Raw genomic sequence first — 143,434 nt, 5'->3', positions numbered from 1 at the left:
GTGTGGAACTGGAATTTTCTTTAGAGAAAGTTGGGAGGGTTCAAAGCCTGGATTCACCACTTGCATGCTGGGTGCCTTTGGTTTCTGAGCCTCAGGTTTCCCACTTTTTTTTAATTTTTAATTTTTTTTTCAAGAGAGAGTGAGCGCATGAGCAGGGGGTGGGGAGTGGACAGGGAGAGACAGAGAGAGGGAGAGAGAGAGTCTTAAGCAGGCTCCACGCTCAGCATGGAGCCCAACGCGGGGCTTGATCCCACAACCCCAAGATCATGACCTGAGCCCAATTCAAGAGTCAGACGCTCAACTCACTGAGCCACCCAGGTGCCCCTCAGTTTTCCTGCTTGTAAAATGGGAGTAACATGGGAGGTAACATGGGGGTAACTCAGTCTGTTAGGCGTCTGACTTGGGCTCAGGTCATGATCTCACAGTTCGTGGGTTTGAGCCCTTCGTCGGGCTCTGTGCTGACAGTTCAGAGCCTGGAGCCTGCTTCAGGTTCTGTGTCTCCCTCTCTCTCTGCCCCTTCCCTGCTCACACACACTCTCTCTCTCAAAAACAAATAAACATTTTATTAAAAAAATTGTTTTTAATGTTTTTATTTATTTTTGAGACAGAGAGAGACAGAACACGAGCAGGCGAGGGGCAGAGAGAGAGGGAGACACAGAATCCGAAGCAGGCTCCAGGGTCCGAGCTGTCAGCACAGAGTCTGACATGGGTCTTGAACTCACGGACTGTGAGATCCTGACCTGAACTGAAGTTGGACGCTCAACCGACTGAGCCACCCAGGCACCCCAAAAACAAATAAACATTTTAAAAAAATGTTTAAATGGGGGTAACATACCTGTTCGATAAGATAACCAATGGGAAGGACTTTGATATCATTATTGGAAGAGACCCATTTCTCAAGATTCCACGATGCCAGCTGCCGCCGTGTCCCCAGGGGTCACTGCTTCTTCCTAGAGGCCTTTCCCTCTCTGCCACTCTCCCAGATCCCAGATCACACTAGGCTAGCAGGCCGTGCAAAGGTGCAGATTCCTCGGTCCCATCCCAGAGATTTGGATTCAGTGGATCTGCAGCAGGGGCCTGGAATCTGCATGTTTACAGTGTGTTTAATTCCTGTTTAAAAAAATATAATTCCGGTGTTAGTGACACGTTTCATAAACATAGTCCCAGGCGGAGAGTGGCTGTAGCAATTTCCACCTGCTTTGCCTGACCCGAGCTCCTTCTTTCTCTCGCACTGGTGCACTTTTCTTCCTTTTGCTGTGGCCGCTGAGCAAAGAGCACACAGCCACTTCCTGGCTGAGCTGTGTTTTCCCTGGGAGGGGTGAACGGGTGCCCTCTAGGGCATGCAAGTGAGAAGAGCTGCTCCGTGCTCATTGTCTGGGCCACAGTCACGGCCGTAAAACACGCAGAGCAGATGCGTCGGATGGGTGAGGAGACAGAGGTGGGAACTGCACCCTCATCAAGGTGATCGTCGAGAGACCTCAGCACAGGGTTGTTCACAATGAAGCCAAGGGCTGGGGATGTCGCCTCCGGTCTGGGCTGGTCCTGCTCTGCCTTTGTGCCCAGGAACCCGAAGGCAGTTATTGATGGCAGTGCAGGCGGTGGTCCACACTGTGTAGACCACACACAGAGAACACCTGCCCGAGGCATGTCCTTATATGAAGCCTGCCATCTCCTCCTCCCCCAAGGCGAAAGCTGAGTGGTCTTAGGGCAAGGGCAGGGGAACTAGTGAGTTGGGCTCAGGGGGTGGTTTTCTGCCCCTCTTCATGGTAAATACCATCACCATCCCCTTCCAGTTTTTTAGGAGACCGCAGACCCCCTGGTGGCCGTAGTGTGATAAGCCAGCACAGTGACACTCGACTTTCACACTGAGTGGGGCTTCAAATCCTGGCTCTGTCACCTGGTAGCTGTGTCACCTTGGGCTGATGTGTGCCTGTTTCCTCTTCTACACAGTGGGGTCCATCATCGTAGTTATCTCGCAGCGTAGTTGGAAGGCGCGGAAGCGTCATGACTCTGAAATGCCCCCGACGTGTGCGGCATATACGAAATACACGTGGGCATTTGCTACGTGTCTGGAAGGCCTTCATTGATGGAGCATTTATTGGTTGTAAGGACCACATATGATTGCGTATACTACTCACCGTGGTTATCCCCATTTTACAGATGAGTTAATGCTGGCAGAGGTCAAATGGCTTGTCCCTGGCCGCGTGGGTAGGATGGGACAGGAAGTGGGATTTGAACCCGGATCTGGGCTGGCTCCAGGGCACGTGCTCTTAATCACTGCTCTCTCTGGTGGCTCAGCGTCTGCCTCCTGGGTCCCGGCCGTCTTCATCCTCCCCGCCTCCTCACGGCCCCCTCCCCATCTCAGGAGGACCCTTCTCCCTTTGTGGCGGGGAACCTGGAGGTTGTGGCTGATGCAGTCCTGAACCTCAGCGCCGTCAGGAGCCACAGTCTTCTCCCGTCCTTTCCCCTCTGAACCAGAGTCCTTCCTCCCCAAGGCTCCCCTCCTCCCACCCCGATCCCTGACGCACCCACCCTGCCCACCACCTCTGGGACCTGCCTCGACACCACCCTGCCCCTCTCCTGCTTTCCCTCTCCTGTCTCCTCCCCTCCATCCTACCCACCTATCCAGGTCTCCCCTCTTTACGGCTGTGTCCCGCTCGCTCCATTTCCCCCCGTGGCTCAAGGAAGAGCCCGTGCTGCGTCGGTGGCCTTTCCCCCAGTCACTCAGGTTAGCGGCAGGACGAGCGCCCAGGCCCTGGCTCCTGTCACATGGTCCAAGGCTCTTCCCACAGCCCACATCCTCTCTGTGGAGCGGTTATCAGACTGGGCACACCCTGAGGGCACAGGACATGGGACAGGGAAACAGAGGAGGCTGGGAAGGAGGGTCCAGACTGGCCGGATCCGGGTGCTCGCAGGGTCCAAGAGAGGCCATTCCTTTCTTTTTTTGTTGTTTTTTTTTTTTTAAGTTTTTTAAACAAATTTTTTTAAGTTAATTTATGTTTTTGAGAGAGAGAGGGTGCGAGCAAGGGAGGGGCAGAGAGACAAAGAGAAAGAATGCCAAACAGGCTCTGAGCTGTCAGCACAGAGCCCAACGCAGGGCTCGAACCCATGAGCTATGAGATCCTGACCTGAGCTGAAGTCAGACGCTTAACTGATTAAGCCGCCCAGGCTCCCCTAGGCCATTCCTTTCCTGTTCCAAGGGACACAGACACACACCCATCAGCCCTACAAGGCACCGCTTTCCTGGTGAGGAGACAAGGTTGCGGGTTCTCACCGTGCATGGATAGCTGTGGGCTGTTGAGTTCCATTCAGCCCAGGTGCCGCCCCCTACCCCGTCCAACAGTCCAACAGAACCCACTTCTGGGTGCGTGTGTGCGGGGGGTGAGCAGAGGTGGTGGGGAGGGGACTCGTGAGGGGCGGACCCACTGGCCTGAAGGGAGGGTGTGCTGTCAGAAAGGGGAGGCTGTACTCATATTCTAGGCGGCTCAAGGGCAGGGCCGGAGCCCAAAGCGTTTGCTGTGGGGCCTCAGAGCCCGGCTCCTGGGAGTACAGGAAGGAGTTTAGCGGGCAATGTCAGGGACGGAGGAGGCTGCCTTCCGAGGCCTGAGTGACCCCTGGTTTGTGGTAAGAAATCACAGTGTGGGGCCTGTTCGCCTGACAGTTTTCCAGGCCTCCGTGAAGCTGGGGAAGGGGCCACGGGAGGGGAGGGCAGATTCCGCCAATCATTGCTAATCAGCTTGCTGGGAATAGCCCCTCTGGTGGCTGGGGTGGGGGACAGGGCCATCCTCCAGCCCAAGTGACGTCCAAGTACAGTTGAACGACAGCATTTTCTTCTCTGTGCGTTTACTTTTACATTTACCATCTATTTATGACCTTGAAACGGGTTTTCGATTTCTGATGGTGATATAGAGTCTCTCTCATAATCTGTGAGTTCTAACTTTATGATCTTAAAATCATGAAATATCGCAGACTTACATAAAAAGATACCCATCGTATAACAAACAGCGAGCTAGCTTAAAAAACAAAAACATTAGCCGTATGACCGATGGTCCTGTGTTCTACTCCCCAGGTGTGCCCCTGTCTTCCCTCCTACATGGCCAACCAGGTTGATTATTCTCAGGCATGAAAGTCATGAATCTATCAACGCTTTCTCTAGGTGGATGGATGGATGGATAGATAGATAGATAGATAGATAGATAGAGGTAGGTAGGTAGATAGAGGTAGAGATATAAAGAGATTGACAAATATAGGGATATATATGGATATATACATAGGAGATATATAAATCCCTAAAATTATAAATGTGTATTTCTAAAATTATCATATACTAACAATTGGCCCTTGACTAATACAGGTTTGTCCACACACGTCCACTAATATGCAGATGTTTTACCGTACCGTTCAGTAAATATATTTTCTCTTCCTTAGGATTTTCTTAATAACCTTTTCTTTCTCTATGTTTACTTTATTGTCAGAATATGGTATATAATACACGTAACATACAAACTATGTGTTAATCAACTGTTTACATTATTAGTAACAGTTCTGGTCAATAGTAGGCTATTAGTAGTTAAGTTTTGGGGAAGTCACATTTACACATGGATTTTCGACGGAGTGGAAGGGTCAATGTCCCTAACCCCTGCATAATTCCAGGGTCAACTGTCTTTTTTTTTTTCCCCCTTTGGGTCAACCGCCTTCATGTGCGTGTGTCTATGAGGCGTAACATACAGAAAAGTGCACTAATCATAAAGGTACTTTTTACATGGTAAATACATCCACAAAATCACCATTCGGACCATTAAAAAGTATGACCAGCACCCCAGAGACTCTCCTTGTTCCCCCTCCTAGTGAACATCTACCTACTCCAGCCCCCACAAAGGTAACCACTCTCTTGACCTCTAACAGCGTGGATTAGTTTGGCTTGTCTAAACAATAGAAAGTATCGTTTTGTGCATGTTTAAAGTTGACACGAATGCATCATTCTGCATGAACCTTTCTGCAAATGTTCTTGAGATTTTTCCATGTTGATACTTGAACTTCCTTTTAAAAACAAATGTATTTAATTAAGAAGAGTGAGTTGATTTTAAGGAAAACACCGAGGGCATACTAGGACAAGTTGAGCAGAGGGTGCCAGAACTTAGGAAACGTAGGATCTAACTCCGCTATCTTCCCCTTTTACAGGTGTGAAAACTGAGGCCAGAGAAGTAAAAGCCATACCCCCCGGGCCACTCTGCAAGTTCCTGTACTGCTGGGACAAGGGCCCCAGCCCCAAATGCCTGAGGCCAGAGATCTTTTCCACTACGTCATGTTGGCAAGGAACACCTCCCTCCACCCAACCCCATGGCGACAGATAGCAACTCTATTTCCTAGCCAAGGTTCCTTCTTAACCTTGAACTGCAGAAACTAAGCTGTTCTCATTGAATTGTTTTAGAATGAAGCCTGGGGTGGGGGCGGTGTGGTGGTGTGGGGACAAGTCAGCTGTCCAGCTTTCAAAGTTATGACAAGTCTTCCACTCGGCAGCCCACCTCGGTGACCTATATTTTAATATGTGCTATTAGATTATTGCTAATGAGACATTTTAGGGCTAAAAGAATTATGCTCGCTGCCCGGGCTGCGGTAAAAGTACAATCGAATTAAGGGCTGAAATCGTTTAGGACTCTGCTAGACAACCTGTCCCCCAGGCTGGGCCTGAATGGAGAGATTAAGCTTTAGAAATTACACAGGAAAAATAAGTATAATTGATCTAAGGTAACTTCACTCGTCTAAATTAAATAATGTGATTGTTACAGGCAGAAAGGATCAGGATGAGGAGCCGGACGGAAAAGGCTCGCTATCTGCAAACAAAGTTATAAGTAAAGGCCCTAGGGAATTGACTTTTTCCTGACGAGCTGGACACCCTCCTTGCTGATGGCTTTGAGAGTCCGCTGGGGCATGAGCCGGAAGTGGACCCAGTCTGAGCTCAGAGTATCTGAGCTTTGGGACCCCCGAGCACCATCCTCACATCCCCTGCCTAATACCCGGGCCCTTCCAGCTCTTTCCAGCCTCCCAAATGGGGGAGCTGACGCCACCCTATCCCCTTAGGCAGGTTGTCCAATGTCTTCACTCTTGGGTGCGAGAGATTTCTCTGCAGGTGGCTGGCCAGCTGCTTTCGTGTGGCCGGTGCCCACCCGCGTGAGTCCTGCCCCCTGGAGCCCCAAAGATCGGGTCCATGCCAACCTCCCTGGAACAAGATCTCCCCCCACCTCCCGTGCCACCATTTATCACGGCACAGTGCCAGCCTGAGACCAGTTCTCGAACGGGGCTGCGGCGTTTGCACAATGGCAGAGGACCTGGCATTCAGGGAGCTGACTGGCTGAAGGAGAGAAGTGATAGCTCCTCTCTGGCTTAAGTGTTTGCATCCCACCAACACTACCCTTGGTTCTACGTCATTGGGGAAGCGGGGGCGGGGTGGGCAATGTCAGTCCTGGTGCTGTTCATTCAATGGCAGATGCTGTCGGCAGGAGTCTCCCTGCTAACCTGTGAGGGCAGAGACTTCTCACCTCATCCATCTATCTCGTCCGCTCAGCCCCCTTTGCCTCCCAGAGCTCCTGTGTGTCCTACTCCTAGGCGAAGAGTGGGCTGCCTGGAAGGGGAGATTTGGGGGCTCCCAAACTCCCCCCAAATATTGCTGCATCTCATGCCTTTAAGCCCATAGTTAACCCTATTTAAAAAAAAATTCCAGGGCACCTGGGTGGCTCAGTCGGTTGAGCATCCGACTCTTGGTTTCAGCTCAGGTCATGATCTCACAGTTTGCGGGTTCGAGCCCCACGTCAGGCTCCGTGCTATCCGCACGGAGATTGGGATTCTCTCTTTCTCTCTCTCTCTCTGCCCCTCCCCTGATCCCTCTTTCTGTCTCTCTCTCCAAATAAACAAATAAACTTCAAAAAAAAAAAATTCCAGGGTGCCTGGATGGCTCGGTGGGTGGAGCGACCGACTCTTGATTTCGGCCGGGGTGGGATCAAGCCCCAAGTCAGGCTCCGTGCTGAGTGTGGGAATCTTGCTTAAGATTCTCTCTCCTCTGCCCTCCTCCCCCGTTCACACTCTCTAAATTAATTAATTAATTAAAATCTTTTTTAAAATTCCAGTTAGTCAACATACAGTGTTGTACTAGCTTCAGGTGTACAATATAGTGATTCATCACTTCTACACGTTACTCAGCGCTCATCATGATACGTGTCCTCTTAATCCCCTTCCTATCAGTTTCACCTATCCTCCCACCTACCTCCCCTCTGATAACCACCAGTTTGTTCTCTGCATTTAAGAGTCTGGGTTTGTTGGTTTGTTTGTTCATTTGTTTTTGTCTCTTTTTTCTTTGTTCACTTGTTCCGTTTCCTTTTTTTTTAAACAATTTTTTTAATGTTTATTTTTGAGACAGACAGAGAGCGAGCAGGGGAGGGACAGAGAGAGGGAGACACAGAATCCGAGGCAGGCTCCAGGCTCTGAGCTGTCAGCACAGAGCCCAGCTCGGGGCTTGAACTCACATACCGCGAGATCGTGACCTGAGCCGAAGTCGAACACTGAACCGACTGAGCCACCCAGGTGCCCCCATTTGCTTTGTTTCTTAAGTTCCACATATGAGTGAGATCATATGGTATTTGTCTTTTTCTGGCTGACTTATTTCTGTTAGGATTATACTCTGTAGATCTATCCATGTTGTTGCAAATGGCAAGAACTCACTCTTTTTTTACAGCTAAGTAACATTCCATTATGTTATACACCACATCTTCTTTATCCATTCATCTATCAATGGACACTTGGGTTCCTTCATATCTGGGCTACTGTAAATAATGCTGCAATAAACATAGGGATACATACATCTTTTCAAATCAGTGTTTTCATATTTGTTGTTTAAATAGCCAGTAGTGGAATTACTGGACCAGAGGGTAGGTCTCTTTTTAATTTATCGAGGAAGCTCCATACTGTTTTCCACAGTGGCTGCCCCAGTTTTCATTCCCACCAACAGGGCATGAGGGCTCATTTTTCTTCACATCCTCACCAGCCCCTGTTGTTTCTTGTGTTTTTAATTTTAGCCATTCTGACAGGCGCGAGGTGATATCTCATTGTGGTTTTGATTTGCGTTTCCCTGATGAGGAGTGATGTTGAGCATCTTTTCATGTGTCTGTTGGCCATCTGGATGTCTGTTGGAAAAAATGCCTGTTCATGTCTTCTGACCATTTTTCATTGGATTATTTGCTTTCTTTGGTGTTGAATTGTATTAGTTCCTTATATATTCTGGATAGTAACTTCTTAATCAGATATGTCATTTGCAAATACTTTTCCCATTCCCTACATTGCTTGTTGATATTGTTGACTGTTTCCTTTGTGTCACTCTCCAGGTTAAAACCGAACTAGAACACGGGGGTGCCTGGGTGGCTCAGTTGGTTAAGTAGTTAAGCATCTGAGTTTAGCTCAGGTCATGATCTTGTGGTTTGTGGGTTCGAGCCCCACCTCGGGCTCTCTGCTGACAGTGCGGAGCCTGGAGCCTGTTCAGATTCTATGTCTCCTCTCTCTGCCCCTCCCCTGCTCGCACTCTGTCTCTCTCTCAAAAAATAAACATTAAAAAATTAAAAAACAAACTAGAATATGTAGATACAAAGCATTTCCTCCCTCTCACCATCCTTTCTTTTTTTCTTCTTCCCACCCCCTTTATTCCTTCCTTCCTTCCTTCCAACAGATATTTCCTGAGCAACTACTATGTGTCAGGGACAGTTCTATGACACAGGACTATAGTGGGAAACAAGATGGCTAAGGCCCCTGCTTACACTCAAGGAGGGGGAAACATCTAAAATGAATAAACAAGCAAATAAATAAGATATCAAGACATACTGACAAGTGCTTGAAGACTACACTAGAGTGTGAGTTAATTCAGAAAGCTGGGGAGGGCCCCGGGCCAAGCAGGTACTCAGGGAAGCTTCTCCAGGGCCTCCCAAATTGAGAGATCAGAAGTTGAGATGGGCTGAGCCCTCCAGAGAGCAAGGAGGAGAGGATAAGGCAGAGAGTGCACAGGCCGGGGTTGGAGCAGACAGAACCAGCAGGAAGGGGAGGCTTCCAGAAGAGACGGTGGCAAAAGGAAGGAAGGGGTGGGCAATGGCCTGATTTTAAGGCACCTGTTGGCCACGGTGAGAAGGATGGTGTGTGTTAAGGAAGCCATTGGGAATGGCTGAATGGGAGAGCGCATGATCGAAGTTGTATCGAAAGGGTCTGTCCGGCCGGTGCGTGCAGAGTGGGGCAGGGACCTGGTCCAATGGCTCTGGAGTCACCAGGGGAGAAGAGGGGCTGTGAACAGCTGAGACCCCTCCCGGGCAGGAGGAAGAGGACTGGCAGGAAAGGACAGTCTGGGGACAGTTTCTGATCCTGAAAAACATAAAGAGACATAAAGAGTAAACAGACATGCTCTCTCCAGTTCTTTAGAGATACGACTGTCCTGGCCCAGAAAACTGCCCACCTTGGCCCGTCCTGCTGGGAACCATCTTGGAGCCTGTCTGTGTCTTTCAAAGTGGGACAGATGGGATCAGCGTCAGGGGCCACGGGCCTCTGAAACACCCGCTCTTTGAATGGGTCTGTGGACAGGGCAGAGCACAGATCTTGACTGCTCTTAAGTACATCTCCAAACCTCACTCTGTCAGCAAACAGGTGACTTTCAGTTTGTGGAACAGGATCTCTGTTCCTCAAAAGCCTGTGACCGAGTCCAAGAGACTCCCGTATTCATTCCTGTCTTTGAAAGCAGAAGTGCAAGCTTGAACTTGGGCAGTATAAACCTCTTTCTCTCGTGAATTCAGGAGAGAACACGAATTGACTCTTGCACACCTCAGTCCTCCCCGTTGCACTTGGCACAGGGTCTACTCTTTGGGCCTCAGCTTTCCTTTCTGTATAATGGGCAAGATGATTTCCAGTGTTCATGCCTGTCTGACATCTATGTCCTCCCTGAAAGGGAGGGATGAGGGGTAAACCTAGGGGCAGTATAACAGGGGGCAAAGTAGACAATTCTGAATAAATCGTGGGCCCTCTGCCCATCTCACTGTGTCCCGGGGTGGGGGGCTGCCACTGACCAGGCAAGAATCCGATGAGAGGGGAGTGCCAGGGGGAGGATGGGCTGGCTGTCACAAAGGACCCGCATAGCAGCGTGTAATTACATTTTCCCGACTTCTCCTGTTGTTTTGGTCACCTGAGGGCTTTGCAAAGCTTTCGTCGTTCTTTTTCCATTGTCTCCTTTTCTTTTCTCTTTTTCTTTTCATTTTTTTCTTGTTACCTTCAGACACTGATATTAGCTCAGTGACTCAGCCCTTTGGCTCCTTATTAATTCCAGGCTCCTGTGTCCTATCTGCCCATTCTCCTTCCTGCTTCTCAGAAGCCCAGCTCGCACTTTGGTTCTTCGTGGGCAGCGAATGCTGTCCACGATGCCCTGCTACCTTCTTCTCTGAAGTACCGTGGATCTGTGGATTTCCTGTGCTGACAGCTCCAAGTCCCATTGCTAGTGTAGACAGAAAATTCTGAAGTCGCTGCATATTTTCGAAAACAACAAGACCCCCAAATAAAGCAGGGCAATGGAACATCACAAGGTAAGTCGCAAAATTTTTAGGACGGAGGAGACTCCAGAGTTCATCCAAAGCAGCGTGTCCTCTCCACTGTATCACCCCCTCAGCAGTGGCCATTTAACAGGTGCTTGCATGCCTCCCTTGACAGAGTGCTTACTTCTTGCAAAGGCAAACGACTGCACCTTTAGACTTCACTGACTGGTAGGGAGTCCTGTGGTCAAGCTGCCGGCCCTGGGTTCAGCCCTTGGAGACACACGGAGGATGGTGACCCCCTCCTTCTGCACAACCAAGGCAGATATTGGAGGACAGGGATAGCGAGTCTCCCTCCCCGACTCCAATGCCACTGCCATCCACCTTGGGTTCTCTCTTGTCTAGACCAAGTATCCAGCCCCAATGCCTTTAAGTCTTACAAGAGACTTGATTCCAAATCACAACTCCTGGACTTGCCTTTGGAATTCAGCAGCTGCCAGGGACATCACAGCTAATTGCCTAAGAGGCCACGGGGACACATTTCTTCCCCTCCCCAGTCATTGACTTTCTCGGGTTTCGTTGATCCAGTTTGTATCGATTGCATCCCGGTGAAACGCAGACACTTGCACGGTTTCACCGCCCCTGAGAGACCTGCCTGTCATCTCGAACCGGGGCCAGACCAAAACCATTCGTGATCACTCGGGAAGGTGCCCGAAGGCCACTAAAGCGGCTGTGGCATCAGCCAGCCAGTCCGGGTGCATGGCGGAAGGAGTTACCTGGGACAGGGAGCCACCAACCAGCACCTTGTGGGCCACCTGGAGGCCATGGAGTTGTGGTTGATGCACCTGCTACTTCGCAAATCAGGAACTCTCACACGAAACTCAGAGTCTCTGGTTTCTTCTAAAGCATCGGGAGCTCTGTCCGGCCACTCTGAGTTTGGGGGAAGGCACGATCTCTCCAGCTGAACCCAGACTCCTTACTTCTCCTCGGTCCACTCACTCCCCTTTCTGCCCACTTTTGTGCTGTGGAGAGTTTGCAGCCCCTGCCCCGGGGCACTTCTGCCTCTCCTGCCCCAGAATTTCCACCTCTTTGGCACCAGGATGGTGAAAGTACAGGACAGATGCCCAGAGAATGGAGTCTTGGTTGGGGACAAAAGGTAAGGCAGAAAAGGGCACCTTGTTCTTCCCGATGGAGACCTTGGCCTGGAGGACAGAGGCCACAGCTGTCGGTCTGACCCTGGAGGACTCATCAGCCAGTCGGCCACTAGGCTCTTTCAGGTCAGGGTCCTGCCAGTCTTTCCAGGCACTGCTCTCCCCGCCTCTCTCCTCACACCCTTCACTCCCCGAAAGCTGGGCCTCCCCGTTCTTCCTCCACACACAGATCGGTCCCTCTGTCCGGAAACTCCCTCTTTTCCTCCTCTTTGCTTGGAGAATCCCACTTCCTTGGGACTTCATTCCAACTCCTCAGACCCCACAGCCAGGTCAGACCCCCTTGGTCTGTGTTCCAGCTGTCCCCATACCTCGAGTGACAGGCCTTTCCCCACACGCCAGTGATAACACCGGTGCCCCCTGCCAGGGGACGAGCTTGTTGAGGACTGAGACGGGGTCTCGTTCACCGTACCCCCCCTCCCCCTCCGGCTGCAGGCAATGCCATCCCCACCCTGTTTTGTTGACCGTCTGACACGGCTTTTGGGCCTGACCAGATGTTGTGCTGAACGGGAGGGAGCAGGAGGGATCCTGGGGGTGACCAGTCCCATCTGCGTGTTACCTGGTTGCCCTGAAAAGGTGTGGTGACCCGCTTCTCCCGCAGAAGACGGAGGGTCTGGAGGGCTGTTGCCAAAGCTTGTTCAGCGCCATCTTTGGAAACCATCGGTTTACAAAAAAGTACCGTATTAGTTTCCTACGGCTGCCGCAGGCAACCACAGACTTTTGTTGTCTCGCTGTTCTGGAGGCTGGATGTCTCACATTAAGGTGTGGGCAGTCTCTGGCTCCTTGTGAGGGCTCTGGGAGAGAACGCGTCCTTGCCTTTTCCAGCTTCTGGAGTTTGAAGGCAGTCCCTGACATTGCTCTGCCTGGAGCTGCGTGGCTCCAATCTCCGCCACTGTCTTCATGTGGTGTCTTCTTTCCGTGGTTGTCTGCATCCCACTGTTTTCTTTTCCCCTAAGGACACCAGTCAGATTGGATCAGAACCCATCCTCGTATTAACTAACTGCGTGTGTCAAGACCCTATTTCCAAATAAGGTGACATTCTGCGTACCTTCTGACATTCTGAGTTAAGGCTTCAGCATGTATTTTGGGGGGGGGGGCACATTTCAATCCATAACAAGTACCAGAATCTCCGTCACTCCTAGCCTTTGCCGTCTCCCAGCCGATGGCCGAGGGATGACCTCAGTGACAAAGTCAATCGAGGTATTGCCGCGAATGACCCAAGAACGGGGCTCCTCAGCCAACTCTGGTCCTCCCAGAGGTCCACGAAGGGGCAAACCTGGATGCTGTCTGGGTGTTTCCTCATTCCACATAGGCCGTAAGCCACGGCTGTAGCCAGGATGTCTGAGCAAGCCTGGTGCTCGAAACCAGCTGATCTGGGCAGGACGTGGCGGCGTGCCAGCACTGAGGACCCTGAGAGCAGCCATTTACTTCTGGTTCCCTAAAGAAGAGTAAATGTTGTGAGTTGTTCCGGAAGTAGGCTGGAAGCTCTCTGGTGGCCTTTCCTGATCGAGCTCAGATTCAGAACCGCAGATCTCCGGTGGTATCCTAATCGGGAGTATTATTTTTTCCTTGGCAAGACATAACCTCAGCCTCGGACTAAACCCACTCAGTTCAAATGATGTATTGACATTTGGATTTTTTCCCCCCGTACACGAGTTATGAAAAAAATCGAAAACGTTGATTTCTACTGGAATGGATTTATTAGTAGGTGTTGGGGATGAGCAAGAAGTCATACGTGAGCTTTCCTTTAGGGGAAAAATATTACTGGTTTGGCTCAAGCTTTAGAAAATGAGTTTGATGCCCCCCCACCCCACCCCATAGTTTGGAATTCTGGTGTGTCACATACTGTTTGACGAGATTGGAAACATGCTTGTTCTGAGCAAAGCAATCTAGACTCTTTTAAAGTTGTCAGTAGGACGTTGAGTACCCAGCACCTTGCATGTGGAATACACCCACCCCCCCCACCACCCATTCAATGGCACTGAGAGCCATCGCTTGACCAAATCAGGGCTCCGTCAAAGTGCCCTTCATTCTGTTTCTCCTTGGCTGCCATTTGGAGGTGGTGAGAAGAACGAGCACCTGTCTCTCTAGGTCTTGGTCTTACCTCTGCTTTTCTCGATACATCTGTAAAATGGGCGTCCCAGGGTATCAGAAGGATAGCCCTAGGTGTGAGCTCTGAGATCCTGGGGAGAAAAATATCAGATTATATCCACCTGAGTCTCCTGATTTTCCAAAGCTCAGACGGTAATGCCAGCATTCAAGGTAATACTTTCCATACGATGTTACACTGCGAAAGATTTTCTCTCTCATTCTCTCAGTCCCTGCCTCTGTCTCTCTCTTTCACATGCGTACACACACACACACACACACGTTTGGTCTGAACTGACTCCCTAAAGCTCCGTGACGGTATGTAGATGAAGTAATATCCCCATTTTACAGAGGAGGAAACTGAGTCCTAGCAAGCTAAGGGATGTGACAGTAAGTCAGTGAATGAACACAGCCACTGGAACCTAAGTGCCCTGAGCCTGGCATTCTTTTCTCTGCCCTACAGGCCCACCCAGAAAATGGTGAGCACAAGCAAACATGCACGGAGGGTGGGATGGGAAAGGCCCGAGCCCCCAGGTGCCTCCCGGATTCCCTCCCATGCCATCACCCTCTGCAGCTTCTTCTGGCAACGAGCAGGTCTCCCCTCCCTCAGACGCGCACGGAAGCCCTGGCCCCAGCCTGGCCATCAAGCTCTCTGGGAACAAACAAGGCCTTTCCTCCAACCCCAGAACACTCGATCTCTCCTCTTGTGCCGACCCCACCCTGGGGAGCCATGCGTCATTGCTGTCAACACACTGGGGCTGGGTGACCGCCACAGGAATTCATCCATAAACGCAGACAATGGCTGAGGAAGTGCGGGCCTTTCATGTGGCTTGAGGGCCACATGTGGGGGATCAGAGCCAAGGGGGCCTCCATTCCAGGTCATATTACCACTTGTACCCTTTATGTGTGGCCTCTCATGAGCCCTCTGGTCTCATTGGCTCTCTCCAAGGGTCCTATGCGGTAGACAAAGCCACAGTTATGATTTCCTCTTAGAGATGCAGAAACTGAGGTGCAGAGAGATTGCAGTGGCCTAGGGGTGCTGCATGAGACTCAGAGCTGACTGGGGGTTAGGGGACTAGGCCAGCTTTGCCCCCAGAGCACGACCTAGCAGTGACTTCACTTCCCAGGGTCTAGCTTCCTCCTTTGCAAAAGGGGGGCTATTGCTTCTTTTGAGACACTTCTTGGGTCCAAAGAGGTAGCTTCTTTTTGACAACACTTTGAGAATTATTATGTTTTCTTAAATCACACAGGGACGCCTGGGTGGCTCAGTTGGTTAAGGGTCCGACTCTTGATTTTGGCTCAGGCCGTGATCTCACAGTGCATGAGATTGAGCTCCACATCAGGCTCTGCATTGGCCTCTCTCCCTCTCTGCTCCTCCCCACCCACCCCCCAAAATAAATAAATAAATAAGCTTAAAAAAATCATACAGGGGCACCCGAGTGGGTGGCTCAGTTGGTTAAGCTCAGGTCACGATCTCACGGTTCATGGGTTTGAGCCCTGCGTCAGGAACCGTGAGATCGTGACCTGAGCTGAAGTTGGACGCTTAACCAACTGAGCCACCCAGGTGCTCCGAAATAAGTATATTTTAAAAACTAAAAAAAAAAAATCATACATAACTTTCTGGCCCCATTATTCAAATGACCTACTGAATCAGTGAATGAAAGGAGGCAAAACTAAGGTATATTTGTGGCTGTTCTGAGTGAATGAGCTCCAGCTAACAACAAAATCATTCTCCTAAAATATCCTCTGAGGATCAGAGAGCCATAGAACATTCCACAAGACCAATTATCTGGTTCCTTCTCTTGTGAACCATTTGTGGATTATATTTAAACGTTCCCACAACTCTTCTCCATTTGCCAAAGTTGTTAGTAATGTTCATGACGCAGGCCTTGCAGGGTGATGGTGGGGAAAGAGGCCGTCTGCTCAGGTTTCAAGGCAGGTTGGGTTCCTGTTTACGTACAATTTAAACTAAGAGCCAGGCTGTCACTGAGGAAGGTGACCGCACTTCTTTCTTGGGATTTCTATGTTTTGGTTTTTCACTACGAAACTCTCGGGTTGAGAGTATTCGGTTACTAATTTGTATCTAATATCATGGCCGAATGGAGGAGGGAGCATTAGGCCTACGTGTGTGGTAATAGTTGGACGAAAAGAAAACATGGCACGGCGAAACAAAGCCCAGACGGAAGGAGAGGGCTCAGGGTTTAGTGAACAAGGGCTGTATCCTGTTGCAGGTCGGCCCGATTTTCTGGGTTCAAATAAATTAGCTGTATCAGAAGGCCCTTTTGGCTGTCCAAGCTTTTCCCTGTCCGTTTTATTGGAGCTTCGACAAGTCATGTGTCAGCCTACCTGTCTGAAAGTAACCCTGAAGGGAGTGTAAAGGGACTTCGGCGGCCCTGTCAACGCCCCTCTCGGTCGGGCCTGTGTTTACCATTCAAAGGAAATGGCTTTTTCCTGACGACTGTGTGGAGTACAGAGATTTTACTTCCATTATTTCAGTTTAATTTGGAGCTCCTTCTAACTTAAAACCCTGACAAGCAGAGGACTGAACCCAAGAAATCTGGGAAACTGTGCAAGTTTATATTGTGAATGTTTGTCACCGAAGCAAACTCTGTGTGTGTGTGTGTGTGTGTGTGTGTGTGTGCATGTGCGTGTGTGTGTGTGTGTGTGTGTGTGTAATAAATTTAGGGGAGGGGCTCCTGGCTGGCTCCGTGGGTGCAGTGTGTGACTCTTGATCTCCAGGTCATGAGTTCGAGCACTACATAATCCATCATTAGAAAAGGAAATATTTAAGGGGCACCTATGTGGTTCAGTTGGTTGAGCATCCGACTCTTGATTGTGGCTCAGGTCATGATCCCGGGGTCGTGGGATCAAGCCCTTGCGTCGGGCTCCACGTTCAGCGTGGAGGTGGGTGTGGTGCCCACTTAAAAAAATTAATAAAAATAAAGAAAATAAATGGGGAAACTTCAGGCCACTCAAGTGTCTGTCAGCAGAAGCATGGATAAGAAAATTGAGGCAAGCCTTACACTGGAACCCTACTGTGTTATAGTGTTCACCAATATAGATGAATCACAGTTACTATCTGCAAAAGAAATGGGACACCTGGAAGAGTACACGCTTCATGTACTTAAAGCATGTACCTTACAATTTCATTTATACGGATTTTTAGGACGGACAGGCTAATCTGTAGTGATAGAAATCAAACTAGTAGTCATCTCTGTGGTGATGGCGATTACTGAATGTCAAGAGATTCATAGGAATTTTTTGAGACAAGGGTATGGTTTATATGAGTGTATCCAGTTAATGTGTGCATTTCATCGTGTCTGTATTTTATTTAAAATAACTATAAAAATAATAATAAACTACATGAACAAGATTCCTTAAAGATTCAGATATCATTTAATATACTTTTTTCTCTTTGCATTTCTATGTTACGTGATAATGAATGCTCAAAAGCCTATTATTAATCATCTACCACAATTCTCTTAATCTTTATGTGTGTTTTAGATCTCCTACTTTGAATGTAGTGAATTGAATGTATTATAAATTCTTACTACTATCAAATACAAAGGAAATTAACATCGAGCTCATCGGAAATGCATGTTAATAAGATGGGTAGGTTTTCTCTCTACCTCATGGTTCCTCATCAGTATTATTCCCATTTTTATTTTTATGGATGTAAGCCCTGAAGAGTTTATTTACCTGTGTAAAAGGTAGTAATGGAAGAATTTGTTATAGAAAATTATTTAGGGGCGCCTTGGTAGCTCAGTCAGTTACGTGTCCGACTTCGGCTCAGGTCATGATCTTGCCGTCTGTGCGTTCGAGCCCCACATCAGGCTCTGTGCTGACAGCTCGGAGCCTGGAGCCTGCTTCAGATTCTGTGTCTCCTTCTCTCTCTGCCCCTCCCCCACTCATGTTCTGTCTCTCTCTGTCTCTCAAAAATGAATACATGTTAAAAAAACATTCTTTAAAGAAAATTATTTAGATTATTTTCAAGTCATTTGCCAAAAATCACATAGTATCTACTATTAAAGATTATTTGTAATGATCCACCAGCTAACAAACCAGTTGGTCCTCCTTCAATTTTATTGCAAACAATTGATTAAAACCATTACCATTAAATACATACGTAAATTAGTCAAATAACACGGTTAAGTCTTTCTTATCCAATTATCTCCCCACTCTCCTTCTTAATACTCTGTCAGTATTTGAAATCGTTCCTTTGTCCCATGCCCAGAGTATTCTTATACCCCCAGAGTAAGGTGTGATTTTAAGACTTAGAATAGGTGCAAGGCTCACTTTTTTTCCTGTAAAGTACAGGAAATGTAAATGTGGAAGACGTCTCTTTGAAAGACTTGCAATGAATTTTAAAGAGGCCAGTCACCCTGGTATCTTTCTACCGCAACCAGACTAGATTTCTGTTAATTCCATGAATAAGCCTTGCTTTCTCCTGCACGTTTTGTTGTTTCTGGAAGAAACACTCCCTCCTTCACTCTTTAGCTTCTAGCCATCTTTCCTGGCACGGAGGGCTTCCTCCATCAATGTTAGTTATCGCTGCCCTTTGTCACTTTCCCAAAGTACCTGTTGTCGCCTGTTTTGTAACTTCATCACGTGTAGCGTTACTACCGTTTTAGTGATTTGTCTTCACAAGGCTGTGCATCCCATGAGGATGAGGACTGTTTGTTTTGTTCACCATTGTATCCTGGGATCTATACCAGGACCTGGCACGAGTTATGTGCTTAATACGTATTTATGAAATGAATCTAAATGAATGAAGAAGGTAAGAAAAGTATAGTGGAGATCTTTCACCCGTGGTCGACCTTATACTCGCACAATCTCTCTTGGTATCACTACAGCTTTACAATACGGTTTTATACCTGAGGTGGCAATTCTTCCGTCTCAAACACATGCAATTTGGGGGTTTTTATCTTCAGAACTTCTTGCTGTGTGTAACTCTTTGTACTTCTAAATACATTTTACAGTAAGCTTTTTAGAATCAGCTTGTCTGGTATACACACACACCCCCCATGTCACGGAGGGATCTTGACTGCAATTGCTCAAATTTATAGAACTATTGGTGGAAATTTTACATGTTTATCATATCAAGTCAGCCTATAAGTGTAATTATTCTTTCCACTTAGCCCTTATTTAACATAGTTTTAATCAAATTTCATAATTTTATCCAAGTTCTTGCAAATGTATTTTAGATTTGTTTTCAGATATCTATTATTTCCTTTTATTTTTAAATTTATTTTTATATATATATAATATATATATATATACATTTTTTTGAGAGAAAAATATGATGTGAGAACAGCTCTGTCTTTGGTAGCTTTGAAGATGGAGATGGGCCACAAGCCAAAGAATGTCGGTGGCCTCAGATGGAAAAAAAAAAAAATTCTCCCCTCACGTCTCCAGAAGGAAGGAATACAGCCTTACTGACACCTGGCTTTTAGCCCAATGAGACCCAGTGACCTCCAGAATAAGATAACAAGTTTATATCATTTATGCCACTGAACTTGTGGTAATTTTATAGATGCAATAAGAAACTGATATAGTATGAATGTAATTTACTTAAAAATATTTTCTAATATTAAACCATCCTTGCATTCCTAGAATAAATCCAACTCGATCATGAATTATTTGATACATTGTTGGATTGGACTTAATAAGAGAATCTATATTCATATATAAAGCAGAAAAGGTACTGATCGTTCCCTTATTGCCCTCATATCAATGTTATTTTTCTCTGTTAAAGGATGTATAATATTGGGATTATCTGTTTCTTAAAGATTTAAAACTTGTCTGGAGCACCATCTAAGGGTTCCTTGGGCGGGGTTGATTTTAAGCTACTTATTAAATTTCTATAACGATTATAGAGCTAGTCAGGATTTCTCTTTCGTCAATGTCTTGATTTGGCTTTCATCCTTTTTTTTTTTTTAAATTTTTTTTTCCACGTTTTTTTATTTATTTTTGGGACAGAGAGAGACAGAGCATGAACGGGGGAGGGTCAGAGAGAGAGGGAGACACAGAATCGGAAACAGGCTCCAGGCTCTGAGCCATCAGCCCAGAGCCCGACGCGGGGCTCGAACTCACGGACCGCGAGATCGTGACCTGGCTGAAGTCGGACGCTTAACCGACTGCGCCACCCAGGCGCCCCGATTTGGCTTTCATCCTTAATGGAATGAAATTTTGTAAAGCAAAGACTGATCAGCTGGATATGATCCAAGTCACTCTTTTCTCTGTGAAAGACCCTGGTAAGAAGATCAAAACACAAGCTACACGTTGGGGAAAAAATATTTGCATATCACATATCTAACAAAGAAGTACCTAGAATATATAAAGACCTCCCCAAATCCAAGAGTAAAAACAAAATAAAACAATCCAATTAAAATATGGGCACAAGGGGCGCCTGGGTGGCTCAGTCGGTTAAGCGTCCGACTTCAGCCAGGTCACGATCTCGCGGTCCGTGAGTTCGAGCCCCGCGTCGGGCTCTGGGCTGATGGCTCAGAGCCTGGAGCCTGTTTCCGATTCTGTGTCTCCCTCTCTCTCTGCCCCTCCCCTGTTCACGCTCTGTCTCTCTCTGTCTCAAAAATAAATAAACGTTAAAAAAAATAATTATAAAAATTAAAAAAAAAATAAAATAAAATATGGGCACAAGAGGGGCACCTGGGTGGCTCAGTTGGTTAAGCATCTAACTTCGACTCAGGTCATGATCTTGCAGTTCGTGGGTTCTAGTCCCTCTGGGCTGATGGCTCAGAGCCTGGGGCCTGCTTCAGATTCTGTGTCTCCCTCTCTCTCTGCCCCTCCCCCACTTGTGTTCTGTCTCTCTCTGTCTCTCAAAAATGAATGAATGTAAAAAAAAATTTAAAAAAAAAGAAAGAGAAGAGTGACCACACCAAATATTACAAGGATGTGGAGAAACTAGACCACTCATCGCTGGTGTGAATGTAAAATGGTACAGCTATGGTAAATAGTTTGGCAGTTTCCAAAAAAAAAAAAAACAAAAGCAAAAAAACAAAAAAACACCAAAAAACCAAAAACAACAACAAAAAAAAACAACACTCTGTGCAACACTCTGTTCCTCAGCAATTGCACTTTCAGGCATTTATCCCAGAGAAATGAAAGCTTATGTTCACACAAAGCCTGCTCATAAAAGTTTATAGCCGTTTTACTCAGAAAATGATAATAAACAGGAAACAACCCAGATGTCCACCAGTGGGTGAAAGGTGAAATGAGCTGTGGTACATCCATGTCATGGAATAGAAAGGAACACGTTCCTGATGGAATCAGCAGCCCAAAGTTACATACTGTGTGATTCCATTGATGTAACCTTCTTGAAACCACAAAGATACAGACATGGGGAAAATATGCGTGCTTGCCCGAGGCTAAGGGGAGATGGGAATGGGGGGGTGGGGGGAAAGGGCCAGGTGGTTGTAAAGAGCCAAATGAGGAATTCTTATAGTGGGTGGAATATTCTGTGTCTTGACTGTATTAATGTCATTACCCTGGCTGTGATATTCTACAGTACTTTTACAAGATGTTACCATTGAGGGAAATCATACTAAAGTTTCTCAACACTAGTAATAAAGAAAAAATGTAAAAAAAAAAAAAAAAAGTAGCCCAGTGATAAAAATACATTATATACAAGAGAACCACGAAAAGAATTCCTTTTGACTTCTCATCAGACACAATGAAAGGAAGAGGTCAATGGAATCTTTACAGAACTGGAAGGAAAAAGGAAGTCAACACAGAATTCCGTATCTGGCAAAAATAAGCCTTTAATGAAGGCAAAATCAAGACATATTTAGACAAAAGAAAGCAGAGAGAATTTATTGTCAGGCATCTTGCCCTCTAAGAATTGCTCAAGGACATTCTTCAGGCTGGGGAAAAACGATGGAAAGGTAGAATCATACCAAGAAATTGAAATAGAGAGTGCCGGAAATAGTAAATATGTAGACAGACCTTTTTTCCTCAAGTTTTTACTTGACCGTTTTGACCAGAAATGATAAATGTGTCTTGTGGTGTTGAAAACACATAGAAGATACATGACAAGGGTCCAAATGGCAGGACAGAATGAAATGAAAGCACACCGAGCTTCCTACATGATAAGGGAAATAACGTACTTGTATTTGAAAGTAGACAATATTAAGCGAAAAGTATATATTATAAGCTCTGGAGCAACCACTATTTACTTACTAAAAGTAAGTAAGTATAGCTAATGAGCCAAAAGAAAATATAAAATGACAAGATACTAAAAAAAACAAAAAAATTAGCCCAAAATAAGTCAGAAAGAAAAAGATCAAAGAAAAAAATGGAATAGAAAACAAAAAGCAAGATGATATAGACTCAAATCCAATCACATCAATAATTCTATTAAATGGAAGGAGACCAAATGTTCCAATGAAAGGACAGAAATTGCCAGACAAGATAGATAAAAAGTAAGATCCAAATGGACCACAAAATACTCATTTTTTTAAAGCTTATTTAGTTTGAGAGAAAGAGAGTGAGCGAGTGGGGCAGGGGCAGAGAGCAAGGGAGAGAGAGTGACCTCAGCCAGCTCCTGACTGTTCAGTGCAGAGCTTGTAACGCGGGGCTCGAACTCACGAACCTTGAGATCATGACCCGAGCTGAAGTTGGACACTTAACTGACTGAGCCACCCAGGCACCCACACAAACTATTTATTTAAGAGATGCATATTCAGTATAAAGACACAGATGGGTTAAAAGGAAAAGGAAGGAAAAAGATAAACCAGGCAAACACTAGTCCTAAGAAAGCTGGCATGGTTAAGCAGTTACTTACTGACAGCATAAGTGGTATTATTGGAATTACAGAGAAATATTCATAACGATAAAAGGGTCAGTTCATCAAGATGACATAACAATCAAAAATGGTCATGAACTTAATGGCAGAGCTTCAGACAAACTGACAGTTGATAAAAATCAGAGTTTTCAACATCCTTCTTTCAGTAACTGCTAGAATCGACAATCAGCAAGGTGGAGAAGACATCTCGAGTTATCAAGTCACTGGACCTAACTTACATTTAGAGAACATTACCCCCAACACTTGTCGAATCCTCATTCTTTACAGGTACACATGGGACAGTCACCAAGATGTACCGTAGGGTGAACCATAAAATGAGTCTTAAAACATTGAAAGGGACAGACATGAAAAAAATAAGAAGAAGAAAGACCGGAGGAAAGTTTTCACCCCTAGCCTAGAACCCAGGCCAAGACAGAAAAACTCCCTCATTAGTCTTCCTTTGCCAGAAGTTGCATTTTTCTGGTTTATTCTTCCCCTGAGAGTATAGCCCTTCAGGCATCTGTGTGTCTCCCCTGAGACCTTGGTCCCAGATCCTCACCTCATTTAAAAACCTTGTCTTTTGCCTCGTAGGGCAGCAAAATACTAAGCCCCTTGTTACTGAGACTGACAAATGTCCGCCTGTGACCTGGAACTTTCATGCCTTCACATGGTTCTGGTTTCCAACTCTCTTTCCATTCTTGGCTGGCAAGGGTTTCCCTTCCTATTCTGCATGCTCAGCTAGCATTTTGAACATGTTTGTGACATTTTGCTCAGCATTCTATGGGTTTTGTGGCCAGAGGGTTCTCAGATTATCTAGTTTCCATGTTTCTGGAAACTGAAACCGGCCACATAATTCTCTAGTTATTTTATGCACTCAAGTTACCTTGGCCCAATCAAAAGTCCCCTCTTTTAAAGCCAGACAGGCTTGGGTTTGAATTCCAGCCCGGGTACTCGCCGGTTATGTAACTCTTGACCAAGTGATAGAACCTCTCTGCATGAGTCTAGGGATCTCATAATGCCAGGTTTTCAGGTTTATTGTGAAGATGATCTCTGTTCTCATACAATGCGAGGCACATGAAATGAAACCTAATGTTATTGTTGTTCATTCACAAAATAGTGTTTGCTCTGTGTAAGGCACACCTGTTAAGTGGTAGGAATAAGAGACAGTAAATATGCAAACAAATAATGTCACAGAAGTTTAAATTCAAGGGCAGCAGGATTCAGAATGCCTGTAGAGGTGGAGTGGGCTTTTTTGATGGGCAGTGGGGGATTCCTATTTGATGACCTGATGTTCGATTTACAATCTAAATAAACTCAGGATGTCTGGATGGCTCAGTCGGTTAAGCATCTGACTTTGGCTCAGGTCATGATGTCACTGTTCTTGAGTTTGAGCCCCGCGTCAGGCTTTGTGCAATAGCTCGGAGCCTGGAGCCTGCTTCCGATTCTGTGTCCCCCTCTCTCTCTCTGCCCCTCCCCCACTCATGCTCTGTCTCTCTTTCTCTCTCTCTCAAAAATAAACATTAAAAAAATAAATAAAATGTAAATAAACTCAAACATTCTAAAAATTAGATGTGATAGTTGCACAACTCTGAACATTCTAAAAAAAAGCACTGAGTTGTACACTTTAAATGTGTAAAATTTAAATGTGTAAAATTGTATGATGTATGTAAATCATGATCTCAATGAAGCCTTTGTTTCTTTTTTAATCTGAATGAAGAAAAGCGAACCAGGTAAAGAGACAGAAGACAGTTAACAGTTGACGTCTACACCTCCAGGGGGGCCAGACCATGTGGGGCCTTGTGGGCCATGTGGAATATTTGGGATTGTATCCAAACTGCAATGGGGAGCATTAGAAAGAATTTAACTGGAGAAGTGATAACTGGTTTGTGCTTTGTAACAGTCGTTGTTCTCTCTGCCCGGCAAGGGAATTTATAGGAGGCCGAAGGTGTAGGCGAGAACAGCAAAGGGGGTGCTCCACAACAGTGCGAATGAAGGTCCTAGATACTACAGTTGCGAGTTAGTGCTCAGTTCCCTACACTCGACCTTGATGATCATATGACATTATTCTGCGAGCAGAGATGTACTGTGTCCCACAGCAGAGGGACCCAGAAGAAGCAGGGGATTTATGCTCCTTCACTACCCACAAAGGAAAAAGATTACTGTAGCGTCCTGAAGTTGACCCTGCCATTGATTGACAGTCCCTTCGATTATTCATATGGGAAGGTTTCTGGATTTTCAGCCCGCCTATCCTGGGCCTCAGTTCACCCATCTTTTCCCATCCCAACCACCTCTGTCTTTCTTCCATTTATGAACTCAGTCAAAATTTGGTATCTAGACCCCACATATGGCAGACATTACTCTATCAATTCTAGAAATCAGGCAACAGTGATGCTATGTGTAAATAATTAAGAAGCCTGGCCTTTGGAGTCAGACAGAACCCAAAACGAAAACCCAACTCACATGTTCAGTATGGAAGAATGATCACACGTGTCATCTTAGTGCTATCTGAAGAAACATTAGGTACACCGAAAAATTCACATTCGCAGGAAAATCGAATGACCTTGGAAAATGTCATATTCCAAGTGAAACAGTAGAGTGTAGAATACCATGCACGCTCTTATCTTGAGAATGTAAGAATATTTGGGAAAAAAAAGTGAAATAAAACATGTCAAAACATTCGTAATTGCAGATTTGGGGTGGTGGAAACAACCGTGATTTTTCTGTTTATTCTCTTCTCTCTCTTTTTTTGTTTTTATTTTTTCTAATGTACAGAGACTCTTTCAGAGGAATGATAAGAAAACGATAAGGTCCACGTTAGAAAAACTAGCGAGCTGATATCCCAGTGTCGGGGAGACAGCTGGTTAGAGCCCCTTACACACACACTCGACAAGGTGACAGGTGACCTAGACACAAGTGCTACGTTGAAAGGGCTAAAAGGGACAAGAGTTCTTCAGGCCATTACCCTGTTTACTCGGGTTTGTGACGTGTGTATTGGCAACATAGCAAGAACTTCATGAGGGCCTTCACCTCTGTCAAACCACAAGCAGTGCTGATTTAATACTTTGGTATAACAACAACCACAAAAATTGAAGTCTCTTCAGGAGAACAGGAAGAAGAGGGGAAAGATGGTAAGTAGGTCTGCTTCCCGGTGGAGTGGTTCTCACTGGTGGCTTCTTATCCACTTTGGTGATTGGTATATACAAACAAACACACAAAGGGTTTTGGGGTAGGGAGCCCACCTGTCCACCTCGCCCGGTGGGCCGATTCCCCATCTTGCACTTGTGGTAGCGTGAAGGGGAGGGTCCCCGAGTCTGGGAATCAGATTTCTGTACTGTTTGTGCCTCACGCGGACCGCAGACCGTACGTCTTCTAAAAGGGAGGCGGTCTCTTTGAAATATCCGTGATGGGTACCACTACTAACAGTCACGGCCAGCCCTCCGAAACTCGAGAAGCAGCGGCAGGGGGGTATGAAATACGCATAATGCCAGCAATTTGGTCTACAAGCATTCAGCACATCATTGTTCTTCAACAGAACTGTTCTGATCGAAACCTTTCGAGTTTTTTGGATTTTTAATTTTTTTTCAGTTGCATTTGTTTATTTATTTTTGGGAGAGGGAGAGAGAGAGTGAGCTGGAGGGCAGAGAGAAAAGGAGAGAGAGAGAGAGAGAGAGAGAGAATCCCAAGCAGGCTCCACACTGCCAGTGAGGAACCCAATGTGCGACTCAAACTCATGAAACCACGAGACCGTGACCTGAGCTGAAATCAAGAGTTGGATGCTTAACCAACCGACCGAGCCACTCAGGCGCCCCTGTAGTTTTTAGGTCTTAGGATCTAGTATTTCTCCTTTCAAAAAAATAACTTTTTTTTTCAAGCTATTATAGGAAACCACAGTGCATTTAACTGATTTAATGAAACTTAATTCCTTACTTCAAGTTCTAAGAGGAGAAAAGGCTCTTTGAAGGCAATCTTTGCTATGATGGCTTCAAGAAGAACCTAGACTGTAGGGATACTGATGATCATGACTGTGGTTAGACACACACCACTGGCCAAAGTCAACTTCTTTAAGAATAGGAACTATGGCACCTTTAGCTAAAATTTGAGTTTTTCATTAGAGTAAGATCATGCCTGACATTTCATAAAGCTTAAAGGCAAACAAGAATGATTAATCACGTTCATAAATATGCAAACACATTCAAACCATGATATTAAAAAGGTGTATTACCTTTGAGACAAAATGGCAAAACCAGAACTTTTTAATTGCCAAGAATTTTACGTAGCAAGTTTATTTATTCAGTAACATAATAAAATAGGGATATTACATTGGCAGAAGTGGACTTAAGGAGCACAAAATATTAGCTTAAAATGGGAAAACAGTGGGATCGTTTTCAGGAGGCTCATAGGAAACTTTCCATTTTTAATGCTACTTTTTCGTAACTAATAGGAGTAATATGCACCCTTTCTATGATAATCAGCGATCGTGGTACCTGAGTAGTACGTGCATTCTATCGCACACTCAGACACTATTCGGGACAGATACTTTTCTAATTACTTAAGCAATGCTTTCCAGCTCATTCAATACTTTGTCTAAACAGCTTTAAGGCATATGAAAAAGCAAACGATCATACGTGCTTAAGTATAAAACATTTCGGGAAGCGATGCTCCGAATGTACTCATTCACTTAGAGCACCAACTGCTTCATGTGTAAAACCGGCTTGAAATGATCACCCACCTCTCGTGAGGCTTTCCAACTTCAATAATGGCATTAAAAAAATGAGTTCGGGGGTAAATCGCCAATATATTCGGAAACACAGCCCAAACAAAGAGACTGGATTCAAAGACACAATTCAGAAGTGAGCCAACTATTTTTGTACATTATAGTAACTGGGTCTTCGTTCAAAATTTCAAACACAGGTGATATTAACCATATGTAGGATGCATGACATCCAATCAAAATGGCACTTGAAGGAAGTTGCTGCCTAACCTAAAGGAAAGATGTCACGGCCAGATTCCCGCATGGGGGTTAAATTCTTTACACTAATAAAGTAGGTTTTCAGATTCCCTAACTTTCGATATTTAGGAACGCTTTGTGTTTTCCCTGTAGACATCTCAGACAAGCTGTAAAATTTGTGAGGACGCTTACCATCCCACTTGGATTGTAAAATATGTCAATTCTAATACTATCTAAGGAAGGCAGATCTGACTCATTTAGTGGGCAAGCCCTACATTCTGAACTATGCAACTCAAACTAGACCCTGTGGCAAATGATTCATTTTCTCAGCAGGTAATTAAGGTTACCTGCAATAAGGCAATTCCCACTTGGCCTTTGGCCGTAGCCTGGGTCTTTAAAACAAGGTTCTAAACTGTAGGTCATGCAAAATGGTATCATTTCCTTAGCAGGCGGTTAAGGAAATCTTCCATAAAGGTGCAAGAGAGAGAATATGAGTTTTAAGAAGGCTCACTGAATTAACGAAGCTCTCCCTCTCTTCCAATCCAGCAAATTCAATGATCCAAGAAACTGAATTGGAAATAGAAATAATGCATCTGTGAAATTAACGGCATGAAATTCCACAATGTTCCTTAGACTTCTCACTCATTTCCAGAACGGGAAGGGATTCGAGATAACAATATTACTTCATTTCTTTAGAGGGAAGTAGGTTTAAAAAGTGTTTACCCTCTTTAAGACTTTTTACAGTGTTGATTAGCACTCATCAGTAAATAAGTGAGACCGTTGCATTCATTTGCATATGCAAATTAAGCTGGGAAATCCATAAAAACGTATTTATCACCAGTAAACCAACCAGCACAGCACAACATAAAATAAAGGGAATATATGTATTCCCTTCATACGTATATTACTTCATATACGTATAAGAATAAAAGCCTTTTAATAAAAAAATCTATCATTTTTATTTCAAAAAAGCTTTCCATTTTAAACACCATCATTACTCAAAAGTCACACTGAAAATGCTATCAATAAATGCCTTTACAACTTCAAGTAAATGACTTCCCTTGTGAATATTTGCTTTTAATCATCCTTTTTGTCTGAGGTGCTCTCGTCGTGATTTTCGGGACTGACTTTATTGCTGGCGATCAAGGGAGCTGCCTGGGCTTCTTTTGGTAATGAAAACACATGGCACGTCTGGAGGTCTAAGTAGGTTGTAAATATCTTCGCATATTGTGGATGCTTTAGGGCAAAACTTTTAAATTCCTCTAGAAGAGAGAAAAAAAAAAACCCGTAAATAAAGACGCACCTTCTTTTGGCACGATGCCGATTAATATAGGACCTTAACGATAGGATCATTGCAAACTCCCATTACTCGACTCTTAGGAATCATACAGCCACTTTGGAAGACAGTTTTTCCATCATTTAGTAGAGTGGAGGATGTACATACACCGTGACCTGTCGATTCTCTTCCGAAGTCTATAACCTAGAGAAATTTGTGCATGGTGTGTGCTGGGAGACATGAATAAGACTGTTCACAGCGACCTTAGTTATGACGGGTGACGGTGCCAACGACTCGAGTCTGTCGGCAGCAGACATGGGGATGCGTAGCATTTTCATGGAACAGAGCAGCTCTACGGCAGAGAAGATGAACAAACAGCTGTGTTGTAGCCATGTGGTCGGATCTTAAAGCCATAACGTTGAATGAAAACAGCCAGATACACAAGAATGCATATTCGTATGAGTCCGTTATATGAAGTTCAAAAACTCGGCCAAAGCTAACACATGATATTTAACGATGGTACTTTGTGGTGAGATGCTAACAAGTAAAGCGAGGTAGAGAGTCCTTTGAACGTCAGGTTAGCTAGGCACACGTGGGTGGCTCAGTCCGTCGAGCATCTCACTCGTGATTTTGGCTCAGGTCATGATCTCATGGTTCGTGAGAACAAACCCCATGTTGGACTTTTAAAGTCAGGTCCGTCATGCCTGCTTTAGGAGAGAGAAGGGGGTTGTCCCTGGGAAGGGGTGCACAACGGTTTCCTGAAAAGCTCTATTTCTTTTTTTTTTTTAAGTTTATTTATTTATTTTGAGAGAGAGAGAGAGAGAAGGGAGGAGGGGCAGAGAGACAGGGAGAGAGAGATTCCCCAGCTGACAGCGCAGAGCCCCATGCGGTGCTTGAACACCTGAACCGTGTGAGATCGTCACCCGAGCCAAAAATAAGAGTCAGACTCTCAGCTGACTGAACCACCCAGTCTCCCCGAAAAGCTCTATTTCTTGACCTGAACTTTGGTAACATAAGTGTTCACTTTACAAAAGCTTGTGATGCTCTATGTTTATGTTTCATTCAATTTTCTCTATTGCTGTTATTTTTTATGATAAAACAATGCTTAAAAATGCTATTGCTCATGACTTTTTCTTACTGGCTTTTCAAATGATTTTAACCTTTAATTCTGGTATACAAATTCACAGTCTTGAGAAGCTGAGCCCCGACTTATGATCAATAAAGACAAGTAGAAGGTACAATATATAATCATCCTATCATGAGATCCCTGATTCATGGGCCTCTTTCTATCTTTGGGGTCTTGGATTTACGAACTGAGGTAGAGGTTTAGAAGGCTAACTAAGTTAACCATCAGAGTTTGCATGTCAAGCCTCCGATAACCTGATGTTTCTGAAGTATAATGCCAACCCTCAATTCTGAAGCCCCTCTATCCTCTTCTGTTTGGATGGAGAGAACTTTATTGAGTTTACACAGCAAAAGGAGCCTAGACTTTGAATCAGCTAGCTATCCAAATAAAAGGATTTTTAACCCCATGTTCTAGTTCTATTTCTTTTTTAAAAATCCTCTGATAACCCAGAGTCTATTTCACAGCATGTTAGACTAACAAACAACTCCTGGAGAAAGAAATAGGTCTCAGTGATGAGAAAGCTACCAGACTGAGCCCAAATCATGCTTTGCAACAGCAACATTATTTTGCATTAATAGACCGCTTTATGTTTCTGAATCAGGCAAGCTATTAACATGTTCTTTGAATGTTCTTTTTTAACATCCAAAATAAAGGTTCATCTGCAGAAGTCTGTCTCAGTGATGAAGGCACAGGGGACTTAAGTGACTTTTAAGGAAAGTAAACAGGAGAGTTGATCTACTGAAACCGAGGTCTTTCAAGACTTGTGCTCTATTAAAAAAGTCAAGGTCTCTGTCCTCTTTGGGGATGTCAGTGGCATTAAAAAGCAACTCATTTCTAGAAGAAGTGCTGTGAACTGGCTAATCTGTGGAATTTGGGCATTAATTTGGCTAATGGAAAACCGAGAAGGAAAATAATTTAAATGGTCACATTCTGATACATTTCAATAGCTATTCTTTTATAAAATCATACTTAAATGCTTCCAAACATTTTTGCAAAAAAAAGGAAACAGGTATAATATCGGGGAAAGGGAGATACGGTGTGTATTCTAAAAAAGAAAAAGATTAAACACCGAAAAACAAAGCAGATAAAATTATTAAAATTGACAGGTAAACTTATGACTACCTAACAAATCATTTTTGGTATAACTGCCACTGAAATAGTTACTCCAAATAGTAGTTCTGAATTTGGCAACCAAATAGTTGTTCTGAGTTGTTCTGAACTCAGTAAGCAGTCTTACTTGTGAAAGGAAAATGGTCAGAGAATGAGTACCCAGGGGGTTTATGACTCACACATTTTATCTCAGTATGTACTTCCCATTTTTCCTCCTTTCCTTCCTTCCTTCCTTCCTTCCTTCCTTCCTTCCTTCCTCTCAATAGAGTAAGTGCCCTAGGCATTTAATTACCTAACATAGAATGAAGGGCAGGCAGAATGATAGTAATTAAAAACAGAGAGGAAAAGAAGTTTGCGATCTAATTCCCCCATCCCATGAAAGTTAACAAGCTGAAACTCTCTGCACCATAAGGAAAGAGGCCCTCAAGAGGAATCCCCCTGCAGCATGCAGGAGAGGCTGGGGGAGGTACGCCAGCCTGACGTGAATGGCACAGCTGAGCCAAGCCAGGGAAGGAGTCACCTGGGCCTCTCCACTCAGCTGTTTCTCAACAACTGTACCGGGAAATAACTCAGAAACCGACGGACCATCCTTCAGCCCTAGGGGACTTGTTTTGATGTGTGGACTCAAGCCATCTGGAGAAAGCTTGGTCACTGATGGATGGACCTGCCGTGTGGCCACAGGGTCTTCTTCTGCCGTGAAAGTCCCAGCTTCACAGCGGTGCCATCAACATGATGGGAGAAAACAAGCCTGTGTGAAAGCTTAGCTAAGCTGCTGACGGTGAACATCAATAAATGGTTTAGCTGCTACTATCCTTGTTGGCACCTCAGTCCCCACCGCTCTACTGTGGTTACACCCACTTCAGTTGACTTGCTCAGTTTTGCTCAGCCATGGAGACGGTGGAAGGGAAAAGACCCTTCCGGGAGGGGCAGCGGATGACAGGTAAGGTGGGGAGGGCAGAGGGCAGGCTCTAAAACCAGACTGTCGTGGCTTTTGAATCCTGGCTCTGACATTCTCTAGCTGATGCCCTTAGGTAAGTTAGTTAAACTTTATGCATCTCAATCAAATAATAATTAAGAGTACTGATTAGGGGCGCCTGGGTGGCTCAGTCGGTTGAACGTCTGACTTTGGCTCGGGTCATGATCTCGCGGTCTGTGAGTTCGAGCCCCGTGTCGGGGTCCGTGCTGATGGCTCACAGCCTGGAGCCTGCTTCGGATTCTGTGTCTCCCTCTCTCTCTGCCCCTCCCCTGCTCATGCTCTGTCTCTCTCAATAATAAATAAACATTAAAAAAAATAAAAAAGTAAAAAATAAGAGTACTGCTAAATAGGCCTGCTAATAAATAAAGATTTATTAAAAAATGTTTAGAAGAGTGCTTTAGCATCTAAGCCCTCAGTAATTAGCTACTCTTACACCACTACCCCTGTTATTATTACTGTCAATATCATTATTACCGTTATTTCTGTTGTTAATAGAATTAGTGGAGGGACCTTCCGCCCGAGGGTCCATCTGTAGTCAGGGATGGCTCCTGGTAAACTAAAGCAGAAACCAAGCTGCCCACTCACCATACGAAACAGAATCCCCCTGGGCTATTTCCTTGAAGAGACCGGAAACATCCAGGTCGGGCACCCCAAGGGAGGCCTGCAAAATGGTGGAAAACTCTTCCTCTGTGATGAAGCCGTCCTCATCAACATCAAAGAGCTGAAGGAAGAGGAAAATAAAATATAGGAATGAGTGCCGGCAGAACAGAAATGGGATGGAGTAATCCCAGAAAATCTTTAATAATTCAAACCGTTATTGTGCCAGGGGCAAGGGAGATTCATGTGAAGTTAGAATGGTCTCTGCTGCCCATGTAGCTTGGGCATGGAAAGAGACAGAATTGAAACAGGGGTGACAACAACAGTAAGTACAGAGGACGTGGGAGGCCTGTGGAGAACAAGATGAATCCTACGGGAGAGGTCAGGGGAAGCTTGACCCACCACGTGAGGTGGGTCTCAGAGCACAAAGGGATATTCCTGGAACATACAAGGACTGGCAGGTGAGTGTCGGGGGCTGGAACCAGGAGACTGACGGACAAGCAGGACTCACGCCATGATGGGTGTGTGACACCTCACCTAACCCTGTGGGATTATGACAGTGGGGGACGCGCTGTGATCATATGTGAATTCAGAGCAAGGAGGATGGATTGGGGTCAGAAGGTTGGAAAGACTAGAGGCGGGAGAGCCAATTAAGTGTGGCGTGGAGGGGGGCCTGGGCGGCTCGCTCGGTCAGTTAAGCCTCGGACCCTCGATTTCGGCTCAGGTCGTGATCTCCCAGTTCGTGAGATAGAGCCTTGCCTCAGGCTCTGCACGGACAGCACAGAGCATGCTTGGGATTCTCTTTCTCTCCCTCTTTCTCTGCCCCTCCCCTACTTATGCTCGCATGCTCTCTCTCTCAAAATAAATAAATAAACTTAAAAAAAAAAGAGTGTGAGGGGGAGGAGTGGGAAGGACAGGAAGGGGCAGGATTTATAAGAAAGCAGGGGCAGGACTGGCATGGCAATCGGGGCCCTCGGGGATGGACGGGAAGGAGTGTGAGTGGGCGGGGGTGTTCTAGCCTGGGCACCTGGGATGAAGTGGGTGCCCTACCAAGAACGGGAGAACAGGGGTCCCCCCGAGACCTAGGAGCTGGACCTGGGGGCATAAAACCTGAGTGGGAGGAGATGAAGCGCCTCAGCTCAGGACAGTGGCGAGGCCTGAGCCGGGGATTCAGCAAAGAGCTGAGACGAGGGGTGTGTCGGAGCTTATCTGCAGGGAACGCACACAATAAGGCAAAGTCCTGGGACAGCACCAGAGGAAGTACTTTGGAAGAAGCTGCCAGAGAGCTGGAGAACCGGAAATGAAGAGCATGCGACTCAGCCCCAATAGGAGGGAGCACAGCACCAAAGTGAAAAGCGAATGAGCATTTGTTTTTGCAAAGGGTGGCCCGGGGCTCAGCAGTAACTGCCAAGGATCTCGTCACACCCGGCTCCTCACAAGTGGGAGCGCAGCTTCCTTCCCGGGCCTTCCATCCCTAAACAATCCTCGGCAACTCATCTGTCACATTTGGTGCTTTGGTGGCTCTCACTTCTGTGGCAGTTCCCTTCACGTGTCCATACTGGGGGCCTTTACTTCTTCTCCATCTGGCCCCTGTCATCACTACTCCAGATTGTGCCCCTCACTGAAATGTTCAATTTCCCTCAACTACTCATCGCTCCCAGTAGTCTCCCTGCTGCAGAGTAAATCCCACACTCTGGACTCCAGTAGAGAGCTCAGCACCCCGATTTCCTTAGGGGGAGTGGAATCTCCCCACTGCATGGACTACGGTGGGACTCTGAGCCAAAACACCCCGTCTTTCCAGCAAGCACACGCTCTTTACAGCAGGACCAGTTGGACCCTCCCTGGAACGCGACTGAGGACAGAGGACAGAATTGGAGGTGCTCATTCTAACTGGCCTCTGGGGTCGCTGCCTCTGAGTCCACCCTTGAGCCCCCTCCCCGGCCATATGGTGATTTTTGCAGCCACAGTCCACGCCTGTCTGCTCAGGGCTAGAGAACGCTAGCTAACACTCTACCCCTGAAGGTCACTGTGGTCACAGAATGGGATCAAGGACGGGGAGTTACCTGGGAAGTGCTTCCCAAGTAAAGGATTGGATCCCGTACGTATAAACGGATACTACTAAATGAAACATAAAAGTGTGCCAAAATATTTCTTTAAACACCAAACACACCTGGAAAAGGAGGTTGAAAAATAACCACAGGAAAGCATGACCCTTGTCTTACTGGAAAAAGAGTTAATTATAGTTTCAGGTCCTCCTTGCCTGCCTCTGCACCAAACCGAGGTCTAGGCCAGAGAAAAATCTCACGGCGTCTTTAAAAACAATAATTACTGTGATTGAGGGCCAAATTTTCTACCGGGTCTTTCATCGGTGAACCAAAAGTGACCATTTACTCAGCTAAACTTACAATTATGTACGCAGTCCCAAAACAGAAACAGAAATATCTGAATTGGAATCAGTTAGCTATGTGTATAATTTTAGGTTTTATGATGAATAAGTCTGTAAAAGCCAAACGTTTTAAACTTGGAAAAAGTTCTGGCCCTTGCCTTCTGACCATCTGCTAAGCATCAACCACTTGGGTTCTTTATAGGCCTAACAGTTAACTCCATTTTAACCAATCTGAGATAAAAAGCCGGCTCGGGGACTTCGCCGTTGATGACAGAGCACGTGAACATTCCTGAGGCTTGCCCTGGTGGCCCCTAAAACGTGAGAAAGGACTCAAGGAGGAAGAGAGTCTTTTCTAGACAATAGAGGGGAAAGAAAACCTTGTGGGACGCTCTTCTCAGAAAATCCGGAAGAGAGGGAAGTAGGAGCAGGAACAGGGAAGGTCCTCGGTGGTCATGGTGGGTGGAAACAGGGAGACCTCCACGCGGCTGAAGGATGAGTCAATACCCACAGCTAGGTACCAAGACAAGCAGGGAGATCAAGTTTTTGTTTTACTTGAGAGCAGACGACACAGCCTTAGAACGGGAAGGGAACATCCTGCATAAATACGCAGTAGATGCAGCACCTTTTATCTCAGAAAAACGAAAAACACTTTGGGAACGTATTCTTCCAGCTCCTCTTGGGGGCATGCAGGTGATACACGGGAGTCGGGGTCGTCACAGCTCAAACCTCCACCAGGTTCTGCTGAGCACGGGACCATGCGTGCTATTCCTCTGCCCCGCCCCCCTTCCCTGATATCGCTGTGAAAGTACACGTGATACCCCAGGAAAACACACAGGGTGGGAACTTGGGACATTTAGCATGACGCTCACCTGACATGCCACAATAAAATAAATTCCATCAGGAAAACAGCACTTAAAATAGCTCTGACACACAGAAGGAGAAAATGTGAGGACAGAGGAGAACTTTCCGGATGGTGAATTAGGATGACTAGTGGCAGGTGGTGTTTATTTATACACCGCATTTCGGGGCTCCAAAACGGACAGGCTGGAAAGAAAGAATTTTTAAAGCGAATTTGTTAAATTCACCGGCTCTTCAATTTTGATGCTATTAGTTAAGCTTCTCCCAAAGACTTCCTTTTTGCTTAACCGGATGCTTGTGGTTTCTTTAGTCTCAGTGGCAATTGTCTTAATCACATTACCCCTGTGTACACGTCCCAGCAGATCTATAAACTCAGGTAATGGATTCACTGGTTTTCACATAATGCACTTAGAGTCAACACTTGTTCATGAGGCAGACGAAGATGTTTTCAGCGGGGCTGACAGTACCTTAAATGCCATTTGGATGATGTCCTCCGTGTTGGCAGGGTTACACAGGACAGCCAGGCCAATCACATACTCTCGGAAGTCAATGCTGCCATCATGGTTCTGTGAAAGGAGGGGAGAAATCAATTAGGAGAGCCACCAGTTGAATTACCATTAATCACAGGGCAAAGGTGGACCCCAGGTATGTCACACAGCTTGGCATCATCACGTGCTGAGCTTACTTGGAAAAAAAGTTCCTACTGAGAGGGAACAGCAGGCCAGTGGCCTGCCCATTCCCAGTTCAGAAGGAAGGAAAATATATTTCTGCTTAGTAAGAAATAGAAACATTTAATCACTGAGGCCATGTAGAGCGGCTCTGGGGAACCTGGCGTGGGTTCTTGAGCGAAGGCCTAATGGAAGCCCCTCTTCGAGGCAGGATCTAGAATCTTGGTGGTGGCCCTGCCATGATGGCCAACACCAACAGGTCACTAGAGAGTGACCAAGGTCACTAAGCAACTCTCTATGTATAGACAATGGAAAGGAAAGGAAGGGAAAGGAGAGGAGAGGAGAGGAGAGGAGAGGAGAGGAGAGGAGAGGAGAGGAGAGGAGAGGAGAGGAGAGGAAAGGAGCGGGGGGGAAGGAAAGGAAAGGAAAGGAAAGGAAAGGAAAGGAAAGGAAAGGAAAGGAAAGGGCAGACTGAAGCAACAATTGCAGACAGATTCTTTCTTCCTTGCAGGCTTTGTCTGCAATAAGTCAGAAGCAAGTGTGCAAATCTGAGCCACTTCAATGGCCCCATGATGATGTGAGGCCCCAGAAGATCCAGAACTCTGAAGCATCTAGCTACTATATTAGTATCTCTGTACCTCAGGAGGTGTGGCATGGCAATACAAAAGAAGGCATGGATAATTCTAAGCCAGGTGGACTGAGTGCGCTGTTTCTTACACATGAACTACTCGTCTAGACAGGAACGCTGAGGCCGAAGTGGGGAGAAGGAGATTCCGAGAACTGCAAAGAGGCCCCTGCGATTATAACCCCAGGGTCTTAGAAGCACTTGGGCGGCACAAAGTCTTCAAGTGATGAATTCCCAGATAAAGTGTGAACTGGTAACAATAGAGCTAGCGTGGTACTTCGCACTTGAACAAACGGTGTTCGGCATCACCAAGAGCGTAAGCTTTACCTGTGGCCGAGTATCTACATTTCGACCATCAGGAACTCCTCTAGGGCAAGGATTGCTTTCTCTGTGCGGCACTGTATTTCCAGTGCTTAGCGCACATAGGTAGGCACTAGAAACAATACTGCTTTTTCTCCTTGACTCTTACCTACTTTGAGTTCACTTGAAAAACTAAAGCGCCTGGTGGCTCAGATGGCGAAGCGTCTGACTCTGGATTTCAGCTCAGGTCACGATCCCACGGTTCATGAGATCAAGCCCCACGTCGGGCTACGTGCCGACAGTGTGGAACCTGCTTGGGATTCTCTCTCTCCCTCTCCCCCTTGCACGCTCTCTCTCTCTCTAAAAAATAAATAAGTAAAAACTTTAAAAATAAACAAATAGAACTGAAGTAAGTGCTCTTCACTGGGGTTCCACGGATGAGCTTGGGGAAAGGGGAGGCCGTGAAGCCCCTGAAACGGTGTGCAGTTTGTGTGTGTGCATTTTTCTACGAAAGAAAATTGCAGCTTTTGCCAGCTTCTGGAAGCAACCAGGACTCAAAGGATCAAGAGTCACTTTTTGCATGCTGCTTTATCTTACTGCAGGGTGGGAACTAAAAGGAGAAGCAATTTAACTTCCCTTTCCCATCAGAGAAAATAGAAACAAAGATATTTCAAGACTTCCCTTAAGTAACACGGTTTATTCCGGAGACAAAAACTCAGGTCCTCTGACTTCCATTTTTGTCTGGTTATCTACAAAGGCGATTTCTTCCTTTTCTTGAATCAGTTTGTTTGAAAAAAAGTTGACTTAAGAAAATGTATCATTTACATTTGATGAAAAGCACCCATTTTATTTTTTTTTAATATGAAATTTATTGTCACATGGGTTTCCATACAACACCCAGTGCTCATCCCAACAGGTGCCTCCTCAATGCCCATCACCCACCCATCCCTCCCTCCCAACCCCCCCCCCCCATCAACCCTCAGTTTGTTCTCACTTTTTAAGAGTCTCTTATGGTTTGGCTCCCTCCCTCTCTAACCTTTTTTCTTTTTCTCCTTCCCCTCCCCATGGTCTTCTGTTAAGTTTCTCAGGGTCCACACATGAGTGAAAACATATGGTATCTGTCTTTCTCTGTCTGACTTATTTCACTTAGCATCACACTCTCCAGTTCCATCCACGTGGCTACAAAGGGCCAGATTTCATTCTTTCTCATTGCCACATAATATTCCATTGTGTATATAAACCACAATTGCTTTATCCATTCGTCAGTTGATGGACATTGAGGCTCTGTCTGTCATTTGGCTATCGTTGAAAGTGCTGAAAAGCACCCATTTTAAATGTGCAGTTAAGGTGTTTTGACAAATGCATACACCAGGGTAACCACCACTGCCACAATCAGTATCTATGACATTTTCATCACCCCAGAAATTTTAGAATGGTAGAGTTTTAAGTGACATCATTTTCTTCTTGGGCCAGCACCAGTTTACTTCCTTATGCACCATGGAGAGCTGCTGTTCATTAGCCTTAGAGGCTGAGCAGAGCAGCTTTCCAAACCGTAGATGTATTATTCAATATAGGCACATTTGTTCCGCAGGTGGCTTTCTTGATGAAGCAACACAGGGCCTCGGATAGAAATTTGGAAGAACGGACAGAAGAATGGTCTGTGGACACTGAAGACGTCATAGATTGTGTGCCTGGGCCTGTGCTTTTAAATTTATGTTGTGTCTCTATTGTGAGGCATCCAATTTTTATCTTTACCACCGAACCCTACGTAAAACACAGGTCAAGTATCAGAACTCATTTTTTGGAGGGACAAAGAGAAATATAAAGGACTCTTCACATTACCACTATTCACAAAACAAGGTAATGTTCTGGACCTCTTCTCTAGGAGTGGTCTTGGCTGACAAAAAGAAGCAGACCCTTGATAAAGGATGTTAAAGCAGACCTTGCTAATCAGACACATGAGAAATTATATGTTACATTTTCATCGTAGTAGTGTAAGGAGGGGAAAGCAGTGTGGAAATCATTCTTAGGTGTTTTATTATTGGATGAATAAAACGATACATTGTTAAGGTTCCAAATTAAAAATAATAAGACTTGGAACTGGAAGGAACCTTAGAAATCATCCATTTGACTAATTCAGTTTTACTAATAAAAAAACGAATTCATTTTTACTAATAAAAAAATGGGAGACTTTGACGTTTAAAAATGTAGATGGCATAATTTCACATGATTTTTAAAAATCACTGAGTATTCTTTTCTCTTTTTAAAAAATATTTATTTATTTATTTATTTATTTATTTATTTATTTATTTTTTATTTTGAGAGAGAAAGAGAGAGAGAGAGAGTGCGAGCAGGGGAGGGGCAGAGAGAGAATCCCAAGCAGGCTCTGCACCGACGTGGGGCTCTATCCCACTTCACTTGACATCACAAAACTTGCTATTATCATCAACTACAATTAAAATTTAGGTAACTGGATTCCGAATCATTCAAATTAAAGCAAGTAGTTTAATAAAATAGATTCAAAAAACAAATAATAAAAAAGTATACCGTGAGGGACACTCCTTTCATTTTTTAATTTCAAATCAGTTCCGGGATAAAGATTAACCCTCAGATCTGTGGGGTTAATTCTTTAAAAACCTATTGAACTTCTCTGGAAAAATTAGACACTTAAAAAAAAATCTAGGCTTGAGAATATTTCAGGGCCACATTTAGAAGGAGGAGACCAGCTTTCTGGAAGGAGACCCTAATCCCTCCGTAATCTGTCCTAATCTGGAGGCCAGGACAGCCCCGAGTAGGAACCACGGATTTGCGCTGGATCACTGCAAACAGAAGGGGTGACCAAGCCTGGACGAAGCTCCAGACGGTGGGCCCCGTCCCTTCCCTGGTGGTCAGCAGGATCAGAAGAGCATGGAAGTGAGGGCTGACGGTCACCGTGACCTCACGGCACCCCAGAGCCCTGCCAGTCCCACCGTCACTCGACACTAGCTTCTAGGACCAGCGGGAAGTTCCAAACCACATGTTCAAACATTTAAAATTGCAGAAGGGACAAATGGTGATTTTCCTGCATCTGATTCTCAGGTATCCGTTCCCTAAAGCTTTTCATAGTTGGATTCGTTCAACATTTTTATTTCTACAGAAGCAGGTATGTTTAACAACATTTGAAGTCCAGCAACATTTAAGGATATGGGTGTGAATACATTTTGAAATGGCAAACCCCCAAGGACAGGACTATATTCTCTTTGGTATGTTATCATTGGTACCACCCCTGAAGGTGAGAGATTGTCAATACCATCAAAATAATTTAGAAATGCTTCCATAAAAACAGAACTTACTATGCAGCAGTCAACAGAAAAAGGCCTTGGGTCCTTGAAGATACTCTACAAATCCAAAGGAGTTCTATTATTAAAATACAGTAAATTCTCAGTTTCCCAGAGGATTCTGGGGAGAGGCATTCTGTTGGCTCAAATATTCTTATTAAGAGCGTATTTCTACCCACATATGTAATTGTATTACCAATTTTCCAGGAATTAAATTGCTTTAATCCACTTAGCATTAAATGCAGACACTTTTAAGAAGTGATTCTAAAAGCACCTCAAGATCAATAAACATGTTAAATATCAGGACCCTGCATCTGTGAATATTTTTTAAGACCCCACCATGGGTTAGTTGCGCAATATTACTGATGGAATTTCTGACTTAAAAAAACAGTTTTTAAAAACACAAGCACTACTACTCAAAAGATATTTTAAGTGACCTTTAAGATGATGTATACATTTTGAACATTCTCAGAGGTTTGCTTTCCTTAGGTACAGAGCGTGTAGTTCTTTTTCCTGTTGTTACAGGTTACAGAATCCAATGATTATATCAAGATAAAGATGTTTTTCAAAACCAAGTGGCAGATTTTGAAATTAAAAAGTGTAGATGGTACAATTTCACTTGCTTTTTTAAAATCGCCGAGTATTCTTTTCTCTTTTTAAAAAACATTCATTGATTTATTTAGTTTGAGAGAGAGAGAGAGAGAGAGAGAGAGAGTGAGCAGGGGAGGGGCAGAAAGAGGGAGAGAGAATCCTAAGCAGGCTCTGCACTGTCAATGCAAAGCCTGACTCGGGGCTCTGTCCCACAAACCATGAGATCATGACCTGAGCTGGAATCAAGAATCAGATGCTTAGCCGAGCCACGCAGGCGCCCCACTGGGTATTATTTTCAACTTAAAACATTGATCGTATAGCTTAATGTTAGAAATTGAAAAATAATGGGATGAAATGATATGAATCAAAGACCTCTGTCTTAGGTTATAAGTAGTCTTCCATGTAGAAATGGTAAATTTAAAAAAGTGTATCACATAAATACTCCCTTTTACATTGAAAATGTGCCTTTAGGGGCGCCTGGGTGGCGCAGTCGGTTAAGCGTCCGACTTCAGCCAGGTCACGATCTCGCGATCCGTGAGTTCGAGCCCCGCGTCGGGCTCTGGGCCGATGGCTCAGAGCCTGGAGCCTGTTTCCGATTCTGTGTCTCCCTCTCTCTCTGCCCCTCCCCCGTTCATGCTCTGTCTCTCTCTGTCCCAAAAATAAATAAACGTTGAAAAAAAAAAAAAAAAGAAAAAGAAAATGTGCCTTTAAGGGCTCCTATGTGGCTCAGTAGGTTGAGCACCCGACCTCGGCTCAGGTCATGACCTCACAGTCTGTGAATTCAAGCCCTGTATCGGGCTCTGTGCTGATGGCTCAAAGCCTGGACCCTGCTTCGAATTCTGCGACTCCCTCTCTCTGCCCCTCCCCCCATTCATGCTCGCTCTCTCTCTCTCTCTCTCTCTCTCTAAAAATAAATAAACATTAAGAAAAAAGAACATTTGGGGCACCTGTGTGGCTCAGTCGGTTGAGCGTCCGACTTCAGCTCAGGTCATGATCTCACAGTTCACGAGTTCGAGCCCCGCATCAGGCTCTGTGCTGACAGCTCGGAGCCTGGAGCCTGTTTCAGATTCTGTGTCTCCCTCTCTCTCTGCCCCTTCCCTGCTCATGCTCTTTGTCTCTCTCTCTCTCAAAAATAAATAAACATAAAAAAAATTAAAACATCAACTGTTGGATAAAAACTAAGAAATTCAATTACTAGCGGCTATTGCTTTTGCACAATGCCAAAGTTTGGGGTACTTAAAAAAATCCAGAGCTTGGATTGGATTTTCCAATGTCTACTCTAGTGACTGGGGTTATCTGTACAAATGTTCTACAAATTCAGAAGAGAAGAGAAGAGAAATGTAAGTAACTGTGGGATGTTCTGCCCTGTGCAGTCAGGAAGAGAATCATAAGGGCAGATAATCCCTTGACCCGTGAGGAGCAAGAAAAATACTTAATACTGCCTCCCACTTGAGGTAACTGTCTTAACTTCCAGAAAATATTTAGAATTAAGTGAGGAAAAAAAAGTGCAGTGCAGGGGCGCCTGGGTGGCGCAGTCGGTTATGCGTCCGACTTCAGCCAGGTCACGATCTCGCGGTCCGGGAGTTCGAGCCCCGCGTCAGGCTCTGGGCTGATGGCTCAGAGCCTGGAGCCTGTTTCCGATTCTGTGTCTCCCTCTCTCTCTGCCCCTCCCCCGTTCATGCTGTCTCTCTCTGTCCCAAAAAATAAATAAACGTTGAAAAAAAAAAAATTAAAAAAAAAAAAAAGTGCAGTGCAGTCATGCTGCCCTTTCTACAACCATCACGCAGAAAGGTTAAATAATAAGCTTAACATTCTGAGACCTTAAAAGGCATCTTGGCGGCTTTCCCCTTTCTTGGCTATATTCCTACGCTCATGCCTAACATCTGAATGGGCGGACTGTAAAATAGGGATCCTGACATTAACATGTGGTTGCTGGCGGCAGCCTCATTCTGATATGACCATACCTGGTCTAAGCAGCACACCAGAGCAGGCTTAAGTTACAAAGCCCCTGGCGGAAGGTGGACGTGGCGGTCTCTGTGCTTGGTTCAGGGCAGGATTATACGCATGTGGTGGTGCATAAATATGATATGATGGTGATGATGGTGAGCAAAGAGGCCAAATGCCGACCTCTCCTGATTTCACTGGGGATTGCTCCCAGGCAGCCGCGGGCTGTTAACAGGGAAGTTACGTCGGGTCTATAGTTAAACTCTCCTCTAAATGAGTCAACAGAGGAAGGAAGAATTTATCTTCAACCTCAGGAGGACCCTCCAAGGTAGCCTTGGAGAGAGGGGGAACGCATGAAAAGCCAGAGAAGCAGGAAGGGTAGAAGCCAATTAAACAGCAGGCGAGGGGACTGGGCGGTTGCCCTTGCAGCCCCCGTAGCTGAGTCTACTGGATCCTGCCTGCCCCACCATAATCACCTGAATCAAAATGAAAGAGCCAAACCGACGGCCACACGCAAGAAAGCACGACTGCCCTGCCTGGCAACCGTGGATGCTTGCTGGAATCATCTGGGGGAGCTTTAAAAGTACTCATCTCTCCAGGGCCCCTGGGTGGCTCAGTCGGTTAAGGGTCCGACTTTAGCTCGGGTCATGGTTCATGGGTCCGAGCCTTGCTACGGGCTCTGTGCTGACAGCTCAGAGCCTGGAGCCTACTTCGGATTCTGTCTCTCTCTCTCTCTCTCTTTCTCTGCCCCTTCCCCACTCGTGTTCTGTCTCTCTTTCTCCCTCAAAAATACATAAACATTTAAAAATAATAATAATAGTAATAATAATAATAATAATAATAATAATAAACCTCTTCTCTGGGCCCTACCTCTAGAGATAGATTTTTCTCTAACTCATTTGGAAAGGGAGTCAGATATCAGTATCCGGTGAAGAGTTCTCTCTGATTCTGAATTGCAGTCAGGGCTGCGAACCACTATAATAATAATAGTCAACAATATTTATAAATCTTTATGTATCTCTATATTGCTTTATATTCCAAATAACTGACGGCAATTTAGGTAAGCTCTACTTTTGTTTTGTTTTTCTTTGCTTACTTCTCTTCCATCTGCAGTTTTCTAAGAGGAGCAAAACAAATATTCCTAGCTCTGAGGCAGGGCAAGACATGACAAGAGCCAGCCAACATGAACTTGGCATGCCTGATTTTGTATACGTGGGTGTAAGAATGATTAAGAGTGACATTTCGGATTACAGGTCCGCCCTTCATTCTCCAATGCCCTGACCCTCTTTACAAATACATCAAAACAAGGTTGCCGCATGCTTATTTTACTAGAGAAACAGGAATAAAAGAATTCTGGAATGTTAGAGAGCTACATGTATCTACCCCCCTCCTGTGAAACTGCTTCTTTCCTCATTTCTGAACCTGCTCCTATACAGTTAAATAGGTTTCCAGGAACACATCTTTTTTTTTTCTTACATAATGTAAAGAGCAGATGTGAAATGAGAGGAAAACAGATTTTGAACTTTCCTCCTCCTCACCTTTTTAAAGGGAAAACAGATCTCTGGAGGGCTTTTTTGATTTATTCCAGGAGTTTTTCAAAATTTCACTCTCAATAACAACAAATTTCCTGCTCCTTGGAACTCACTCGCCAAATAAGCGACGGCCTGTTAAAATCTACTCCGCTGGGGCTCTGCCCCGCCCCGCCCCACAGCACGCATGCATCTGTCCATATATGTCCGGTACCTCGAAAAGCTAACAGGGGTGCCTGGGTGGCGCAGTCGGTTAAGCGTCCGACTTCAGCCAGGTCACCATCTCGTGGTCCGTGAGTTCGAGCCCCGCGTCGGGCTCTGGGCTGATGGCTCAGAGCCTGGAGCCTGTTTCCGATTCTGTGTCTCCCTCTCTCTCTGCCCCTCCCCCGTTCATGCTCTGTCTCTCTCTGTCCCAAAAATAAATAGACGTTGAAAAAAAAATTTGATTTAAAAAAAAAAAAAGCTGACATACAAACCACTCAGAACATCCTTCATAAAAAAAAAAATCTGTTTTAATGAAGCTGTTTAAAGGGCCGCCCCAGTTCAGAAGCATTCAGGCCGGTGCAAGAGCTCGCAGGAAGTGACAGCTGTCGGGCAGGGTATCAGCCACCGTGCAGACGGCGCGGCTAGGCTCTTGGCGGTCCCGTCCTCCGGGAGGGCGCTGGCTTCTCGCTGCCCGCTTCAGGAATACATGGTCAGCTGCAGCCATTCTTGGATGGACACCTGAACCAGGCCGCCTGCATCGCTATCCAGAGACTTGAAGGCACGGAACATGGCATCCAGGCGGACCAGGCAGCTGATGAAATTGTTGAAATCCATGCTTCCATCCTCGTCGGCGTACCGGCGGATGATCATCTGGTAAAGTTGCTCGTTTAGCTGGAAACCTGCTGCCTGGAGAGCCCCTCGCAGCTGAGAACTTCCCAGAGACCCAGAATGGTCCCTGTCATACTGCTTATAAACGCACTGCCATTTCTTGATGTTGTTCCAGAGGTACTTAAATTCTTCGAAGCCCAGCTTGCCGGTCGTGTCACTGTCCATCACAGACACGATGCTCCGGCAGGTGTCAAGACTAAAGCCGTCGGTCTTCAGGTCCTTGTGCTTAGAAAGGACTTTGTTGAGAATATTCATTAGGTCGGTGGCACCCACCTCCATGTCCGGCCCAGCCAGCTGTGCAAACTGTTGCCGAAACCGACGAACTTCCTCACTTTCGTTGGCCTCCACGTTGGTGAAATGCTGCTGAGTGGGAGGGGGTTCTGGGGTGTACTGAGCTGCGGCAGCCTCGCTGATGAAATTCACAATTCCTCCAACTATGCCGCCAATATTTCTTCCTCCTCCACCTCCTCCTCCTCTTCTCTGACCGCCTCCTCCAAGAAGGCCTCCAAGAGCTTCCCCAAGACCCCGATCAGCCCCTTCCAATAAAGCCTTTGCCAGAAACATGCTTTTGGTTTAACAAGCAAGTGTAAAAGCTGCTGATACCTTGCAGGTGGCGTGGAGAGAGCTGAAATGGAGTCTCATTAGCTTATAGGTGGAAGAACTGGCTTTTCTGTACCTGCTAACAGGGCACCACGCCCCATGGTGCTATGTCTCCCCTCCTACTGAATACTTGATTTCCATTAGGTCCTAGCACCTGCCAGTTTTTACAGCACCTCAGTAAAATATTCGTAAGCTATTGTGTGCATGACGAATTACCAAAAATACTATTTTAAAATGTAATATATTAAAATACATGATTCTATACATCATTGACTTCTCCACATCTGAAAGATGACAGTGCATTTCCCCAACAGAAGCTAAGTGACTCAAAAATGTCAAGCATGTCTTTCCTAAGGAAGATTTGTTGTTAGAGCAGAACAGAATTCTTGATCATCGGGAGGACAGTTCCCTAATCCCTCTCCTTTGGCAAAGATTCCCCAAGTCCAGCGTTCTTAAGAAAAACTTGGAAGAGGGTAGGGGGATTAAGATGCAGGGTCCCTAGGTCCCATCCTCAGAGATTCTGATTCTGTAGCCTGCTGTCGGGCTCATGATGTACATTTTTGGAGTCTTTTCTGAAGTGTAACAGGCATATGTAGAGCTCAGAGAATTTCACACACTGTGCACGCCCATATCTTCACAGCCAGATCAAGAGATAGAATATTACCACCCCCAGAGCCTCGTCCCGCCCAAGGGTAACCACTATTCTGATGACGAACACCATCGATCAATTGCTGTACCTTAAATATATGGAGTCAAACAGTACACACCTCTTGGCGCCCTGTTTTTAAAATTTGAATTACATTTCTAAAAACTGTGGTGGAATACATATAACATAGAATTCACCATCCTGTTTTTAAGAGCTCAGTTCCATGGCATGAGGCACCTTCATATTATCGTGCGACCATCACCACCACCCATCTCCAGAAAACTTTTCATCTTCCCAAACTGAAGTTCTGTCCCCATTAAACACTAACTCCCTGTTCCTACCTCCTGCCAGGCCCCGACAACCACTATTCTTACTTTTTGTCTCCATGAACTTGACTGTTCTAGGGTACCTCGTGTAAGAGGAATCACATAGGATTTGTCCCTTTGTGACTAGCTTATTTCACCCAGCATGATGTGTTCAAGGTCCATCCGTGTGGTAGCATGTGTCAGAATTTATTTCCTTTTCAAAGCTAAACAATATTCCACTGTATGTACGGAACACATTTTGCCTATCCACTCGTCTGTTGGGAAGCAACCAAAAGGTTGCTTCCCCTTTTTGGCTTTTGTGAATAATGCTACAAATGTGGGTGGACACGTATTTCTTCAAGTTCCCGCCTTCAGTTCTTTTGGAATATATACCCAGAAGCAGAAGTGTCGGGTCATATGGTAACTCGGTGTCTAATTTTTTGAAGAACCTCCATACTGTTTTCCACAACACTCCTTCCTGCCCTCCCTTCCTTCCAGCCATCCTGACGGGCGGCAGTCGTAATGAGTACGAGGTGCTAACATCTCATTACGGTTTTGATGTGCGTTTCCCTAATGATAATAGACTGTCCTCTCATTTCTGATCTTGGGTCTGGCTTTTGTTGCATTTGGGAGATTTGGTTTGATTTTTTTCAGTAAGCATCCAAAGTCAGTCTATGACGAGCAGTCCCGCACAATACTTTGAGAGACCCTATCTTTGATGCTAGCTAGAGAGGGAGGGCACCAGCCTGTCAGAAGTCTCTGGAAGGTCTACCAGTGAACTCTAGGAAAGGTGGCCAGGACATAATAACTAAACCACCACATTGCTTAGCATTTTGGGAATCAATTTCAAATCTGCAAAACGATGGTTAATACCATCTCTCTGCCTATTTCCTAATGACTCAGGGTCGTTTGTTAGGTATCAGGACGTGGGCTCAGTGTTTAGGATCCAGAGGTGAACCCATCAGGACTGCCGTGCTCAAGGATCGAGGACGCCCCCCGAAAACTAGTTGTAATTATAACCTGACATCTATGTTCACATTTATACTATTAATACTAAACTATTACATCTGCATATAGTATTCTTTGGTATTTAGGTATCACAGAATTCCTTTGAAAGACAAAATAGTCGTGATGAGTAAAGAAAAATTCAGGGAAGGTAGGCTACTGAGGAAAGGTATGGTGCTGTATTATCAAGCATGGTGGGTGCCCGAAAGGGGTGCGATGAATTCTGCCAAGGAGAGCATTTACCTACACACGAGGTAATGTGCAGGCCTGACTACAGTGCAAGCCAGAGTTCCTCAAACAGACGACGGATGTGAAGGGACAGCGTAGTAAAAATACAGAGGAGCTAACAGGATGCGTGGTCTTTAAGTGACAGACCAACGTGATGACAGTCCCTTGCCCGGCACGACAGGCCATAACGACAGATCCGCAGAACAGACTCAGGCTGGAAAAGGCTTTGAACCGCCAGGTGACAGTCTACCTCTCAGCGGGAGCTGCCGAAGCTCGTGTATAAAGTCGAAAAGAGATGAGATGTGAAATTACTTTGTAAGTTGTGCAATTCTAGAATTGAATTATGATTGTTCTAGCCAGTGTCAGGGAGAGAACAGTAGCTGGGGGACACTGCTCTGTTCAGGACATGGGAGCGATGTCCTTCTGCCACACCCAGTGGTTTGTGTAGAACACTCCCAACAACTGGTTTTATGACACAGCGACTCCAATAACTGGTCTCATGGGCACAATGAAGTGGCCTCTGCGAACACCAAAGGCCGAATGTCTTCCCTAACCACACAGGAGAAAGCACCACAAAAGGACCATCTTCCTTTTAGGGGATCACAGGGCCATCTGGCCTCGGACAGATTGGAATCCATTCACATGAGCTCCTCTCAGAGGAAATTGCATGGGCTTTGTTTTTATAATATTGCAAATTAACCTGATAGCAGCCACCGCCACATAAAACACGCCTCCTCAGGCCCAGCGGAAGTGGCTTTCACTGAGGTTTAGATCCAGTTCCCCTCCTTTACTTTCCATGAAGATGGAGGGCATTTGGCTACCAGTTTCTCATAAGCCATCCTGGAATAAAACACTGCTATTAGATTAACAGGCCTTTTCTTCTCTGGACTATTTAACCCCCTGAGGCTATTTATTAGAACATTAATAGTAACTTTGGTTGCTGTCTGTGGGAACTCTACTGTCCATATCTGGAGGAAGAAAGAGTAAGGGAAGAAGACACATCTGCTGGAAAATTTAGCCTCCATTTGAGGGGGAAAAGCTACCGAATTTAAATCGTAAACAGTAATACGTGAATGCTATTAGCAACATTATTCGTAATGGCCCCAAAGTAGAAACAACCTGAACGTGTACCAACCATTGGTGAATAACCCAAACGCAGTATATCCATACACTGGAGGGCTGTTTGGCAACAAAAGAGGACAAACACTGATCCATGCCGTGGCAAGGACGAACTGCAAAAAACATTATGCTAAGTGACAGAAGCCAGACACGTGAGACCATATACTGTATGATTCCAATATATGGAGACGGCCAGAAAGGGCAAATCTGTAGAGACAGAAAGTCTTTCTCCTAGACTAGGTCTAGAATCATACTTTAGGACTCACAACTCAGTAGTGGTTGCCTACGGCTGGGAGACAGCTGGTGACAGGAGCTAACACTCAATGCCACGAGGAGACACAGTGGAAATGTTCCCAAACCGATTTACGGTGATGGGTGCACAACTTGGCAAATTTACTCTAAAAATCACTGAATTGTAGGCTTGAAATGGGTGAATGGTATGATATGCAAAATAATGCCTCAAGAAAGATATATACACACACATATATACATATACATATACATATACACATACATATACATATACATATATATATATACATATACATATATATATACATATGTAGGGCCCAACTGTGTCTCAGTAAAACTAGCAAAACAGGCATCAGGCTAGATTTGGTCCATCAGCTGTAGTCTGCTGACCACTGCTCTATTTCCTAAGCTGATGAAAACAAAGCATGTTGGTAAGGTTTAAGGACTGGTTGAGAGACTATAGTCAGTGCTTAGAGTGCCTACTATTAATTTGTAGGATATCCCACATTTGACTTAAAAAATACACACACACACACACACACACACACACACACACACACGACATACATAAAAAAGTCAACAGCGATGGTTTAAAGTAAAAAGAATACCGATGAGCAGTTCTAGTCTCAGTCCTGCAACTGACCAGCCCTGTAGCCCTGAGCACCATACTTCTTCTCTCTGGCTGGCGGCCTTCTGTGAAATGAGGAAGGTGGGCAGTTTGACAGGAAGGTCCTGCCAGCGCTAGAATTCTAGGAGTCTAGAGTTTCCTGTGTCCTGCAGTGGTGACGGTGGTGTCGTTCCTACCTTGCATTTCCTTTCCTTCTCGTGTCCAAGTGTTTTTATGCTACATGTTGACTTCATCTTCCTTTGTCTTGGGTCTGGCTGCACCACTTTTAAGGACATACTTACCCTCACCTCCACTTTGACACACTGCCTGCTTTTCAGAAGTATTCCTGGTGGTGACCCACCAAGCGTGGCACTCCTCCTCCAAAGAGAATGCCGAGATGGGGCTGCTGAACCCAGAAGGACATACAAGCTCCCACTTGCAGGGAATCCTTTCCATTGGAGGCGGGGCGGGGTGGGGGGTGCTTTCACCTAACTGCACCATGATCTGGACCAGACCTTCCTAATTTATTGATGAAGATGTCATGTTGGATGAAATCAAAAGCCTTTCTAGAGCCCATATAGATAATATCTATTCCTTCTTCTTTATCATCTTGGACTGTCACTCTGTCATAGGAGGAAATTAAATTGGTCGGACGCAATTTGCTCTTTACAAAGCTCTGTTCTTTACTTCCTGATGCTCACAGAGGAGGCCAGCAATTGCTCGCTTGCGCTAATAAAAAAAGTTAAGCTTTAACTCATGCAGCCTCCCTTCTGTTTCTTCTGAGCACCTCCTAGGTATACTTGCATTGAGGAGCCAAAAATAAAGTGTATAATTCTCACGCTTAAGTGGATATTCCTAACGGAACAACACTCTGAGAGAAAATACTATAATGGATTGAATGGAGCAGCTCAGTCAACCTGAGACGTGAAGAAGGAAATGGTCAGACATACAAGACCACCAAACATTTAGGACAACTTGTATGACTGCACAGGAAGAAGGTTATGGCCTTTTTCTGTTAATTGTGTCATATATGCTATAGGTACATTTTGTATAACAAATCCTGATTAACTGAGATTTAGAATCAACAGGAGTTCTTTAGAATCGACAGGAACTCTGAGAAACTACATTACAAATCAAACCAGAACTGGAAATCTAAAGGATAGAAGACTTCACTGTTGGTGAGCGTTCACCTCTACCACTGTAGAGAGAAAGCAGCCATAGGCAATCCATAGACAGATGGGCACGGCTGTGTCTCAATAAAACTTTATTAAACAAAACAGGCATCAGGCTGGATTTGGTCCATCGGCTGTAGTCTGCTGACTACTGCTCTATTTCCTAAGCTGATGAAAACAAAGCATGTTGGTAAGGTCTAAGGACTGATTGAGAGACTGGAGTCCGTCCTTAGAGTGCCCAATATTAATTTGTAGGATGCCCCACATTTGACTTAAAAGCGATCACTCTGAATCTTTATTCTCGTCTCCTCTGTCTGCCTCTTGCTGATACCCTCCCTTGGTGCTACTCGTGTTATTTGTCTTTATAGATGAGAGAGACTGATTTCGAATTCCTCAGCTATAGATAGTCCAACATGAGCTCATTATCTGTTTTACCAACAACATTGCCTAACAGACCACCACCTGATAAAATTTAGGTAGGTGGTGATTCTTTCAATTCTGTAAAAAAGTTTTGAAAACTGCCGTGATTTTTCCCCTTTCTGTCCGCCTTCTAACTGGTACTTAGTTCTTCTGGCATTCACTATGTCCTTTGTTGAAATATTGGACAGGAAAAGCGTGTGTGCACTTCAGCTCTTTGACACTCCGGCGTTTTTGGCTATTGTAAGCTTCTGTAGATCTTTTATTGCCGTTTCACATTATGTGGAATGAATGCGTTTCTTTATCCCGAGTTCTTTCCTGTCTGCCCGGTTCTCGGTATTAGTGCCAGCATTAAATCACGAGTGCCAACAATAACAAGCATCTCGGCTTGCCCCTTCCTGTCCGACAAGGTGGGGTGCTGCAGCATGCGGGTTTTCTGCTCACGCTGAGAGTCAGGACCGGGCGCTTGCGCAGCTGATGTGACTGGCCGTAAATAGAGAAACCTTTCTGAGTAGGATGAGATGAACTTTTCTGTTCCGTTGTACAAGTTGCCCTGAAACTTTGGGGCCATATGCCCCGCAAAGCAAAAAGTATTTACCATCTGGCTCTTTACAGGAAAAGTCTGCTGACCCCTGACATACAGCTTCTGCCACCAGTGAGCTTGCATAGTATTGGAGTGATGGATGCCGACGACATACTAAGCTGAGCGTGTCACGAGATGCGGTGAGGAGACACCGGCCTTGCTACCAGTGAGAGGTAAAGGGCAGATGACATGGCACACTGTCAAGCTAGCAACGAAGATGAGCTGTGCTGTGGGGGATGTGAGGACTCCGTCTCACAGGTACATCAGAGACTGCTGGTGAGGCGGCGGCACACGGGTCTGCTGGGGACGCCGCGCTGGAGGAGGACAAAATCGACAACTCCGAGACCCCTTTGTAACTGTAAACACGACGGCGTTCCAATGATTTCTGGTTGAGCCAGTGTGGTTTCCGAATCCCATTAAGGACACTTCAATCCCTTCAAGAGTGCTGGCAAAAAAACCCCTAGTATTGAAAACGGGATTATGAATATAAAAAATGTCGAGACACCACCATCGTCTCAGCCTTCGACTCTGACTCATCTGGACACCCGGCTCATCGGAGGCAGAGTTCAGTGTGCATTCATAAAAATAAAGAAGGTAAATTCGACGCCAAGATGAAAAAGTTCTTTTCTATCTTTCAAAGAGATCAGACCTCTCCAAAGGAAATGACCCTAAACTAGGTAACTCTGGTGCTCTTTGGATCACGAATGCCATGCTTCTGTGGGACCTTACCTGCTGCCACATACATACCTGGGAGTCTGAAGGGACCTGTCAGAGTGTCAACAGGGGGCTGGACCAACAGTGTATTTTTTAGGGACGAAACTGAGACAAAACCATTATGTATATAGTAGCGTTACCAACGATAGCCAAAGTATAGAAAGAGCCCGAATGTCCATTGACTGACAAAAGGATAAGGAAGATGTGGTGTATCTATATGCAATGGAATACTACTTGGTGAAATCTTGCCATTGGCAACAACATGCATGGAACCAGAGTACATTATGCTAAGTAAAATAAGTCAGGCAGAGAAAGACAGATATCGCATGATTTCACTCACATGTGGAATTTAAGAAACACAACAGAATTTAAGAAACACGCAGTAGGGGAAGGGAAGGAAAAACAAAATAAGATAAAAGCAGAGAGGGAGGCACACCATAAGAGATTCTTAAATACAGAGAACAAACTGGGGGTTGCTGGAGGGGAGGCGGGTGGGGGGATGGGCTAAATGGGTAATGGGCATTAAGGAGGACACTTGTTGGGATGACCACTGGGTATTGCATGTAGGTGATGAATCACTGGGTTCTACTTCTGAAAGCAATACTATCCTGTATGTTAACAGACTTGAATTTCAATTAAAAAAAAATTACAAAGTTTTTATAGACTAGCCAAGAATGCACATAGAAAGAGTAAGGGAATGTGGGGAGATAGGTCTCTTCCCCCATCCCCCAAATACCAACACAACCACATTAGACTCTGGGAGAGACTGAGAGAGGCTTCGGGCAGCTGTCTGCACTGCAAACATTTCCAGCTGCTGGAAGAGCCACAGGAACACCCCGCCCTTTCTCGTTCCCACCCTTCCTCCCCCTCCCCTCCTCCTCCCCCCCCCCCCGCCCCCCATGAAACATTGAGTTTAGCAAGATAAGCTACTCTGAGGGAAACAAACTATGGCGTTACTGAACTTCTTGTCTTTCCCCTGGAACATTCCCCAGCTAAATCACTTAGAGAGACTGAGAAAACAAGCCTAGGGTGGGAGTAGCTCACCCGCACAGGGCGTGGCAACAATTGCATAATTCGCCTTCTCAAAACAAAGCAAATCTTCACAGGCACAGACATGCGGATGTGTTAAAGACAAAAAAAAAAAAAAAAAAAAGGAAAGAAAGACAAAGACAGAAAGGGGAGAAGAGAGGGAAAGAGGAAAGGAAGGTCACGGGCGCTAGTCACTAATTCCCCAGACTATTTTGTCTACCTTTGGAGATCAAAAGGAAAGTGCTGGAGAGACCATCTCACTGTCTGCAGCGAAAGCCAAATCACACTATACAAAGAAGCGACAAACCCAGTTGTAAGTGATGTGTGAACCCGTGGAAGCGGTCCACGCGGGAATGTGATTGCCCAAACTGGCTGCCAACACTCACCAGTCTCCTAAGTGCCTGGAGCCCACTGTACCCTCTAGTTCAGAGGGAACCGGCTCACCGGGGGGGGGGGGGGGGGGGGGGGTTATTGTGACCCTTGTGCTGCTCCCTTCCCCACTTCCAATCTGCCCATACTTAACACTGCCAGAGAAAGGACGGGGCGGCCGGCAGGGACTGTCAGTGATCGACAGCCAGATCCTCACGATCTGTGGTCCTCACGACCCCGGAACTGCTGGCGGTGACAGTTTGACACCTGAAGGGAGGGCCACCTTGACAGACATTGTTTCTAATTTTGATCAAATATCCCGATGAGCACAAGGTCTAAGATGTGCTCGAAACTTCCTCCTTGGTTCCTGCTTCACGGCGCTTCCCATTTCCCCATCTCCTGTCCTCCTTTGTACATCCCTGCCATATTCTTTCCTGTCACCACGTTCATATTTATAGAAGCTTCATTTAAAATTACTTGCCTGGTATCTAGAGTCAAAGAGGAGGATGCGACACAAATCCCACAGAAAGACTTGTAACAGTCCAATCGAGAAGTTCTTCTGTTTTCCCAACTTGCATGGGTGGAGCTGATGACTTACTTCTCCTTTCTCCTAAATCTTCATCATGCTTTCTAGTAGTGCCACTGCAGTGTCAGGGACAGGGAAAGATTACTTGTGTGCCGCAAGCAAGCCAAGGAAAGGGCACTGGGCACTACCCAGAGAAGGTGGCTGAAGTGAGTCACGTTAAAGAATGATGAGTCTTAGAGATCACAGACTAGCTCATTAGGAACGTGAGTGTGCTCTAGGTAAAGGGAAAAAGAAGCCGTGTCCTCGTTGCTGTCATCAGGCTGTCATTTCCTCGTGAAGTATCTTTTCCCAGCGGTCAATAGAGAACGGGGACTTCCGGTGCCAGCCAGGAGGGACTAAGTCCAGTTGGGCCTCCCTCTCCTTCCAATTATAATTAGAAACTCTCATCAAAACACAGAAAGCAACTACCTCTGGACCAGACACCACGGCAGGAGGGTTGGTGAGGAAAGCCACAGCGAAAGAACAAGGAGTGTAAGGCAGCAAAGTTGTGGGAGACCGAAGGCAGTATGACGTCATCATTAAATTGTTGAAAGGGAAGAGCTAGCAACTCAGCTCTATTCACCATGCAAATAGCCTTCAGGAATCCACGTAACATAAAGTCACTCTCAGATAAGGAATAACAAGACCGCAGTCCTAGGTATGTACCCAGGTGAAACGCAAGCCTACATTCACACAAAAACCTGTACAGGAATATTCACAGTTTGTATTCTTAATGGCCCCAAATTGGAAACAAACCAAACCCTCCTCAGTTGGGGAACGGATACGCCAAGAATGTTGCGTCCATACAATGGAATACCACTCCGCAAGAAAGGGGAACAAATTACTGATACACGCAACAGCACGGCTGAATTTCAGATGCATTATGCCAAAGAAGCCAGACTCAAAAAGATATGTACCCTTCGATTCCATCTATATGGCGTCTAGAAAGGGCAAAGCTGTAGGGTTGGAGTGACTGTTGGGGGTTAAGGGTAGGGCAAGGATTTGACTATAAAAGAATAGCCCCAGGGGATACTTTTTTTGCACCTGTGATATATCTTGAATGGAGTGGTAGTTATATGCCTCGATGCATTTATGAACCCTCGTAAAACTGTAACCAAGACAGTAAACTTCACTGTCAATTTTATATGTTAAAAAACACATTAAAAATAGAGAACTTGAAACCTTGATACATTTTTCCTAAGGAGACTCCGTGACAATTCAGTTATCTAACTGCGTGTACTGACATATTCATAAGCAGAAAATTGGACCCCCAATACAATGGCTAACAGCCAAGCTTTAATTGAAGCCTTTGTCCTAAAATGTTATTTGAAAAGAAAATCTACTTGGTGGTCACACATTTTGGGGGAAGTCCAAAACCTTCAGAACAGAACAGTACCACCCCTGTCATCAATGTATGAATTTTGACATAAATATTTAAGTTCCTGCCAGTTAAAGAGGCCTTGGCAATTTCCGTATTACAAACATGGTTTGTATGGTCACAATCTTTACTTCTGACTTAGTGTTTAAAATAAATAGATACTATCATAACTGTTGCAACACACACGTGCACGCACACAAGCACATCATGATATTACTACTGCTCTCGTTTATTAAGGGGAACAAACAAAATCATGAAATTAAACCACACACTCGGCCTCGCTTCCTCTAACAGCGACCTGCCAAGTTCTTCTAATGCCGTACTGATTTATGCCCCGTGGAGACGGGCAGAGTATGAATGTTAGCAAGTTGAAGATCACGTTTTAACATACCCTGTCAAAGAGTGTGAAGAGTTGTCTCAAGACATCTGAAACAGGCAACTTTAAATACTCTGCAAATTCGTCAATTCCGATTCTTCCTCCTTTGGAACAACAGGCAATGGTTGCGTACTCGTCCAACTGCTTACGAATGCTATCCCAATCTAACCTAAGCAAACAAACAATCAGAGATGAGTGTTGTCAGCCCCTTACAATTCACAAGGACATTTTACGAACATTCGTTTGTCTGAGGGAAAAAATATTGTACATCGTTACATTTGAAAATGAAGATAAAATGGGTATTTTGGGATACCTACGGAACATGTATACAGGTTTCTGAGGGTTTTTTTTTTTTTAGTGTTTATTTATTTTTGAGAGAGAGAAAACAAGAGGGGGAAGGGCAGAGAGAGAGAGGGAGACAGAGAATCTGAAGCAGGCTCCGGGCTCCAAGCTGTCAGCACAGAGCCTGACACGGGGCTCGAGCCCACAAACCATGGGATCATCATCTGAGCCAAAGTCGGACGCTTAACCGACTAAGGTACCCAGGCGCCCCCCAGGCTTCTGAGTCTTTTAAAAGATATCGGTAAGACTAATTTCCCCCAAATATCTGTGCGAAAGAAAAGTAACTGAGAAGAGCAATGCGACAGAACAAGAAATGACTCATGAAAAGAAAATAAGAAATCGTATTGTAATCCAAATATTACTAATTAAGTCAAAAGTACTTATTGAGTTGTTAAAAAAAAAAAATACCACTCTTAATTTCTAAAGAGCTTCCAGGCTGATAATGAACGCACATTTCACAAAATGTTGTGTCAGGGAGATTCATTAGATAGGACACACTTCCTCCGATGTTAGTTATAAAAACACTAAAACACCAGAAAACGTACCGTAGCTTACAGCACATCTGCCTTTGTCTTGTACTACTAAACAGGTGACTTAACACATAACTGCTTTCTTCTGTATCCAATTTCAGTGACTATCTAAACTTTTCAAATTTATACGAATTTTGTAAATATAACATCAAAACGTGTTTGCTATCTAGAAGATATAAATAATACTTGCTCTGTTATCTTTAAATATTGACCTCTGGGGTGTCTGGGTGGCTCAGTCGGTTAAGTATCCGACTGGCTCAGGTCACGATCTTGTGGCTTGTGGGTTTCTGTGCTGACAGCTCAGAGCCTGGAGCCTGCTTCAGATTCTGGGTCTCCCTCTCTGTCTCTTACACTCTGTCCCTCTCTCTCAAAAATAAATAAGTATCAAAAAAGTATTTAAAAAAATAAGTAAATATTGACCTTTAACACAATAACTGCTTCTGCAGCTCCCTCCTAAGGAGGATGCCAAGGCCAAGGGAATCAATACATTCTGCAAATCCCTAATAGGGCTGAAAACAGAGTGAATGGTAGTAAGTGGGAAACCTGGGGTGACACCTTTCATGGCAGATGGTTCAAATGGGTTGTTCATAAAAGCACAAAGGGGTGTTTTGGCCTTAAAAAAAAAAAGTATGTACCCAGAAGAAAAAGGAGATTGAGGGTAAGTACTTAAAATTCAGTGATGGTCAGAATTGCTTCTCTACAAGTCAATTCATTTTTCACATGAGAAGTTCTGACCGCCGCATGCCAATCCCATCTAATTACGTCATCCTTGCAAAGGGCAGCGGGGTAGGCTGACTGCTCTGAGACCCTTCTGGGCGGAGGCAGATCTGTGCTGGTCCATATCCACTCTCTCTCAGTCTCCTCCTGTGACCAACACATATGTCTCTGAGTTAACTGTGCTTGAAAAAACACAACTGGATGAACTAAGTAGGAGATAAATTCACAACTCTGCCTTCCTTAATAAACACCATGGAGGTTCGAGAGCCGAGCATTAATGAAACCAGGGAAAATAAGCGTAGAGGAGTTCAGATCTCTTTGGGACACCTTTACAAAACTGTAGCAATTTAAAGGTATACTTACTTTAATTTCCGGCTAATTTTGGTAAATTCCACCAGCCCAGCTTCCATGGGCAACGTTAGCTGTCCTGCTGAGATCATTAATCTGCAGTCTTCATAGGTGTGGTCTGTTACTGGAATTCCCAAAGCTCTAAACGGCATTTCAAAGCAAACAAATTCAATTTTTTTTTTTGTTTTTAAGGAAGGTAATGATTTTTTCATTAGGCCTGAGCTGGTGAACGAACAACAGTAAACAGGAAAGTATTTACTACTTTTTAAACCAGTAGCTTTGGCTTATTATTGCAAAAGAGACGTATTTCTCTCCTTCTGCACAGACTTCCTGGTTGTTTTGTGTTTTAACCGTGACAATAGTTGACTTCAGTCTCAGGGAAAGGAATAAGGCTTATGTTCCAGTCCGGTGGAGTCTTTCACCAGCTGTGGACCTTTTGGCTCTTAACCTAAGCCTCGCTCTTGTCATCTGTATATAGGAATAATTACCCTACTTACTCTACAGGGTTATCTATTGTAAAGATGGGCCGAAAATGCCTGTGGGAGTACCATTTGAACAGATACATTTGTCTGTACACAATGTAAGTGAGTAATCTACCCAAATCGCTAGCCATCTGCGTTTTTCCATCTCTCGAAACTGGAGATGACTTCCTGCTACATAATCTTCTGAAAATACTAAAGAGAACTGATAATAAGCTCAAGATTTCTTCCAAACCTAAACATCCTTCACCCTCGAAGGAGCACATAACCCCTACTAGCTCCCTCCTGCTCAGAGATCTGATAATGAATTAGATTGGAAATATATATATATATATATGTGTGTGTATATATATATGTATTGTGTATATATATATGTATATATATGTGTGTGTGTATATATATATGTATATATATATGTATATATATATGTGTGTGTATATATATATGTATATATATATGTATTTGAAATATATATATGTGTGTGTGTATATATATATGTATATATATATATGTATATATATATATATATATATATACATATATATATATAAAATGACTTGAAAAAAAACTGAGTACTGAGAAGAGAAGCCTGGCCAGAACATGAAATAATTTCCTGAAGATTCCTCTTCACAAAACTTTCATTCACAAATATTCAGTGAGACTCATGAAGTTAGATCTTCAACGGTATTTGGTTTTGTTGAATCACCGTGAAGAACGTGACATTTTCAATGAATGGGATACGAATAAAATATTTTTTTCTATCTACAACTAGGCTATTTTTGATGAGTAAACATTCTGGTATAAGGATACGTAAGCGGGAAAATAAACATTTTAACTATTTCAGGAATGTATAATTTATCATGCTCCATGGGTACAGCATGCTCGTTAAGAGCTTTTGGGTTTGGGTAGCAAGTGGGGATGTGAGTCCCAGCCCAGACCCTCACTGTCTGCTATGATCTTGGGCAAACGACTTCCCTCTCTGAATCTCAGGTCCCTCGCTTGCCTCCTAGAAGTGCTGTGAGGGTCACGTTAGCTACCCAGAGTAATAGCCTGGCACAGTACTCGGTAAGTATTTATCAAGAGTAGTAGCACCACCACTTTACCACTTTCAAATGCTTCTGTCATACACTCTCCTAGGTGACTCTCAGGATAACCAAAACCATCAGAGAGGAGAGACGAGTATTCTAACTCCAACTTTACACTGGAGGAAAAGGACCCCTCGAGGGACTTGTCTGTCCATGGTTGTGCAGCTAATGGAGGTCCTTCCTACTCTTTATCCAAGACCCTTAAATCTCCACGGCTCCAAATTCAGAAAAAAACCAAAACGGCTGCCTAATCAAATCCCTGCTCTGTTTTTAGGCAAATTATTGGGAGGTCAAGATACCTGGTATAAATTCCCTCCATTCCCCAAATGTATCTTAGTTCCTAACTTTTGGACATGAGCTCCTATGAAAACATAAGGAGAAAGGGAAGAAAACAATATAAAAGCAAATTTTGTAGCTAATCTAGAAACTGGGAAAATCAAGTACCCATAGGTACACATAGTAAAATTTTTTTGAACATTTGAAAATTTATTGTTTTGAAAATAAAGTTCTTCTCCTGTGAAATATTAATATATATATAATATAGACGTAATAAAAAATATAATCTTGCTTATAATACCAAATTCAGTCATGAAGCTAAATTCAGAGTTCTCATTTGAATGTTTACTGGGGATAAATATCGCCGGCCTATGAGCGTCAACCCTCCTACTGGAATGGCGGAAAGAGGTGGCACCTGGAATGAGGGTGAGCACCCCGTAGGGCTGCCTGGGAGGTCAGACAGTATGACATGCATGCTTTCATTACAGGACGGGAGGAGATTGATCTAATCAGAGTAATGGGCAGTTAAAACTCCCTTAAGCGCAGGACAATACTTGCCTCCCATTTTGCGATTTACAAATCCTAAACTTATAGCCATTCCGAATGGGGGTGACTCCCCCCGTTTCTGTGCCTCCATTACGTTCCCTTGCAAACTTCCTCCTTTTTGTTGCTGTATTCATTAATGCCTTTGAAACACCCAGCGTTGGCAGCTCTGTGGAGGCTGGGCCATAGGAAGCGGACCATGAAGGGCTCAGACCGTCACAAGGCTTTGTCAGACAGCCACAGGCCAGCTTAGGAGAATCCACCCTGTGGAAGTCACTGGCTGGTCTCTTCTGGTTATTGAATCCTCCCTGCTCCCTTTCTGGCAAAGACACATAGCCATTAGTTTGGGGCTGCATCTGGGGAAAATATTCGTAGATTGTTTTACCACATTCCTGGGCACATTTAGAATTTCTAACCAGAATGACTTAAGAATTGAGACCCTCGGAATTAAAAAAACAAAAAACAAACAAACAAAAACAAATCCTAAAACTATATAAAAACTATATATTTACCAATCATTTAAAAACTATTTATTAATTATGATGATATATAGAAACTTACTCTGCCATTAGACTCCGGACTCTACAGGCAAAAAGGATGGGATCGCTTTTTTCTTCATCATTTGGTACTTGAACAGGCATAAACTGAAAGACAAACATACCTTTCCATTACAACTGTTAGGCCTAAGCATTAAATGCTACATACATTAATTTATAAGCTGTCTGTCATTATATTAAATCCCCCACCTTCCTGGCGCATGGGTTACATGCTAGACGGGGAACAACACTGTGTACAGACTCAGCGGATCCATAGTCAAGCCCTGGGTCTTTCTGTGTGTTAACTGGTAGGTCTCTGGAGTTTTCTTCACTGTTGCCTGGACCCTAACAAGAGGGCTGTGATCACCCACTCACTTCAGTGCGATGAGGATGAAAGAAGCCAGTGCCTGGAATATTCTGGAAGTTGTAAAGCTGTAGGTTCTGAGATCTTATTCTCCAATCTGTACCTCCTACCACTTCCAGCCCTTTGTGTGAAAATGTTAGTACCAGAAGTAACCTGTTTCTTATGATTTATCTTCTCTACCCACGCCTGTGTCGGCCATATTTTTATCATTTGTTCAAATGTCATGCTTTGCATTTCTTCTGCTCTCTTTTAACCCTTAGCAGGGGCTTTCTAGCTTTTGCAGAGTATCATGTGTTACCATTTTAAATTTTACTTTTTTTTCTCTACTTGATATTCTGTAATGTCTCATTTGTACTGTTCTTGTTTTATTTACAGTTTTCTAACATTTAACAAGATTTTGGTGCTATATTGAACTCATTGCATATTTTTTGAGCACCTACTATATACCAGGCAAGATTAACAGGACTCTATTCCTGCTCCAAAAAAGATCTGTATTTTACTAGGATAGACCAACTAACTTAGGTTCAAGTTATAAAGGTCACATGACCAGGACTCAGCCCAAGTCCTACCAGATTCTAAAACCCTTGTTTTCCCCACTCAACCATCCTTCCTGGAGTATGAGAGCAAGGGATAGGAAATGATTAGTTTGGCAGGGGGCAGGGAAAGGTAGCCAAAGAAGCTTTACAGAAGAGCTAATACTTGATCTTGGCTTTTTAAGGATAAACATGATCTCGCCAATAGCTACTGTTCATTGAATTATAACTATGGACCAGGCACCATGCTAGGGGTTTTATATGCATTATTTTCATTCCACCAGTCCTCTTGATTTTAGTCACAGGATTGGGACTCACATTAAAAGACTTGCTTAAGACTTCATGGCCCATTTTCATTCAATAAATATTGCTGAGGCACCTCCTGTGTGCCAGGCATTGCACTAAACCCAGAAGACAGGACAGCAAAGCCCCTGCCCTCAAGGAGCTCTCCATGCGGTGGGGTAAAAGTTATGACAGATGAGTGCAGTCTACCAATGAGAGCTACTATCCACTAAGCACATACCATAGGCTGGGTACGTGCCGGGTACTGTATATTAGGGGCTTTATAAGATCAACTCTCCACAATTCCTTGAGGTCAGTTCTACCACTTGCACTTGACGGGCGAAGAAAGTAGCTTGAAGAGGTTAAGACCACACACCAGTGGCAGGATCATGATTTGAAAGAGAAAGGAGACTGTATAAAGAACACCACTTTTGGACTCGTGTCGACCTGTTTTCAAATCCTGTTAATCACGTCAAGAAGCCTTTGGGCAAGGGTGATTCAGAGATGAAGTGTGAGCCAGGGGCTGTGGTGACCAGGTCCAAGCTTTTGAGCAGAAACATTGGTTGGTAGGAGTGGACAAACCAAAGAGGAAAAGGCTAAGAGCAGGGAGAAGCCCTGGAGGGTCTGGAATCGCCCCGTGAGAGAAGGAAGGACCACAAACAGAGGGAGTGAGGGTGCAGAGGCAAGCATGGATGCAAGTGGTACGGGACAAGAAACTGGAAGGAATCGTAGGACCGTGCGCTAGGTGACATTGACCGCCATTGACCGCTATGTGACACAGCCTCTCCCAGGGGACGGTGGCATGCTGCGCAAAGAACAGTTTCGGCCACTTGCTGTCTTGTTTCTGCCGTGAGGTCCCGGGAAAGTCATTCAGCCCTGATGAGACTCAGTTCCCCCTCTTGTCAAGCGAGGAAGTTCGACTCGATGTTCTCGAAAGCCCTCTCCAACTGGAATTCGACGGCTAGCTTTCCACTTAGGATCGTTATTCTTTAAGATGGAAAAACACGCTAAGCCACCAGAGGTCCCCACATCACTTATGTATCCAGAGCAACATCCGATCTTTGCAGATAAATCTTTCTCAAGTGTCCCTCCATCCTGTTCTAGATTTGAATTTCTTATGCGTGCTTAGTAGGAAATCCAAGGAAGAAAACAGGACGTTAAAAATCAATGTTCATAAAACCTCTAACAAAAGAATACAAAAACGTTTTAAATTGCCATATAATTCTTCACTTTAAAAAAAAAAAAAGCCACACGATCATTTGACACACGCTTAATCTGTAGGTCATAAAAGCACATCCTTGAAAACCCTGAAAAATAAATTACGGCTACACCGTTAACCAAACATAATACGACGAACTGTGGGTTTAATTCCTTTTACTGCAGGTAATATTTTCCGTGAAAGAATTTTTAATAACTCTCATATTGGCATGGCATTTTATTCTCAATGAAGAAAATCCCACTGAGAGTACAAAATAATTAAAAGCCTGTATTTGACCCGCACGGGCCTTGCAGGCCTCCCATGCCTCCTGAGAAGCAATTCAATGGAAATTCTTGTAAGAAGTCACTTCTCCTTGGAGCGGACCTAGCCGTCTTTAGCACATTTCCATTTTGCATGTAGACGTTCAAGGCTCACAGCATATACGGGTCCTCTATGCGGGTAGGGAGACTGGCTGAAGACAGAAAAACGTGATTGTTGTTGTCTGCTACTGTCCCCTAATACACGGCTCAATACTGCAGGGTCTTCAGGACCCCAAATTTTCTTTTCTACCTTCACCTTCTCTCACCATCCCGAGTATCCACATGGACGGTTCATCAGACATGTTGATCTCACGGCTCTCCACCTGGCCACAGGTGTTCTCAGCTGTGCCTCAGCCAGGGCGACAAACATAGGACGCTAACCTTCTCTGGCAAGTTCTTCCATGAGAATTTCCCTTCGTCGCCTATTAGCTTTTACTTCTCTAACCTGGTCCGGCACAGACTGTAAGAACATGCTGGTGACCCTCATGACATGCTCGTCCCTCCCTTCCTGGCAACAGCTGCCCGCCTGTCCCCACTGCCCTTCAGGAGTCAGACACCTCCATGTGGACTTTCTGTCATCCGGAATCTCCCCCTTCTGCCACACCCATGGCGCCAACCACATACCCATGATCACCTCTCCTGCTCCTGCCTTCCCATCCCTGCTAGAGACCACTGCGGGATGCTAAAGAAAGGTGCACAATCTTATGGGCTGAGGCTCCTCCGATCCATGGGAAGCTCCATAGGGTCCTTACAGCTGCTTGAAAATTATGTGATTTTCCCCAGGTGACCATACCGCCTCCAGACTCAGAAATAGTTTTGTTTTGTTGAAGGTCCTCCCTTTTCCTTTTAATCATGCAAGTGTGCCCCCAAATGTGATCTCAATACTGAGTCTGTTTCCTTAGTGTCTGTGTGACAGGTGAGGATCAAGTTACTTAACATGAACCTCACTGCGGCTTGGATATCTGTGCTGCACCTGCTGCCGTCATATCTAAATGTTTCAAACACGGTCTGTGCTTCTCAGGTTGCAGTCCTGCTTTTCACCCCAATGGTACTTCACGCTCAACTTTAGAAGGAAGACAGTGAAAGAGTCAAGGACATGCGACCCCAAAACATACCGCTTTGGTATACTGATTATTTTGAGCTGAAGGCACTTGGGAAATAGCCAATGTGGGGAGACGTTTTCTCTGAACTTCCCTTACCTCCCTAAAGTCAGCTACTCTGAAAGGAACTCAGTTGTCCCTCATCTGTCCTCAAGTCCCTCCTGGGGAGTTTCATCCAACAGGGAAGATGGACTCTTACCGCAGGTGACACGACTGGAATTCGACATCACACACAGACAAACGTGATCACACGCTATCATCGCTCCCGGTCTATTCTTCCCAGGGCCCACCAGTCTTTCCTAAAAACCACTGACTCTCCCCTGCATGGCCTACCCCCTCCCTCCCCTTCCTCACTACTTTTTGTGGTATCCACTTTTTATTCCCCACGATGCCTTGCACACATATTAAAAATGAATAGATGTGTGTATCCTTTCCCCTATTAATCTGCCCGCCATGAGATTATCTCACAGATCCAGCTATGGAACCTCGGTGGGGAGACGGCAGGCACTGCCTCCCCACAACAGCCCAAGTGAGCTTCCCCAGTTTTTTCCCATTGTCCCCGAGACTGGCTCCGGGCCTCGCTTCAATGTGCTCTGTTCCTCCCCCCGCAGGCTCGGCACCACCCTGCCCCATCTAAGGGGAGGCTAACCGACATATTTCCCATGCTAACACCTCATTTGTCCTGCTGGTCTGGGAGTGCCCTACCTCCTCCGGGGCCTTAGGCTGCACGCAAGATAAAGTCAGAATTCTTCAGCCCATTTTGAAGGCGATCCGATATCCAGAGCCAACCCTTTACATGGTTACTCAGGCCCAGCAAAACTGCCTTATTCATTGTTTCCTGACCACGCGGGGCACATTCCTTTCTACTAAATGGACCATCGTGAAAAAGAGAAAGACTGATGAGTGACGATACTACAATCAGTCTTTTCTTCTTCCAAGTAACAGGAAAGGACTTTAACGAATCACTCTCAACAAACGTGGAGTTCTGGCTCTTCTCGTGATTCTTCTTTTAAGTCTTCAAGAAAGAGCAAATGCGAATCAAGGAAGGCATTTACGAACTAACATTCGCTGCTTTCTTCCCTGAAGAACAGAGACGTTTAGAGGATAAGGGAAATACAAGTGAATGCTTATTGAACACCTACCACGTGCTAGTACGTAAGTAACCTTATTAAATGCTAACCACCCTATAAAAGAGGTGCCATTATCCCCATTTTACCACTGAGAACACAGGCCAGGAGAGGCTTAAGTCATTCACTCGAGCACATACAGGTTGGTAGCAGCAGAATTAGAAGAAAACCCCAGCTAATATTCTTTATATAACATTCTATTTCTTTTTTTAAAAAATAATGTTTATTTATTTTTGAGAGAGAGAGAGAGAGAGAGAGAGAGAGGCAGTGTGTGAGCAGGGGAGGGGCAAAGAGAGAGGGAGACACAGAATGAGAAGCAGGCTCCAGGCTCTGAGCTGTCAGCACAGAGCCCGATGCAGGGCTCAAACTCACAAACTGTGAGATCATGATCTGAGCCAAAGTCGGACACTTAACTGACTGAGCCACCTAGGCACCACATACAATATTCGACTTCTCTGCTACTACTTAGAAATTTCAGAATTCTACCGAGTTCCAGAAGAAATTAGCTTTGTTAAAACAAGCACATATATAGGTTTTATGTGTGTGTGTGTATTTGCACGATAGAGGTTTTCTAAAAGGCTTGTTTGTTTTAGATTCAAAACTACAAGTCATATGAGTGTGTTTGGATAATTAAATAAACTACATAAACATATCTGAACCTTCCCTAAGTAATAAACTCTTTGGAGATTTGAAAAGTTGTATTGGGGCGCCTGGGTGGTTCAGTTGGTTAAGCGTCCGACTTTGGCTTAGGTCATGATCTCTCAGTTCGTGGGTTCGAGCCCCGGGTCGGGCTCTGTGCTGACAGCTCGGAGACTGGAGCTTGCTACGGATTCTGTGTCTCCTTCTCTCTCTGTTCCTCCCTGCTCACGCTCTGTCTCTCTCTCTCTCAAAAATAAATAAAAATTAAAAAAAATTTTTTTTAAATAAATAAAGAGTTGTATCTATCTACAGGGGTTGGTCATAACACTCACTATTACAATCCTTTCCAAAATCAGAATTGTTTTTTTAATAAAAAAACAACGACCTTCTCTTACTTGTGACAATGGACTGCCCACCATAAAGTACTGTAAGTCCAATTTTAGCCGCTAGAAGCTTGCTTTAAGCTTTGCAAAAGAATTTACTAAAACAAAATGTTTCTGTCTGCCTGCAAACATTTTTCTGTACCTGTACTATAATGGATAGCTCTGAATAAAAACAGAGATGTAACCTATGAAGGAGGAAACAGACTGATGATCACTGTGAATGCCCTGTTTCCATTCATAAAACAGCTGCTGTCCACATAGTGCCCTATAATCTGGCTTTGCATGGATTCTCTTTCATGAGATTCACTAGCAGGCTGTTGATTTATGTCGCATTTGGGGATGTTTCCTACTAGCTATCTTCTTCCCTATGCCCCTAAGCCAGATGCTTATAAAGACATACGTGTGAGGTAGCTGGCCAATAAAAGTAACCACTCAAAGACAGTTTAAACACATCCACTATGCCACTATGATCCAGAGAATAACTTTCAGGAGAACCTTCTGCAGACACACATGGCATCATTGTTCAAGGATGCCGGAAGACCAATTATAGAGGGTGTGAGGTTTTGACCTGATTGTATTATTAAGACTCAAGAGTCAAGGAAATAATGGCCTTTTCAAAAACAAGTCTCTGTTGAGAAAGCAGAGAGGGAGTGAGGGGAGGAGACATTACACTCCCTAGGTGTTAGCTATCCAATGGTTTTGGTAACTACAGAGTTGGAAAATCATCATCAGTGAGGAGTGAGTTGTAAAAGGAAAGAATACAGCCTTCAGCATCCAGAGATGTCCTATGACTCACCAGTGCAGTGTCTAAAAGGATACCAAATGATCCACTCAAGTTCATTTTAAAAACTGCAAAACTAGGGGCGCCTGGGTGGCTCAGTCGGTTGAGCGGCCGACTTCGGCTCAGGTCATGATCTCGCAGTCCGTGAGTTCGAGCCCCTCGTCGGGCTCTGTGCTGACAGCTCAGAGCCTGGAGCCTGTTTCAGATTCTGTGTCTCCCTCTCTCTGACCCTCCCCTATTCATGCTCTGTCTCTCCCTGTCTCAAAAATAAATAAAAACGTTAAAAAAAAATTTAAAAAAAAAACTGCAAAACTTGGGGTGCCTGGTGGCTCAGTCGGTTAAGCTTCTGACTTCAGGTCAGGTCATGATCTCACGGTTCACGAGTTTGAGCCCCACATCGAGCTTGCTGCTGTCACTGTAGAGCCCGCTTTGGATCTTCTGTCCCCTCCTCTCTCTGCCCTTCCCCTGCTTGTTCTCTCTCTCTCTCTCTCTCTCTCTCTCTCTCTCTCTCAAAAATAAATAAACATTAAAAAAATAAAAAATAAATAAAAATAAAAACCGCAAAACTTAAGACCACATTCTTGAACGGTACATCTTAATTAAGCTTAACTGGTTACTAGAAGTTCTAAAGTTCTAAAAACATATGTAAAAAATAATAACTAGGATTTCCATCAGTTGTAATGAACATGGACGCTGGGAGGGGGTGCTTCTGAACAACCAACACGACTGTAGTTGGCACAACTAAACACGCCGAGCCTTCTAACTAAGCTACATGTGTGGCAGCTCAAGTCGGGCATCCCCAGATGTGGTGCAGAAGCCGGAGTCTTGACACAGCGCCCAACTCTCCAGGGCCCTGAGCCAGGGTGTGGACACAGAGAGCACCACACGGGCTGTGGGATACATTTTTCAATTGTGCCCAACCGGGGGGAATTAAAATATTCAAAAGTCATAAAGTGGTGAGAAGTCCCCAAGGTGAAAGGTAGCATCATGAATCTAAAATAAATATAATTAAAATAAGATACTACATGTGAAGGCCACAGAGTCCCATCCTCTTGCCCTGCACCACAATTCAAACACATTGAATCTTACCAGTTCAGCTATTCTAAACCAGGTGCTAGCCATTTTGTTTGTGAAGTTATCAAAGGATATATTCTTTCTTTGCCAGCAACTATTATTCAAACCGGTCTAAGAACTGGCTGGAGAATGCAAACACTGTAATGGAAAAGAAGGAAGGAGGGAATAAAGGGGGAAGGGAGGGAGGGAAGGGGGGAGAAAGAGAGAAAGAGAGAGGAAAGAAAGAAAGAAAGAAAGAAAGAAAGAAAGAAAGAAAGAGGAAGGAAGGGAAGGGAAGGAAGAAAGAAAGAAAGAAAGAAAGAAAGAAAGAAAGAAAGAAAAGGAAGGAAGGGAAGGAAGGGAGAGTGGAAGGGAGGGAGAGAGAAAGAAAGAAAGAAAGAAAGAAAGAAAGAAAGAAAGAAAGAAAAGGAAGGAAGGGAAGGGAAGGAAGGGAGAGTGGAAGGGAGGGAGAGCGGAAGGGAGAGAGAAAGAAAGAAAGGAAGAAAGAATGATAGAAAAGGAAAAAAGGCCATGACACAGAAAGGAAATGTGGTAATAATGGTCAGGACAAAAAAATGAGGCCTTTGCATACCTCTGTTGTAATAGTTTGACCACTGAGACATGTGCTAGACAGTTCTAGGTGCATTTCCACATCTGTGGCTAGATCTTGTTTTAGCTGGGGAAGGGTAAATTTAGAGGAAGGGGCAGCATATATATTATATAAACAATATCTTCCAATTTTGCAGAGAAGACAGGGTGGGTGTTTTAAGTATAAGTTTTCCTTCCTTCCTCCCTCCCTCCCTCCTTTCCTTCCTTCCTTCCTTCCTTCCTTCCTTCCTTCCTTCCTTCCTTTTTTTAGAGAAAGCAAACAGAGCTAGTCTATCTGCACAGCTATGAAAGATGGAAGAGCACACTTGGAGTACTTAGAAATAATATAATATTTCTTCCTGACAGGGCTTCCCAAAATATATCCTATGGAACACCGCTTCCAGGAGGTATCCAGAGAAAAAGGAATATGGTGGTCACACCATCTCAAAGGCACTGACAGGTCTTGAGAAAAAGAAATGTGATTGATTTTATTTACACTGGTATTTCTCAAACTTATTAGAGTACAGATTACTGTTTTTCTCTAGAAACATCTAAGCATATTCTAAGAAGTAGTGTTTTTTGATCACATTGAGAGAGACTGAACTGGTTTTAAAGGTGGGGAAGTGTGGCATACAATTAATAAATAGATCGTTTCCTGGCAAGCAGACAACCTGTAAGTCTCCAGAAAAATTTCACCAAAGTGAAACTCATTTCGAAATGCAATTTGCCCCCTACATCATTTGGTATTTCTGACCTCTATGTGGCTAAATGACTAAGCTATACAACAACAAAAAACCAGTATTCTTGTGACTTAAATTCCATGTCCTGTCACTGGGAGCATGGGCCCCCACTCAGGACTCCGAATTAACATATGCAAACTTAGAGTTCTCATTGCACAATCTACGGATGCAACTGGAAAATGAAGGCAAGAGCCTGACTCGCTCTTCGGACCCTTCTCTCTTCAGAGGCTCCCTGAGGGTATCACTAGAGCCAACTCTACTGACTCTGCATTTATGAGTCCATTCCTCATCATTGCTAGCATCTAAGAACGGTTCTGGAACCATCGTTCAGAGTCTTAAAAATCTGGCCAGGATTTTCAGAACCATCTAATCGCTCCCGCACTCCCTGCCTGTCTCTGCAACTCAAACCCAAAGACGGCCAAACCAGCCCAAAAGAATGCTGACATGCGCTGCCTCCCAGAGAGGATTTCCTCAGGCTTTCCAGGTGCAGAGTGAGTCCAAAGTGAGGGCTTCCGACGTCTGTGCCTCTCCCCAGAGTCCAAGTAGCACCTCTCCGCTCTGACAGAACGTACTCTTCCAGGAGCTGTGGGGCTCCATCGGCTACTGTATGTAGCTCCTTTTGTCAAGATGTGAAGCACACCATACCGTTCAACCGGGCAGAGGTCAGCATTGAAAGGAGGATGATAGAAACCAGTTATGCAAATCTGGTCAGCCAGGGTGGTCGCCTATGAAAGTTCCCAGAAGCCAGAGGTTTTTCCTGATAGGACTCCAAGGGCTGGATCTGACAGCCAGGTGGACAGTTTGTAAAAGACCAGCGCCTGTTTTAAAGATGGCGGATTTAACTGCCAACCTTTGTAAAGTGGGGCTCTCGAGACTAGAAGTGCAAAAGAAAAGGAAAGGCCAAATCTCCAGTTCCAAGACTGTTTTTGAATGACTTACCTCAACTTCCACCTTTGTGAAGAGCTGGCAGAAAGTGAGCATACAGAGCTGAATGCTGAGGAGAAAAAAGAACAGGCCATCTTTATACGGTAATACAAGTATCATCTCTATCACCCGACGATCCTTTCTTTATAGGCAAACACTGTCACGTCATACTTCATATAGATATTTTGTGCTTATGAATGCCACACGGCAGCTGTAACACTCCTTGGGCTTAAGCAAGTATTCTTGATATTCCAAAGTTAAATCACCAAGTACAACACCAAATATGTACTTGTGAGTCAGAGCTGCAGCTCGGCAGACTAAACCCCAAATGTGAAGTCTCCCTGACAACTCAGGCTTGTAGGCCTACAAGCCTAGAGAAACTACCAAGGCCACATTTTAAGGTACATAAATGTGCTTATAGGAAAACTCCTGAAGTAAACATTACATTTCGAAACTCTTCTCTGATATTAAAAAAAAACAAAAACAAAAAACCAGTGGGCCTTTCCCTAAAAGCAGAAACTTTATCATAATTGTCCCAATTAATAATCAATATTTTATTTAAGGAGAAATTTTCTGAAATGTTTCAAATTTCATTGTAAAACCAGATAAAGGCTTTCTTTAAAGTGGTTAAAGCCAACCCTCTCAAAGATAATTTCTGAAATAGTTGTTTCTATGTACCTTTCTAATATATATTTAGATTCTCTGGATAGGATTTCTATGGGATTTTTATTTCACCTCATTTAGACAGATGACCCAAAAATCTGGCAGAGTGGATTATACTACATGAAAGAAATCAACCAACCTTTTTTTGTGTTTAAGAAACTAAAATATGATTTAGCTATAAAAGTTATTTAAAGGAGCTTACTTAAGATAAGAAATTTAGAAATTTAAACAAGGAACTTGGTTAAAAGAAGGAATTTAAGAAATAGATGTACCAATTCCATATATAATTATAAGTTGTTAAGTATTGGTTGTCAAACTTCGCATCTGAGAGGAAAAAAACCTTTTACTATTAACCCCAAGCAAATAAAATCAATCCACATTGTCTACTATAAAGTAAATTGTCCCTGAGTTATTTAAATTGAACTTTTGAATTTGGTGATTCACACAGACAAATCTGTTCTGAAAATTCTGAATGCTGGAAGGAAGGAAGGAAGGAAGGAAGGAAGGAAGGAAGGAAGGAAGGAAGAAGGAAGGAAGGAAAATAAAACAAACCAGGCATAAGATCTCATTGAACCTGTGTTGTCCAAACAACACTTCTCAGACCCACACAAAATGGCTTTTCCATAGCTGCCCTTTCTCTGAGTGTATTCCCCAAGTTTATTAACTCTCTCCCTTAGGCTGTCTGTCTTGGTATAGAATCTCTTCCTTAGAATCTGAGTCTAGACTAGCCCTTGGAGCAGGAGCAACTGAGAAAACTGACTTAAGAGTAACAGATTCAGTGCGAAATATGGTATGAAGCCCACTGGAAGATTCGGGCAGAAATGAGAGTTACCACAGGCCAAGCACAATGTGGCATTTGGACAAAACAAAGCTGTGCCTTTTAAAGATTTTGTGTTTATCACTCCTAAGAAATCTTTAACTCCTCAAAAAGTGTTTTCCTCTCTTTTCTGAATTCTCTCTCCTATTTTCTTCTTCCCTTTGTCACACTTGTTAGAAGGCTGGTTTAACCAGAACACTCCATTTTCTATCCTGATCCCCCTTCCAAGAAGGCCTTCTTCTACTTGACCTTCACGCCTACCTGGACTGCTGAAAAAGTTTGAAAAAGACATACTGAGCGCACTGTGAATCTGAAGTCACTATCTCTGCAAGGCGCTTAAATTGTCAGGGCCCTAAGGATGACACAACTCAGGAACTATAAAGACACACTATATCCAGTTTGTAGGCACTCCTTTTTCTAAAATACTCTCACACTATTTGTTTCTTCTCACTTGCTCCCGTATAAAAAGCTGAAAACCAGGAACCCAAGATCAACAGTGGCACAAAACACGTATTCTAGGCAAATAAATAAACTGATTTCCTGAAGAGTTAAAGACCACATAATACCTAGATAGTCTTTACAATTTGTGGTCTTTATTTTGAGTGTCGTTTACTTAACTTCAACTATGAAGGACTGAAGCGTAATAGGAACATACATGTTTCACATGTTAATAAACACTAACACATGTGAATGGCCCATCAGTTACCTATTCTGATTTAAATTTATTATTTTGATGCAATTCACACATACAAAATGGAGAAGATTGGTATGCACCATAAAAAAAATCTGACTTTCATACATTGTTTGGATTATCTAAGAGGTATGCAAGGAAGTCACAAGATACTTGAAGGCGAATGAAGATTCCCTTTTAAATAGGTCCAAGTGGTTGTCTATGCATCAACGACGTTATGTAAACTCTCTATGTAATAGTATCAAAAGGCATTGCTGGGTAAGCCCCAGGCAAAGTCCTCACATCCAGGCATTTTACATGGCTCTCACCAAATATAAACCAGCTCAGACTTATCCAGGGGGATCTCGACAAAAACGTCTTGAGAGAAAGTACGATTGTACATGCTCTGTTCTTTTTAAAGGCCTGTTTCAATGCAGCTTGCTTAATGGCGAGCTGTATTCCTCTCTTGTCTTAAATGTTTATAGAAACTGCTGATCCCTCTGCTTTTAAAATCCAAGAACGGAACTGAAAGCTTAGCTATTTTCTCAGCTCAGATCAGACACATCACAGCTATTTTAGGCCATATGACGCAATGACTCCGGACTGCTTAAACCGATATAGTAAAACAACAATGGAGACACCAGATAACATGCTAAATCTGCAGTGGGAATAAAACTACAAGATTAAAGCTAAGTAGGGTACAAACTGGGTCACTGGACTGTTTCTTAAGGATTGGTAGCTACACACGTGAGACCCGCAAGAACACAGCAGACAGCCAGAATTCTGCACGTGGCCGGTGCTGGGGGCTAACAGGAAAGATAGTGATGCTCTCTACAGACTTTCTCCTTTACAAGATTCTAGGATCTGGGGCGCCTGGGTGGCGCAGTCGGTTAAGCGTCCGACTTCAGCCAGGTCACGATCTCGCGGTCCGTGAGTTCGAGCCCCGCGTCCGGCTCTGGGCTGATGGCTCGGAGCCTGGAGCCTGTTTCCGATTCTGTGTCTCCCTCTCTCTCTGCCCCTCCCCCGTTCATGCTCTGTCTCTCTCTGTCCCAAAAATAAATAAACGTTGAAAAAAAAAATTTAAAAAAAAGATTCTAGGATCTGATTAGAAATCTTTACTTTTACAAAAACAAGGCTTTTTTTTTTAAAAAAAAAAAAGGAATAAATAATTTTTCTTTTTATTCCCTGAACAAAATTTATATAAACCAATAATAGAAGCAACTTACAATGTATATCCCTGCCATGTCCACGTCACGGTATCCTACAATAACAAAGGTGTTTAGACTGTTAGTTCAGAGAAAAAATAAAAGCTAAATAAAATCAAAATCTTATTTTCATATTGGTACTCATATACGTCCCTGCTGAATTAAAAGCAGTATGTTGAAAAGTAAAACAAGCCTATTAAACGACAGCAAATTGCTCTATGAATTCTTGGATTATATCTCTACATGGCAAAAATCTGTTTTCTATACGTAGCCACCTATCTTTCCATGAAATTAAGTTACTTTTAGTTCTTAATAGAATTCTGAGCACGCTTAGCTATTTTTTCTCCTAATGTGAACACATCTGGATAATTAATTTGCTTATAAAGCCCAGAATATATCAGTTCTCAAAAAAAAGGGAGGAGTTCATGCTTGGGAGAAAAGATTAGAGTAGTACATAATGAAAGGATTTACATAAATGCCAAATAGGCAGAAGTACAATTAAGTAAATCTTGATAGATATTAATTTTTTTTAACTAGGGGATGTCTAAAGGTGAGAAGACAGCCACTGAAAGGAAGTTGAATTGATCGAGAACTCTTGATCTTAAGTGACATAGATAATGAATCATTACATTCTGCTTGTTCATGGAAAGTCTCTAGTAGAGAAAGTTCCTCTCAAGACAAAACAGATTCCAAAAATTCTTTCTTTAGGAAAACGGTGGCACAATAATATCCAGAAGACAGCGGTGTGCCCAGCTGGAGTGGAAGTCCCTGTTTCCTGAGCCAACCGTGCACCTTCTATAGGATGACAGCGTCTTTTCATGTATCTTCTTATTGACGTTACTTGCCAAGAGTCCCACAGCTAGGAAGTACTGAGCCAGTAATGAAACCCCAAGCCAGTCCCAGATTTATCCTGCGACACCAGCTATCCCTCCAGTAATGACCGCTGAATCAGGAAAAGTCTCTTTGTAGGCTCAGTGCAAATCACAAATCTATGCACGTTTCCTGCTACCCAGGCCAATAAGGGCCTGAATCTGAGACTTCATTGGACCATCACAGTAACAACAGAGGAGAAACTGGGGAAATGCCTTCCTGGAGCTTAGGAATACCAGAGACATCGTGTAATATTGGTATCCACAAACACGTGCCTCTCTTGGCAAACTTCTAGAAATGAAATGTGGCACAGGGAATGGGGTCTACCCATGTGCTTCCAGCCTCTGTCTATTCAGAGCTTTCTTCAAATTCTAAAAGGGGTCCCGGAGGATTTGTGCTGTTCGGAATGTCTGAGATGTTTTCCCACGGCCAAACACTATGCTTACCAGCTTGTTCGGGTACCTAAGGAGGATCGGCTGCACGGGAACCCCTGGAATGAAGGCCCCTAAAACCACATTGAGACATTACATCTTCATATATGACATGAGGATTACCATAAAGAGAATTAATAATAAACGGTACACATATACTTTACTGCTTTAAGAATACACACAAACTGTGAAATGTTGGTAGAATCCCTAGTGCTTTACCAAAATGAGAGAGTTCTAAAATTCAGAATTAGGAAACCAAGACATTAAATGTTATGCCCAAGTCACTGAAAAGATTTATTTACATCCCCACGTGTTTTCATTTTCTAAATACTTATTATACAACAGGATTAAAAAAATAAAAATAACGGCAAAGTCAAGACAAAGAGAAAATGGGGAGAAGAAAATCTAAATCAAAGCAAATACTTGCAGCAAGAACGAGCCCCACTTGCTAGAAGTGAGTTCTAACTTGGGCTCTGAGCATTCCAGCAGCCAATACAAACACATGTTAAAGTATTATCAGTTACTATGAAATTACGTATGAAATTATACATCGCTATGAAATCTATGACTTTATAATATTAAAAAAAAAGAGTGAAGTGTAGAAGGCATCTGAAGGCATTACAATGATCACTTGTTTTCTATTAGAAAACACAGGACCTGGGGTGTCTGTGAGGGTAGCCTTGAAGGAAAAGAAAAATCTGCCAGTGGTTTCTGCATGTGCATGGATATGTGTGTGCATGTGTGTGCGTGTGCATGCACACACACACGCGCATGCACACACACACACACAACTATCCAAGGAAGAAGAGGTTGTGATACCAAAAGAGAAAGTAAAGGAGTTCTGCAGATTCACTGTATTAAAAACTTTTCATCGAAAAAGAAACGCCCAGAACAAACTAACAGATTGTTTTGTGTATTAGTATCAAATCATTTGAGAAATCTTCCATAGTTTGTTATAGTACATAATTTAATTGATCTCACCTGGTTTAAAAGTAATCAAACAGGAACGATTAGTACAAGTACCTTCTGGGAAAACTAGTATCTTGGGAGAAAAGGAATACGTAGATTTAATATTTCAGTCTAATGAATCGGTTACCTCTTTATTCAGTTTCTTACGACTTCACAAATAGCTGCCAATTCTTAGAAGACGAAAATGAAATAAAAGGCTAATACTTGATTCTACCGAAAACTAGAATCAGATTATTCAGTTTTCCTCTAAAAGAACTGTCGTCTGACCATTAAGGTAATTAGAAAACGGATTAAAGCTTTGAATAGAAAATACACTTAGCAAATGTTTCTTAATGATGATGCTAATGATCTGAAATAAACTTAAAAGAAGATATAGACCCTGAGACCTGGTCAAAGAGCACATTAGATTCTTTCCTCTACTGCTATACATCCTTAACCAAATCGTTCCTACTTCCTTGTTTCTGTTTTCCCTGTTAAATGATATTCACTCCTACAACACATAGTTTAGGGATATACGGAGGAAGCAAAAAGGAGGAAATACTTGCAGTATGCTTTATGCTCCCTTGAATTAGTAGACATATGGAATACAGTTTAGTATCTTGTTTGAGAAAGTGTTTTTAGCATTTAACATAGGCCTTTGTGTTCTTCAAGCGAAAGACACAGAGCACAGTTAGTTTCCCCATTAATGGAACAGGCTGGATTTGCTAAGGATTTCAGGATTTGGCAACGAGTAAATTGCCAAGTACATAAAATAACAAAAAAGAAAAATCCTGTACCCACAGCAGTTAGTATGTGTACTTAGTTAGTATTTGTATTGTTTAATACAATTAGAAAGGGAAAACTTAATCAGCCTAATGTGCCACAATGACAGGCTACTTATAAAATAAAAATTGTTAAGTGTGTGCAATTTCATCCCCCAATTTAAAAACAAAACAAAACAAAAAACAAAACAGGTTTCCTATTACAACAAGATACACTATCAAACATGGCTCATTCAATGGAAATTCTACAGCTACTCCATTAACAATGAACGGATATAGAGTAAATCATAAAATCTCAGATCTGGAAGGGGCATTAAAAGCCATATAGCCTTTCCAGTGCTTGAATTCTTTCTACAACACTCCCCTCCCCCCGCTCAAGTTGTTGCTTAGCCAGTGCCTGAAAATTCTAGAAAAGGATTTCAGATCAGATCATTCTGTCTCTGGACAGAAAGTTCCTTGAGGTGGGTGAAATGAGCTGAAATCTTACCTATTTGTTAACTTTTGCCCACAATCCTAGATATAGTCGTTGGATCCAAAGAGAAAAGTCAAACCCTTATTCCAAGTGTCACTTCTTCCTGGTCACTTTTTAAATCATTCCTCACATCCCTGGGTTTCTGAAACCTCCTGGTGGGTGATACTCCTCTTGGTATTATAACATCTACGCATCATCATGGGTGGCCAGATCACAGGGCCAAGGTAGAGCGATACTTATCAGAATTATCCAGTAACTGTTGCCCCTCCCCTTACCTTCCAAAGGCATTCCAGGGGTTGGAGGTAGTGAGATGGGAGAGTCTGGAAAAGTTCTATAGGTGATTCCTTATATACCCCTTGATCTGAAAAGCTCTGTCTAAATATACTTTGGATAAGACTAAGATCATAATCCCTTTTTTTTCCCCCAATAAACGTACCATACTGTTGACTATAATTGAGCTTTGATAGGCTGTCTTTAAGATTATAAATAAATTCAGAGAATGTATTTTTTTATGACACAAAGTAAAAATTGGTTCAAAGAGTCCGGAGAATAAGAAAGAATGATACATTTAATCCCACGGGATATCTCCTGGGGAAGAGGACTTCTGAATACTCACTCATTTATTCTGCTTCTATTATGCTGAAGACACCTAGCATAGGTGTCCCCAGATACTGCCATCTGTGGAGCCAAACGATTTCCAAGTACACAAACAAGAAACAAACTCACAGTATTCTAAATGAACGTCCCCTGTGTTTTACCTGCGGCCACTGTCCTCCTGATGTCGCTCGCCTTATTATTTCATTTATTGTGTTTTTTCGAGAATCCGGATCTACACGGGACACCAGCACTGGCTGCACAGCTCGTAAAAGTCCTTGAAAACAAACAAAAGGTCACAACTGAGTCTTTTTTTTTTTTTTTTGACTAAAGCTATCACAGCAATGATACTGTATGAATCATAAAACAAGTGTTATGTAAAATTAAAATACAGCAAATCAAAGAGAATTTTTAAAAAAAAACCCTCCAATTTAAAGTTTATAAGAATTTAGCTTCCAGAGGCGCCTGGGTGGCTCAGTCAGTTAAGCGTCAGACTTCGGCTCAGGTCATGATCTCGCAGTCCGTGAGTTCAAGCCCTGCATCGGGCTCTGTGCTGACAGCTCGGAGCCTGGAGCCTGCTTTGGATTATGTGTCTCCCTCTCTCTCTGCTCCTACCCACTCACACTCTGTCTCTCTGTCTCTCTCTCAAAAATAAACACTAAACAAATTTTGAAAAAAAAAAGAAAACTGATTATGTGAATTCACAGTACATACGAATAAGGGGCAATTATTAATTTTACTAAAATTTTCAGCACGACAGTGTTCTGAGTAGGTAGCTTCCTCAGGCATGCAAAATAAGCCTCAATTTGCCAAAATTCCATTGCTAAACAGCTTTCCAGGAAAATGCCATATGATACAAAGCACTGCGGCTACACTGAGGAAAAAAAAAAGAATGAGCGAAGGAAAGAGAGACAGAGAGAATTTTTCTGAGCTGAATGACAAAGCTGAGGACACGACTGTTTCTCCAAAGCGCCAAGGCAACCTCAGGCAACCTCCACACCCACTCTGTCACCACTTGCGGCTTGCAATAACCTTGGGGCAACCGGGACCAGTCACTTAGAGACTCACACCCTAGGGAGAGACCATAGCACCTGGTGGGATAAGCATTTCATTTGCTTCATTATTTTATACGGCAGGAAGTACTTATTGTTCTACATCATAATTTTCGAGAGTTTTAGGTCCCTCATGGAGATTCTGGGGCAATAATAAGAAAACAGAGTTAAGAGGAAAGACTCCGTGTGAGTGTGAGCCTAATACTCTCAAGAGAAATTCGTGAAATAGCACGTAACACAGTGTTTTCACCAGTTCTCTGGTTCAATTCTCCCTCCAGAAAATCAAGCATGTTTGGTACTTGAAACTCGGTCTTTCTAGCTATATAAGAACAAAAGGAAGTCACTGGACCCTGATAAAGATATGAATTTATTAAGAATTATAAGGGTACAGGTAGGGGAGTCTCTAAACTTTATCACAAACTCATTCTGAAAATATAGTTCCTCATTAAAAGTAAGAAAATAGGGGCACCTGGGTGGCTCAGTCGGTTAAGCATCTGGCTTCAGGTCACGATCTCGACGTTCGTGAGTTCGAGCCCCGCATTGGGCTCTCCACTCTCAGTACAGACCCCACTTCGGATCCTCTGTCGCCCTCTCTCTGTCCCTCCCCTGCTGTATTTCTCTCTCTCTCTCTCTCAAAAATAAATAAATATTTTTTAAAAAGTGAATAAATCACTTTGAAGTGTTTCATTATTTTAAAGTTTTTAAAAAGCCTACCGATAAACTATATATGATTTTTTACAAATTTGAACCCCAAGCATGAAAATATCCATATTGTCTTACAAGTACTTACTGCCAATCAGAGGGACCTGTGCGTTCTCGTTCCGAGACACCATGGAAGGTAACCCAGCTACGACACAGGCAATTCCATCAAAGAATGTTGAATGAGGGGCAGCGACAAAAATTGGTGCCTCCGCAGGACTTGCCACCTTTCCTTTCACGGTGACCATGAATCCCATGGATAAGAACATGGCATGACCCAGAAACTTCAAAACTGGTTGAGTAATTTTCCTTTAGAAATAAATATTAAAAAAAAAAAAAAGAAAAGACACAATTAGCTTTGTTAATCTCAACTAACAGCAGGGCTTTACTCTAAAACACAATACAAAAACCCAAACATGTCGGAACACTTCATTTTAAAATATGAGCTAAGGGGTGCCTGGGTGGCTCAGTCGGTTAAGCAGCCGACTTCAGCTCAGGTCACGATCTCGCGGTCTGTGAGTTCGAGCCCCGTGTCAGGCTCTGGGCTGATGGCTCAGAGCCTGGAGCCTGTTTCAGATTCTGTGTCTCCCTCTCTCTCTGCCCCTCTCCCGTTCATGCTCTGTCTCTCTCTGTCTCAAAAATAAATAAAACGTTAAAAAAAATTTTTTTTTAAATATGAGCTAAGAAGAATATAGCTAACAGTTACATGGGGTTCTTTTTGCCACGTACTATTCTAAATACTTTACATTTATTAATTTATTTAATCTTCAGCCCAATTGTATGAAATGGATTTTATTTTTTAGCATCCTCATTTTGCAGATCAGAAAACTGAGGCACAGAGAAGTACAATTTCCCAAGGACATATGGCTACTAAGTGGCTCCATGATTCTATGACTACAGAGGGATAAAAATGAATCTTCAACACACGTCCCCCACTGAGAAATCCAAATCAGTATTGTTCTTCACAGGAGTGACCTTGGGAATGTACATTTGTGTAACAATGATGCTATCTCCCCAGACACTTTTAGAACTCTCATGCTGCATCAGTCCTCAGTTATTTTAGGAATAATTTTTTAAAGCCTTATTACTTATGTCATTATAGCTCTTAGACATCATCAAAAATTTTAAAAGCTAAAGTCACCATCTCGCTTTCCTGGAACGTAGATGCACTTACACAATTTCAGAAATCTAACTGCTTACTTTTTTAAAAAGAATTTATGTCAGGGGCGCCTGGGTGGCTCAGTCGGATGAGCGTCCGACTTCGGCTCAGGTCATGATCTCACGGTTCGTGGGTTCCAGCCCCGCGTCGGGCTCTGTGCTGACAGCTCAGAGCCTGGAGCCTGCTTCTGCTTCTGTGTCTCCCTCTCTCTCTGCCCCTAACCCACTCGCATTCTGTCTCTGTCTCTCTCAAAAATAAACAAACATTTAAAAAAATTTAAAAGAATTTATGCCATTAAAGACTAATTAATTCATCAAACTGTGCCAGGACCTCTGCTGGACACAGAAGACTAAGACTATCCAGGCCCTGTCCTTGATAAGCTCAGTTGAGTTGGGAAACAGAAACACATTCCTAGAAATGCAAACACAGGATGGATATCTGAGTATGTGAAGAGGCATGCAGTTTTCATGAAAAACAAAACCTGTGTCTTTCCCGTAACACATCTAATGAGAGCTTTAAAAAGTAGACTTCCTGTCTAATTCTCTCAGTAGTCTTGTAGCAATACAGCGAGGGGCTATTAAGCAACTAGTCACTGAGGAAGTTTCTCTGACTTTTATTCCACAGTAAGGAGAAGTGAGACACAGAAAGCCAATGTACTTTTCCAGAGGGCACAGGGAAATGACCATCTCTCTCCTTCTTATAATAGACAACAGATCCTTCTTGCTGTTTAGAGTTCAGAGTCTATTTTACATAAGGATAAAAAGCTCACCCCTTTACCGAATTTCCACACTTATTTTTGATTTAAAGTGGTGTAGATTTTGACAACCGCATTCTAAAATATCCCATATTCAGAGCTGTTAAATACTTTTTTAAAGGATTTTAAAAAAGTAAAATCCTAAAAATTTTAAAAAAGTAAAATTTTAAAAAGTAAAATCCTAAAAGTTTGGGGCTGCATAATTAATTTCAATGTTACCTGTTTGAGAGGAAGTAGAAATACTTGCTTAATTGGAAAAAATGGAACTTTTTTTTTAATATTTATTTTATTTTTGAGAGAGAGAGAGACAGATGAGTGGGGGAGGGACAGAGAGAGAGAGAGAGAGGATTTGAAGCAGGCCTCAGGCTGAGCTGTCAGCACAGAGCCCGACATAGGGCTTGAACTCACAAACCGAGACCATAACTGAATCGAAGTTGGTGCTCAACAGACCGAGCCACCCAGGCCCCCGGAACGTTCTTTTCTAACACTTATTTAATCTGTTTTCTGGATTCTTAGACTACTCCTTCCATCATGATAGGGCTTCATAAGCTGTTAACAACAGAAACCAAAGAGATAATTGAAAGGAATTGGCGAGTCATGAAAAAAATCTCTCTTAAAGTATTTTTTAGGGACACACGGCCTTGAATCATAAAGCAAAGGATCATGATTTGCAAGGATTGAGGTGGTATTATTCTCTGGGGACACTGCCAGCCTTGTATTCACTTCCACTGGAAACCAGTCTTGTGCTGAATGTTGACATTATGCACTAGAACATGAACTGAAGAGTAAATTGCATATTTCTTTAAAAGTTTCTAGAACAGTGATTTTCAAAATTTTTGGAGGACATTCTCATTTGAGATTTGGAAGAAAGGAATAGACCCTATGTAGCATACAAATTTTAAACAAAGTGGACAATTTTAGAGAGTTCAATGGTGCCCTGCACCTCACCTATGGCTTTCTATTCCAAGGAGCCCACCTTACAAGCCTTCACTCTCAGGACATACTTACGGCAACAAGTTGGCTCTGTCCAATGGGGGTGAACTTTTACCAGTAACTCTTAATTGGTGATGAGTTTATTCTCAAATACCCTGCTGAATAGATAAATATTCAAAAATACACTATAGCTGATCCACTTACTTGTACGCAGAAAGTATGTACTTACTACAGAGGGACAAAAGTAAATGTCATGACTGAGGGACAGCAGAGGAAAGACCCATAGTTTTCAGCTGTAAAGGTTTCAAGTATACTAGTTGGGTTTCCCAGAATCAGGGACCTCTCACTTTTTGGCAATGACTCGGAAAACAATATTTTAATATTGGGAAATTACAACTTCAACAGAAAATTATCATAAGGCGCTTGGGTAAAAGTTTCTATATGTGATGAATTTAAGAACCGTTTTGTCTGAGAAAAAGAAAATAAATGGTTAATAGTGAGTAGGCAACATTAGATAAAACTACTGATTGATGACTAAACCACAGTAATTGCTTCTTTAATCTTGATTTAGCTAACATTTAGACATTATTATTTCTTACCTCCTCCAACCAGTTATTGGATGGGTCAGCTTTTCAGGACAGCATGCTGTTGAAATTGCAGCAAATGGCCATGCCAGTAATATAATTAATGCAACCAGTAAGACACGGATTGGAAGCAGGATAATTCCAAGAAAGAAAATCTGAAAGTGAAAATTGATTAAAAAAAAAAAAAGATGAGTGGACAATATTGGAATGTTCTGGCTATCAGACTGAAACACGTAAGAGGAAAGTTTTGTGTTATTCACGTGTTCACTGAAGGATAAACTGAACATTAACATGCACCAGACATGAAAATCTAAGCACAAGGGAAAAGAAACTACATCTGGCAAAAGCAACAGTGAATAAAACCAGGTACTATAATGACAACTTGATCTATTTATCAAGGAAGGTGATAGAAACAAAGTATCTGACTTAGCAGTCAGGGAAAGCTTCCTGGAGGAGTTGAAGGCTGAATGGTCTCGAAAGACAAGCACAGGGGTGCCCGGGTGGCTCAGTCAGTTAAGCATCCAGGTCTTGACTTCGTTTGGTTCAGGCCATGATCTCACGGTTCATGGGTTTGAGTCCCGCATCGGGCTCGGTGCTGGCAGCGCAAAAGCCTACTTGGATTCTCCCTCTCTCTCTTTCTCTTCCTCTTTCTATGCCTTTCCCAGCTCATGGACTCTCTCTCTGTCTCTCTGTCTCTCTGTCTCTCTCTCTCTCTCTCTCTCTCTCACTCTCAAAATAATAAACTTTAAAAAAAGAAAGACAAGCAGAAGCTAGCAAGGTGAGAGGGGAAATCGCTTTTTGAGAGCTGAGTGGAAGGAAGAGTGTTAATGAAGGTGTTAGAGTGTAAAGGAGTAAATGCATGATTTTTATACCTGCCAGCCCTTTATAATTAATAACAATAAGGAGATGGAGAAGGGAAAAGTACAAATAACAATAAAAAAAATAAGGAAGAAGAATGAAAACTAAAAATAACCAACAACACATGAGGGCTTACTAGGAAGCAGGCACTCTAAGCACTTGGCAGGTGGTGACCTATTTGATTCCTATGACCTTAGGTTGTTTTACCTCCAGGAAGGGATGGCAAAGAGGAAGCTAAGTGAAGCTACTTTAAGATCACAGTTACCAAGTAGCAGCACCAGGGTTTGAACCCGGCGTGGTTACAAAGCCCTTGCTCTTCATCCGATACCATCTTGACTTTTAAATACACGGCCCTGGGGTGCCTGGGTGGCGCAGTCGGTTAAGCGTCTGACTTCAGCCAGGTCACGATCTTGCGGTCCGTGAGTTCGAGCCCCGCGTCGGGCTCTGGGCTGATGGCTCAGAGCCTGGAGCCTGTTTCCGATTCTGTGTCTCCCTCTCTCTCTGCCCCTCCCCCGTTCATGCTCTGTCTCTCTCTGTCCCAAAAATAAATAAACGTTGAAAAAAAAAATTAAAAAATAAATACACGGCCCTTATGCATACCAGATTACCTTTCGTCTATTAGCCGATTACACTAGTCACACCGTGCGGTCCTTCTGCCTCTATTGCCCCTTGATGGAAATCTGAGCATCATCAAACAATTTATGAGAGACACCAAAATTGTTCCACTTTTCTATCAAATGATTTAACATACAATTCAATCTCTATCAAGTTATCCGTGTGCCTGTGTGCATGTTTGAAGTCAAAATTACATATGAGGGGCGCCTGGGTGGCGCAGTTGGTTAAGCGTCCGACTTCAGCCAGGTCACGATCCCGCCGTCCGTGAGTTCGAGCCCCGCGTCAGGCTCTGGGCCGATGGCTCAGAGCCTGGAGCCTGTTTCCGATTCTGTGTCTCCCTCTCTCTCTGCCCCTCCCCCATTCATGCTCTGTCTCTCTCTGTCCCAAAAATAAATAAACGTTGAAAAAAAAAATTTAAAAAAATTACATATGAGGAAAATGCACGGATCTTAAGCACATAATTCAGTGAGGTTTGATAAATATGTACCCTTGCAACACCAATCAAGACACAGAACATGTCTACCATCCAGAGTCATCTTGGGCCTCTTCCAGTGAATCCCTACCCTTTTAGGCAACCAATTCTGGATTTCCATCACCATGGATTAGTTTTGTCTGTTCTTGAACGTCATATAAATGAATCATACATCATGCATTCTTATGCGTCGACCCTCTCCCAGTTAACATAATGGGTTTTGAAATTCAACTATGTGATTTTGCAAATCAGTAATTCATTTTTTTTTATTGCAGAATATAGTTCCAGTGTATTGCCTGCATGACAATCTGTTTATCTATTATTATGTTGATGAATCTTTTGGTCGTTTCCAGTTGTGGGCTCTTATGACTAAAGCCACTATGAACATTCTTCTAGGAGACTTTTTGTGGATGTGGGTTTTCATTTCTCTTAAGTAACTACCTAGGAGTGGAATTGCTGGGTCATAGATAGTTTAAATTTATCAGACATTGCCAAACCACTCTCCACAGTGGTTGTATCATTTTAAAGTATTACTGGCAATGTATGGGAATTTCAGTCATTTGCACATCCTTACCAACATTTGGTCTTAGTATTCTTTTTAATTTTTTTAAATGTTTATTTATTTTTGAGACAGAGAGAGACAGAGCATGAACGGGGGACAGTCAGAGAGAGAGGGAGACACAGAATCTGAAACAGGCTCCAGGCACTGAGCTGTCAGCATGGAGCCCGACGCGGGGCTCGAACTCACGGACCATGAGATCATGACCTAAGACGAAGTTGGACGTTTAACCGACTGAGCCACCCAGGTGCCCCGGTGGTATTCTTTTTTTTAAAAAAATCAGGGTTCCTGGGTGGCTCAGATGATTGAGCACCCGACTTTGTTCGGCTCAGGTAATGATCTCACAGTTTGTGAGTTTCAGCCCCACATCAGGTTCACAGCTGTCAGAGCCTGCTTCGGATCCTCTGACCCCCTCTCTGCCCCTCATGCTCTCTCTCTCTCTCAAAAACAAATGAACATTAAAAAAAAAAAAACTTCTGGGGTGCCTGGTGGCTCAGTCAGTTAAGCGTCTAACTCTTGATTTTGGCTCAAGTCATGATCACATGGTTCATGAGATCGAGTCCCACATGGGGCTCTGTGCTGACAGCACAGAGCCTGCTTGGGATTTTCTCTCTCCCTCACTCTTTCTCGAAACTAAGATAAATATTAAAAAATCAACTTTATTAAGGCATAATTTACATAAAATAAAATGCACCTATTTTAAGTGTAGAGAGGATGAGTTTTTCAAATATATCCTTATGCAAACACCACCACAACCGGGATATAAAACAGTCCAATCACCCAAAAAAGTTCCTTTGTGCCACTCAGCAGTTAGTATACCCTCCCTGGCCCTCGGTAACCACTGACAGGCTCTTTTTCACCCTAGTCTTGCCTGTCTTAGATTGTCACATAGAGATCACACAGTATGCATTCTTTTCTGTCTGGCTTCTTTTCCCTTCATATTTTTGAGATTCTACCTGTCGTCATTATGTACCGAAAAGACATAACGTCAATACATAACATGGTAAAGTCTTTTAAATTGCAGAGTATTATTCCACTGAATGAATATATCATGATTCATTTATCCATTCATTTGCTCATGGACATTTGGCCTATTACAAGTTTTTAGCTATTATGAATATAGCTCCCATGGACATTAAAGCTCAAATCTCTGGTGCTCATACATTTTCACTTCACCAGGAGTGAAGCCATTGGGTCAGAACGGATAAATTTATAAGACACTGCCAAACAGTTTCCCAAACGGGTTGTATGATTTTATGTCTCCACTGACAAAACATGGAAGTTTCTGTTGCTTCATATCCTCACCAATATTCGGTGCTGTCAGTCTTTGTAGGCATTCAAGGGGGCATAAAATAATATCTCAATGTGGTTTTAATTCACATTTCCTTGATGAACCATGATGTTGAGCACATTCTTCATGTGCTTACTGGTCATTCCTCTAACTTTTTATGTTAAGTGTCTGTTCAAATCTTTGGCCTATGTTTATTGGGTTGTTAGTCATTCTCTTATCAATTTGTAGGAGTTCTTTATATGTTCCACATACAAGACCTTTGTCATTATATGTATTAAAATATTGAAATATTTTCTTCCATTCCATGGCTTGCTTTTTCATTTTCTTAATGATTATCTTCTGATGAGAAGAATTTTAATTCTGACGCAGACTAATTTATCAAGTTTTAGTTTTAGTTTTCTGTGTCCTTTCTAAGAAATCTTTACTTACCTCAAGGTCATGATGATATTTTACATTCTTTTCTACAAGCTGTATGGTTTTGGTCTATGACCCATCTTAAATTACTTTCTGTGTGTGGTGTGAGGTAGGGATCATGGTTTGTTTTTGTCCACAGCTTTATCAAGCTGTTCCAACACTATTTGTTGAAAAGACCTGATACTCCATAATGACTTTCTTGGCAACTCTGTTAAAAATCAGTTGAACACATATGTGTGGGCTCTCTATTATGGTTCATTTATTGGTTGATATGATTGATTCATCTATTCTGTCAATACCTCATCTCTCCACTTCTGTCACTCTTTTTGGTAAGTCTTGAAATCAGGTAGTATAGGTTCTGCAGGTTTTTCTTCAAACTTTTTTTGGGTTAATCTAGATCCTTTGCATTTCATCCATACACACATTTCAGAATTAATTTTTCAGTTTCCACACAAACAAAAAAGTCTCTTGAGATTTCAATGAATCTATAGGGTTTATTGAATCTATAGATTGATCTGGAAGGAATTATCACCATAATAATATTGATTCTTCCAATTTATAAACATGATATATCTCTCTCCACTTATGTTAAGTTTCATTAATTTCTCACAATGGTGTTTTGTTGTTTTCAGTGTACTGGTTTTACATATTTTTGGTTAAATACATTCTTAATTATTTAATGTTATTTTATTGCTATTATAAATAAGATCGTTTAATTTTACTTGGCAATCGCTTGCTACTAGTATATAGACCTATAACTGATTTTAAGTTTTACGCTTATACCCTACAACCTAGTTAACTTCACATATTAATTCTGGTTGCTAGTCATTTTGCAGATTCTTTAGGATATTCTACATACACAAACATGACATCTGTGAATAAATACAGTTATACCTTTTCTGCTTTTTTATTTTTAATTTTTAAAACTTTAAAATTCCAATATAATGAACATACAGTGTTACATTAGTTTCAGGTGTGCAATATAGTGATTGAACAATTCCATACATCACCTGATGCTCATCAAGACAGGTGCCTTAATCCCCATCACCTATCTTATCCACCCTCCCCACTCACTTCCCCTCTGGTAACCATCAGTTTGTTCTCTATGGTTATGAGTCTGTTTCTTGGTTTGTCTCTTTTTCCCCTTTGCTCATTTTGTTTGTTTGTTTCTTAGATTCCACATATAAGTGAAATCATATGGTATTTGCCTTTCTCTGACTGGCTTATTTCTCTTTCCTTTTTAATCTGTATGTCTTTTGTTTCTTTCTCCTCCTATTTTATTGCACTGACTAGGACCCCCACTTCAACGTTGAACAGAAGTGTTGAACAAGATATTTGTCTTGCTCCCAAACTTTGGGGGAACAGGTTCACTATTTCACCATTATGATGCTAGCTAAAGGTGTTTCATAGATACCTATTATTACATTGAGAGAGTTCCCTCTTATTTCTATTTTCCTGAAAATTTATTTAAACATCAGTGGATATTGAATTTTGTCAAATGAGTTATCAAAATTTCTGCATCCATTGAAATGATCATATACTTCTTATCATATGTTTGGCTAATATGATAAATTACATTGAAATATAAATTTTTGTAGGTTAAACCAACCTTGTATTCCTGGGATAAACCAAACATGGACAGGATATATTATCCTTTCCACACATTGGTATATTTGACCTGCTAATAGTTTAAGAGTTCTTATATCAGGATCATGAGGGAAATTGGTGTGTAACTTCCTTTCCTTATAACATTTTTTTTTCCAGATTTTGGTATTAAGATGATGCTAAACACATATGTTTTTGTATAGTGTCTTCATTTTCATTCATCTCAAAGTATTTACTAATCTTTATGATTTCGTCTCTGAATCATTTATTTTTAGGGGTAATTTAACTTCCACATATTTGTGAATTTCCCAGTTTTTTTTCTGTTATTTTTTTCTTTTTTTAAAAAATTTTTTAATGTTTATTTATTTGTGAGAGAGAAAGACACAGACAGAGAGAGTGTGAGTGGGCGAGGGGCAGAGAGAGAGAGGGAGACACAGAATCTGAAGCAGGCTCCAGGCTCTGAGCTGACAGCACAGAGTCCGATATGGGGCTCAAACCCATGAACCGTGAGATCATGACCTGAGCTGAAGTCGGACACTTAACTGACTGAGCCACCCACGTGCCCCTCTGTTATTTTTTTCTAATTTAGATACATTGTGGTTGAAGAACATACATTATATTCTTGTAATTCTTTTACACTTACTGAAACATGTTTTATGGCCTACTATAATTCTCTGTCCTAGAGAATGTTCCATGGGCACTTGAGAAAAATGCATTTTCTGCTGCTGCTGGATGGAGTGTCTATATATATACATGTATATATCTTAGGGCTAGCTAATGTGTTGTTCAAGTTTTTTCCTTGTTTATACTGTTTCACTGTTCTACTATTGAAAGTAGGGACTTGAAGTCTATAACTACTATTGTTGAATTGCCTATTTCTCCCTTCAATCTGTTTTGCTTTGTGTATTTGGGGCTCTGTTGTTAGGTGCATATATGGCTCTAATTGTTATATTTTCCAGATGAATCAACCCTCTTATTATAAAGTGTCCTCCTTTATCTCTAGTAACAATTTCTGTCTTAAAGTCTATTTTATTTAATATTAATATAGCCCCTCCAATTTTCTCTTGGTTACTGTTTGCATGGTATATCTTTCTCTGTCCTTTTATTTTCAGCCTATTTGGGTCTTTGAATCTGAAGTGTGTCTTTTTAGATAGCATAGAGTTGGATTATATATTTTTAATCCATTCTTCCAATCTCTGCCTTTTAATTAGTGTGTTTAATCCATTTATACTTAATGTAATTACTGATAAGACTTAATCAGCTCTTTTACTGTTTGCTTTCTACATATCTTATGTATTTTCATTTCTATATTTCTCCATAAAGTTCTTTTATGTTAAACAGATATTTTTATAGTGTACCATTTTAATTCCCTTGTCACTTCATTTAAAATTATTTTCTTAGTGGTTGCTGTAAGTGTTCCCATCTTCACTAACCTAGTTTGGATTAATACTAACTTAATTGTAATAGTATACAAAAATTGTGCTTCTATATCTCTATCTCCTCCTTCCTCCTGTTTGCTTATATTGTCATACAAATTACATCTTTATATACTATATGTTTATCAACACATATTTCTAATGCTTTATGTAGTTGTCTTTTAAATCACATAGAAGACAAAAGGATTTACAAGTAAAAATTATTTTTATATTCTCTTTTATATTTATACATGTAGTTATCTTTACCAGTATTTTTTTTTATTTCTTCATTTGGATTGGAGTTGCTCTCCAGTATTATTTCAACCAAAGTTCTCCCTGTAGTATCTCTTTCAGGGAATGTGTGCTCAGGACAAATTCTCTCAGTTTTTGTTTAATTTCCCTTTTACTTTTGAAGGAGAGTTTTTCTGACTCTATAATTCTTGGTTGACAACCTTCTACTTTCAACACTTTGAGTATATCATCCTAGTGCCTTCTGGCCTCCATGGTTCCTGATGAACAATCAGACATTAATCTTATTCAAGATCTCTTTGTATATGATGAGTCTGCTTTCAAGATTCTCTCTTCTTCTTTGGCTTTTAACAGTTTGATTATGATGTGTCTGGGTATAGTTTATCTTTGAGTTTATTATGCTTGGAAGTCATTAAGCTTCTTGGATGTGAAAATTAATGTTTTTTTCACTGAATCTGGAAAGTTTTCAGCCATTTTTTCCTCAATTATTCTTTGCCTCCTTCTGTGGCTCCCATTATGCTTATGTTGATACACATGATAGTGTTCTACGGGTCTCTTTTCTGTATCTTTTTTCTTCTAACTTTTCTGTATCCTTTTTTCTTTATATTCCTCATACTAGTTAATCTCAATTGCTCTATCTTTAAATTTGCTGATTCTTCTGTTTGTTCAAGTCTGCTGTTGAGTCCCTCTAGTGAATTTTTCATGTCACCTATTGTACTTTTTAATTCCACAATTTCTATTTGGTTCTTTAAAAAAATTTTTTTTAATGTTTATTTATTTTTGAGAGAGAGAGCTAGTGGGGGAGGTGCAGAAAGAGAAGGAGACACAGAATCCGAAGCATGCTCCAGGTTCTGAGCTGTCAGCACAGAGCCCAATGTGGGGCTCGACTCATAGATTGCGAGATCATGACCTGAGCTGAAGTTGGATGGTTAACTAACTGAGTCACCCAGGTGTCCCTTGGTTCTTTTTTATAATTTCTATCTCTATCTCTATTTGGTGATACATTGTCTCATATTTTCCTTTAGTTCTTTAGACATGGTTTCCTTTAGTTATCTGAACATATTTAAAGTATCTAATTTAAAGTTCTTGGATAGTAGTAGGTCCAATATCTGGGCTTCCTCAAGGATAGTTTGTATTGACTGCTATTTTTCCTATTTATGGGACATACTTTATTGTTCTTTGCATATCTTGCAATTGTTTTTGTTAAAAACCATTTTAAGTAATATGACAACTCTGAAAATCATATTCTCTTCCATCACCAGGGTTTATTGTTGTTGCTGTTTGTTGTTGTTATTTGTTTGTTCAGTGACTTTTATGAACTAATTCTATAAAGCCTGTATTTTTTGTCATGTGTCATGTGTGGCTACTGAAGTCTCTGACCAATTAGCTTAGTAGTCAGCTAATGATTAAATAAGATTTCCTTACATGCCTAGAACCAATAAGTTTCCCAGTGTTTGCAAACAATCTCTTGTGTGTATGTTGGAGCATATCTTCAACACACAGCCAAGAAGAAGTTCACAGCTCTGCCTTAGCTTTTACTTCCTGTTTGTACAAAGCCTAAAGATTAGCTAGAGGTGACAGCTTAGGGTATTCTGTTGTTTTGTTTTGTCTTGTTTTCAGGTCACATGTATAGCCTTGGGTATACACACAGACCGATATAAGTGGATGCCCTTCTAGATTCCTATGAATATGTCAAATCTTTTTAAAGTCCCCTAAGGACATCTCATTCCCTAGCTTTTTCTTGTAAGGTTTTTGGTTAAGCCTATTGTTTGTTCCAATCTTTATTCACTGCCTCAGGCAGCTGTCATGTTAAGCAACTGCCTCTGATTGTTTTTGACAAACACCAGTGGAGAAAAGACTGTTTGCACTGGGTGACCTCCAAGGCAGGTCAAATAAGCCTTGCAAACAGTCTTGCAAATGACCTAGAAATAACCTTTACTGCAAGAAAGTACCATAGCATAGACCCTGAACAGACAGTTAGAATGAAGTTATAGTATATTCATACAATTTACTCACATTCACAATTAGTAGCTAATAGAAAATTTAATTAAGTTGTCAAACATTGGGCAGCTTTTTTATGTGCCATTTCCAGGTTTGCAACAAATAATGGTATTTAACAGTAAATAAACCATTTTTGAGGAACCTTTTGACAAATTAAAAGGATTCTCCATCATATTTCCATTTGGTACATCATCTCTGGAGGGAGGCCTTCTTTCAACACTCTCAGGGTTATCTCCTCTGGATTTTCTTCATAGGACTACTAAAACATGGAATTTCATATTTTTTGTATTTGTTTAACTTTTTCAGTGAAACATAAGCTTTAGATAGGCAGGGTCCTCATTTCTCTTGTCCACTGTTGTATCTCCAGAAATTAGAGTTGTGCCTGGTACATAATAGACATCCAAAAAATATTGTTGGTGTGGTAAGTGCCCCACAGTTACTACCAAACACTCATTTCAATTCCATATTCTGTTGAGGAAATGAAAGCCAGGCAACTTATTTCCATGCCACTAAGCGGCAGACCCTTAAATTGTCAGAAAGAGAAGAGGAAGGGCAAAGCTAAGTCTTACAGGGAGATACACAAGTGACAACAGTCCTTAAGCGACATATTGATCATTATTCAAGGTTAAGTTGAGACCGACTTGATCATAGTAAGTCATACTTAAATGAAAGTATATCCACCTTTTAAACTTGGTAATATAGATAACATTGTTTTTCAACCAAGCCTAGTTAAATCTTCCCTTTGCCCAGACTGTTCAAGACATTGAAACCTCTCTGGTATCTCTGGTCTATATTTTTAATTTAAAAAACAAAAGCAAAACAAAACAAAAAACCTAGACTATATTCAACTCCGTTCAATAGAAGTAGTAAATTTTAAGTAGAGTATAAAATTTGTAGACAACAAATAGCATAGCTATCAATATTAAGATCAGCAAACAGTCCAGATTCTTTCACACACTATCCCACTTAATTTTAACCCTCCTTTGATGTAAGACTATCCCAATTTAATCAATGAGGAAAGTGAAGTTCAGAGAGGTTAAGTAACTTGGCCAAAGTCATACAACTAATAAATGGTGGGGCCTGAGCAGGTTTTCTGACTAAGACTAGTGATCTTTCCATTATACTACAGCCCTTATAGAGTTATTTGAAAGTACTCTCCAAACAATAACAGGTCATGTATAAAAAAGATAAACAAACAAAACCATTTACTCTAGATGTAATATAAATATAAATAAATATAAATATACCACTTTGACCCTCTCTCCAAAATATAAAGCCAAATAAACATACTTTCATTGAAGAATGACTGATTTGACCAAATCAGACTAAAATTAATCCTGTAGGATAGTCAATGTATTTAGAAGTGTTTCAGAAATTTTAAGATACAAAGGGAATATCTGTCCATTTAAAGACACGAGGGTCAAATTTTTAAACATTTAGCTTCTTTACAAAGAGGTATTACTACATTATCTTCCTCTTCCTCTCTCACACCCTTCTTCAACAGATGCCCATTACTCTAACCTGCCTCCACTGTGGAGGACAATGGTCTCAGCACATTTAAGTGGGCTATGCAAATATTGCACTATTTCAGATTTGAAGTAAAGAAACGTGTGAGATGGACAGGAAAACATGAAACCCCCCCCCTTTTTTTTTTCATGCAGAACACACAGGACAAATGTAGCTTGCACATTCTATCTTGTTCTTTGATCGCTAACTTTACCAAAGAGGAAGTCCAAAGAGGGAGTTGTAACTGCTAATGGTAAAAGCAGCGCTTTACAAGAAAAAGGAAAGAAAAGGAAACTTCCTTTTTGTATTCAGCAATTTTTAACAGTGGAAAAAAGTTTGAAGAAGTGTTGACTCTAGAAGTGTTTGAGTGAAGAATGATCCAGGGTGATGACTTTTGAAACACGTTAAGCTGACCCACGTTATCCCTTTTCCTAGATTTGGATTTCCTCCCCTTGATGCCCCTGTTCAGCTAGATCATCCCAGCCTTACTTCTTTCCTTGTTCTAATTCCAGACCCGGGTTCTCTGCGTTCTCCCTCACTCTTCACATCCCAGACTGCCTCCTCTCCTTCCCTAAGGCAAAAAAAAAAAAAAAGACTTCCCCAAGCCCACGCTCCAATAGATTGCCCCCCACCCCCCCCCCCCACTCCACACTAACAAACTCGAGTTGAAGTTCTTGTCACAGATTCATCTCCCTTCTCAGCACGGAATGTTTCCTGTGCCACTGGCCCGCTCAGTCTTCTCTTGTTTAGGACTCACCTCTCAGACCCACATGTTCTTTGCATTTTCTCTTCTCACACACCTTCAGACCATCCTCCACTTGTCCTCAATTCTCACACCTACACCTTCGCCCCTTTCAGTCTCGTGGTCCCTTCAAAAGCCCTCACTTCCTAGATCCCACATCTCGTTCTTCCTCAGAGCCTTTGCTTCTCAGACTCACAACCCCCCCCCCCCGTCACACCCACACTCCCCTCCGACAACTGCCCCTGTCATATCAAGGGCCCTCCCCTGGATCTGCCTCCCCTCTCAGACCCACATCCCTCCCCTGGACCTGCCTCCCTTCTCAGACCCACACCCCTCCCCTGGATCTGCCTCCTCTCTCAGACTCACATCCCTCCCCTAGACCTGCCTCCCCTCTCACACCCACATCCCTCTCCTAGACCTGCCTCCTCTCTCTGACCCACACCCTTCCCCTGGAACTGCCTCCTCTCTCAGACCCACATCCCTCCCCTAGACCTGCCTCCTCTCTCACACCCACATCCCTCCCCTGGACCTGCCTCCTCTCTCAGACCCACATCCCTCCCCTGGATCTGCCTCCTCTCTCAGACCCACATCTTTCTGCTGGATCTGCTTCCCCTCTCAGACCCACATCCCTCCCCTAGACCTGCCTCCCTTCTCAGACCCACACCCCTCCCCTGGATCTGCCTCCCCTCTCACACCCACATCCCTCCCCTGGATCTGCCTCCCCTCTCACACCCACATCCTTCCCCTGGACCTGCCTCCTCTCTCAGACTCACATCCCTCCCCTAGACCTGCCTCCCCTCTCACACCCACATCCCTCTCCTAGACCTGCCTCCTCTCTCTGACCCACACCCTTCCCCTGGAACTGCCTCCTCTCTCAGACCCACATCCCTCCCCTAGACCTGCCTCCTCTCTCACACCCACATCCCTCCCCTGGACCTGCCTCCTCTCTCAGACCCACATCCCTCCCCTGGATCTGCCTCCTCTCTCAGACCCACATCTTTCTGCTGGATCTGCTTCCCCTCTCAGACCCACATCCCTCCCCTAGACCTGCCTCCCTTCTCAGACCCACACCCCTCCCCTGGATCTGCCTCCCCTCTCACACCCACATCCCTCCCCTGGATCTGCCTCCCCTCTCAGACCCACATCCCTCCCCTGGATCTGCCTCCCCTCTCACACCCACATCCTTCCCCTGGACCTGCCTCCTCTCTCAGACCCACATCCCTCCCTTGGATCTGCCTCCTCTCTCAGACCCACATCCCTCCCCTGGATCTGCCTCCTCTCTCAGACCCACATCCCTCCCCTAGACCTGCCTCCCCTCTCACACCCACATCCCTCTCCTAGACCTGCCTCCTCTCTCTGACCCACACCCTTCCCCTGGAACTGCCTCCTCTCTCAGACCCACATCCCTCCCCTAGACCTGCCTCCTCTCTCAGACCCACATCCCTCCCCTGGATCTGCCTCCCCTCTCACACCCACATCCCTCCCCTGGATCTGCCTCCCCTCTCACACCCACATCCTTGCCCTGGACCTGCCTCCTCTCTCAGACCCACATCCCTCCCTGGATCTGCCTCCTCTCTCAGACCCACATCTTTCTGCTGGATCTGCTTCCCCTCTCAGACCCACATCCCTCCCCTAGACCTGCCTCCCTTCTCAGACCCACACCCCTCCCCTGGATCTGCCTCCTCTCTCAGACCCACATCCCTCACCTCTCTCACCTGGCTCCACCTCCCCTCTCAGACCCACACCCCTCCCCTGGATCTGCCTCCTCTCTCACACCCACATCCCTCTCCTAGACCTGCCTCCTCTCTCTGACCCACACCCTTCCCCTGGAACTGCCTCCTCTCTCAGACCCACATCCCTCCCCTAGACCTGCCTCCTCTCTCACACACACATCCCTCCCCTGGACCTGCCTCCTCTCTCAGACCCACATCCCTCCCCTGGATCTGCCTCCCTTCTCAGACCCACACCCCTCCCCTGGATCTGTCTCCTCTCTCAGACCCACAACCCTCACCTCTTTCACCTGGCTCCGCCTCCCCTCTCAGACCCACACCCCTCCCCTGGATCTGCCTCCTCTCTCAGACCCACATCCCTCACCTCTCTCTCCTGGCTCCGCCTCCCCTGTCAGATCCACGCCCCTCCCCCCGATCTGCTTCCTCTCGGCCTCAAGCCCCTCACCTACCTCTGCCTTCACCGTCAGACCCACGCCTCTCCCCTTGTTCCTCCTCCTCGCCCCTTGTTCCGCCGGCTCCCTCACCTGGAGGCGACTCGCCGCGCCCATCCGTGTCTGCTGCACGAACGGGTTGGGCACCGGCGGCGGGAAGAAGGACGCCTGGCGGGGCACCATGGACGGCCGCAGCCCGGCTTGCCCCATGCCCGCGCCCGGCACCGTGGCCGCCACCGCCGCCGCCTCCGCGCACTTGCTCATGGCTCAGCAGGGCGTCGGACCGGACCCAGCGACGGTCGCGAAACGCCGGAGCGAGCACCCGTCGAGACCTCCTAGGGGGAGCTTCACCGGAGTCCCAGCCCGCGGCGCTGTTGCGGGGCCACCGCGCAGGCGCGAGTCACCTAGAGGCCGTCCGGCCTCGCCCCTGGCTCTGAACTCCCCAGCTCTGGCTCCGCCCCCTGAGCGCTAGCCCCACCCCTTTAGGTATCTGGCTCTTCCTCTTTGGTCATATAACTCCGCCCACCCCCCCACGCCCCGAAAGTTTCTCCTTCAGAGCAGGGCACCCCAATGAGAGACAGTTTAGGCAGGGTTCTCTGCTTGAGGGTCACGCCCACCTGGAGTACCAATCTCTTTTACGGGGCCTGTTGGCGTAATCGCTGGCTCCAGGAGCCTCAGTTGGCCCCTTCTGTAAAATGGGATAAACAGAACTCAGATAAACAGAACCCAAATCCAGCCATCCCTAGGATGTACCATTTAAGTGAGTTAGTATATCCAGGGTGGGTTTTGTTTTATGTGTTTAATTTCTGGTATATGTTTCGGTTTTGCTTAAACCAGTTTGAGGTGGATGTTTGCCAGTTACAGCTGAAAGAGTCATGACAACAGAGATATTGGTACCTGGAGTGGAATCTTCCCCTCAAAACATGGGCCAACAGTGGAAGATGGTTCTCCAAAAGAAAATCGAGCTTTCCCAATGTTGTTAATAGAAAAAGACAATGATTGCCAACTATTGCCTTCCACGCTTGGTGAGGAACCTGGCCCCCAAAAGGGAAATAACTTAGGCCATGGCTCTATTTTACCCTGAGGAAGTTCAAGGGCCTATCTGGAACTATATGAGTAGTGGTGGGGCTGGGGAAGATAGACAGTTTCCCAGGACCTGAGGCCAGGTGGTCAAACCTTGGGTGCAGACAAGCAAATACTGGAGATGGTAACTTATAATTACTGGTCAACGACTCACACCAGCCTAGAGGGCCTGGTGAGAATCCGAATCAGGACCCTGGGACAGCTGGTGTTTCACACTTAGCTACTGCATAATCTCAGAATCTTCCAACCCTACCGGATAGATGTGTGGCCTTCAGCTCCTCACTTAACCTCTGAGCTTGTACCCTCATCTAAGAATGGGAAAAAATTAATTTCTACTCCATAAAGTTGTAGTAACAATGAAAACAAAATGAAACATGTAGCGTTCATAGGAAAGCAGTCAAGAAATGGCCCCTTTTAGGTATTACATTGTGGAGCCGCAGAATGTTCTCAGTGTAACAGAGCATGTTAATAATAGTGTATTATAGTCATGATGTAAGCTTCCTTAGCCTCGGGGGTCTTCAAGTAGGGGCTGGCAGTCCCTTGTGTCTCTTTAGCCAGGAACTTGCACAAAAGGCTATCTCTTCAGGACCCTCAAGGACCTGAGCCATTGGGCAGGCCATAGGAGAAAAGATGACTCCCAGGCCACAAAGGTCACCTCTAGAGAGTCCTGTCCAACCACCAGCCTCACCATGAAAGGCCTGAAGCAACCAGTCTGTCAGAGCCAGAAAGGGCCTCCGAAATAATCCCAGGCTTTCAATTCGTTTCCCAGCAACTCCAAGCTTCCTATATAGAAGGATTAGGGGTGGGCAACTTGGTGGGAAGGAGAGATAAAGAGCTTAAACATTAATAGAAGCTGTGTTTTGAAGGCCCACTTTATTTCTCCCTTAGTTATGTTTACTTAGGGTGGCTTTGGGGGCAGTAGAGGGTAATGCTGCTGGTGGAGATTCTGGGCTGGGGCTAGAGCTCTTTCTCTAGGTCATCTTTGGCCTTGACTTGGGTTGTTACCTGATAGCTATGGTACCCTGGGCAAGTTGCTTTTCTCTGGGCCTGTTTCCTCATCAGTAAAAATTGAGCTAATCATTAGCCTCCCCCTCTGTATGCTGTTGTAAAGGTTAAATGAAATGCTGCATGTCAAGTGCCCGGCACATAGTAAGCACTCTATTAATGGAGGGGCGTTTTTGTGGTTCAGTAGCAGTAAACTGAGCCTCAGAAAGGAAGGGGACCTTGAATGAGACCCTCCCAGCACAGTGGCAGAACCAGTGCTATTTCAAAGGCTCTTCCTTCAGGACAGAGGGACTCCAGCTCACCCACTTGGAGGGTCTCCTGCTCTTTATTTTAGCAGCTCTGACCTTTGCCGCAAATGTCACCCGGGCCCTGTAGGGAGCAGAGATTTATAGACTTTTTAAGTTTCTTCTTCTGCCGGGGTCTGTAGCCCCTCTCCAGGCTCTGCAGATTAAACAAAAAACAAACAAACAAAAAAAACCCTGCAAACACTGCCACTCCATTGGTGTCTTTATTCATACTTGTTGACATTTCCCATGGGGAACTGTTGAAGGAAGGTGGGGGAGGGCTGAGCGGGAGCCATGGCTTGGTTTTCCTCCAGCCAGTGGAGGAAGTGATGGGGTCAGGGACGTACTAAACAGAGTGAACAAGAGAACCATCACTATGTGGGCTGAGATGCATCATGGAGTGACTTCAGACAGCCTGAAGTCCTTCTGTCAAGAAATTCAAAGTGGAACAATCAAGTCGATCGAGAGAAAAGAACAAAGTGCATACAAAGCAAACTGCTAACGTAGAAGAGGTCCTAAGGCGTCCGGCAGTGAGAAGCCAGGTGTGCAGGGTGGCCACGTGACCATGCCCCTGTCCCACTGCCCCGTGCCAGGCTGGGCTGTCGGGCCACCAGTGCCCTCTTGAGACAGTCTCTCTCTGTTGGCTCCGAGGGTGCTGTAAGCCACAGAAAGTTGTGGAGGGAGAAAGAGCCCGAAGCGTGGCAGCACCAGGGCAGCCCAAGGCAGGGCTGCATTGAGAATATCAAAGCATCTCTTTGGGGGTGGCTCTGGAGGGCTGGTGGGGTATGGAAGGGGGATGAGGGCACCTGGCAGGGGTACAAGCAGCACCGTTCCTGGGGCACAGGGCAGAGCCACCCTTCAGAATCTTAAATTACCAGGTAGGGGTGAGAATGCTGATTAACTACAGAGCTGAAGGCTGCCAGGCCCTTCCGGGTCCTTCCCTGGCGCTCAGGGCCTGGTTTTGCAGAAGACATGGACGCGCGGGGCCTGGAGAAGCCAGAGACGGCTCAGCAGCCCAGCCAGTCGGATTTGATGCTTCCAAATTTCACGCTCTTCAGACTCTGGTTCTCCAACTTCAGGTAATACGCGCCCTTGAAGAAGTAGCTGTGACCTGGGACGAGACAAAGGGAGGTGGTGACCACCCCATCCTCGGACATTATAGCACATGAGAGGGTCCTGGGAGCCTCCCGTAGGGAAGAAGCCTTTAAACCAGAGAAGACCCCCCCACCCCGCCCCAACCTCTGAGGCCGGAGGAAGGGGAATGGCTGGGGAACTAAGCTCTCTTGAGTCCCTGTTTCTTCATCTGTAAAATGGGGGTGAAGATACGGACCTCTTAGACCTTTGGGCGAGGATTAAATCGGCTAATACATGCTATTATTAATGTAAATAACCGTGCTCCACTGAGCACAGGCACAAACTAAGCACTTCCCAGAGGGGGCAAATGAGGAGGCTCCCAGGCCTTTCAGGCCGACAGCTGGCTGTTTGGCTTACACAGATTCTGTGTTTTGTTTTGTTCTGAATGAGTTGCCAGCGTACAAACATCTGGAAATTTCACATGAAAATACACATTTCTTGCTCCCTTTTTTTTTTAATTTTTTTTTTAACGTTTATTTATTTTTGAGACAGAGAGAGACAGAGCATGAGCAGGGGAGGGTCAAAGAGAGAGGGAGACACAGAATCTGAAACGGGCTCCAGGCTTTGAGCTGTCAGCACAGAGCCCGATGCAGGGCTCGAACTCACGGACCGTGAGATCATGACCTGAGCTGAAGTCGGCCGCTTAACCGACTGAGCCACCCAGGCGCCCCTCTTGCTCCCTTTTAAAACAGCTAGACTATCTGAACGATACTGGGCCCCCATTCTTGCAGCAGCCATCAGAAGAAGGTGGTTGTAAATCAGCCAAGTGCCTTCTGGTTCACCTCAGACCTCACCCTTCCCCACTGTATGCCTTGCCTGCTTCATTCATTCGTGCTATTGGCCTGGCCCCTACCGGCTTTAAAATGTGCGATTCCTGGGGCGCCTGGGTGGCTCAGTCGGTTAAGCGTCCGACTTCAGCCCGGGTCACGATCTCACGGTCCGTGAGTTCGAGCCCCGCATCGGGCTCTGGGCTGATGGCTCAGAGCCTGGAGCCTGCTTCTGATTCTGTGTCTCCCTCTCTCTCTGCCCCTCCCCCGTTCATGCTCTGTCTCTCTCTGTCTCAAAAATAAATAAACGTTAAAAAAAAAAAATTTTTGAAAAAAAAGAAAAAAAATGTGCGATTCCTGACGTACGTGATCTCATTTCCTTCTTTCAAAAGGCCGGCACACAGTAGGTGTTCAATAGATGTTTACTCTCGAAGACAATCCTTAACCTAATCCCTAGATTATGTGCTGCTCTTTCTTGGACATGTGAGATCTTTCACCACCGGAGCTTAGGGCCATGTGCTTAGCATATGATAGGGGCTCCAAAGAAATCTTTGTGGAGTTTAATTGAAACCTCCTGTAAAAAGCCAACTGAACTCATTTCCAGGACCCTGCAGACCTCACAGAAGCCTCCTCAGAATACGGTTTTCAAACTCCAAATTCTATCCCTTGCTGATACGGGGTTGTATTTTATTCAGCAAGGGACCGGGGGCAGATTGAGTTGAGTGGGAGAACTTTGCCACATCAGCAAGAGGGCAGGACAAAAGTCTGTCCTGTCTCCAATGGAGCCATCCTTCTGCTAATGGGAGGCAGTCACAAGGCCTCCTGTGGAACCTGAAAGGGCCTGGACCAAACCCCGGAATGAATCCAGGGCACAGAGCCCGTGTTTCTTGTTCCAGCAGGCCTCCTGCCCCCCCCTTCCCTGGCTCCAGGCCCTGCAGCTGTGAGGGGCCTTTCTGGGTCTTACTGCCTGGAGCCAGCTGAGTGAGCAGAGGTCAGGGGTCTGGATGCCTTCCCAGCCCTGGGCTGAAGGGGCTGGTTTGTTTTCCCCGGGCTCCGCTTGCTGCTCTGCACAATGAGGGAGTGTGTGCTTGTGAGGAGCTGGGCCCCGGGGCTGGGGGCGGGGAGGCAGGTCCTAGAAAGCGGACAGGGGGCTGGGCCGCTCACCACCGCCCTGCAGGTCGACCACGGCGTCCAGGTTATCGGGGATGGCGTTCCAGGCATCCGCGATGAGCTTGGGGAAGCCAGGGTCCATCTTCTTCTTTACTTCATTGTACCTGCAAGCAAACAGCAGATGAGGAACCGGGGGGGCGTCCCTTAAGGCCAGCCCTCCCCCAACCTGGATGGGAGGGCCCAGCGGCTGGCTCCTGGCTGAGCCTGGAAAACCAGACCTAGCCCTGCAGGGAGGCGGCCGGCTGGAGTCAAAGGCCAGGGACTACTCATTAGTTATGTGACCTTTAAAAGTCCCATAAAAGCAATCTTGTGATTACTGCTAATGTGTAAGCAGTGCCTTAACCACTTTCCATATATTTCCTGTCAGTCTTTGTGAGAATCCCAGGACACGGTTGTTACTGGAATACTCATTTTACAGACCAGAGGCTTAGAAAGTGCACCCAGCTCCCAAGTGGTAATCCAACCCAGGCCTGCCTGGCCCCCCAGCTGCAAGGTGCTCTCTGAACCTCCGCTTCACCAACTATAAAATGGGTTGTATTGAGCATCTTAATTAACGCCTGTAGGAAATGAAATAACATATGCAAAATGCCTATCTCCCTGTCTGCTGTTTAGTATTTGGGAAATGTTAGTTCCTTTACACACTCTGATCCCTGCTGCAGTGTGGGGAGCACTGGACTAAGAGTCCAGGGATGGGGTCCCGCCTCCACATTCTTTCACTGAGAGGCTTTGACAAACCACTGCTTCTCCATCCAGGTGGAGGTGACCGTCCGCATCCTGGGAGATGATCTCATCTGGGACAGCCAGGTTACATGAGTGGTACGCGAATCCAAGCCCTGTTAGTCACAGGGCGGGCCTCCCGCCCCCTCCGTCCCTGATGTAGCTTACAGGGCACATAGTTATCCTGGGCCGTGCCTTTTATCCAGATAAATACTTTGAGAATTAGTTGGCATAGTCTTCTTCCTGGCTAGCGATACCTCCATCGTTTTCCTTTTTTGGAGATTTTGTTTTAAATGCCGGGGCCACTTTGATTCCTTTGCTTTTCTACTTACACTCAACCTACTCTTTATTCTCTAAATATTTAATGACCTCCTACTCTGCCTGCCTGTGGATACTGCAGCAATCAAGATAAAAGTCTTGCCCTTGTGGAGCTGATTTTCTAGACAGATCTGTGCTCAAATGCCATTTTGGGGACAGCCGAGCTTTCCTCTGTGGGGCCTCAGAGCGGACCCTCTTCCCCGAGGCCAGCCCGACCAGCCGATCCTAGACACCAACAATAGCTTTCCCTGTGGGTTTCCCTTTCCATCCCTCACACCAACCACCATTTCCACTTCCCCCTCTGCCCACCACCCTGGGAACCGTCGGGAAAGCCCTTCTTAACCCCAGCTGCATCATAAGACTTCTTGCAAAACCTAATATGCTTCCTCGTGACCTGGTCTACCAAAACCAAGTCTTCAGCCCAAAGTCCCAGCACCTCATCCACACCACCCCCTCTGACGCCCCCAACACTACATTCTCCCAGAGTGGTAACGGCTCCGACTCTGGGTCCTATGCTTGAACTCGCCCTCATTTCTCTCTCAGTCTACCCACAGAGGGTAGGCAGGGCAGGAAGCAAGCCTATTTTACAGATGTGGAAACCGAGGCTCGGAGAAGTGAACCAATTTGCTTCCAAGTTCTTTTCGGCCAGGAAGAACAAGGCATCAGGGCATCAGAAGGTGCTGGCTCTGAAGGGGCCCGAAGCTCTTCGTCTTCCTCTCTGTCTGCAGGTTCCTACACTGCCTGAAAAGGTTTCTTTCTCTGTGACACTCCATGCCTCCCCACCGCTGTGGAAACTGGCAGTGCAGAGCAGGTGTTAAGAACACAGACATTTCTGTCCCAGCTTTTCCACGGGGGTACCCTTGAGGTACTTCGGCCTCAGTTTCCACACCTGGAAAACGGGGCTAAAATAGGATCTACCTTTAAAAAGAAATAAAGGTGAGGGGCACCGGGTGGCTCAGTTAGTTAAGTGTCCGACTACGGCTCAGGTCAGGATCTCATGGTTTGTGAGTTCGAGCCCCACATCGGGCTCTCTGCTGTCAACGGAGAGCCCACTTTGGATCCTCTGTCTCTCCCCGGGTCTCTCCCTCTCTTTCTCCCAAAAATAAGTGAGCATTTAAAAAGATAAATAAAGGTGAAATGCACAGCCTCAGGCCTGGGATAAGCCTGTCACAGAAGCCATCGTTGTTCTTTTCAAACATGTTTATATCTAGTTCCCTCATTCGACCGTAAACTCCACAAGGAAAAGCGTGACTATTTCTTGACCACTGTCTTCCAGCACCCAGCTAAGTGCCTGGCACATAGGAGATACTGAGTATACATTTGTGCACTTGGTGGAAGCTTCCAGAAGCAGGGGCTGAGAACGCCCTAGCACAGACGAGGACATGCCAGGCTGGAAGCAGATGCCTGTCCTCTGTCATCTGGGGCTCTCCTTCCTTCTCCAGCAGGGAGGTCCCTGAGGCCTCTGAAGCCTCGGCTCCAGAAACAACGTCTCAAGCTCATTGACTACGTCTTCTGGAAACCCAGTCCAGAGCTTCCAGAAAGGCCTTTAGCTCTGCTGCTTTTAAGTCAGTTTCACTGACCTTCTAGAGCAGCCTGTGCATTCTGGACCCCAGCTTCGGAAGGTGGGCTCGTTGCAGAAAGGGACTGGGAAGCAGATAACTCTGCCCGAATCCCAGCCAGGTGCCGCCGCAGCCCGCGTGTCCGTGTGTGTGCGTACACATGCGTGCTTGGGCACACTCGCGTTCACACGTGGCTACATCTGTCCTATATGTTCACATACACAGGGGGCCCTGGAGGGGGAGCACAAAAGTCCTTCCAACACCATGGTTTGTAGACACAAGTGCTGCTTTATGGTTCGAAGATTCACGTTTCTGCGTGTCTGTGCTGCTCACTGTCCGCATTCTAAGATTTAGAGATTCAGGGCGCCTACCGCGCTGAGATGCTATTTGTAGTACGTGCTTGTGCAGAGGAGTGTTTGGGAGCCTACGGGCAGAAAGCCCGCTCCGAGGTTTCCTGGCTGACCGTGTTCTTTCTTGAGGCTTGAGATATCCATCAGCTTAAGTTGCTAAGTATCTTAGCAATATGTCTGGACTTCCTCCCTGACACGGGCAAACAGCTTCTGAATGCAGGGCAGCTGGGGGCAGGGCGGGTGGGAAGGGCAGGGAAGGGGGAGGAGAGGGAGGCCTGGGAGGGAAGCAGGACTGTTTCAGGGATGGCCGGCAAAGGGCCCGGATGCGGGAGCAGCCACAGGAGGAAGGTGCCAACCACCCCTCGCCCCAACCACCCCTTCCACTGACTGAATGACGCGGAGGGTAGAGTGGAGGGGCTTGGGGTTTGGGGCCAGGAGAAGCAGTTACAATCCTGGTTCTGTGGCCAACACACTTGCATTTAAATAACGTAGACAAGGTATTTAATTTCTTCGGACCACAGCTTCCCTGTCTGGGAAATGCGAAGCTTTCTAATCAAATTCCGGAAGTCCGGGTGGCCTTTCACTGACCATTCATGGATACTGGGCTCCCTGACCCATGGCCCTGACCATGGCCTCTTGGAATTGAACCCTTTCCTTTTGATGACCTAGAGCGGTGAGTAACCTCCTTCTGAACTGGCCCGCTGCCAGCCTGCGCCCACAGACACTGGCCCCGTGGCGGACATTTCACAGGGTGCCTGCTGCTTCCCGTGGGGCCTGATCTGGATGCTTCTGCGGGCAACTGGTGGACCTATCTCTGTCTTCATCATATTTTGCCCTCTGCCACCCCCACCTACACCACCCCCATTTCTGAGGACCCCACTCTCCCAGGTACTATAGAGAATAGGGAAGAATAAATAGCATGGTCTCTAGGAGCCAGAATTCCCAGGTTCGAATCCCAACTGCCACGACATGACTGTGTGACTTTAAACCAGATACTTAACCTCTCCGGACCCCCAGGCTCCTCATCTGTAAAATGGGAATAATAACAATACTTATCTCATAAAGCCCCTTGGAATAATGTCTGGCATCCAGTGTCATTAGTCGCAGCTGCTACCTTTATTTTTATTACCCTCGTCTTCAGTGAGTCACTCCCAAATCGGAGGCCCCACACCAGACAGACATGGGCCCAATCGAAAGACTTCTGAGGAGGAAAGGAGGTTCTGACCAGACCCCTAGCAGCAATGTGCACAAGGAAGCTTCATCCCTTCAGGGACTTCTCACAGGGCCTGCAGCTCTGGGAGAGGAGAGGTGAGGGAGGGGGCACCCGTGGCCCCAAACCTCCGACTCTGACCCAGGAAACAGGAAACCACACAGTGCCTTCTCTTCGTCCACACAGATGGCTGTGCTGTTCTCCTTTCTACTCTGCCCCACCCCCTTACCTCCAGAACTTGTCTCCAGCAAAGATGTAGGTCTTCCTGTTCTTGCTCCAGTTGAACGCAGCATCTACCCGCTGGACGTCAGGGGGCAGCCCCAGGCTGGTCAGCGGCTTGGGGTACCCTCGCTCCAGGGTGCTGGCTGAATAGACCCAGTATTCATTCCCTGCGGTGGAAGCAAAGCGTGCGTTGGTGACTGGTGCTGAAATCCCTCAGGCTGGCCTGTCCCTCCCGTCCTCTGTCTGCCGGGGACCCCACCGTGCCCATTCTCATCGGGGACACAAGGTCCTGCTCACTTCGGGCTCAGTGCCCAGAATCAAGACTCGCATATACGGTTTCACAAATTGCTTATAGAAGTTGCCTGGCCGAGGAGGTGAGTGGAGGGGGGTGGGGGGGTGCGTGCCTTGCTCCCTCACCAGGCCACGCACGCTAAGTGCCGCACTTACCATGAAGACTTTTTCCTAATATTGCATCACAGCCCACGAGCACTCTGGGGCGGAGGAGGCGGGGAGCTGGCTGGCGGAATCTGTACCTTTGTGCTGCTAAGACTTCAGCTCCTCCAGGAGGCAGTCCCTGTGCCCACCCCTCGGACCCGGGCAGTTTCCTATCAGTCCTCCCTCCCCTATGATCATAGCCTTACCGCATTTCCTCCTGACAGCCCGCTTTTCTCTCCCCGCACCCCCCACCACCCCGCTAGCTTGTGAGCTCCGTGAGGGCCGGGCTGGATCGCTGGCACGCTGTAGGTTCAAATGAATGTCGAAGGAGCAGGGTTTCCCCGATGTCAGCCGTGTGACGCTACCTTGATGATTCTTAACCACTTACAGAGACTTTTTCTACTATTGTTTGCTTAGTATTTGGCTTTCAGGGAATTCATCCTGAGATCCATAGAAAATATATTTATTTTCTTGAACTAAGTTTTGAATGTTAAAAATGAAATCACCTTTTAAAAAATTCTAACTCAAAACAGTCAAAGGCTCTAGCTTTAGGAAAGCGTTGGAGGCACCAGCACTGAACTGTAATTTTCCTTCTAGAAAACGGATCAGAAGGATTGAAAATTAAAAGGTAATGAAATGTTCACACGTGGGCTAATGCTATTTGATGCTGGGTGTCTGAGCCAGTCTCCCAGATGAATCCCATGCTTTTGGAAGTCATGGTTGAGAGAACGGATCCATAAAAGAGAGGGAGCACCCACAGGTGCACAGGAACCACGGTGCAGACCCCCGTGGCGCCGAGGGCGAGGCAGGCCCCTTCCCACACACCTGCAAAGAACACAGCCTTCTCCTCCTGTGGGGCCTCGTATACAGCATCAATCTTTTCCGGGAGCTCAGGCCAGAATGTGGCCACCAGCAGGGGCCCCATGGGCTTGCTACGTGGTGTCACTGTTCGCCAAATGAACCTGGAATTGGGGCAGGGGACACAGAAAACCACACCTTGGGTCACTCTGCAGCTATTACCACATGTAATATTAGCTCCCCAAGCCCACTCAAAAACTTCCCAGCGATGACGCCCTTGGAGAAGGAGCCAAGAGCAAAAGGAAGGTTGGAAAGACTGGAGAATGGGCAGAGCCCCCTCTGCAAGATGCCAGGGCAGAGAAGCCACTTTTTTGCTCACTGTCTTGCTTCCTCCTCCAGGAAGCCCTCCCTAACTACCTCTGTCCATACCATATTCTTGTCCCTCTGAGTCTCTCAAAATCATCAACACTGGGTGCCTGGAATAGTAGTTTGATTGTTGTTGTTGTTGTTTTTAAATATCTTTTATTTAAATATCTTTTATTTAAAAACATCTTCAAATATCTTTTATTAGATCAGAAGCCAATTGAGGGAGGGGCTTATGGTATTCACAGAATGTCTTGAATTGAAAGGCAATGGACTCGTGCACCTTGGCAAGAGTGACAACTATTACTTCTGGAGGGCCTACAAAGTGCCAAGCACGTTGTGTGGCTTATAAAACGAAATCTTCATGATGTCACAAGATTGCAGGCACTCTTGGCGGTGTACCAGCACCCATTACCCATTTCTTCCCCTTCCATCCTTCCTCACACAACTCCGGTATTCATGATCCAAGTTTGCCCACCGGTGGACCCAAACCCCAATCCGATTAGCTTAAGCCACCGGTCTCAAAGTGTGCTCCCCAGACCAACAGCATGAGCATCATCTGGGGACTGGGAAACACAAATTATTGGGTCCCACTCGAGACCTATGGGCCAGATTCCCTGGGCTTGGGGCCCGGCAATCTGTTCTAACAAGGCTTCCAGATGATCCTGATATGTGCCAACCTTTGAGAACCACTGGTCTAAGCTTATCAGAGATTAGCATTTCCTGGCAATTATTATTGGTTCAGTAGTTGCTATATGATTCATGTGAGCCTAACAAGATTGGATAGACTTGTATTTCCTATCTGGGGACTTCTCTCTTTCTCTCTCCTGCTGGATGTGGGCAAGGAAGCCTGCTGCCACTGGCAGCCATTGTGTGACCATGAGGGACCCAGCCTTGAGATGAAATCAACGCGGAGGATGGCTGTGGACAAAGATATCATTGAGTCCTGCCCCTGGAGGCAGCCCTACCTCTGGACTTCATACCACATATACATAATTAAATTGCCTATAATCATGCAACCGTTAGGAGCAGGTCCAAGATTCCAACCCAGGGAATCTGGCTCCAAAGCTCATTCTGTCACCTACCACACTCTATGGATGGATGGATGCATGGATGGGTTGACAGACTGATGAATGGATGGATGATGGATGGGTGATGACTGACTAGTAATAGATAAAGGATGATGGATGGATAGATGATGGACAGATAGATGAATGATGGATGGGTGTATGTATATGTGTATGTACAGATGGACGATGCAAAGATCTTTTAATGCAGTCCTAGATACTGTCTGCCATTCTCCAGGAGGGCTAGGGCAGCTGGGTGAATCTCAGATCTTGATCGATTGAGTGGAGGCCTTTATCTACAGCATAAAGGATACCACCTCTCCCCTGTGGTTCCTTGATTCCCATAGAAAGAATGGTTTGGCTATTTGAGGTCAAGGCCATTCCAGGAGAAAGCCTGTGGGAGCCTGGATTACTGTTTCCAATTCTTCCCTCCACCCCTATTTCAGAATTACACATCCATGTACATTTGCCATGTGACCTCTCAGTACCACCGTCTATAGTGGGTGTTGGGCCTGGCCATGTGATTTGCTTCAGTCAATGGAACATTCTGAGACATGATGTGAGTGGAGGCTTTAAATGCGTTTGTGTGGTTTGATTTGGCCTCTTGTGTTTGTCATCTGCCACAAGCAGCTGCTAATCCCAGGAGACTGAGTGATACGCAGAAGATACCCGAACCCAAACCGCAGCCCAAAGCCAAGACACCTAGCAGACCCATAGACTAGGAAAGAGTAATAGAAATGCCTATTGCAGTAAGCCACTGACATCTGGAGGCTGTCCAATACATAGGACAAGCTGTCTGTACGGGCCATTCTGTGAAGCAAAGGTTGGGGGCACTGGGGTAACGGGACATGGGCAGAGGGCAAGGACGAGAAGCAAGCTCCTGTACTCACCTGTCCTTGAAGAAGAAGATCTCCCCCCGGATCTGAGAGATGCCATCAAAAACAATGTCCTGTTTGCAGATCTCAGGAGTGACGGGGCCGAGAGTCGGGGTGGGGCCGGTGCCAGTGTCAATGTCAGGGGAGGCCCCTGGAGGAGGACGTGACCTCAGACTCTCGCCAGCTCCAGGGGCTCTCCCCACCACGCTGAGCCCCCAAGGCTGCCCACCCAACTTGCTAAGGATCAGAAGAAATAGTATTCTGGACTTAGAGTGAGGCCGGGCAAGACACAGAGATGATGTCTGGACGTGGCAGATCAGTGAAGAGAGACCAGGGTCCCAACCAGCTGGTTGGTACTTAACAAATGCTATTCACTGACATTGCTTGAACCAGTCCTCACCATGGCCCTGGCAAGGAGGCACCGTCATTACTGCCATTTTACAGATGGGGAAACTGAGGCCCAGAAAGGTGGAGCGACCTTCCTGAGGATTCAAACCCAAAGCTCAGGTTCTTAAGCCCAAAAGAGAGTCAAGGCCAACAGCGGCTACCAGTGTGTCCAGCATCAGAGGTGTGGAACCTTCTCAAGCACTCATCCCTTTGTTCCTTGTGGCAACCCGTCACAGTTTAAAGAAGAGAAAAGTGAGTCCAAGGAGGTAAAGACCTGCTCCATCTCTTGCTGTGGGTGAGGGGCAGATGCACTTGAACTTGGCATCTCTCCCTTTGACTTGGTCCGGGCACCGGGACCATTTGATACCTTTTTTTTTTTTTTTTTCCTTACTGGACCTACTCTAGCCTCATCGTAAGCATTAATAAATAAATTACTGTTTTCAAGCTCTGGTTGAATTACGCCTATTACACATCAAGATAAAAGAATCGGGTATGAAAACCAAACACCTTGGGTCCCCTCCCCGTCTCATCAGGATCTTCCATACGCTGAGACATTCAGCTCTGTATTTAGCTCCCTCTCCTGGATTCTAAACCTAACTTGGTTGCTTTCCTGGTGACCCTGGGCCAAAAGAGTTACCTTCCTCAGGCCTCAGTTTACTCACCTAGAAAATGGAGAGCCAGTTTCTCCCCTGCTGACCTCACAGAGTAGCTCTGGGGAGCCAAGAGGGGCATGAATACTGGTGCTATTTGGAAAGGAAAGGGACTATCCAGGGGTCCCCTTGGAGGGCTGCTCTGATACCCCCAGAACTGATCAGCGCTCCTGTCTCCTGCCTTTGGTCTCCTGCGGTCCTGGAGAGACGGGACCTTGCTGGTTCCCAAGCCCTGACCTCCATCCTGGGCTGCGTGACCTCCCCAGACCCCCATCCCGAAGCCCCACACGGAGGGTTACCGTAGAGCTCTTGAATGCCCTTGATGTCGTCGTGGGACAGGCGGAAGTTCTTGGTGTAGGTGTAAATGGGTGCCATCAGGGCCCCAGGGTCCTGAGAGTGCTCCAGCCCCATTGCATGGCCAAACTCATGGGCTGCAACCAGGAACAAGCTGTACCCTAAGGGCCGCAGGAGGGGAGGGGGGCAGAGAGACAAGGGGAGAGAGACAAGGGAGGATGAGGGTTCTGAGGACATCCCCATGGTAGGGCCGAGAGCCTTGCAAATGGCACATATTGATTTTTCCTTCTCCCGAATACTCTGGGACTGAGATACTATGCCCATTGCTTCCAAGTCGGGTCAGCCAAAGTCCCTTTGTCCCTTCCCATGGTGGGCGGCTGCTGTGTGCTATAAAGAACAAATAGCAGCTGCAAATCCTCTACTTGGAGTCCCATTTGATAAAAAAAAAAAAAAAAAAAACCAAAAAACTTGCACTGTAGGGTCTCCGAAGAGGAAAGAGACTGGGCTCACCCTTCCTGCCCCAGGGGAAGTAATGACAACCATTCCCACTTGGAGTGATTGCCCAGGCTTAGCCACAGACAGAGGGCAGGCTGTAGGATGAGGGGGGTCTCCCCAAAGGATAGGTTCAGTTCCTAAGACTGAGCTCCCGTGACTGTGACCTTATATGGAAATAGCATCTTTGCAGATAAATTAAGATGTAAGTTAAAAGGAGGTCACACTGGAGCAGGGTGGGCCCTTAATCCAGTGTGACCCGTGTCCTTATAAGAGGAGAAGATACATAGAAGGCCACGTAAAAACAGAGGCAGAGACTGGGGCCATGCAGCCTTCAGAGGGAAGGTGGCCGTACCAATGCCTTGATTTTAGACTTGTAGAGAATACATTTCTGTTGTTTTAGGACACCCAGTTTGTGGCACTTTGTTATGACAGTCCTGGAACACAAGTGTGCCACAACAGCTCTGGGGTCTTAAGCCATTCCAGCAGATGGAGAATCCCACCTTTACGTAGAAGCTGGAGCAGGGCAGGTAGTATCAGGATATGTCCTAGAGTGGCATTGGCAGAGGTTAAGAAAAAGTCTTTCGGCCAGTCTCTGTCGGTTAGCCGTTACCCAAATACCACCCCATTGTGAGTAAAAAAGAAGAAAAGTAACATAAAAAGAGGCTGATCTAATTCTGGCCAGCCCCGGACCAGACCTCTCACCTGGCCATCTGGAGCCATCAGGGAGCTTTAAGCCCAATCCACTGGGCCCTGCAGACTAGAGTGGGCATAGTGCCCCCAAACACCTTGCTCACTGCACTGACCACATAGTAAGGTCATGGCCTATCTCCTGGTCATGCTCTTGCCCCAGCCTGTGAGCCCTGGGGGGCACACTGTCAAGGTCCCCCCACCCATTCACAACTTGGCAAAAGAGGGTGCCAATGGGACACGGAGGGCTCTGGGGACTCTCTTGTGCTACCTGGAGGGTGGTGTTAGAGAACGGATGACGCTCCTCCTGTTTTTCCTCTCTTTTCCTGCCCACCCAGCTCCTTGCAGTCAGCCCCTCACTGGAGGGGAATGCCTTGCAGGGGAATCATTCTCTGGAACAAGGTTACCCTGCGCTCGGCACTGGGATGTTTTGCATAGCCATAGCCCCGCCTGATGGGGCGGTCAAGGCGGAGGAGAAGAGTGCCATCTCCACGGATGGGCAGGGCCTCAGCCAAAGCAGTGTGTCTGCCAGCACAGGTGGGTGTCTGGGGGTGATGTCTATGCCAGAGGTGGGTGGGGGCCCAGGAAGGTTTCCAGTGCAGGGGCGGGGCAGCATCTGGTGTTTCTGCCCAACGGGCGGAGCGCTGTACCTTGGTCAGGGCAGAAGCCCCACTTGCGGTCATCGTCATAGTTGGCTGTGGTCGCACACCACATCTTCCCATCGCTGCGGCCTGCGCTCGTACAGCTCTCATGCTTGTTGCCCAAGAAGGTGAAGGGGAAGACACAGGGGGCACCTTCTGAGTTCCCGCCAACAGTGGACATGGCTGTGGAGCGAGGGACATGGGTCGGGGGCAGTAAGGCATCTGAGGCCACCACCAGGGAACCACACGATGCGGACATTAACAAATCACGCTTATGGAGCACCCGCTTCAGCCCTGGGCACTGGTGCAAGCACGTCTCTACAACCCTGTGCAGTAGGGACTGTAAGTCACCCCCATTTCGTGGATGGGAAACTGGAGCTCAGAGAAATTAAGAAACTTGCCTGAGCAGATACTGCTGGAAGCGTCAAACCCACGCAGCCAGATTCCAGAGCTTTATTAGCCTCCCGTGGATGAGGCTGGAGGGGACCAGAGGCAAAGGGTGCTGGGCACAGCCAACGGGGCCAGCATACTTAGACAGTGAGCTCCATCATGCGGGCTCCTGTAGAAGACCTACCTGTGTCTCCTGCAGAAGGCAGGTGCTCAGTGAAAATCAGGAAGGGAGGGAGGGAGGAAGAGAGGGAGGGAGGGAGGGAGGAAGGGAGTCCTTACTGAAAAACAGAAGCCAAAAGACAGAGGCACAGACTAGAGCAAAGAAAGGCAGGGAAGACATACTTCAAGATGAGACAGAGAGAGAGAGAGAGAGAGAGAGAGAGAGAGAGAGAAACGATTACTAGGAAGCTGAGAGTGGGTGGGCCATTCACAGAGGGTCCTGAGCTGGCCTGACATTAGGGATCACCATTTCGGCTGAACTGGCTATTGTTCTGATCAGCATCTGTTCGGATTTTGGTGCTCATGCTGTACCAGCTGCTAAGGACTCTGATGAGTTGCCCCGGACAGGGGGAGGGGGCTCTGGTAGCTTTTCTACCAGAGGACAGACTTTTCCATCAGAGGTGGAGACACCCACCGGTCTCGGGGCAGAAGCCATACTTCTTGTCTCGGTCGTAGTCTTCCGTGGTCCCGCACCAGCGGTAGCCGTCGGTGCGGCCCTCGGTGGTGCAGCTGTCGTAGGATGTTCCCTGGAAGCGGAATGGGAACTTGCAGGGCTGTCCGTCAGCATTGCCACCCATGGTGAACAGGGCTGGGGGTGAGGGAGAGACGGAGAGAGCATGAATGTGAGAGGCCACCCACCGCCCAACCGGGAATGAGCTCAGCACCTGCGTGGGCGCAGGGCTGGCTGGGGGCCAACCTGCCAATTCACACCAGCGAAGATACAGCATCGTTAAGATGTTAAAACCCGTCTATGCTGGTAGCTGAACTGCTGCTCCTCTGGTCCCCTGGAGGGTACTCCTGCCTCCCCAGCCACCTCGATCCCTCCCCTGGGACCTTATGGGCCACCCCTCCTCCCACCAATGAAATGGTTAAAACCTGGCACACAGCATGGGGCCTCCAGAGCCTTGCCCCTGACCCAACCCCAAGGTGACTGTCCACTCTGCCTGGTCTGTGCCCAAGCCATGCAGATTGCTAAAAATATCATCCATGGTGGTCGGCAGGACCACAAATCTTTGCATTCGAGAGAAAGGAAAACTGAGGTTCTGAGAAGGCTGGTTCTGGAACTGCTCATGGTCATCTCTCTCTTGCTCACACCCTTTGCCACACACACACACACACACACACACACACACACACAGAGACAGAGAGAGAGAAAGCTTCACCTCCCTTTCAACCCCAGGCACTTTCCTGGATGGCCCTCCTGTGGTCTCTGTAGGAGAGAGAGGAGGAAAGGAGGGGGAGAATGGAAGAGAGGTGGCATCTCCAGACACCTTCTAATATGCACTCCGAGCTCCCGCTCTGACCTCCCCAAGACAGAGGTTATGCCTGGGGAATTTGGGGAGAGTGGGAGTCAGAGTCTGGGCTTGTCTGTCTTGGGTGTTCCCCCTGCTCCCCCATGCCTTCATCCACCCCCAAAGCTACAAAATGGTGTATCTCTGAAATTGCCAACTAGCAAAACCACAAGTGCGTAACAAGGACCATCTGTGCACAACGGCGCCAGAGGTGACCTCATCAGCCCTCATTAACTCCACCATGGCCAAAATGGGGGCCAGGGACCACAGGACCAGGGTCCCATATCCTCACTACTCCCCTCTCCCCAACCAAGAGACCTTCCCCCCGCAATGCCAGAAACAAGGAGACCAAGGAAAGAGCCAAAACTGAAGCCAGACGCCTTGGTGGCCTCAGGGAGGGAAAGGCAACGTGTTAACCTTGAGGGAGGCCAGCCTCTGTCTCTGGTCTCCCAACAGCTGCATTTCTACCACCCAGGAAGCCCCCATCCCCTTTCAGATCCTGCCCCCAACAAGGATGAAGAAAAGCAATCATTGACTCAGCAGTCAGGAGGGGCTGAGTAACCAGAACCTCTATCCCAAGACCGAACACGTGCATGTTGTATGTACTTGAATCTGGCTAAACACCAAGTAAATGGCTAATGTCCGATGCAGGGAAAAACCAAACTTATGAATTACAGCTGTTTCCACTTCCATGATCAAGGCATTCTCTTCTAATCACAGGGACTGACACATGGCAAGGTTATCTCTGCTCGAATCCCTAGTGGGAAATGCCAGAGACATAAAATATCTTTGTTTAAAAATTTGACTTATTAATGGTCAGTGACTTGAACTCTTACTTAATACAAACTATCGCGTGAGCTTTGAGATGTATACGCACTGTTTTTGTGATTTCTGGTTATGAAGTGTGTGTCATCATGAAGGATCTATTAAAACAGGATTGGGTGTGTTATGTCAATACCCTTAGCCCTTAAGGAAACTCCTTGCTCTACATGGCTTCAAAATATCTAAACATTTTGTCACAAGCATCAGCAAAAACACAAAGATACTGAGTCAAGCCTAATGCCTTTGCCGAGACACAGAGATGCAGACACAAGAAAGGGAAGACAGAGACCCCGAGAGGCACATGGAACAGTCCCACACCCAGACGTGTGCACGCAGCTGTGCACACGCACGCGCGCGCGCACACACACACACATACACACACTGGAAGAGTCAGCATCAGAACCGGAAACGATGGCTGAAATTCCCAGGGCTGGTGTCCCCAAGCCAGATTGGGTACCGGCCTCGGTGTCTGAGTCTCGCCTCTGAATCCCACTGCTAGGCTTCCGATCCACACCCCCCCCCCCAGCCTCTCCTCGTGTCCCTGAATCCCCAGTTCTGGCCGGAGGACCACTGGGCATGTTAGTAATTCTAAATTCGTTCTCATTCACATTAGAAAAAAAAAAAATAACCAGCACGTCAAACCTGTGATTTCGCAAGTATTTCTGCTAAGGGCAAAACAAAACAACTGATTTCCTGCAAGTATTACGTAGGTAATCGTGCCGATGAGAAGGACACAGCAGTGGCTCAGATGAGGCTGGTAGGGCCTGAACGAACGAATGAAGTGGGGCACACTGGCCGCGTCCGGCCTGGGGGGGTGGGGAGCGCAGGGGGTAGTGGGGAGCCTGGGAAGGTGGAGGCTGAGGTGGAAACCCCGGGGCCAGGTGGACGCTCACCTTCGTGGGGGCAGAAGCCGTATTTGCCATCCTTTTCAAAGTTGTAGGTGGTGGAGCACCAGAGGAAGCCGTCGCTGCGGCCCGTGTCCGTGCAGCTGGTGTATTCCTTGCCGTTGAACAGGAAGGGGAACTTGCAGTACTCCCCGTCGGCGTTCCCGTACTTCACTCGGACCACTGAGGGCAGCAGGGGGTGGATGGAGCGTGAGCCTCTCCGGGCCCTTCTTTGGAGACCGGGACTCTGACTCACCGGGCTACGTGACCTCCCTCCCCCTGCCGTCTCTCCGGTCCCATCGGAGCAGATGGAGGTGCGCACGGCGGCCAAGGAAGCCACGGTCCTGGTTGCTAGGGACGGCAAGGCTCGTGGAGGACTGGGGAGGAGACCCGGGCGTGCGGATGTTCACTTTCTCACCTTGCCCTTCTCCCAGGGTCCACAGCTCATCGTCGTCAAAGTGGGAGTCTCCCCCGACGCCAGGGCCCGGGGCAAAGGCGTGAGCCAGGAGCCCGTCCTTGCCATCAAAGGGGTATCCATCTCCGTGCTCTGCAACACAGTGGGTCTCAGCTTCTAGCTGCCCCGGCCACACCCAGCCACGCCCAGACCACGGTCCTACAGCGGCCCTAACGTCTGTCCCCTTCCCTGTCCCGGTACGGTTATCCGGCACCGGGAACACGGCATCTCCGCAGAGGGCTCCTAACTTGATCGTCACCATCCCACGGTCTTCAGTACCCCTCAAGTCTATATGGTATCTCTACCACAGACCTTCACTAACGACGTTACACCTACACACAGACTAACATGCCACACCGGCGTCCTCACCACTCACTCACTGTCCCCACCTCTACACCATTGTCTACATCACCTACCCCACGTTCCCTGCCATTTTGGCCCTAGCGCTTACCCTCAAGTCACACCATCACCAAGATCCACAACATCAGCCCTCATGCCTACTTTGCCGCCCAGGTCCGCACCATCCACCCACACGTCAACACTGTCACAACGCCGCTCACAATGTCCACGCTCCCTCCCTGCACGTCTACACTACCGCCAGTGTTCACAAGGCCAACCCACATGGTGTCCTTGATCCCAGGTTCTATCCCGCTTACTCTGGCGTCTACACTGCTCCGTTGTTTCTGAGCCACCCTCACATCCGGAGTTGCTCAGTGTCCCCCCAGCATTAGCCAGTAGAACTTTCTGTGATGATGGGGATATTCTTTGTGCTGTTCAATTCAGTAGCCACTAATGTCCTGTGGCCACTAAGCACCTGAAATGTTGCCAGTGTGGCCGAGAAACTGAATTTTAGGTTTTATTTACATTTAAACGGCCCTATGTACCCAGTGGCCACCATGCTGGGCAGTGCAGGTAGACCACTTGCTTTCAGGGCACACCCCCCTGTCATGTCACCTGCCCCCACATCAGCGTGGCTCTCCAGTGTCTACATCTTCTACTCTCCTGTCTAAGCTATGCTCAGGACTCCGGTGCCCCTCTAATGGCCAGACTGCCCCCCTGGTCTCCACCCTGGCCCCCTGCTGACCCCTCTTCTGCCTACCCCAGCGGCCAAAGTTGATCATGATGTCCGCCTCTCCATCGTGGATACGAGAAAACCTTAGCGGGGTTACATCACTCCAGACTTGGAAGGCACGAGCAAAGGCATCATCCACTGTCTCGGGGTCCAGATCAGGCGTGTAGCCAATGATCCTGGAGGAGATAGAAACACTTGTGAGTGTGCCTGTGTGTACCAAGGAATGTGAGTGTGCATATGCACACGAGCATGGACATACAGGTGCAAGTGTGTATATGCAATTGTGTGTGTGACCACGCCTGAACGTGTGTGGATGTGCACGCATGAGTACAGGTGTGCGAGTGTGTGCTTAAGCAGGTGAGGGGTGCATAGACTTCTGCACGCACATACGAGCGTGTATGAGCCTGGATGCACGGGCAGGTATATGTGTGTGCGTGTTGAGCAGAGCCTGCTGGGAGAACAGCCCACCCAGAATGCCCCGGGGTTCTGTGGAGCCCTAGCCCAGCCCATGCCTCCATGCCCTGGCTCAGAAGTCTCATTCCTCACCTCTGGCTGGCGGGCGAGGAGGCATGAATAACGCGTTAAGGGGCACAAGGCAGAGATCTCCCCCTTGGAATCCAGCACGAGCCAGACAGAGCAACGCTCGCAGCCCAGTTCACAATCAGTTATAACAACTCTTTAATATCATATAAAACTCAATTAGCAACCAATCATCAAATTCCCTCCACCTGCTCCAACGCCCCCACTTAATAATAATAACGTATTATCGTAATAACAGTGCATATAATGTGACGAACGACTAGCATTCACTACGCTCTTACCGTATGCTGGACGTTGTGAAATCCCCTTTATTTATGACCAAGCTTAGTTCCCAACAACCTACTAGGAAGGTTGTGTTTTAGCCCCATTTTGTAGACTGGAAAGCCAAGGCTCAGAGCACTAGAAACTAAGTTGGCTGATGCCCCAAGGCTATTATTGTGAGATTCAAGCTGTGGTCCATCTGACTCCATTTCCTAAGAATTCCAGGCCCCTCGCTGGATACCCCCTGGGTCCCCAAGAAGGGAGAAGCAAGGCCCGGAGACCCACTGTCCCCACGGCCCAGGGGCCCTGCCTTGGCACCTGTACGTGATCTGGTTCTTGTCCCACTTGGGCTTGCGGGGGAAGAAGTTGTAGTTGGCCACATCAGGGTTGCCACAGCGAGGCTTCCGCATGGTCTCAATCGTGCTCTGGTCAAGGTCACCCGTCTGGGGCAGCCCAAAGAACTTCTGCATCTTCTTTAGTGTGTCCTTGAGCACGAACAGATTACAGCTCTCCTTGGGGCAGCCGTAGAAGGTGTTCAGATATTGCTGGAAGACAGGAACACCCGGAGGCAAGCAGCCACGTCAGGATGGCACAATACTGACCAAGGTAGTCAGGGAATCCAACAGCACTGGGTAGAATCCCGGGTTCCCCAATCAGCTCTGTGACCCACTGGTTGAGTCACATCAAAGCTGTAAAGCATGGCTTGCAACACGTGTTGAGTGCTTACTATATGCCCTATATGGTTATTGTTACCATCCCCATCATCCAGATGAAGAAACTAAAGCTCAGAGAGGTTAAGAAACTTGCCTAAGATCCCACAGCTCATGAACGGAGGAGCTAGATTCAGATCCAAGCAATCCGGCTCCTGGGTCCACACTCGGAACTCTAACTCTCTGCCCCTCTTCTTCTCCTCTGTCATCTCTTTTAGTTTACCTAACGGCTGATGACATACAAATTGTTCTTTCGCTTTTCTTGTAAGGAGTTTCATGGCTTATGTGCACGGATTCCAGTCGCAGACAGACCTGGGTACAAATCCTAGATCTGTCATTTCCAAAAAAGAAAATCATCTTGTCTTTCCGGATCTGAGCAGTCAGCTCTGCCCTAACCGAGGCCTAAACCAAACAGACCCCTGGGGAGTCGCAGGGACCGACCAGCTCATTTGTCTCCTCACCAAATGTTTTTTTGACGGCTGCCATGTGCCCAGCCCTGTGCCAGTATTATTGGGGATAAACTGGTGAACACGACAGATGTTTCTAGTCTCCAGGGTTCAGATCCCAGTGTGGGGAGGCTGATAGACCATAGTGGGTGCAATATTAAATATGTGATCTGTGTTGTAAAGACAGCCGGGATACCTTATTACGGGGGCCCTAACCTTGTTTGGGGAGCAGTTAGGAATGGGACATAGAGGGTATAATAATAGTGATAATGAGAATGATAACAAAGGTTATCCCTTATTGAATGTTTACCGTGTGCCAGGAACCCTTCAAGGTGTCTAGGATTACTTCCCCCTTAGCCCTGAGACAAGCATCACTATTATCTTGTCTGCGGAAGCAGGTGAGATTGAGAACTTAAGTCACTTGCCTAAGCAGGTCAGTTGTTAGAGTCTCTCTGATGTGAACCTAACCAGTCTAAGTCTAGAGGAGGCTTCTCAGGCCTCCTACTGCATTGCCTCTGGGCAACACGGACTTCCAGGTGCTGTAGGAGGTGTGGGGACCCAGGTAGCTTTGTCAGTGCTACAAAGCTCACCTTCACCCCCAACCAACAGCCACGTCAACAAGCCGGCCAGCTCCAGATCCTTGTAAAAAAAGTAGCCCCCTAAAAATATAAGGTCTCCCAACCCACTTACCCAGCTGGGACAGAGGCCTATATGTAGGAAATGGGAGTGGTGTTATCACATCCTGAGAAGGGGCACCTAGGGTGACCAGAGGGGACCAAAGTCCTGTCCTGGGCAGGATGGGGACCAGGATGAAGGAGAATGAGATTTCTGGGGTAGCTGAAGTAATAAAGGAGCAGATGTCTCCAAGGCGGGAAGGAACATCCGGAGGGGTCCTCAGCCCCAGGGGCTCTCAAGGTGAGGAGAGGTGCCCCTCCGGTGCCCCCAGCCCCCTTGTGTAACGTGTAACGCTGCCGCGGTCGGTCAGGGAGCCCTTCCAGCCAGGCAAACGAGTGAGTGAGCGCGCTGGCAAAACAACGTCTGAGCCACAGCTCGGAGCCCCGCCAGGAGGGAGGGCTGCCTGGCGGCTCTCCGGCCGGCCGGGGCTCCTGGCGCTCAAGGCTCAGTCCGCCCCCGCCCCACGCGCCCGGGCCCTCCCGCGCCGCCCCTCCCTGCGCCGGGCGGCCAGCTCTCTCCTCGGGTCCTCAGCCCTCTCTGGAGAAGTTCGAGGAAACTTTCCAAGGTGCAACCCTTGACCTTCCTGACCAACTTGTCCATTGCGCCAGGTGAAAACGATGCGCTCTCTGCTTCCCTCCTGCCCCAAATATCTGCCGAAAGATCCCCTCCAAGGCCTCTCTCCAGATGTATGCCAAAGGTTCCTCGACGTTGGCCAAGCTCTGCTTTACCCTGAATTCCTCTCCACATGTGTGCAAAAGTTAACCCAAATTGTGTGCCAATGGACCCTCTTCCCGAAGTCCTACAGAGGTTTCGAAAGATCCTCCATTTTCAGAAGAGACCCCTTTTAGGCCTTTGGCCAAAGGTCTCCGACTCTCGCCAGGGGCCTGTTAGCCAACCCCCCAGATGTGTCCAAAAGTTGTTTACAAAGCTGCCCCCTTGCCAAATCCCCCAGATACTACACAATGCCCCTGCTATTTACAAAAGGGGTCCCTTCCAGCTGTTTGCTAAAGCATTCCCTGCCCTACCCCCGCTGGTTCCTCGCCCCCCCCCACCCCTGCTGTGTCCTAAAAGTTGCCAAGTTGTTTATCAAAGGCCTTCTCCAATTACCGAGGATCCCCCACGGTTTGCAAAAGAGATTCCCTCCTTCAGCTAGCCAAAGACCCCCCAAGTTGTTTCCTGAAGCTCCTCCCCAAGCCGTGTGCCCACCGCGGGGGTGGCTTTTCCGGAGACCCGGAGACCCCCACCCCCACCCCCCAATCCTCGGCCTCCGAAGTTTCTCTGAACTTGACTCCTGGAGGCCAGCGCAGCGACTCACCACGGCCAGCTCTTTGTCCGTTTTGGGGGCCACATCTCCAGGGAACTTGATGATGGGCGACGGCGCGGCGGCGGCGCGGCCCAACAGGCAGCCCAGGACGCAGAGCGCCCGCAGCGGGCCGGCGAGTGCGCCCCGGGCCCCTCGCGCCTCGGTCATCGCGCTCCCGGGCCCCGCGCGTCGCCCGGGGGTCGCTGGCTCGGTGTGGGTGGCCGCGTCGCCGCCTGGCTGGCGCCTGCTCCGCCGCGCGGCGCTGCGCTCCGAGGGGCGGCTCGACTCGGTGGCCTGGGCTTCGCCCGGCTCAGCGGCGCATGGTCCGGCCCCCGCGCCCCAGCCCCGCGCCGCCGCCCGTTCCCGCCGGCCCCGGCAGTCCCTTTGTATGTTTAAAGCCCCAGATGCGCAGCCTCCAGCCACCGCCGGAGGAAGTCTGGATGCAGCGGAAACAAGGGAGGGGGCAGCCGCCAGATGTGGCCTGCTGGGCTGGGAGGGCGCTGGCTGTGCTGGGAGGGGGGCGCGCTCAGGCCCGGCCCTCTCCGCCCCACCCCACCCCCCCCCCCCCCCCCGCTCGCCCTCCTCCTCTTTTCTCCTCTCTCCGCCTCCTCGCCCCGCCGCCAGCCTCTCCCGGCCTTGGCGGGCACCGGCAGTGCGTGACCTCTCCACCCCTACCCCCATCCGGGCGCCAAGACTAAGGACCCCCTGCGGGGGGACATCTGGCGCGACCACTCTAGACTCGTGACGTCCAGAGGTTGGAGAGCAGCGGTTCTTGGAGGGACGCCCGGGGTGGGGGCGAGGGCAAGGCTGCCTTCCGTCCGAGATGGGGAGGAAAACCCCGAAACATCTTCAGATTGCGAGATTGTCAGAGGAAGAGATTTTAGAACTTTGGAGGTGAGGACAGAGAGCAGTGAGAGAGCCGGACAGAAAAGAAAAGAGACAGAGGGATGGAAACAGAAGTGGAGGGTCCCTCCTCTCCTTCCTTCCTTCCTCCCTCCCTCCCTTTCCTTCCTTTCTTTCTATGGCAAATATTTGAGCATTTGCCTGGCCTCAGGCATGATGCTGGGTGCTAGAGGTATATACACTTGGAAATGCAGCAGTTGTGGTCCTTGTCCCCGAGGAACTTCACCTCCCTCTCTCAGGAAAGAGAATTGGGTGCGAAGGAGAACTCCAGCAGACTGTGGGAACACCTGCCCTCAGCCCCTAAACTAGTGGAGATGGTCAGGGAGGGCTTCCTGGGTGAAGGGGCTTCTGAGCTGAGACCTGAAGAGCTACCTACGGAGACACAGGAGTGTTAGGTGGGGGGGCTGGAGTGGGAGGGCTGGTTCAGGCACAGTCTAGGCAATGACACACGCAAAGGTCCAGAGATGGAAGAGAGCAAGGCGTCCTGGAGAAGAAAGCCTGCGCTGTCTAAAAAAAGGTGGGGGGCAGGGTGAAGAGATGGGACCAGGGGTCAGTAGGGACCAACGTAAAGAACAAAGTCACGGGCTGAAAGGGCCAGGAACAGTCTGCCAGTGAGGGCCTTCGGAGGCCACGGTGATAAGTCTGGACTTTCTCTTGAGAACCGGAAAAGCCCCCGCAGCTTGGGTCTCAGTGGGCTCCCGGCATGTTCAGGCTTGCCTGGCAGGCCTGTACTGCTGGTCTGCCAGCACTCGGTCTGAAGGGGGTCCCTTGAGAGGGGCTTTGTCCCGCAGGAGGGAGCCGGACCCAGGGAGAGGCCCTGGCTATTTGGGGGAGGGTGAATCCCAGGGCGGTGGGGGAGGGGGATTGTTCCTGGCTCTGCCCCATTTGACACACGTCCATGTCCCGCGGACGGCCAGGGAGTTAAGCGGAGAGCTGGCAAGACGGAAAAAGTTGTCTCACTAAAGCAGGGCTTGCAAACCCGTGCCCTGTGGGCTGAATCCAGCCTCAGCAGCATTTTGAAACGGGGGAAACTTCACGTAAAAAAAATGTGACTTTCTGGTGTTTCTTTTAAAAATTCCCGAAGATCTGGCAACCCTGGGTGCCAATTTTCACATGGCGCTAAATAGCAGCCGCCCGGTTGAGATGAGGCACGCGCCTCGGTTTGCCACAGTCCCCACCGTTCTCTGCTGCCTCGCACGTGACTCGGCTCAGTTCTGCTCATTTACGTCGCTCGCCCCATTCAAGGTTTAACCTTTTCCCGCAAGGCTCTGGGAGACACTGGGGCCTAAACAGCAGAGCTTTGGGGCTCCTCCGGCGGAGGGAAGCTTTCGCAGTGCCTCTTCATGACCTGTGTGGCTTTCGCATTCCCAAGGGCGCTGGGGTCCAGCCTAGGTGCTCGATGTTTCTGCTGCTTGGCAGAAGCCGCTGCCCGTGAGAGACAAGTGGCAGTGCCCTGCAGAGATCAGAGCCCAGGGCACCAGGAGAGCGCAGGTCGCCTCTAGCGGTAATGGACTTGTGGGTGAACACATGAAATCCCTGTGTACCCCTTTCACTCTCTCCCGCAACAACCCGTTGTGGTTATCCTGGTAGCCCCAGGCTGGTGTTGTAGAACCACGAAATGAAAGCAGCCAGACCTACTTTTGCGTGACATCCTCCAAGAGTTGGAGCTATGTCACCGTGGCGTCTTCTAGCCAACCCTAATGCAGGTCGGTGTAGAGGGGCTGTCATGGGTAGGACGGTGTCCCCCCAAAAGGGTATGTTCCAATCGTAACCTCCAGTGCCTCTACATGTGTCCTCCTTTGGAAATACGGTGGACCCTTGAACAGCATGGGTTTGAACCCATGTGGGTCCACGTCTAGGCAGATACAGGACCGTACTGTAAATGTATTTTCTCTTCTCTGCAATTCTCTTCACAACATTTTCTTTTCTCTAGCTTCCCTTATGTAAGAACGTAGTGTGTAATACAAATAACACCAACACGGTGTTTATCTGTTTATCTGGTTGGTAAACTTTCGGGTCAACGATAGGTTATTAGTAGCTGAGTTTATTGGGGGGAGGGTGGTGGTGGTTAAAAGTTACACTGATGTTTTTTCAACCGCACGGCGGGGGGGTGGGGTGACCCTGGCTGCCCCCTGAGCTGTTCAAGGGTCAACGGTAGTCTTTGGGGATATAATCAAGGTAAGAGGTCAGAATCATGCGGTTGCATGCCAAGGATTGTCTGGAGCCACCAGACCCTGGACGAGGCGAGGAAGGATCCTTCCTAGAGCCTTCCGAGGGAGCCCGGCCCTTGCCAACACTTTGGTTTTCAACCTCTGAGCCTCCAGAACTGCGAGAGATTAAATTGTGGAGGTTTTAAGCCACCCAGTGTGTGCTACTTTGTTACAGCAGCCCTAGAAAATCGATCGGGGCTGCAGTTAGGAGACACCAGGAGAGGGCATCAATCTCTGTCATTCATTCAACCATCTGGGAAAACTTTAATGAGCTCGGTTGCAGGTGCTGGGGCATAATGGCGTCAAGATAAAGGTCGCATTGATGAAGATCAAAAACAACAGTGTGAAATACGAAGCATTAGGTGATACCGGGAGAGGTGGTGGCCCTCTGTGGTTTATACCTTCCAAATGCCCTGTCCTCTCTTATTTTTGGAAGCTGCCCCTTCATTTTCCTTTGGGGAGCCTCTTCTCCCCAGCTCTTGGTCTACGAGGTCCAGGGGACGTGACCTACCTTCTGGTCCCCGGGTCCTCGTGATCCAGGCCCGGCTAAAAAGCGGAGCCAATACCACTGGCCGGGTGATGGTTCAGCGATGGGCTTGTGAGCCCACTAGAGCCGATGAAAATGGATTCTGGAACCTTTGCTGGAGATATTTGAGATGCGGCCTACACTTTAAGCTGTAAATGAAGTTGGTGTCATTCAGAGGGGGAGGTGCCCTTAAGGACAGAGGCTTTTTAAATTTTTTTTTGTTTGTTTATTTATTTTGAGAGAGGGAAAGAGAGAGAGAGGGAGAGAGAGAATCCCCCAAGCAGGCTCCACACTGCCAGCGTGGAGCCCGATGTGGGCTCGAACCCCTGAACCGTGAGATCACCGACTGAGCCGGCCAGGCGCCCCAACCCCGAGCTATTGCCGTCAGCTCCTGGATCCAGCCTTGCCTGCGGCCAGGGCGTCCTTAGCTTTTTTGTGAGAGCCAATACATCCTCTCTTCCTAACTTTGTGTTTTGTTTTGTTTTTCTTCGGCTGTTTGCCTTGAGTTTCTGTCGCTTGCCCCCCGAGAGTCCTGACGTGACATGGGGAAGACTTAGCTGAGAATCCGGGTAGGACTCATCAAACCCTCTGCCTGAGATCATGGGCTGCCCTCATTTTGTACAGACTCCTGGTCCCAGGAACGTCTGAGAAGCACCTTTGGGGGTACACGGGGGCTGCCAGCACGTACAGCCCTGGAGGAGCAGAGGCAGGGACTTTCTGGGGCCAGGAAATCCCGGTCCCTTTGGGTTTCCTGCTGGGACCCCAACCCCAGACCCAGGCCTATGCGTCCCAGGCTCAGAAGCTCAGAAGGTTTGGCTACTCTCTGCTTCACATCCTTTAATGACTTCCACACACTCGTGGGAAAAACCCCACTTCCTCACTGCAGCCTGCGGAACCCTACATGACCTGCCGTGGCCTCTCCACGGCAGTCAGGGACCCAGGAGGGAGCAGATGGCACCCCTGGACCAGGATAATTCGAAGAAAGCTTAACGACAAAAGGGATTAAATCCAAGACATGTGGGCGGAGCGCTGGGCGAGCCAGCCAGCCTGTGGTGCAGTAACCTGGGCCAGAAGCTCTGGGACTGGGACTTGCAGGCCCAGAGGGTTGACAGGAGAGGGGTTATAGGAACCAGAAAGTAGAAAGAATTGCACAGAGCAGGGGCCTTGAACAAAGCAGACAGTCCAAAAGACCCTCTGGTGGTGGGGGCGGGGGTGGGGGGGTGGAAGGGGGGGAGGGAGTGGGGGGTCCAGCAATGAATTCCCCGATCTCTTCCTTCCAATCCTTTTCTGGGCTCCCCCGGCCCAAAGCCAGGGGCGCAGAGCTGGGCCATGCATTCTGGAGGGGGCGGAGTGGGAGGTGGGGGCACTGTCTGCAGGAGCACACAGAACCCCCAACTCCATCCTAGAAGTACTTCCCGGAAGGCCCAACTGACACCCTGTCCACCCCCCGGGCCTGCAAGCTTCTTTTCTGTTAGGTCTCAGCTGAAATACAGCCTCCTCTGTGAAGCCCTCCTTGATTGACCATCTCTCAACGGGATACCTCCCTCCTCCACGCCACGTTATTTTTTTCCTGTCAGCTACAATTGTCTTGGAACAATGTTGTTACTTTAATTTCTTATTTGTTCCTTGCCCCCTGCACTAGAATGTCAGCTGCAGTCCCAGTACCTGGAATAGGGCTTTTCACCAAGCAGGTACTCAGTGAAGATTTGTCAAATAGATGGTTGAATTAATTAATGGAAGGGCTCGGTAATCAGGGGAGGGAAGGGTGGGGTGGCCCCCAGAGACAAAGGGAAGGCCAGAATGAGCACCTGGGGGCCCTGACTTGGGCTATGGAGAAGTCATGTTGGATGACCCAAAAACTCTGGGGCTTCTCTTGTCTTGTAAAGGCCAGGACTCTGTCCTAGGTTTCCCCGTCCTGCCATGTGGATGGAGTCAGATGAGGCCAGACCGCTTTAGACTTTGGGGAGTCTGAGGGCAGAACTGTTCATTTGTGACCAACAGCAGGAGAAACTTAGGGTAGACTTCAGGCAGGACTTCCCAACCGTGGAAAAATGGAGTGAGGCCTTAAAGCGTCCATGAGGTAGGCTGAAACGATTGCTTCCCTAAGAGGCAGACACAAAGGGCCACCCAGACCACGTTTGACCTTTCTTGAACTAGATGGACGGACGCAAAAACCTTCAGACAGCTTAAAGATCCCGTCTGGGCTGGGAAAGACAAGTGGGCCGTTGGCTTCCTTTCTTGCCGCCCCCACCTTGCCCGTTGGCCCTTCATTCTCCCCTCCCCCGCCCCCCACCACGCCAACATGAGTTCTCTGAGTCCTGAGTCACTGCCTCCCCCAGGGCGCTGCCCCTGCCCAGCTCCCCTGTGTCTCCGCCTGAGCGTTTAGCCACAGCCTCTGCCTTTGTTTTTGTCCAGATGTGTGGTCTCTGGCTGGGATGCTCAGGACAGAACGTGGCGCTCTTTGGGGCTGCTCAGCCCATTCTCTCTTGTGTTCACAGCTCACCTCCTTCCGTGGGGCCCAGGCCGGGCTGGCGGGAGCACCGAGCCCCTGGGAGCACAGAAGCCACTTGGCAGTTTCTATCTGAGGGGACAATGCCGGCCTCAGGCCTCAGGGCGGAGCCGGGAAACAGAAGACACAGACTTGGGGACCCTTTTTGAGACCCCAGATCTAGCCTCACTAGGAACCAATCTCGTCTTGGATTTTTCCATTTGATGAGTCCTTTTAGACTTCGTGCAATTTGAGTCGCCTTTCTGTTGTTTGTACCTAAAAGCGCCCGGAGGAATGGATGTGATATCTGAGAATGGTCGGCCCCTGAGCTGCTTCTGCGGGCGGGGTGCAGCTGGAGGGGTGCGGTCCTCCGTGGGTCCCAGGACATCAGCGAGGAAGGGACCACATTCCCGCCGCTGCTTGAGCAGGCGAGGAGAAGCACACGTTACCAGAGGTAGTGAGCTCCCCGTACTTGGATGTGTTCCAGGAGGCTGGGGCTCCCTGCAGAGAGGACTCCTGAAAACTGTCCTCAGCAGTGGGAGTGCGGATGTACCACTGGGCTCGCATCCACCTTGGCCCAGAGGACCCGTTCCCCCAGCTGCAGGCCAGCGGTTAACCCTTTGGGAGCTGTCTTGGCAGAAGTGCATGGACCCCCCTCCCCACCCCGGCCCCCCAAGGCCACGCCCTCTTCCTGGAGCAGCATTTACCATTGGCTGGTGCAGGAATATACAGCCTCCATCCCTGTGCCCCATTGGATGGCTCCTAAGGCGTCCTAGTCTCTGGGACCATGAGGCATGGGTTCCTTTGGGTTAAGGCACTGTCCCCTGGGTGGGATGGGGCTGGGGCCGATGTTCTTCCAGAGGAAAGGAGTGTTTGGGGAGCCCATGTATCTGTTGCATTGTATATGCTGTATGGCCGGCTGGCCTTCCTGGAGCAGGGAAGGCCGCGTGTGGTCTGGGGAGGGGGACGCCCAGATGAGGGGCATAGCCAGAAGTTCTGGAACTTGCTCACGTACTTGGGGCACTGATCGTGAATACCTATGACAGGCGGGTATAGGGAAGGAGAGAAAAAGAACTTGCTAAGTAAAAACTAACTAGCGTGTCAGATCTGGACGGATCCTAGAGACGGTCTGATGATGCCTCTCTGTTTATTGGGAGGTCACCGCTGGAGAACAGTCTGTGCACGGATAGCATGCCAGGTGCCGCGCTGGGTGTCTTAGAGACGTGGAATTTCCGGAGATTCCTTTGAAGCAGGTGGTGTGGTTAGCGCCCCCATTTTATAGTGGAGAAAACTGAGGTGCAGAGAGGATACCTGCTCAGGGCCATACACCCAGCATCAGCACCCCCTGGGGCTCGCTGACGCCAGAACCCTTGCACCCAACCACGACACTATACGGCTGCCCTGGAGAGATGGAGAAACTGAGGCATAGAGAAGGATTTTCCCAGGCCACATTACAAGGGAAAGAAAACCAGCAGCTGGGAACTGTGGCAGGCACCTTCACCCAGGTCGCTGTACTCAGTCCTCCCAGGGAACCTGTGACCAGGCTATTAATATGGAGATAAGGTGAGCCCAGAGAAGTTAAGAAACTTGACCAAGGACACACAGCATGTAAATGTAGCGCTGGAACCTGAGTCTATTGACTCCCTTGCAGCAGCTGCTGGGTACTCTGTCAGCCGGCTCCCCGACCTACGTCTTCCACCCGCTTCTAGCACCCCTGCAGCCAAACACCTCCGGCCCCTTCACCACCCTCAGCCCACTGGTTTCTCCTTCGCTCAGGGGCATTCTTCCAACAGCCTGGCTTTGCCGGTCCGTGGCTCTCCCCTACTTTAGAGCCTGCTCAGGACTCACCCCCAGGAAGCCCTCCTTGGTTCAGAGCCCTTGCTCTGCAACCACACTCCTGTGCTGCCTCTGGCTTCCTGACCATGACCATGACCATGTGATTAACTGCAGGAAGCCTCACTCCCCTTATCTGTCCAATACTCCTAATAACTATCTCTCAGGGCTGTGGGAAGGATCTGTGAGTGTAGATTGAATACTTAACACAGTGCCCGGCATGCATGCAGTAGGCACTTAATAATTAAACGATCACTATCTTTATGATAATTGTTTTCCGCAGGACTCACCAAGTCGGCTTGTATGGATGCGTGTGTATCTGTTCAAGTGAGCAAAAGTCTTTGTTGAGCGCCTACTGAGGCCACAGCCCTTACACTAGGCGCGGGTGCTAAGACCAGGGGCAGATGGGGTTCTGATTGGGACAGGGGGTTGAAATAGAACCCTGAAATAGAACCGGGCCTCCCCTGGCCTCAAGGCTCCTTCTTGCGGCTCCCTTAGCAGGGAAGGATGTATGTGCAGCCCTCAGACCACCTAGTCCCTAAGGCGGGGCGGGGCGGTCCCCTTCCCTGCCCCGGCGGAGGTGTGGCTCCTTCTGAGGACAGACTACGCCATCTGGTGGCGGCTCCTGGCGAAGCGGCCTCAGGGCTCCGAGCGGCCGGGGTCAGACCCTTTCTCTGGGCTCATGGCTCCATCTAGTGGCGTTAAAGCGCAATCACAGTGTGAACCTCAAAAGGAAGGGAAGCTGCTCTTTGAACATTCCAGGATTCCACTTTAGAGCTATTGAATCAGAATTTGGGTGGAAGGGGGATGCTTTCTTACAGCCTCCATTTTAGACAGCATTCGCAGGTTATTAAGCTCTGGGAAAGGTTAAGTTTGAGAAGCATGACTTTAAAGGGACTTCTGCAGGTGTGTTTGTAGCCGCTCCCCACCTGTTCAGTAATGAAATAGCCATCCGCTTCACACCTGGGATTCTCACCTCCAGGAGGAGGAAACTGAGGCACAGTTAGTGGGCGCTGACCCAGGCAATCTGCTCTGGAGCCCACGCTCCTAGTCAGCTGACTTCCAGTGCCCCAGGGCAGGCGAGGCTTGGCTTCTGACCCTGAATGCCATCATGGTCTCCTCTCTGGGCGCCCTTGGCCAGGCCACCCACTCCCCCTGTCTGGGTCTTTTTGTTCCTAGTTGCTTATTTACCTAGTAAATGCGTATTAAGCCCTGTGCCGGGAATGGATCTACAGCTAGTTAACCATAGTCATTGTTTTCATGGTGCTTACATTCCAGTGGAAGGAGACAGGCAACAAAAGCAGACACATTAATAGACGAGGTAATTTTGGATGGTTGGAAGGCCTGTGAAGGATGGCATCGGGATGATCTGATGCGGAAAACTTGGGAATGAGTGGTGACGGTGGGGGGGGGGCTTTGAGGGGGATTTATTATAGATCTGATGAGTCCTGATAAAGGAAAGGAAAGGAAAGGAAAGGAAAGGAAAGGAAAGTCCTGATGAAAGGAAAGGAACCAGACATGTGCAGAACCAGGGGAAGAGTGTTCTAGGTGGAGAGAATGGCATATGCAAAGGCCCTGTGGTGAGAGCAAGCTTATCATATTTGAGGAACAAAAGAAGGGCAAATGAGTGCCGCAAAATGAGTGAAGGGCACAATGGACATTTGTGGGTTTGGCCGCCAAACACCTTTCCCCTCTTCCTTTGGGGAGTTCCGTCCCTTCCCACTGATGACAGTGTTGCTGGGAAGGTAAAATGGTGCACTTGCCTTCCCTCTTCAGAGGCCAAGTGAGTCTTTGAAGCCTTCTTGGCCAGGCCTTTCCTCTCACTACCCTACAGGTGGGCTTGCGACCTAGGCTCAGCCAAGGGGATGCCCAGGAAACCTTGAGTAACACAAACATAAATGGCGCTGCCGGCTGTGGGGCCCCACGGACTGGTGTTTCCATCTTGGCATCTGCCCCAGTTGGGAGGTTCTTGCCCCCACCTCTGTGATCACCCCAAGAACCCCCATTGCCCTTAAGTTAGAGTGTATTTCTATTGCTTGCACCCAAACAACCCTAGGGGTTCAGGGTGGCGATAAAGGAAGATGAATCTGGGGTGTCAGTGGGGCCAGATCATGCTGTTTGGCTGAGCTAAGGAGTTGGATTGTGTTCCGAGGGCAATGGGAAGCCGCGGGTGCCTCTGACACTGCCCTTCTGCCGTCCCACGGCGGCGTGTCGGTGGCTTCTTCCTTGCAGGGGTGCCCTCATTCCACCGGCCCCCGTCCAGAATGCCCCCCTTCCCCACGGAAGCCCAGGCCTGTGCCCATTCTACAACTAACAAGCACCTGCCTTCAGCAAGCGCCCAGCCAAAGGAAAAGGAATGGCTTTGAGATGGTTTGTCTGTTTCCCGTGCGCTGCCTGTGGTCTCTCACGGCTCAGGTAAATGCCTCTGAGACTTTATCCCCACCACACACCCCACAAATGAAGAGCGAAGTGAGAAGGAAGGAAAAGGGACAATCAGAACATCCTGCATGTTGTGGGTCCCAGGTGGGGGCTGGGGAGAGGGCTAGGGAGCCCGAGGTTGACCCAGGGTCCCGAAGTGCCTCCTGCCCTTGAATTCCAAAGCATCAGGAACCAGTCATCATATCAAACAGACAGCTGGTGACCCCAATCCTTCTGCCCCAGCTACAAGCCCTGCCTATTGTTTTTCTAAGAATCCAGAAAATCCCTTTCCTGTAAGTACCGCCCGCCCTCCCCCAGTCGGCCACAGATGCCGCTTGCCTCCCCTCTGCCGCCCAAGGCTTCAGCTCCCTCCTTCCCTGTAGCTCAGCTTCAGTCCACTGTCCTCCCCACCGCAGCCCAGAGACCCCCAGAGCCCACCCGGGTTCCTGGAGCCCCGACTCTGATGCCCAAGTTAGTCTCCACATCTGGAACTTTCTCTGTGTCCTGTTCCCACTCATCAAACTCGCCTAGTCCTTGCTTCCCCCGTCGGTGACCAGCTCTAACGGGTTGACATTTCCCCTTCTTTACCTGATGGAGGCTCATTGAATAAATGCCTCTGTGCAGAATCCAGGAGGGGTTTGCAGTGGGATTGCAGATGGGCAGCTAGAAGGGGGGCCTGGGATCGGGGGGGGGGGTCCACAGGGCACCTTGTGGGCGATGCCCTGTCTTCCTAGGGAAGAATCACCAAGCATGTCCCCCCAAAGGGGCAAAGCAGGAGTGAGGGAACCCAGCCTCCTGCAAGGTCTTTAGGCTCCCCTTAATTCAGATTCCCAGGGGACCCCCTCCCCACCTCGCTGCCAGGGACTGTCATGGGCCCCTGTGTGGGGGGCAGTAAGTGTGATGAGAAAGGGGAGGGATAGTTTTAACATCTTCCTTCACAAGTACCACCTTTCCCTCTTAGCTCTTGCCACACAGCCCCTGGGCACTCACAGGGCTGACAGGTGAAGACCCTTCCTTGCTCACGTGGTGGGGAGGGGAGTGGTGACCAACAGGTGCCAAGGGACCCCCAGGTCAAAGCAGAGGCTGAAGAAGGGGGTCTCCCAAGGGCTTCAAGAGTTGCAGAAAGAACAATCTCAGTCAAGGGAGGGGATCAGGGAGGACTTCCCAGAGGAGGCATCACTGGAGTGGAGCCTTGAAGGCTGACGAGGGGGAAGAACTTTCCAAACTGGGGGACAGGGGTCAAGAAAGCCTGGGCTGATTCAGGTTCTGATGTAGGTCACGTTTAGCCTTGAGCCAAGGGCCCTGGTTGGGGTGTCGAGTGAGGTTTACGTCCGGCTAAGACAAGACCTGACATGCGTGTCTGCCCGTGGCTGCTGGAGGGGCGTCTGCCTGGAGGGGGCTGTTTCTAATGCACACAACAGCAAGGCCTTGGTGACAGAGAAAGATCTAGCTGTAGGACCCAGCTCGAGAGGATCCCGCCTCGACCTCTGGGCATCTCGGCCCTCTGAGCCGGGAAGCAGGCTCTGGAGTAAGAGCTTTGTAGACGCGGGGGGGTGGGGGTGGCTGGAGGACCGGACGCAGCCCGCCCAAGTGTTCTGTCCGGTCCACAGAGTGTTCGGACCATGTTGTATCCGAGGAGGGAGAGATTTCAGTTTAAGATCTTGGGGCTCAGAGCTCTTGGGTGTCACGGCCCCAGATATATGGAGCCCGGGGTCGGGGCTGAGGGAGAGATGGCTGGATGGGGCCTGCTGAGTGCACAGGTGGTCCCGGTGGCTGTGCATGAATGGGGGTCACTGAGGCCACCGTGGCCCCTGCAGTCAGCATGACCTCCCGCGGGAAGGACAGAGCAGGTGGCAGGGTGTGAAGCGTTCAGAGGCTTCCTCCCCTCTCCCCGACCCCAGCAACTTTGAACTGATGACGCTTGATGCTTTGTTGAGCCAGAAATGTTTCCTGAGTCTCGTCTCTTTATTTTTTTTGGGGGGGAGGAGAAGGATGTCAGCATAGAGTTGTTTAAAACATGAATTAATTATTGTATCGGTTAGCTATCACCACGTAACAAATGACTCCAAAACTCAGGGGTGTGAAACAACAATTTATTTATCTTTTTTAAATTTAGTTATTTACCTTGAAAGAGAGCCAGGGGAGGGGGGGTGGGGGCCGTGAGATCATGACCTGAGCCGAAGTCAGGAGTCGGACACTTAACTCACTGAGTCACCCAGGCGTCCGTAACAAACGTTTATTATTTGTCATTAGTGTATAGGCTGGCCGGCTGAGTCGTGGCTCTTTCCTGTTGGAGTGGGCTGGTCTAGGTGGGCCAGGCTGGGATGGCCACATGGTCCGTTCCGCGTGGTCTCCGACCTTCCAGCAGGCAGGCCTGGGCCTGTCCTCACGGTGGAGACAGACTCCCACAAGGGAGACGCGTTCAGGCAAGGCCGCCTGAAGTCAAGGCTCTGAACAGACGTCCTTTCATTTCCATTACAGTCAAGGAGATGTCGATGAGCAGACTCAGTGGTGGGAAAGTGGACCCCGGCACATGATGGGAGGAGCTATGAAGTCGCATGCAAAGGGCCCGGATCCAGAGAGACGTGGGGCTCTTTCCACAATCGATCTACCAAGATTCTAGCTTCTCGTATCCAGCTGGGAGATCTGGATTCTCTGTGCACAGTGGACTGGAGCCACATAGTGGCATCTCTTTCGATAGGGGGCGCTTTCTCCGGCTTCTCTCCAGCCTGTGTTACCCAAGTGTAGGCAAAAGAGTTGCCTACCTCTGTCCCCAGTGCCACCAACTCATGGTCATGGACCGTCTCTGGCTCCCTCTTATCAACAGGGGAAGGTCTAAGCACCTTAGCTTGGCATTGAAGGCTCTGCATCGTGACTAGGCCGGGCTTACCTCTTGCCTCTGCCCCAGAGCCTCACCTCCCCCCTCCCCTGCTTCCCTTTACACCATAAGCCCTCGTCACACATCTGCAAACACAAGACACTTTCTTCGCACGCTTCGGGATTTGTCTACTTCACAGGCTGTTCCTTCCGCCGGAAATGTTCTTCCTCTGCCTGGAGAAACCTACTCATCCTGCAGGGCTTGGCTCAGTGACATGTCTACAGAGTCCTGCGTGATCCTTTTGGGCCCCCCTGGATGTCACCCTCCCCATCCTGACCTAGCACAATGAATCCCTCCTTCCCTCCCCCCCCCCCCCCCCGTCTCCAAGAGTGCTATAAACACAGCCCTCTCGCCTCACTTCCTGCCACTGCCCGCCACTCTCTTCCCCTGCAGTGAGCCTGTGAGCCCCACATGGGCCAGGAATGAGGAGTTATGGTGACAACATAGCAAGTGCTGGCTGCACTACTCACGAACCCAGTTACCTTGGGCAAGTTGTTTGATGGTCTCTCGGAACCTCAGTTTTTCCCCGTCTGTAAAATAAATTCACAATATATCCACCTCGAGGGGCTGTTCTGGGAGGCCTCATTGAGGCAACACCCAGAATATACTCAGTACGATGCCTGGAACGTAGTAGATGCTCAGTAAATATTTGTTGTGTGGACAACCTGTGGTTCCGTCCCAGGTGTCTGGAAGCCCCCGCCGCCCCCACGCCCTTCCCACCAACACCCACAAAACCCTCCTCATTTCCTCGGTGACAACAGCATTTCTGTTCTCTGATCCATGTCAACTTCTTAATCACTTTGAGAGGATGGAGTGAGGGACGCAAAACATGCCCACAAAGTACTTGAAATCATTGCCAGGCAGGGATCAGAAGACAAAGGTTACTTGCCTGTTTCTGTCTCACGAACAAATTAACGGAGTGGCAGCTTTTGGCGCAAAATACGATTCTTGTCGAAAGGATTAGACACACTAAGTCCAACTAGAATATGCCGTGATCTTGTGTGTGTATTTTTTTTTTAAGCAAAGCTGCAATAATCGTAAATTTACGACTAATAAATTGGGTCCTGTAATTCCTCTGCAAAAAGCCTTTGAAATATAATCTGTCATTTCAGACTTACAGAACATGACTTTTCATAATTATAATTCTCCAGCACACATTACTACTTATAATTAAATTCACTTTTAAGAAATCCAAAACGGTTTTTTTTGGTAGATTATCTGTTCGTACGATGTCATGATGATAAAATGAATGTGTAATCTGTTGAATAAATTTGGTTAGTTCTTACATAAGAAACACACACTCTGCTACCGATCAAAAGCTGGAAAGACAGATAAGGTGAACAGAATACACACTATTTCTTAGCAGCAGGCTCATACAGAGGCAGGGCAAACCCAAGCCTCTCTCCCCATCCCTGCCTCTCAAAATGGGCAGCGAGCCCCATGAAAGGAGTGTTTGAAATAGTTGAAAGAAGGCAAATGTTAAATCATGGCCAAATTATCTGTTGAAGAGCGTGCAGACCAACATGTTTGGAAAAACAGTTGAATAAAGACCCCAGGCTGGATGACCAGAAAACAGACCCTCGAAGGTCCCAAACCAGTGCAAGAGAAAATGTAGACCCGCCACCTATGACACAAAAGAAAAGACAAGCAGATAAAGCAAATAGGAATCTCGAACTCAGAGCAACAAACACAGAGAAAGCAGGCGTGCATGTGCATCCTGAGTTCTCGATACAGAATGGCCTAGAAGCCGTGTTGCATTTTTGCAACCCCGGGCATATTTGAGCCAATGCTTTACTAGTCAGCCTGAGGTCAAGGCCGTGTTCACCCACGACTGGGTGTGCGTGCTCCCTCCTTGTGCCTCGAGAGAAGTAAATGCTTCCTCAAAGATGGGACTTCAGGAATGGCAGCCTTCTTTTTCTCCATCAGTGTAAATGTCTTTCCAGGTTTATTCCTTGCTAAACATGTGACAGTTTTTCCCGAGGGGCGGCTTGAATGACAGTCAAACACGTAGCACCAACTGGGTTCCTTGGAGAGGGGTGTGAGGGAAACGGCTTCTCCTGCCACCTGGGACCGCGAGCTTGCGTGGGAAACCTGCGAGCATTGCCGCAAGAGTGGCCTCTGGGAGCTGAAGGTAGGGGTGTGTGTGTGCACGTCCGTGTGCACACGTGTGTCCACGTATCCGTGTTAACTGTCTGTGCATGCATAAGGGTCTGTATGTGTGTATCCGTATCTGAGAGGGCGTGTGTGTGCGTGCATGTGTGTGTGAAGATGGTAAGAGGCAGAAGAAAGGAACAGGCTTCCAGGAAATCCCTTCTCTTCTCTGATCCTTAATCCCCGGTCAGCAAAACGGCGTTTCCCCCCGTGGGCCAGTTAATCTCAAATGTCACACCTACTACGTGCCGTCTCTGTGCTGGGCGCTGGGGACATAGACATGACAAGTCAAAGTCCCTGCCCTCACAAGGGGTCAGTGGCGTCAGGGAGGGGGACACCAGGGCTCACATCTTCCCGAGGCCCTCACCGCAACAATGAGGAAGGCCACCACCTACCGAGCAGGGCCCGCCTTGCACAAGCGATTAAAAGACCCCGCACCCCCCTCCCCGCCTTCCCAACAGACAGGTGAGCGAAATCTCTTCTGAGTGCACTCCAGGAAGTCACTTATCTTTGAGACGATGGATGCCACTTTCCTATGTTCTCCTTTGGCGAAAAGCACATAGTGCCAACAATTCAGCAATTATGGAGGCATTTCCTGTGGTTATGGTCCAGGCAGGACACAGGGAGGAAGTCCTGACACATTCAGGCGGGTGAGCCTCTTAAGGCCAGCTCACCAGCAGTGATGTCGTTAGCGTCGGCCTGGGGCCTGACGTGAGGTGACGAACCAGACCAGGAATGGTCACTGCGACGATTTCAAGTCTCATAAGAGAATCTTCAGCGTGTGCCACGAGAAAGAGGGGAAGGCAGCAATCCAAGGTCCTATGCAACTTAGAAGCCAAGACAGGTCTATCAAAAAACGTCGCCTTTTAATTCCTGGTCTGTGCTGAAAACACACACAATATTATTTAAATACTGTATTTGGCTGCCTCCTGCTCTCTGAAGCCGGGATGGGACCAGGATGGGACTGGAGATAAGACTGAACTTGGGGTTAGACTCATTTCTGTTTCTTTCGTATTTGCTGGTACCTGGAGGCATTGGTGAATATTCAATGGATGGATGGATGGATGGATGGATGGATGGGTATAGAGATTAAGGAAGGGGCAAGCCTGGGGCCCAACAGTCCCCTCCCAGACTGAAGTTCATCCACACATGTTTTATTTTGGTCATACGTTGACCCATGCAAAGGTTTTGACTATTTAGTAAGTACTCAATGCAAAATGAGGAGACTTCACATTCAAGAAATGCAGATTTCGAGATTTTCTTGAAAAAAAAAAAATCAGAAGGCAGAGCGATGGCAGGTTTGCACTCCCACATGGAACCAATCTCAAAACTGCCTAGCAACTGCCCCTTCTGAGGGGACGATGATTTCTAGCGCTAGGCAGTCCCCACCACACCCTCCTACCCGGCACCTTCCCCACATCCTCAATTCCATTACTGGTCTAGCCCCATAGGTACCTGCATTTTGCATTCCTGAGTTAAAAAAAAAAAAAACAGAACAACTCCTATGTCTCTCTTTTTCCCTCAGTTCACTGATGCTACACCCAGCTGGTCTGAGGCTGGTGTTTTCTCTTATTTCCCCCCACGTTGCCACCCCACCTCCTTGTTCCGCAGTTCGGGGCCAGGCACCCAGATACTCCTAATCCATGCCTCCAACTCAGGCAGCTCAAGATACAGAGAAGCCCCAAGCAGGAACCTGCAGCCCACCTGCCTCCCGTCTCCCATGGGGATGCTAAGCACCCAGACAAGGGCTCCCCCCACGGCAGAGTAGAACGGTGGGTCGGGTACCCACACACCGAGCGGCCAAGCCGGCCAAGGGAAGGAACAGCCAGCCAGCCGGAAGTTAAAAGGGAATGGTTTCCGAGAACGTCCCCTATGCACTTTTGTATTTCATTGACATTTTAATTAAGGCTGGAACACTCTTTGGGGAGCTCTGCTCTGAAGTTGAAATCACTTTAATATGCTGCCCTAGCATAAAGCTAGATGAATGGAGGCCTGGGGTTCTCATACGTTTCCTGGCACTCAGTGATTCCTCTTCACAATGCATTATGGTGTTAAGACGGTTTGTGAGTTGCTATTGGCTAAGTGCAGCCATGGCAAATCATAATTTTACTCAGTCGATTTTGCTCTAAGAAGATGAAAGGACACCCAGGCCTTACCCCGTGGGAAGGAGGTCCCAGGAGTTAACATTGTTGCTGGTGAGGTGACCTCCAGTTGAGAAGGCAGTTACGGGGTTAACATAACAGAAGGTCCCAGAAGCTGTCCTAGCTGGGGGTGAATCCACGTGTGCTAGGAATTGAATCCCACACGAGAACCTCCTCAACCCTCACGTCGTGTGAGTTTGTGTTCACAGAGCTATGCACTTTTGTATCTTACTCTAGTTTTCAGATTTTTCCACTTCATGGCTAACACCCGAACACAGAGGTTCGCAATGGGAAGTAGTCCCACAGCGTTTTTATTGACGACATCGGTCCGGGGTAGCTTTCTGGTTGGCGTACGCTCACGGCCCTTGTTCCTTATCAAAAGTGTTTTAGCTGCATCACCTACACTGTGTGGAGGATGGCTCCCACAAGCATTGTGAGTGATATTGTCGTTGCGAAATAATTATGTAGCCTCCAAACAACGAAATACATGTGGAATACTGAAGCTGCTACCAAGGTTTGGGAGTCTTGAAGAGGTAGGGGAAAGCTGGCTTATTTCATGGATGTCTTTGGAAGGGCTGCGTCGTCATCTAGAAAAAATGTACAGTTGGACCCCTACGTCACAACTTGTATCCAAATACATTCCAGATGAGTGCGAGGTTTTATACATTCAATAATATGAAAATGAATTGGAAGCAGATAAGGGGGAACTTTCAAATAATCTCAGGATGGGTAAGAGTTTTCACCATATGACTGAAACACCAGAAGCTATAAAATATTGACCAATTGGGCTTTATTTTTAAGGATGCGTAACAAAAAACAAAGATTAAAAGCAATCTGGATACGGAAAAATATTTGCGTCTCCTATCACACAGAGACGAATTTACTGAATATACAAAGAGCTCCTATAAATCAATAAGAAAAAGTCATAGACTGAACAGAAATATATTTTAAGACTGTGGACAGGCAAGTCAAGAAAAATCAAATACTGTTTTTCATTGGTCAGAGTGGCAAATACCACAAAATTTGATGAAACCTTGTTCCGGGAGGTTCTGGAGGAATAAGTAGTCTCTTGGTACATTCGTCACCTTTTCTGGATGGACTCGTGAGAAACTAAGGTCACCGTCTCCGAGGAGAGAAACTGGGTAGCTGGCTAGTGTATGTGAAAGATATCTTTCGTGATTAGAAGTGTTTTTTGCTGTTGTCGTTGTTTTCGTTTTTGCCTTACGTATGTATAACCTACTAAAACAGAAGATTTGGGTCTACATATAGACCGGCACCCACATCTACATCCACAGTACTTCTGGCTGGATGCTGGAACTTCTTCTTTCGAGAATGGTTGATAATATAGGCTCTAGCTCAAGAATAAACATTTCGGAACCAATTCTATATTAATTAACAGCACTATTCTCTCTTTGCTTTTCTCCTCTTCCCCCCAGACTCCTCACAACCTCAGGCTGAAAAGAATGGACACCACTCTCTTCCCACTTTTTATAAGACTAGGTCCCGAACATCCAGCCTTCTCAGTTTCAAAAAGAGAAAAATTAGGTGGAAACAAACGCCAGGCCACTTGGTCCAGAGAATGACAGGTAGCAATGGTTTAGTCTACCTATACATACAACTTTGGGCAAGTTACTTAAACCCTGTGGGTTTTTTGTTATTGTTTTTATTTATTTTTTGAGATACTACTGACGTACAACGTCGCATTACTTTTGGGTGTACGACATAATTGTTTGATATATGTATATATTGGGAAATTATGACAACAACAA

At 46.5% G+C, this 143,434-nt stretch overlaps 3 protein-coding genes across 4 annotated transcripts; all 3 read right to left on the bottom strand.

Annotated features, from left to right (window-relative positions):
• Positions 1–26,890: 26,890 nt before the first annotated feature.
• Positions 26,891–98,925, bottom strand: LPCAT2 (lysophosphatidylcholine acyltransferase 2). 2 transcript variants are annotated; one of them, XM_047078421.1, is made up of 14 exons: positions 98,632–98,925; positions 84,666–84,805; positions 81,312–81,529; positions 79,634–79,746; positions 77,655–77,715; positions 76,689–76,747; positions 75,394–75,428; positions 72,033–72,087; positions 62,011–62,093; positions 59,082–59,207; positions 57,145–57,298; positions 36,385–36,483; positions 32,662–32,797; positions 26,891–28,850 (listed from the first exon to the last, which is right to left on the bottom strand). In XM_047078421.1, the coding sequence occupies exons 1-14, from the start codon at positions 98,800–98,802 to the stop codon at positions 28,666–28,668; spliced, it is 1,635 nt and encodes a 544-aa protein (XP_046934377.1). In that variant the 5' UTR covers positions 98,803–98,925; the 3' UTR covers positions 26,891–28,665. The 2 variants fall into 2 exon arrangements, with proteins under 2 accessions (XP_046934377.1, XP_046934378.1); XM_047078422.1 differs by lacking the exons at positions 76,689–76,747; positions 77,655–77,715.
• Positions 45,379–50,198, bottom strand: CAPNS2 (calpain small subunit 2). The gene has a single exon (XM_047078423.1). The coding sequence runs from the start codon at positions 46,326–46,328 to the stop codon at positions 45,573–45,575; it is 756 nt and encodes a 251-aa protein (XP_046934379.1). The 5' UTR covers positions 46,329–50,198; the 3' UTR covers positions 45,379–45,572.
• Positions 98,926–101,122: 2,197 nt separating the features above from the next.
• On the bottom strand, positions 101,123–121,548 carry MMP2 (matrix metallopeptidase 2). The gene is made up of 12 exons (XM_047078420.1): positions 121,302–121,548; positions 120,210–120,358; positions 119,075–119,203; positions 118,666–118,839; positions 116,074–116,247; positions 115,059–115,232; positions 113,232–113,387; positions 111,911–112,046; positions 109,618–109,754; positions 108,365–108,524; positions 103,976–104,085; positions 101,123–102,021 (listed from the first exon to the last, which is right to left on the bottom strand). Exons 1-12 carry the CDS (start codon positions 121,451–121,453, stop codon positions 101,918–101,920), a joined length of 1,755 nt encoding a protein of 584 aa, XP_046934376.1. The 5' UTR covers positions 121,454–121,548; the 3' UTR covers positions 101,123–101,917.
• Positions 121,549–143,434: the final 21,886 nt, after the last annotated feature.

This window comes from Lynx rufus, unplaced genomic scaffold (assembly GCF_022079265.1).
Source record: "Lynx rufus isolate CCGP_SWC_20201006 ecotype Redwood Valley unplaced genomic scaffold, mLynRuf1.p SCAF_16, whole genome shotgun sequence".
Lineage (NCBI taxonomy): Eukaryota > Metazoa > Chordata > Mammalia > Carnivora > Felidae > Lynx > Lynx rufus.
The sequence above is the reverse complement of the archived record's forward strand: the minus strand, read 5'-3'. Positions and strand labels throughout refer to the sequence as shown.

Coding starts and splice junctions, on each gene's coding strand:
- CAPNS2 (XM_047078423.1), bottom strand. CDS start 46,328: ATGTTTCTGGCAAAGGCTTTATTGGAAGGGGCTGATCGGGGTCTTGGG.
- LPCAT2 (XM_047078421.1), bottom strand. CDS start 98,802: ATGAGCAAGTGCGCGGAGGCGGCGGCGGTGGCGGCCACGGTGCCGGGC. Junction 76,748..77,654: donor TTTGATTACTTTTAAACCAG/GTGAGATCAATT, acceptor ATGTGGTTTTAG/GGGCCTTCATTCCAGGGGTT. Junction 72,088..75,393: donor ACATGGCAGGGATATACATT/GTAAGTTGCTTC, acceptor TTTTCTCCTCAG/CATTCAGCTCTGTATGCTCA.
- MMP2 (XM_047078420.1), bottom strand. CDS start 121,453: ATGCAGAAGTTCTTTGGGCTGCCCCAGACGGGTGACCTTGACCAGAGC. Junction 116,248..118,665: donor CGGCTTCTGCCCCCACGAAG/GTGAGCGTCCAC, acceptor CCTCACCCCCAG/CCCTGTTCACCATGGGTGGC. Junction 112,047..113,231: donor GGGCATTCAAGAGCTCTACG/GTAACCCTCCGT, acceptor GTCCTCCTCCAG/GGGCCTCCCCTGACATTGAC.